The following is a 109,803-nucleotide window of genomic DNA, read 5'->3' as shown; positions in this document are numbered from 1 at the left end:
GAATACCAATTGGTGTATTTACAAACCTTGAGCTAGACACAGAGTGCTGATTGGTATATTTACAAACCCTGAGCTAGACACAGAATGCTGATTGGTGCATTTACAATCATTGAGCTAGACACAGAGTCACAGAGTGCTAGTCTTCCAAGTCTCCACTAGGTAGCTAGATACAGAATACCAATTGGTGTATTCACACACCCTGAGCTCGACACAGAGTGCTGATTGGTGTATTTACAAACCCTGAACTAGACACAGAGTGCTGATTGGTGCACATATAATCCTCTGGCTAGATATAAAAGTTCTCCAAGTCCCCATCTGGCTCAGGAGCCCAGCTGGCTTCACCCAGTGGATCCTGCACCAGGGATGCAGACAGAGCTGCCCGCCAGTCCCGAGCCCTGCTTGCACTCCTCAGCCCTTGGGCTGTCGATGGGACCGGGCTCCACGGAGCAGGGGGCAGCGCCCATAGGGAAGGCTCAGGCAGCGGGGGAGCTTATCGCAGGGGGAGGAGCTCAGACATGGCGGGCTGCAGATCCCCAACCCTGTGGGGCCGGGAGGCAGCTAAGGCCCAGCGAGAATTTGAGTGCGGCGCCGCTGGCGGGCCGGCACTGCTGGGGGACCCGGTGCAACCTCCGCAGCTGCTGGCCCTGGTGCTAAGCCCCTCACTGCCCGGGGCCGGTGGTGCCAGCCGGCCGCTAGGTGTGCGGGGCCCGCCGCGCGCCCAAGCCTGCCAGAACTCACACCAGGCCGCGAGCGCAGCGCGGGTTCCGGCCCGCGCCCCTCCCTCCACATCTCCCCGCAAGCAGAGGGAGGAGGCTCTGGCCTCAGCCAGCCCAGAGAGGGGCTCCCACCGTCTCGTGGCGGGCTGAAGGGCTCCTTAAGCGCCGCCAGAGTGGATGCCGAGGCCGGAGGCCGAGGAGGCGCCGAGAGTGAGGGCTGCTAGCACATTGTCACCTGGCAGTAAGGCAAGGAGCAAGGATCAAGGAGCATGTTAGGGAGGAAGACCCCCGACCTCAGCAGTTCACACAGAGACTGCGGTGTGTGGTTGGACACCAGCAAAGCCCACCTGATTTGGGTCCCCTCGATCACTGGTAGTATGTCTGATTCTCTACCTTGGCAGTCCTGCCCAGAAAAGAGGTGGGGCATGAATGCCCAGGCCGTGGGCATGACCTTCCTGCAGGTGTAGGATGTCAGCACACTTCCTGGGCCTCCCAGCCTCACACACAGAGGCACATGGTGGACTCTGTGAAATCAGTTTACCACATGAGATGGAACTTGGCATAGACATGGACGTCCCCATTGGTGATGGCCAAAGTCGAGGCTGAGGAGAATATAGGGAGCCAGAATCCATATCAAAATGTGGGAGTAGTAGAGAAGTGAAGCCTTTTGTTGCTTTAGACCACAGACTTCCTGTGTTCTTGAATCAGCATCTCTAGAAGCAAGTCCTTAATTCCCAGTGTAGCCAGCCTAGCGTGGCTGCAAGGACAAATGTTGGCATCCACAGGTGTAGACAAGGAACCCTGCTAAAGAAGATATAAGAGCTAAGCCACAGACACAGGTCTACCAAGTATTTGCAGTGTGATCTGGGGCTGTTTATTTCATAGTTCTCGTAATCTATATTTTTTTATCTGATCCAGATAGAGATAATGCCTCCCATAAAGCTTTGATGTGGAGATAATGTAGGTGGAGGTGCTTTGTGACCAAGTCTGGCCCGCTGCCTCTGGCCTGTGGGTCCAGGGGCTATTGACCCCTCCACCTATGCTAATCATTAAGCCTCAGTAGGAGAGATGTGTATGTTTGTGATTGGGGAGTGAGGAGGGGTGGAAGTGGAGTGGTGTCCAGGCCCAGATGCATCACCCTCTCAGAGGACACCAGCAAAGCCCACCTGATTTGGGTCCCCTTGATCACTGGTAGTATGTCTGATTCTCTACCTTGGCAGTCCTGCCCAGAAAAGAGGTGGGGCACGAATGCCCAGGCCGTGGGCATGACCTTCCTGCAGGTGTAGGATGTCAGCACACTTCCTGGGCCTCCCAGCCTCACACACAGAGGCACATGGCTCAGTGCTGACTGCCCTGACACTCTAGCCTGGAGAATTTTGGAGGTAAAGAGGGCCTTGGGTATCTCACTACTCAGATAAAGACACAAAGGGACACAGAAGAAAGGGGCTTGCTGAAGATCACATGACAAATTAGTGTCAGGATCTGTGGTTACTGGAAACCTTTCCCTCACTGAACTCAAGTCTGGCAGGGGGACAGCACAAGTTCAGGTTGGGGAGAGGGCAGACATTCTTTCCTGGAGGCCACGGGCCCCCCAGCAGAGCACAGATGGGAGCTCTATCTGGGGGGATCTGTAGCTTTTCACCAGTGACCTACTCTCCCATAGCAAAGTCCTTACTCACCTGCAGGTATCAGCTGGATAGCCCTTATCAGCCTTGGATACAAGGTCCCCTCCCGGTTCCCCATTATTCTCTGCCAAAGCATGCCAGTTTTTCCTTTAAAATATCAGTCACAATAAGTATTAATTTGCATTTATTTACTTTTGTTGAGGTGAAATTTACATAACATGCAATTAGTCATTTTAAGTATATAATTCAGGATCACTTAGTACATTTATAATGTTGTGCAATTATCACTTTTATCTAGTTCCAAAACATTTCATCATCTCATAGGGAAACTCCATGCCCTTAAGCAATCACTCCCCAGTGCCCACTTCCCCTCAGCCAAGGCAACCATGAGTTGATCTCTAAAGATTTACCTTGCTGGCCATTTTACGTAAATGGAATAAAAAAATTTTGCTGTTTTGCATCTGGCTTCTTTCACTTAGCATAACTTTTTTTTTTTTTTTTTTTTTTTTTTTTTTTTAAGAGTTTCGCTCTGTTGCCCAGGCTGGAGTGCAGTGGCGTCATCTCGACTCACTGCAACCTCTGTCTCCCAGGTTCAAGTGATTCTCCTGCTTTAGCCTCCCAAGTAGCTGGGATTACAGGTACCTGCCACCACATCAGGCTAATTTTTGTATTTTTATTTTTTTATTTTTTTATTTTTTTATTTTTTTATTTTTTTTTGAAGCGGAGTCTCGCTCTGTCGCCCGGACTGGAGTGCAGTGGCCGGATCTCAGCTCACTGCAAGCTCCGCCTCCCGGGTTTACGCCATTCTCCTGCCTCAGCCTCCCGAGTAGCTGGGACTACAGGCGCCTGCCACTTCGCCCGGCTAGTTTTTTGTATTTTAGTAGAGATGGGGTTTCACCGTGTTAGCCAGGATGGTCTCGATCTCCTGACCTCGTGATCTGCCCGTCTCGGCCTCCCAAAGTGCTGGGATTACAGGCTTGAGCCACCGCGCCCGGCCAATTTTTGTATTTTTAATAGAGACGTGTCTTCCTCACTAAACTTAATCCTTTCTAGCTTTTGATGTAAGGTGACAGACATGTGACTCTTTCACTTGAACACTTAGAGGGTTATTGGTTGGCTTAATTTTAATATTGTGTCTCAGGGAATAGGGAGGCCTGAGGAGAGGGAGACAGATGGGAGAACAGCTGGTCAGTGGAGCAGTCGGGACACACACGACTTTTTTTTTTTTTTGGAGACGGTGTCTTGCTCTGTTGCCCAGGCTGGAGTGCAATGGTGCTCACAGCTCACTGCAACCTTGACGTCTTGGGCTCAAGCAGTCCTCATGCCTCACCCTCCTGAGTAGCTGGGACTATAGACATGCACCACCATGTCTGGCTAATTTTTAATTTTGTTTTAGAGATGAAGTCTCACTATGTTGCCCAGGCTGATCTGAAACTCCAGGGCTCAAGTGAGCACATGACTTTTATCAATTAAATTTGCTGTCTTTTATGGGTACAGTTCATGGCACCCCAAAACAATTACAATAGTGACATTAAAGATTACTGGTCACAGATCACTATAACAGAGGCAAGAATTGCCAAAATGTGACAGAGATAGGAGGTGACTACATGCTGTTGGAAAAATGGTGTAGATAGATTTGCTTGATGCGGGGTTGCCACAAACCTTCAGTTTGTAAAAACTTAATAGCTGCAGGGTGTAATACGGTGAAGCTTAGGAAAACAAGGAATGCCTGTACTTGCTTTAAGTTTGGGGGGTACATACCCAGGAGTGAATTGCTGAGTCATAAAGTATGTCTATGTTTAACTTTTTCAGAAATCATTCATGAATTTATTAAACTTTTTTTTAATTTCAGTAGCTTTAAGGGTATAAGTAGTTTTTGGTTACATAGATGAAGTGTGTATTAGTTCATTTTCATACTGCCGTAAAGAACTGCCCAAGCTTAGGTAATTGATAAAGGAAAGAGGTTTAATTGACTCACAGTCCGGCATAGCTGGGGAGGCCTCAGGAAACTGACAATCATGATGGCAGAAGGTGAAGAGGAAGCAAGGCATCTTCTGGTTTTTTGTTTGTTTGTTTGTTTGTTTGTTTTTGAGAGAGTCTCGCTCTGTCGTCCAGGCTGGAATGCAGTGGTGAGATTTCGGCTCACGGTAACCTCCACCTCCTGGGTTCAAGCAATTCTCCTGCCTCAGCCTCCTGACTAGCTGACACTACAGGTGTGTGCCACCATGCCCAGCTAATTTTTGTATTTTTATAAAAAGAGATGGGGTTTCACCACATTGGCTGTGCTGGTCTCGAACTCCTGACCTCGAGTGATCTGCCTGCCTTGACCTCCCAAAATGTTGGGATTACAGGCATGAGCCACTGTGCCCCGCCTGCAAGGAATGTTCTTTACAAGTTGGCAGAAAGGAGGAGTGCCTTTTGAAGGGGAGAAAGCCCCTTACAAAACCATCGGATCTTGTGAGCGCTCACTCAGTATCACCAGAACAGCATGGGAAACCGCCCCCGCGATTCAATTACCTCCACCTGGTCTTACCCTTGACACGTGGGGATATGGGGATTATGGGGATTACAATTCAAGATGAGATTTGGGTGGGGACACAAAGCCTAGCCATATCAAATTGTATAGCAGTGAAGTCTGGGATTTCAGTGTACCGGTCACATGAATAGTGTACCTTGTTTTTCATTCCTCCCCTACCTCCCCACCCCTCTCACGCGTCTCCAGTGTCCATTGTACCACCCTGTATGCCTTTGCATACCCATAGTTTAGCTCCAACTTGTAAATGAGAACATGTGGTATTTAGTTTTTCACGTCTGAATTACTTCACTTAGGATAATGGCCTCCAGTTCCAAGTTGTACAAAATATACTATTTTGTTCTTTTGATGGCTGCATAGTAGTTATATGTATATGTCACATTTTCTTTATCCACTCATTGGTTGATGGGCACTTAGGTTGATTCCATATCTTTGTAATTGTGAATTGTGCTGCAATAAACATACATATGCAGGTGTCTTTTTGATATAATGACTTCTTTTCCTTTGGGTAGATACCCTATAGTGGGATTGCTAGATTGAATGGTGGATCTTCTTTTAGTTCTTTGAGAAATCTCCATACTGTTTTCCACAGGGGTTGTAATAATTTACATTCCAACCAGCAGTGTATAAGCATTCCCTTTCCACCACATCCTTGCCAACATTTTGTTTGTTTGTTTTTTGAGAAGGAGTTTCATTCCTGTTGCCCAGGCTGAAGTGCAGTGGCACGATCTCAGCTCACTGAAACCTCCGTCTCCCGGGTTCAAGCCATTCTCCTGCCTCAGTCTCCTAAGTAGCTGGGTTTACAGGCATGCCCCACCATGCCCGGCTAATTTTGTATTTTTAGTAGAGACAGGGTTTCACTATGTTAGTCAGGCTGGTCCTAACCTCCGGTATGATCCACCCGCCTCGGCCTCCCAAAGTGCTGGGATTACAGGCATGAGCCACTGTGCTTTTTTTTTTGAGTTTTAAGTAATGGCCATTCTGGCTGGGGTAAGATGATATCTCATTGTGGTTTTAATTTGCATTTCCCTTATGATTAGTGAGGCTGAGCATTTTTCATATGTTTAACATTTGTATATCTTCTTTTGAGAAATGTCTATTCATGTCGTTTGTCCACTTTTTAAATAGGATTATTTGTTTTTTACTTGCTGATTTAAGTTCCTTGTAGATTCTGTGTATTAGTCCTTTGTCAGATGCATAGTTTGCAAATACTTTCTCCTACTCTTTGGGTTGTCTATTTACTCTGTTAATCATTTGTTTTGCTGTGTTTAGTTTGCAGGCTTTTTAGTTTAATTCAGTCCCATTTATTTATTTTGTTTTGTTACATTTGCTTTTGGGTTTTACCTACTACTTCTTTGCCTAGGCCAATGTCCAGAGGAGTTTTCCTGGGGTTCCTTCTAGGATTTTATGATTTCAGGCCTTAGATTTAAGTTTGTAATCCATCTTGAGTTAATTTTGTATGTGGTGAGAGACAGGAATCCAGTTTCATTTTTCTGCATGTGACTGTCCAGTTTTCCCAGCATCATTAATTGAGTAAGATGTCCTTTCCCCAGTCTATATTTTTGCGTCCCTTGTTGAAGATAAGTTGATTGTAAGTATTTCTGGATCCTCTATTCTCTTCCATTGGTCTACGCGTCTACTTTTATACCAGTATCATTCTTGTCTTGGTAACTATAGCCTTGTAGTATAATTTGAAGTCGAGTAATGTGGTAACTCCAAATTTGTTCGTTTTGCTTAGGATTGCTTTGGCTGTTCAGGCTTTTTTTGTTGTTGTTCTATATGAATTTCAGAGTTTTTTTTTTTTTTTTTTTTCTAATTCTGTGGAAAATGAAATAGGTATTTAATAGGAATTGTGTTGAATCTGTAGATTGCTTTGAGGCAGTATGGTCATTTACATGTTGTTGATCCTTCCAATCCATGAATGTGAAATGTTTTTCCATTTGTTTGTGTCATCTGTGGTTTCTTTCAGCAGTGTTTTGTAGTTCTCCTTGCAGAGCTCTTTTACCTCCTTGGTTAAGTATATCCCTAGGTGCTTTTTTGGTAGCTGTTGTTAAAGGGATTGAGTTCCTGTTTTGATTCTCAGCTTGATTGTTGTGGGTGTATAGTAGTGCTGCTGGTTTGTGTACATTGATTTTGTAACCTGAAACTTTACTGAATTCATTTATCAAATCTAAGAACCTTTTGGAGCAGTCTTTAGGATTTTCTATATACAAGATCATATCATCAGCAGACAGAGATCGTTTGACTTCTTCTTTTCCAATTTGGATGCCCTTCATTTTTTTCTCTTGCTTGATTGCTCTGGCTAGGACTTTCCATTAACTTGTTTTTAATACCTCTTTTACTCACTAAATGTCCAGGCCTGCACCATGCAATATAGCAGCCACTACCTCTGTGTGCTTATTTAAAATGAAATTAGTTAAAAATTAAACGAAGTTGGCCGGGTGTGGTGGCTCATGCCTATAATCCCAGCACTTTGGGAGGCTGAGGTGGATGGATCACCTGAGGTCAGGAGTTTGAGACCAGCCTGGCCAACATGGCAAAACCCCTTCTCTACTAAAAATGCAAAAATTAGCTGGGTGTGGTGGGACGCGCCTGTAATCCCAGCTACTTGGGAGGCTGAGACAGGAGAATTGCTCGAACCTGGGAGGCGGAGGTTGCAGTGAGCCGAGATCGTGCCACTGCACTCCAGTCTGGGTGACAGAGCAAGACTCCATCTCAAAAAAATAAATTAAAATAAAATAAAAATAAATAAAGTTAAAGATTCAGACCCTGTCATACTTGCTATGTTTCAAGTGCTCAGTAGCCACATGTGATTAGCGGCTACTATATTTCTACCTCCCAGAAAGTGTTATTGGATAGCTCTGGTCTACACTGAAAACTTTTCCTGAGCGCAGTGACCAAATCTGCCCAGTGTACCACAACATACCTAATGCCCAGCAAAGTGCCTGGTGCCTAGCATTAATACTTTTGGAAGGAAAGAAGGAAGTGCTACTTTTATAATCATTCCTTCATTTGATCTTCTCAACAAATCTGTAAGGGAGACAGGAAAAGGATGGCTTTCCCTTTTTCACAGTTGAAGAGACAGGCTCAGGGAGTTAAATACTATCTCCAGAATCATAGAACTAGCCCAGATCATGGGCCTAGACCTTCTGTGCTCTCTGCCAGTCACACTCTCAGTTGCTCCCAAGACATTCCAGACAGAATAGTGAGTAGGCAGGCAAGGGGCTGGAAATGCTAGGGGCAGCTGACAAATGAGAGCTTGGCTATGGTAGAGTTAGGGAATTCTCAATCAAAGGGGACTTTGAGCAGGACTTTATCTACTCTCCGTTTTTTTAGGGACAAGGAAAGAGGCCAGGAGAAGTCATGTTTCCAAGGGACTAGTTAAGAGGCACCGAGAATGGGTTGGGATTAGACCTGGGAGGGATTGGAGGGAAAGGCCATGTCTTCAGAGATGTCACTGAGGGTTTAGAACAGAGAGAACAGTTTTGCAGTCTCTTAATAAGCGCAGTCTGGTGGCATCCACAAGCTGGGCCAGAGCTGACACTGAGGGAGAAACCAATTGGAAAGCAATTACAACCTGGACCAGCATGGTGGCGGCAGGAAAGGGGAGGCAGGGTGGGTGGGAAGCAGTGAAATCTGAATAACATGAAAGAAAGAATACTGGCTGTGGTGGTAATACTTATTTGCTAGAGAGGGAATGGGGACCTTGAATTTTCACAATTTGCCACCAGGAAACATGGTAGAGCCGGTCAGAAAATAATTCAGGATGCTGCTGTGTCCAGGAAGGTTGAATTGAGTCTTAGAGAAGATGAATGATTCACTCACAGAACATTCGAGCAAGAAGAAACTTTGTTAGTGAGATATAGTTCAACCTCTTTGCTTTATTGTTGGAAAAACTGAGGCTCAGAGAGGGGAAGGGGATGGTGAAAGGCACATCATGTGTGAAAAATGAGACTGGACCTAAACTCAGGCCTCTTGGTCCAGTGAAGTTTTCATTCTGTGTCACAGGAAGATCTCTAATCTCACTTCCCTGCAGTCAAGATCTCCCAGTACTCACTTGCTGGCTGATAAACAGATGTTATTTGACTTTGTTAACATTGAATCTTCTCTAAGGAAATCTCTCTTGATCATAGATTGCGCAGTGGATATATGCATTTAATCCAAATCTTTTGTCACACATCCTTAAGATGGAAAAATACAACCTGTTCTTTTGAAAACTCTTAATGGCTTTTCAGTTAATACCTTTGTGGTTTTGATAAATTACTCATGGTCTCCAAGTCTATGTTTCCTCTTCTGTACAATGGAAATAATACAACCTACTTCTCAGATAGTGATTGATCAATGAGATAAAATCTGTAAAGCACATTTCTACTATATGCTAGTTATTTGACACTCTTTCTATTTTCTTCCCCAGAGCATGGTGTAGATGATTAAGCTAAGTCAATCAGAAAGATTAGAAAATGACAATTCCTTGAAAACATAAACCCACTGGCGTTACAAATAGTACAACGAATTAGCCTGGCTGAGTCAGTGGAAGAGACATTTTTCATGGAAATTGTATAGAAGTCATTACAGTTCCTTGAAAATAAAAAGCACCCTAGAAAAGCATCGATGTTGCTCACATTGCTGGCACTGTAAGATTGGTGACTAAGCCTTCTCTTCCCTCCTGTCCAGCCTTTGGGACATACTCACTAGGGCAGGCAGAGGAGGAACCACCCCTCCTACCCGCTCATAGAGCAGGTCTACCAAGGAGGCGGTAGAAACTTGAAAGTTAACCTCAGAGTTAATCTCCAATAGGTCTTGTGGATTAGAAAAAAAATAAGTCCCTCAGGGTCCCTCGGGACTATACCTTGGAAGATATTGGGCTGCACCCTCTCTGACCTCAGTCCCCTCTTGTCACAGGCCCATGTGGATCCTTAATAGCAGTGCTGGGGTTTGGGTGTGGGTGGCAGGCCCAGTGAGGGACAGTCTTCCAGTTCCTTGACCATTCCCATGTATGTTCACACCAGCCCGCTCCTTCCTGCAGCACAATGTTTGCTCATGCATACATTTACTCACCCAACAACTAATTATTGAATGCCTACTATGTCCTGGGCTCTCTGCAAGGGGCTGAGTATACAGCAGTGAGCGAGATAGACCGGGTTCTGCCCTCAGGAAGTTTCCAGCCTTTCCAGTGGGAAGAAAGACAATAAATGCATCAGCAAACAAATATATGTATGAAGAGAACAAACAGGGTAGCAGAAAATAAAAAGTGGTCAGGGCGGTTAGGGAAAACTCACCGGAGATATGACTTTTGAGCCAGATATGAGTTCGAGGAGAGGAGGGACATTTTGGGCAGAGGCAACAGTTTAGGCAAGGGCCATGAAACAGGAAAGAACTTGACTTTTCAAAACCATCAAGCAGCCTTGACATGAGGCATTAAGACTACTCTAAGTACAATGGGAAAGTTTTAAGCCAGGAAATGACAGGACCCAACCTATATTTTAAGGTCAATCAAACTGAATGGAGCAGGCTAAGAGTGGAAGCCGGAGGATCATCAGAAGGCTACAAGAGAGGAGTGGAGAGAGAAAAGAAGGTCGCTGGTGCCACGGCTGCCAGGCTCTCTATGGGAACCATTGAGACAGGGGCCAGAAAGGGAAGAGATCCCCATTCAGTGAATGTGTCCAGAATAACCACAGGCTAGGAGTACTGTTCTGGAAGCTGACACGATCAGAGACGGGATTTGCTCTGTAGGGCTAAACACAATATGTACTAAACCTCCTGGATCCTCTCATTCAGCGCCTGGAGTGAACTGGTAGCTTCTTAAGATGACTCAGAGATAACAGTAAGCCAAGGAGCAACCTGTGGACAGATCAGGGCTTTGGAAGAGACCAGCCTGGTACGGAAGCACAGTGGGCAGAGGAGAGACTGCAGACTCCTGTGGTGTCCCTGTTTGCAGGGAGTCGGGAGTTTGAGGTTTTTTCTTACAAATAACACAATTTGGATATCCCTGGGTCTTAGCAACCCCGGGGGGAGCCATTGAGCTCACAATGGCACCTGTGAATGAATTTCACTGGCTTGTTGCATCTGTTCACATAAGAGCGGGACTTTAGACCTTCTAGGTTAGTGTGTCTAAATGCTTTTTCCATTATTTTACCCCTAAGGAGCCATTTTAGACATTTTCCTCCTTAATTGCAACCACCCCCTTTGAAATGTTGAAGCCATAGATATGCCATATATGTTTACATATTGTATGCATATCTGTGTTTCATATATTAAAAGAACAAGACTTTTTTGCCCCTCTGGGGGTGATACTGCCCCACTGAGAAGGCATACTGTAGTTTAAAGGCTCCCCCAGTTATAACGGGGCCCGCAGAGAGTATCTTATCTGGGTTCACAAACCTGCCCACTATGGTCCCCTTTAAGAACGTGCCTCACTGCTGTCCCCACTAGCAAGCACTGCAAAAGACCCCATACTTGCCAGCCTGTCCACATTCCCAAAGTAGCAGAAGCTTTGACGCGCTAAAAGCATAAGGTTCCTGTAGACCTCACTGCCCCAAATTGTGCTGTGCATCTCCCAGAAAGGAGGCACACTGCCTTCTCTGCTCTATCCCCTTCTGTGTCTCCGGGCCTGGAGAAAGCATGGGTGGCCTTCCTTAGTCTCACAGAGATATGACAATGATCCTTCTCCATGCCTGCTTCCGGGACCCGCAAAATGTGTTCCTTGCAGAGTCCTTTTACCAACCACCAATCAGCAGCCACGGCCAGTTCCCAGTGTAGACTCAACTGGTCTTCACCACATGATGGAAAGCACGTACAATGTGCTATCACTTACATCACCAGTGGTCCACCAGTGCCCCACTTTACAGATGTCAAACTGGAGACCCAGAGAGGTTTGGTCTTGGAGCAAGGTCACACGGTAAGAGGCTAAGGCCTATGTTCTTTGTTCCGCACCAGAATGCAAGAAACCTCACCCGCAGTGCCTACACATCAGGGAGCCAGGGTTGCCCCTGGTACGTCCTACTTGGGGTGTGGTCCACACGTCAGCACTTTCCACAGATTGTTCGTGGCCAGTTCATGACGAGGTAAGTGCAAGAATTGGGAGTAAGCAGTTAGAAATGTTTCTAGCAATTTGATGGTGTAATTTTATGCCTATTAGCTCTAATTAAAAAAAAAAATCTGGGGCTGGGCGTGGTGGCCAATGCCTGGAATCCCTGCACTTTGGGAGGCCAAGGCTGGTGGATCACCTGAAGTCAGGAGTTTGAGATCAGCCTGACCAACCTGGAGAAACCCTGCCTCTACTAAAAATACAAAATTAGCCGGGTGTGGTGGCACACACCTGTAATCTCAGCTACTCATGAGGCTGAGGCAGGAGAATTGCTTGAACCCAGGAGGCGGAGGTTGCGGTGAGCTGAGATCGCACCACTGCACTTCAACCTGGGCAATAAGAGCAAAACTCTGTCAAAAAAAAAAATCTGGGTTCAGGTATTTCTGTTTTTCATTTTATTTTTCTAATGACTCGTTTTATTGTATTTTATGAGTGTCAGTCTATGACAGATTGGATTTTCTTTTAATAAGCTATTCCTTCACTACTGATAGTTTAAAAAGCACAGTGTAGAGGTTGCAAACCTCCCACTTCCTGCACAGAGCATGGAAGGTCTTTGACCTCAGGATTAACAGAAAGAAAAATAACAAGTGGTTGTTTGGCCAAACTAACAGGTGGTCAGAGCCCAAAGGTCTCTCTTTAGTCCGGGGCAGAGACAGCCTCAAGGTCATCAAAGCCTGGCTCCTGGGTGGCTTCTTTTTTTTTTTTTTTTTTGGAATCTGACTTTGCTGCCCAGGGTGGAGTGCAGTGGTGTGATCTCACTGCAGCCTCCACCTCCCGGGTTCAGGTGATTCTCCTGCTTCAGCCTCCTGAGTAGCTGGAATTACAGGCACCCGCCACCACACCTAGCTAATTTTTGTATTTTTAGTAGAGTCGGGGTTTCACCATGTTGGCCAGGCAGGTTTGGAATTCCTAACCTCAGGTGATCTGCCTGCCTTGGCCTCTCAAAATGCTGGGATTATAGGTATGAGCCACTGTGCCCGGACTCTGGGTGGCTTCTGGACTCTTGGTGTTCTGTCCCGGGAGTAGCAGTTTCCTAAGCCATGGTTGTGCAAACAGTGGCTCCGTGTGCCTTTCACTTGGGGGCTTGTTCAATCACACCCTCGACAGAGCAGCTGGGAAATTTAGGGATGAATCATCCAATTGCCCCTCCACCCTCACTGTAAAAGTGAGGAACCTGAGGCCCATGGAGGTCATGTCTTGCTTATTTTCCTATCTCCATGGACAAGGAGGGTGCCTGTCACAGAGGATCCACTGGGGTTCCATCAGAAGCTGAACTCCAGTGAGCCATAGAGAATAAGGAGTTTCTCCAGGTTTCAGAACTCTTCAGTGGTGGGAGTTGGTTGGTTAATCTATGTAAGGGGTTATCTCTGTGTCTCTGCTGGGCCTGAGGTCAGCTGGTGTGGCTCAGGGAGAGAGGCTGGATGTGAAGGGGGAAAGACAAAGAACAAACTGGAATGGTATCTAGCTCTCACCACCTGCAATCTCCATGATGCCAGGGCCCTGAGGGACAAACTGGGGATTTTCACTCCAGAGCCACACACCTGGTCCAGGAGCTGGATGACCTGCGGGCCCCGCAGCTGCCCTGGGCCAACAAGGTAAGCCAGCGTTCAGCAACAGCGTGGGGGAGGTGCCGCCGCGCGCCTGCCCTGCACAGCCTCAGAGCACAGCAAAAACAGCTGTGCTGCCCTTCCACTTTCCAAATCTTGTGCACATTTTTCTCCTGGCCACCCCCCCGACCCACCCCAACTCACGACCCTCTGGGCAAGGGAATTCTGGGCAATGTAGTTCAGCTTAGCTAAGTTGACACACTACAAAGCCACCCCGATGCCATTAAATGCTGAACGAACACATGAATGAATGAATGAGTGAATGAATGAATGAATGAATGACGTGACTTGTACCGGGGCATGCAGTAAGCAGTTGAGAGGCAAAACTGGAATGTAATGTGGGGTGGGTGGAGGGGGCTCCACTGCACCATGTTTACTTCCGGAAGCTCAGCTTTACTGGAGCCCAGCCACAGGGTCACCACACGGGACACACCCACTGCTCAGGTGTGAGGCCTGTGGCTCAGACTTTCCCCAGAGCTCTCTTTAGAGTTGAATTCCACACATGTTTAATAAGCATCCAGCACGTGGCCCACACCGAAGACTCCATGCTAATCAGATTCCGCCTCTTCTCACAGGGAACTTCCAGGCTGGCTGGTGGAGGTAGATGCACACATAATTTGATGCTGTGTATATAAGAAGTGCTTTGGGAGCCCAAAAGAGAGGACTCCTGACTGCCACAGTGGAGGCCAGTCACTAGGGGGATCTTAAGGTGGAACTCAAGTTGCAGGCAGCCAAGGTGGGGAAGGGCACTCTGGCCAGGAGATGAGCACGGACCAAGGGCCAGGAGGACTGGCAGGCCATGGCCGTTCGTGGGAAACGGGGACCCACCCTGCATGGCCGGAGGGAAGGATGACTGGAGGAAAGAATAGAGCCAGGAAAGTGAGGTAGGTGCCAGACCACCAAGGCTGTTAAATGCTGGGTGCAGAACTCTGGCAGGAACATGCAGATGGCTGGACCCGGGCAGTGCCTAGGGCTGGTGAGAGAAAATACACTTTTGAGACAGTTGGGGGAGGAGTTGACTTGGCAGACCCGGAGGATCTCTTTGAGGGTGTGAGAGGTGTAGGTTTGACACTGAGGGCTTAGAGCAATGGCAGAGATGGATAAGGAAGCCCCTCCCTGTGCCACACCCAATGTCAGGGCCTGGGACAGGAGGTGAGGAGAGGTGAGACCAGCAGCCTCTTTTACTCCCAACTCCGGGACAGACTCCTACAGGCAGGAAGGTCTCTAGTGTTTGCCAGTCTGCCGGTGCCTGTCCAGACAGGATTCCCAGATGACTCAGAGACCTCCAGACTGCAGGAGGTTCCTTCTAGTAGCCAGCACTGGAGCAGGCTGACTCCTGCGCACACTGACCGCCGAAGGTTGGCCACCTTGAAACAAAGGAGGTGGTGCCTTGGGCTTGAAGCAATCTACCACCCTTGGAGGAAGCAGAATCACAGATGAGAGAGGAATTTAGAGGCTATCTACTCAAAACCATTTTCTTTATAAGAAAGAGAAAAACCAAGCAGAAACAGGGCAGTGAACTTGAGCCTATCCTGTCCCCATGTGGCATCCTTCTTACCAGAGTGGGCTGTCATCTGGTTTCCCCCTGCTCAACTTGGCCTTCAGATGGAGATGGCCAATGACATTAAGTGGTGGTGATAGGGTAGGGTGTCATCTCCCTTGGGAGCAGGACCCAAAGGTGAGGGATGTTGCTCATTAGCACATTAGCTCATCAGAGAGAGGTCAGCCAAATCTGAAAAACCTTTGCACAGATGAAGCGATTGGTCAGTGACTGCTGCATTTCAGTGATGCTTTATTTATTTTATTGAGGTTTTGTGTGTTTTTGGTGAGAGGGTGGATCCAGATGTCTAGACCATCTTAGTCTTAGAAATAGGAAACCTCTCAGATTTCCTTCTGTGTGACTTTGGATAAGCCAGTCTCTGGGCCTCAGTTTCCCTGTCTTAAGGTAAAGCCAGAGAGTTGGCAGGCTGCTCTCTGCCCCAAGGTACAGCACTCCTACCCTGTGGTCTCTTGGCCTGTGCCTCCGGCTATGTATTTTCAAGGGCTCCTGCCCTGCTGGCACCTTGACCACATTCTCCCTCTGCTTCATCGCTGCCCCCCTAGCTGCCACAGGCTCTCCTTCCTTGTTGGCATCTCCTCTGCCCCTCCCCAGCCTCTCAAAGTTGGCCATACACCAACTTGACTCAGAAGACATCTGTCCTCTCTCAGAGCTGAGGTCAGTGCCTTAGTGATAACAGCCAAGACAAATATGCATGATAAGACCTGATCCAATACCACAAGCAAATGCAAGCATTGGAGGGTGATGCTTACTGGGTCAAAGAGCTCCAAAGGGTCTCAGAGTCTGGATCCTGGGGGATCCCCCTGTGGTCCCCCTATGCTGTGTCTGGGCCCCCTCCTCTCACCTTAGTGTTTGCTGAGAGATGCAGCATTAGGAGGCCACAATTTGCCTGGGATAGGGTTGAGAGAACCTCTTGGGTTGAGGGTCTCACGTTGAGAGACCCTCTCAGGGTCTTACCAAGCTAGTGTCCAGCCCCTACCTCCCAGCCTTTGGTTTGCAGCATGGCTGACTCTCACTGCTGGTGCCCAAACGTGGTGTGACCCAAAGAAGGCAACATATGGAGAAGTGGGCACTACTTTATGATCCCCATTTTACATCAGGGAAATTGAAGCTCTGCAAAGTTAAGTCATTGGAGTTTGACTTTTTAGGTCTGATTCCAAAGTATACTCTGTTTTCTAACTAGGCTTACTTCTGGCTACTCATTTAACCTGTTCAATGCTGTTTCCCCATTTGTAAAAAAGAGAAACATACACATCCTGCTTGCCTCAAAGGGCTATTGTGACAATCATTTGAAATAACTGATAGAAGAAGCACTTTTAAAATTGATATGATGCAAGTTAAATGATTCCCTCACCTATCTATATATATGACATCTACGCATATTTATGATGTTGGAGCTGGCCACAACTTAGCATCTGATCTAATCAACTGATTTGACCGGACATGAAACTGATCTCAAAGCTGGGTGGCTGCAGAACCAGGACTAGAGTTTATGTCTTTGAGTTTCTGTTATAGGGCTCTTTCCCCAAGGGGCCTTCAGGAGCCATCAGGGCTGGGCAGAAGCCGTGCCCCTGCTTCCGTGGCAATTCTCCTGTGCATTTTCCTTCCTCCCCCATCCCTACTGAGTTCTCTAGGCCACAGGGAACCACTGAAAATTTGGGTGCAGTGAGATCTGGCCTCAGCAAGATGGCCCTGCAGCAGTGTGTGCAACAGCTGGCTGCCAGGGAGCCTTGGCCAGCGCAGGCAGCAGCAGAGGCAGAAGAAAACACCACTGGAGGTACAGTCTGCTGAACACAATTTTTTTTTCAAGGGTGGGCAGTGGGAGATGAGAAGCAGCAAAAGACATTCTGGAATTCTGAGACCAAGTCACGGGAGGAACAGTGGTACCATGAATAGAAATGAAGGGAGTTAAAAGGAAGAGATGGTTTTTTGAAGGGACGGTGATGACCTCAGTTTGGGGCCAGAAACGGTCAGGGTTGGACCTGCATAGGTCCCAGAGCGCGTCTGGTGTGACCTCTCCCTTGCCCTGAGAAGGCTGTATTGTCTTTGAGCTGCTAACAGGCAACTCAGTTTTGCATGTGCAAGAACTGAGTAGAAATCTGCTCTGGCCCTGGGAAAGGTCTGTGATGTCCATTTGAGACACAGTCATCTCCCAAAAGGAGAAAATGCCAAGTGAGTCAAGGGCCTGGAGCATTTGGAGGGGAGGAGGAAGAGGAGGAAGGGGAGGAGGAGGAGGGAGACGAGGAGAAGGGGGAGGAGGAGGAGGGGGAGGAGGAGAAGAAGGGGAAGGAGGAGGAGGAGAAGGGGAAGGAGGAGGAGGAGGAGAAAGGAAAGGAGGAGGAGGAGGAGAGGGAGGGGAAACAAATGGAGGAGACAGGAAGGGGGTGGTCCAGCAGCAAACTGGGAACTGTGCATTGTCAGAGAATCTGAAAGCATGGCATTTCAGGACATCAGCCCGCTGGATGCCTCGAAGAGGTCTGAGAAGGCACGGCTGGATTTGCTGGCAGAAAGGGTTCCAGAAGGCTTGATGGGAGCAGGCCAAGAGGGCTGCCTTCAGGGTCTGGGGTTTGTGTTTCAAGACTCAATCTATCATGGGCAGATGGAGGGGCCAGACTTATCTCCATGAGTGCCCGTGTCTTCATCTGGAAAGACACAGTAACAATACCTACCTTATGCCTTGTCATGAGGATGAGGCTAGGAGGAAGAAGGATAAGAATCACCACCCACTGAATGCTTCCTCAGCCCCGGACAGCGTGCAAATGCTTTTGTCCATTATTTGAAAGTCCTTTGCACACCTAAATTGATAAGCCAATCAGAAGGATGGTTATCTTTACTATTAGAATCAGAGAAGACTGCAATGATCTGAGAAGTGGATGGGACAGAAAGTAGACCCAGAGACCAGGCACAGTGGCTCACCCCAACACTTTGGGAGGCCAAGGTGGGAGGATTCTTTTTTTTTTTTTTTTTTTGAGACGGAGTCTCGCTCTGCACCCAGGCTGGAGTGCAGTGTGCCGGATCTCAGGCTCACTGCAAGCTCCACTCACCGGTTTTACGCCATTCTCCTGCTCAGCTCCGAGTAGCTGGGACCTACAGGCGCCGCCACTTGCCCGGCTAGTTTTTTTTTGTATTTTTTAGTAAGGCGGGGTTTTCAGACCGTGTTTAGCCAGGATGGTCTCGATCCCCTGACCTCCGTGATCCGCCTTAGCCTCGGCCTCCCAAAGTGCTGGGATTACAGGCTGAGCCACCGCGCCTGGCTGTGGGGAGGATTCTTTAAGTCAGAAGTTCAAGACTAGCCTGGGCAACATAGCGAGACCCTGTGTTTACAAAACTTAAAAAATTAACCAGGCATGATGGTGCGTGCCTGTAGTCCCAGTTACCAGGGAAGCTGAGGTGGGAGGATCGCTTGAGCCTAGGAGGTCGAGGCTGCAGTGAGCTGTGATTGTGCCACTGCAGTCACCCTGGGTGACAGAGCAAGACCCTGACTGGAAGGAAGGAAAGAAGGAAGGAAGGAAGGAAGGAAGGGAGGGAGGGAGGGAGGGAGGGAAAAAAAGAACCAGAGAGAGCTATTCATTCACAAAATTTGGCAATGAATTGACTGTGATAGATAGGGGTGAGGGCTTGAGAAGGACAAAACTCAGATTTTTTAACAATTGGTTGATAAAGATGATTTATTATCCAAGGAAAGGAAGAGAAGGAAGAGGCCAGGAAAGGTATTCTGCTGGTCCTTTGCCCACCAGGTGCTCTGTGTCAGTGTCACAGTCCCTCTCATTCCCCTGCTGGCTGCTGGGTGGCTGAAGGATGCCTTTCACTTTCACTCTACCTCTAATCAGCCAGTGTCTTTGCTCCCACGACCCTGCAAGTCTCCCAGCAGACCTCAGACTCCTTGTGAGGATAAGATGGAAAGCCTCCCTCACCCATTCAGTGGGGATTGGCGGCATGGGCTCCAGCGCACCAGGCCCCGTCTCCCAAAGCACCACCCCCACCCAGCCCAGCCTTTCACCCACTTGGCTGCCTGAAAGAGTCTGGGCTCCAAGCCACCCAGGCCAGTCTCTTTTGTCTCTGATCAAGTACAGTACGATGATCACAACAAGGTCCTGGCAAGATCCCCAGGAAGCTGCAGTCCTTGGTGCTGCTTAGGGATGGAGGGTGGGAGGATTCTGTGGGGCAGGAGGAAGCCATGGGAACCTTGTTCTGCTCTGAGATCACCCCTTTTCCCAAGCGACTTTGGGGTTGTATGGATACTATGGGGTTTTCTCTGGGCAGACTGTCTCTGGACAGTCTCATCAGTCTCTCCAAGTAGAGAGAGCAAGAAATAAGACAGAAGCAGGATTTCAAGACCAGCTTGGGCAACGTAATGAGACACTGTCTGTACAAAAAATTAAAAAATTAGAGGGCAGGAAGGCGCGTGGCAGTGTCCGGTGTGGGGTCAGCCCCCTAAAGTTCTCTCTCTTTTTTTTTTTTTTGAGACGGAGTCTCGCCCTGTTGCCCAGGCTGGAGTGCAGTGGTGCGATCTCAGCTCACTGCAAGCTCCGCCTCCTGGGTTCACGCCATTCTCCTGCCTCAGCCTCTGGAGTAGCTGGGACTACAGGCGCCCGCCACCACGCCCGGCTAATTTTTTTGTATTTTTAGTAGAGGTGGGGTTTCACTGTGTTAGTCAGGATGGTCTTGATCTCCTGACCTCGTGATCCGCCCGCCTCGGCCTCCCAAAGTGCTGGAATTACAGGCGTGAGCCACCGCGCCCGGCCTAAAGTTCTCTCTTAATTCAGGCCTCCCTTCCCCTCTCCTTGCACACTGCCCTCATCTTTGAACTCATTGCTGTTCCCCAGTTTCTCCCTTACATCCCAGTCCAGCCCCAGCCTCTGAAGTTCTCTTTCTACATTATGGATCTGATCATAGCACACCTGCTTTATGGATGTCCAAGCCCCCTCCATGGTCAAGTCCTCCATTCTTACCCCTTACTGAGGCAGCTGGGGCTTTGCCCAATCTGAGCCCCATCTACCGCTGGTCTCACCGGAGCCGTTCTTTGAACTTCATTCATTCATTTGTGTCTTCAACACAACATTTTTATGTTTTTTAAGGACCTACCCTGGCTAGTGTGCTGGGAACCACTGGGGACCCCAGGCCCTGGCCTGTCCATACTTCTCAGCCACCCTACACAGGCCACCCACACATGCTGCCTTTTAGGGCCTGAACTTTCAAAGGCTCCTCTCTGAGATACTCCCTGGTTCTCCCTTTCAGATATCACTCCCTGCTTGGATCTCCACACCCTTTACAAATGTTCATTGAAGTTATCTAACGGTGTGTTAATCCATTTCTGAAAAAATAATTTTCTTGGTTCCATTTCCATCAACCTTTGACAGACATCAAGGCCACTGTACTCTCCGGAGGTCTTGCTTCATTCTCTTATCTGGTACGGAACGCTTTTGTTTGGGATGTCTGCTTCCATTCAAAGACAGAGAGGCCTTGCTGTCTTTATGTCTGCAGTTTGTGGAGTGAATGAGGGATGCTCAGGGCTTACACCAGTATGAAATGCGATGGGGGAGGTTGGGGACTGTGTAAATGTGAGGAAAGGGAGCCCATCTGGCCCCCCAGTACAACTCCACCAGTTGGGCAGAGTGATCTCCCCACCACCCCTGCCTCTGTGTGAAGTTTAGATAGGGCCCGTTTGACCATCTCTCTCAATCTCAGCCTCTCCATTTTCAAGTGAGATGTAATAATATGGGTCCTATTTACCTGTCAGCGTGTGGTGAGAATCTAATGATTAGGGTGTGCTAGCACACAGGCACCTGTAAATCCTATTGAAATCTGAGGGCCCTATAACTCCTCTCCTGATTCCCAAGCCTCCTGCATGCTTACTTCCCATGTGTCCCGTTAGCCCTCCGGATGCAGTCAGGCCCATTTCCCCAGGACGCCTTTCACTAAGCCGCCTCATCCAGCTGGGGTCTGAGGGGCCTGCCTCTCGCCCCACGCCTAAAATCCTCCCCTCCCCTATCCCTTTGATACGGCGGTCTTTATTTCCTGGAGTCTGTACAACATCACTCCCCAATGATGCGTCTGCTTCCACGATTCCCAAAGAGACTGAGCTTACTGAGACCAGGGCAAGGACCGCGCCAGTTCCTCGTCGCCCCCTTCCTCTGCCTTCCCCTCCCTTCCCCCTCACCGCAGCCATGACGCCAAGCCCAAGAAAGCAGAGCAGAGGTTCCGCAATTCTTTTCTAAGACTGTCTGATTAGAGGGTTCAAAGCACTCTAACCCAAGGCCGGCTCGTGTCTCTAGGGAGGTTGTAGGAAGGCGCCAGAATGTGGATGGTGCGGACAATGTGGGATACTGGAGTCTCGACTGCCGCGCGCCAAGGAAGGGCGTCACCTAGCCAAGCCGGCCCTGGAGTTGAGTGCCCCTCAGCCCGCCAGTCCGCCCGCCCGGGCGCTTGCTGGCACCCTGGTGGCCGCGCCGGCTTTGTACCGGCGTCAGGTGCAAACCCCAGAGCGCCGGGCGTCCGCGCACGCGCCCCGGAGCGCGCAGAGCCCATTCGTTGCTCCCACCCGGATCTCCTCTGGGATCTCCTCCAGCGCCCGGGGCCGGAGCCTGGGTGAGGGAGGAGGTCGGACACGTAGCCTGCCTCGCAGCAGGGCTTGACTCCACGCGGGAGGGCGGGGGAGCCGGGGACCCGCCGCTCCAGCCCGCTGGCCTTCGAAAGATCCTCCTGGGCCAATGGCAGGCGGGGCGACGCGACCCGATTGGTGCAGGCGCTCTGCTGATCGCTGTGGAAACCCGGGCGGCGGAGAACGCGGGAGGATGAGGAACCCGAGGCGGGGGGAGCCGGAGGGGCGGGCAGAGGAGGTGTCGAGGCCCTGAGCTCCCGGGGAGTTTTTACTGGAGGCAAAAGTCCATAGCGGGCGGGCTGAGGGAGGGGCGGAGGAAGGGGACCGCTTTGGGGCACTGGGAAGCCAGGGATCCTCCGCCAGGAAGGCAGGGACACTGCCGAGCGCAGACGAGGAGGCTGGGGGAGGGGGCGCGGTGGGAGGAGTAGGAGAAGACAAAAGCCGAAAGCGAAGAGGGCCCGGGCTGCACACACCGGCTGGGAGGCAGCCGTCTGTGCAGCGAGCAGCCGGCGCGGGGAGGCCTCAGTGCACCGGGCGTCACAATAGGCAGGCAGCATGGGGAAGGGGGGTAACCAGGGCGAGGGGGCCGCCGAGCGCGAGGTGTCGATGCCCACCTTCAGCTGGGAGGAGATTCAGAAGCATAACCTGCGCACCGACAGGTGGCTGGTTATTGACCGCAAGGTTTACAACATCACCAAATGGTCCACCCAGCACCCGGGGGGCCAACGGGTCATCGGGCACTACGCTGGAGAAGATGCAACGGTAAGGGTCTGGGGGCGCCCCAGCCACCCTTCTCTGCTGCAGGCGGAGTCAGGATCCCTGGCACCCCGGGCGCCAAACAGACCTCCGGCGCTCAATGGAGCTTGGGACGTCCTGTAGGGAAGGAAAGTGCATCTATCGCACTCGTACCCCCGCCCCAATCTTCCTCCTCCTCTGGGCCGACTGGGGTGGAGACCGGATCTGGGACCCCGGGAGGCGGCGCTGCGGTGAAGGTCCAAGCGGTGGAGAACAGGGCAGCATCTACCGCGCGCGCCGGGACCCACGCGTCCTCCCCTTCAGTGGGGTTTGCCCAGAGGCAGGGACTCTCCAAGTGGGGCGCTCGAGCCCGACGGCTCTGGCGCCCCCAGCGTGGAAGATGGCCGCCCCTGCGCGCTGCTGAAAGGAGCGGCAGCGCAGGTAGCCAGGTGTGGGACTCTGCGCTTGTCCAGCACTCTCCATCCAGACTAGGTGGCGAGAAGGAAACTGGTCCCCAGCCGGGGATCGCTCCTGCTGGGACTCTTGTCTAAGAAGGCCCTCAATGGCCACCTGGGAAAAACCACCCAATAGCTCGGGTTCCCACGCTCCAGGGATTATCTAGACTCACCCCAAGCTCGAGTCGACCTTCTTGGGGACCGGCGTCGGGGATTGGTGGAAGGAGAACGGGCTGGGGTTTGCAAAGCCCAGGTCGAGTGAGGCCTTGAGCCGGTGGATTTAGCAGCGCTAGACTGGCTTGGCAACAGGTCCATCTGCACTCGAGGTTACTCTCGGGCGTTCAATTCAATGGCTCTCTGTTTTTAAACCCTGCCAAGAACGCCCTTTCCTCATCTTGCACTCCTAAAGGTAGTGGGCCTCTCTGGAGCCAGGGCTGCCCACCTTACCCGCACCAAATGCATGGCTCAGTGATTACCCTGCACCAGCTATCCGCACCGGGGACCCCAGTCTGAAATCCTGGCATTTATTAAAGGTGCAGCTGGTATCCCATGGATTCGAATGGGCTAGAGGGAAAAGAGCAGAGGCAAGGAGAGAGGGCGGCTCTTGGTGGTAGTGAATAGGATGCAGAGAAAAAAGGCCTGATGGGATAGAGAAATTGGGGAAGGGGAATACCAGAGAGGCAGAAAGGAGGGATGAACTTGAAGTAGATCATTCCACTTCCTGGAGGTCTAGGATGTGGAACTGTTTGTGGGCTTTTGCTCTCTAAGCTGTGTAGCCCCAACCCTTAACTTCCCCACCTCTTGCATCTCTAGGGGAAGGCCAGACCAGGCCGCCATAATCCAAGCTGGACAGTGGACAGGTGGTGTGGGCCAGCAGGGCCAGGGCTTATCTAAGATTGGGAAGGTCAGCGATATTGAAATTCCCTACAGCTTTCAGCCCCATCCTGTTTTACTTGCTTATGGACATTGCTTAAGCCTAGGGGGTTTGTGATGCTATTTAGAACTTAGGTGGGTATGTTTCACATACCTTCAGCGCTATCTCACCTGGACCTTTCCACAACCCAGTGAGGAGGTTGGGTAAAGGTAATTCCTAAGTAAAGGACCTTCTGCATCCTGGCTGGGATCTTTCCACTCTATGTTGCTGGACTTGGGGTGGTCTGTTTCTAATTTCATAGGTAAATTGTAGAAGGTTCCTGCCCTGTCCAGGCCCTCACCAAAAGCTTTCCAGAAGGAAAAGTCAAATACAATGGATTTGGTCTGATTATTCTGTATTGTTAAACATATTTTCTTACGTGAACGCTCAGTCTGGCAATTGCCTTGACCTTTCTGGTTTTGTTACCATATCAGATTGATTTATTTCATCCTTGTTCTGGATGTTCTCAGTGCTTACCTGACCTTAACACTGAGTTCCCTCCAAAAATCAGTGCTCACATCTCTCCTAGCAGAGGACTAGGATGCCCTACCCTTCCCTGACCTTTTCTCTGTCTCATAAAAACATAATAGTCTTTTCATTTCTGGTCCTGCTCCAGTGCTTTCTGTATAACTTTCATGGACTATAAACCTGGCATCTTGGATGTTAGTTGCTTTGTTACTCTCATAAGCTAGGGTGAGAGCCAACCTGGGCTGCAAACAGATCTAGAATTGAAGAAAGATGTCATTACTGGGCTCATTCACTGAGTGTTGTCACTTGACTGAGCCCCCCCCCCCCCCCGCTCCTCATCTATAAGGTACACCTGTACCTGTTTCAACGAATCTGATTTGTAGCAAAGCACGCCAGCAACTGTAACCACCAGATGAATGCAATAGGGTGTTTTCAGGCAAACGAGAATAAGAACAAGGATTATGAAACAGCTAGAATGGAAAGTATGCAAAGAGGAATTTGGAAGAAAAAATTTAAATCTATGCTAGCTTTATTTGGTGTAGCAACACGTAAAAACAATCCCTGTCCCCAGATCTTCCTGTCTTCTAAAATAAGACTTTTGGGGTATGAAATACATGAACTGGGGATACCGAATTGAATGATGGTGATGGTGGAGTGAGCAGCTGGGTTCTCTTTATTTTGTTTTGTTGTTTTGTTTTGTTTAAACTGTCCAGGACCAGGTTGGAAAAAGGCCTTGAGCAGCATAGGGTGGGTGAGGCATGTGGAAAGAGGACCTAAAGAGAGAGGCAGAAACAGGCTACCGAAATCCAGAGACACCTTGTTTAGGCTGTTGAGCAAGTGGCTTTACCCCTTTGGGTGATGGTTTGTTTCCCAGAGCAAGGGGAGTGACAATTTATGGACCAGACACAGTCTGGGGAGAGACTGATCAGAAGACAGTTTGGATTCCCTGGAACATTCCCAGGCAATGTTCTGAGCCCATCACAGTGCAATCATTCCTAACACCAGCCTGGAAACAGGTCGGAAGTCAAGAAAGTCATTCTCGGGACAATCTCGGAAGATCAGGGGGACAATCTGGGGCCTCAATAGGGCATTTCCTTTTTTCTGAAGAGGAAAATATCCAGGTAGTCAGGATCCATCTCCCTAGAAGGATGGGGCTGTTACGTGGTCCTTCCACAGAAGTTAAACCCTGGCCTTGCCTATAATAATACAAGTTGCTTGATTTTTGCAGCTTACAAAGCACATGCATATGTTTCACCTCATTTCATTCTCAGATCAGCCCCGTAGGCACCTCTCATTGCTCTGAGGTATCAAACCTGGCTCAAGTGGCAGTGCTCAGACTTCAGATCAGGATCTGACCTCAAGCCTTCCCAGCTCACCTTCCTTCTCTTCCGTGTTTCTACCTCTGATCTCTTCCCTTTGTTGCTGCGGTGCTTCTCTCGTCTTTTCCTTGCCGTGGGCAAAAAGAACCCTCACCTACGCCCTAAGAGTGTGTCTGCTCTTTTCACAGCAGTCCCACCCCTGCAGAACTGTTCATCTTCAGCAACAATTCATCAAACATTAATTGAGTGTCTCCATAGCTCTGAGCTGAGCCCAGACACAAAGATGAATTATCCACAGACAGAGACCTGAAGCTGCGGGATGTGCTCCCCTTGCTCTCTCTCAAGCTGGGGCTTGGATCTGGACCCTCTGCCTCCAGATATCAGCCCCCCATCCCTAACCCTTGTCTCAGCAACTGCTCCTGCCTGGTCTGCATTGGTGACCTCTTAGAATCAAGGGAAGGCGAGAAGAGACCAGAGGTTTGTTCCACCTTTCAACCTGCTCTTATGTTGTTCTTGTGAAAAGGCAACAGATCTAAAGAGGAACTCTGGCCTCCTTTGGACAGGGCAGGAGGGTTGTAGTATTTAGAGGCAGGAGACCTGGGTTCCAGTCCCAGCTTTATGAATTCCCAGGCCTGGAGGGCAGCTCCATCTCCCCAGCTGAGATCTGGGTGGGAGCCGTCCAATTCCTGTGGTTGCAGCCTCAGCATCCCCAGGAAGCAGTTCCGAGATGAAAGTGGTGAATGGCACCAATTTCTTCATGCCCAGGTTGCCTTTGCAGGGACCTATCTCCTGTGCAGCCCTGCCTTTCTGCCCTCAGGGTAGTGCATGGACCCTGTGTTATGGGGGAGGCTCTCACTGCGGGGCTCTTTGGCCACAGAGCACGGCCCCACCAGCCTCTATTGCTTCTTTCCTTGGAGGGGACACGGCATAGGGGCTTCCTGCCCTGCCTGCATCTCTCTGCTGCAGAAAGGAAGTCAGCGTCCCTGTCTTGCTCTTCATTTCCACTGGAGAATGCGAGGGTCCCTCCTGTGCATCTCCACACACTTAGATCACTTGTTCTGTAAAGTTCTGGTCCGCAGGGCTGCCACCTACTGCACTGTATGCCCTGAACTTGCCTGTCCTGCACTTCCCAAGTCCTGGGCCAAGTGCCCAGTTGTGCAGTATTTGATCAGAGATTAGCCTTGCCCAGCAGAGGACGTGGGCACAGCCATAAACAAATCCTGGCACCAGGTGCTCAGTGGATGGCGAGCAACTGTGAGTTGTACCCGGAGTTGGGCAGGGGCAGGGAAAATATCCCTGTGGAGAAGTTGACTGGCATCAGAGCTGGGTGACGGCAGAAGCAGGAACTGGCAAAAAGCGAAGTGTGACATGCACTTCGGAATCTGGGTGTTCTGACATCCCCACCTCACACACCTGCCCTGCCGGGTGTGCAGCTCTGCTTTCTCCACCTGTTTGCCAATCCTTTCTCTTCCCCATGTTCCAGGTCCTCTTCCTGGAAAGTCTCTGGCTTCTCTCCTGTTACACGAGGATAGAGCGCGGTTCCAATTCTTGGTCCAAAGACAATGTTTGGGTTGGCCCTCCCTTGCCTTGAATCCTGGTCTGCCTTATACCTGCCAGACATTTCTGTAACCCAGCAGGTGCTGGGAACCTTCTGCCAGCATGTGAGACACATTTATGGCAATGGGAAGTGAGAGACAAAAAATAATTGACTCTCAGGGAGCAGGATGCTCATGTCGAAGGAAGCCTTTGTCTGAACAGCAGAAAACACTCAAGGTAGCCACATGTGACTCAAACTCTGCTCAGCTCATCCCCGAGTGTGATAGTGGGCAGGTGGCTCTGCCAACCTATGCTTCATTTCTTATCTCTAAAAAATGACCTGCCTCACAAAGTTTGGTAAAGATTCGTGGCTGATGTATGCAAGCCACTCCCGGGGCACCGTGTCTCACCTGCGTCACCTCAGCAGGTGGCAGCTGTAGCAACCACCAGCGTGGGGATGCCGGAGAAGGCTTTTGGTGTTCCAGAGGCAGAAGCCAAGTTGTGTGAAACGCGGAAGAGGACAAGTGTCTGATCATGACTGCACAGTGGAAAAGTATGATATCAGAGTGTGTTCAGCTGTGGGGTCCTGGGTCCATTCATTCCCTAGTGAGCCATCTTATGAGGCCCCGTTCCAGGCAATGGGATTATTGCAGCAAACAAGACAGGTGCAGGCCTTCCCAACTGGGGCTTATGCTCCAGCGGGGGACACAGGCCATAAACAAGTGGGCACGTCACACGGTCTAATGATGAACCTTGATGACTGCTATGAAGATCTAACAGGGCATTGACCCAGGGAAGGCCCAGGGCTGTGAGAGCTCTTTTGGATGTGATGTTGGGAAAAGCCACTTGGAGGTGATGTTGAGGCTGAGTCCTGAATGGAGGTGGCCCTGGTGTGGAAAGGAGCATGGTATGTTCAAGGGTGGTCCACACCGGGCCTGCTCGGAAAGCTGCCACATTGACCATGGGCAAGGAGCCGATCCAACAGACTGCTCGATTTTCTGAAATGGCAGGAAGCGTGTGGCACTTGAGAAAGGAGTCCTTAAAGGCAGATGGACCTGGATTTGATCCTGGCTCTGCCACTTGGAGCCCAGGACTCTGCTTCCTGCCTCTTCATCTCAAAAGTTGGGGCTTGAGGCCTAAGGGAGTAACATGAACAACACTCCTGGCTCCCTGCCTGGCACACGCCTATTACCCTTGGGCTCAGGGAGGTGAGGCTGCCCGTGAGCCTTCTAGAAATGGCTGAGGAGCAACCCAGGTCAAGGCAGGGCTCTGTCATCTGTCTGCTCCCTTGGAGCTGGAACCTGGGCTGCAGGGCTCGGGTGTTGGGGAGGCAGCAGGAGCAGAGATGAGTCCATTTGTAAGCCACTGAATCTTGTCTTTCAATGAAACAAGAGGAATCCGTTAGTTATCAGCCACTGCAGCTGCTTCTTAGGCAACTGCCTTACCAGGGACTTCCTGTTCATTTCGCAAAGGCTGTGGTGTGATGTGAGGAGGACCAATGAAGGGGCTTTTTCAGGCCCAGCCCTGGGCCCTGACTTTGGCAGCTCCTCCGGGCCTCTCCCAGGGCCTTGCTTATTTTGCAGAGGTGGCTGAGGCTCTGGTGGGGACTGCTCACCCCACCCAGAGCTGGCAAAGCTGATCACCACTGCAACCTGGGGCTCCTCCCTCCTCACCACCCAGGGCCTCCTCCCTCCTCGCCCCCCAGGGCCTCCTCCCTGCCTGCCCCCTGGGCCTGTTCCCTGCCTCCCCAGGGCCCTGGAACAGCACATCTCTTTTCCGTGAAAATACACTTGACCTGATCCCCTGCTACTATCCCTTGTCTGCTTGGCTAGTGGGTCGCAGGCATTTTTTAAAAAACCATGGGCCCAGTTTTCTGTCAGTCTGTTCTAGACACAAATAGAACAAAGACCAAGCAAAGGACTTGATGCCAGGAATGTAGTAAGAAGATGATGGGAGACTGGCAGTTACCCTTAGGAGATCCTTACATGTGGGGGTGAAAAGATTTCCAGGAGTGGTTAGCACTTTCTCCACCTCCCCACGACGCTCTTTTTTTTTTTTTTTTTTTGAGATGGAGTCTCTCTCTGTCGCCAGGCTGGAGTGCAATGACATGCTCGTGGCTCACTGCAACCTGCCACCTCCCTGGTTAAAGCAATTCCCCTGCCTCAACCTCCCTAGTAGCTGGGATTACAGGTGTGTGCCACCACGCCCGGCTAATTTTTTTTTTTTTTTTTTTTTTTTGGCATTTTTAGTAGAGACGGGGTTTCACCATGTTGGCCAGGCTGGTCTCAAACTCCTGGCCTCAGGCAATCTGCTGCCTTGGCCTCCCAAAGTGCTAAGATTACCGCACCCAGCCCCCTCTTCTTTTTAATTTTGAAAATTTCCCAACATCCAGAGATGTCGAAAGAGCGAGCAAACACCTGTGTATCCTCAACCAATATTCACTAGTCTTAACATTTTGCCACCTTCGTGTTTTTCCTCTTTACACGTGTGCAGTTTCCTTTTGAAAATAAGCTGCGTCATTATGTGATCATATCCATAAAGTCTTCATCATTTCCTAAGAAAAAGGAAGAGGTGCTCTAACATAATCACAGTACCTTTGTCACGTTTAAGAAAATTAATAGTAATTCATTGATATGATCGAATATCTGGTTCATATTCATTTTTTCTCATTCAGCCCCCGAAAACCCTTGTATAACTTATCTTTTCCTTCAAGTGAGAGCCTTTCACATTAAAGAATTGCAAGATGTTGTTTGTTTGTTTTCTGAGACAGAGTCTCACTCTGTTGCCCAGGCTGGAGTGCAGTGGTGCAATCTTGGCTCACTGCAACCTCCGCCTCCTGGTTTTAAGGGATTCTCGTGCCTCAGCCTCCTGAGTAGCTGGGATTACAGGCGTGCGCCACCACACCTGACTAATTTTTGTATTTTCAGTAGAGACGGTATATCACCATTTTGCCCAGGCTGATCTCAAACTCCTAACCTCAGGTGATCCCTGCCTTGGCCTCCCAAAGTGCTGGGATTACAGGCATGAGCCACTGTGCCTGGCCTGTTCGTTTTTTGAGACATGGTCTCACTCTCTTGCCCAGACTGGAGTGCAGTGGCACCATCATTACTTATTGTATCTTCCTGCCTCAGCCTCCCGAGTAGCTGGGGTTATTGGTGCAGGTCACCACACCTGGCTAATTTTGTTTATTTTTAGTAGAGACAGGTCTTGCTATGTTACTCAGGCTGGTCTTGAACTCCTGGCCTCAAGTGATCCCCCTGCCTCTGCCTCCCAAAGTGCTGGGATTACAGGTGTGAGCCCCTGTGACTGGACAAGAGTTGCAGTTTTTATATCATTTTAGTCTCTTTTAATCTAGACTATGCTTCCATACTTTTTTTTTTTCCCTGCAAACCTGTGTTTTTTTCCCCAGCTATACTGATTTTTCTGATTGTTTCTCATGGTGGAGTTTGACTGGTTTGCCAATCCTACCAATGTCTGGAAGCTTGACTTGATGCAGATTAAACAGTGTTCACCACTGGGACATTCTATTACATCCCCTCAGGGGCGCCTGGTGGGCGCCCTAATAGAAATGCTAGATTTTTTATGAGATAATTAATGTAATATGCATAATGTGTATAGGAAAAAGCTAGAAGGAAAAATGCTAACATATTAGCAATAATGATCACTTTCCGGGTGATATTTATTTTCCTCTTTATTCTGCTGTGCCTTTTCTAACTTGACCAAAACTCAGCACATTTTTACTTTATAATTGGGGAAAAAAAGATTAAAATGTTTATCATTATAGCAGTGGTAGAATTCGGAAAGTAATGAAAATAAAGCAAGGCATAATCCAACTACCTTAACATGTATAATAATAGCCTAGATCATCCCAGGCTTTTTTTCAGGAATGCTTTTTACATGACTCTGTGTTTATTTTTTGTATACTTGATCTGAGCACATTTCCAATGCCATGGTAGTGTTCGGTCTTGTTCTTTTCATTGATAACCCTGGATATGAAGGTGAGGAACTTACAAGAGGTGGTGGGTGGTGCAGTTTGTGCACCATGCAAGGCACTCAGCTCACGCAGTTGAGGCTCAAGTCCTCCCTGAGCCCCATGTCTTCCTGGTGCGTCTTCCTGGAGGGTCACCATTTCCTGACTTGCCCAAAGGCAGCCTGTGCATCTATCCACAAACCCCTGGGAGTTTAGCGTGCCTGTGCCAGCACAGAAGCCCAGGTGGCTATTGCCATTGGCATTGGGCAGTAAGGGCTCTGTCCTGGAAAAATGCTAGAGACAGCATTTGGGGCCAGATCACAGGAGACCCCATTTGGTGTCTGGGCGCACACGTGGAGCTGCTGCTGGTTGAGCACTGTCCTCCTTGGGGCCCGAGAGCAGACAGAGGTCGGGTCTCAGCCTCACCACTGCCCTCTGCTCTCCAGGATGCCTTCCGTGCCTTCCACCCTGACCTGGAATTCGTGGGCAAGTTCTTGAAACCCCTGCTGATTGGTGAGCTGGCCCCAGAAGAGCCCAGCCAGGACCACGGCAAGAACGTGAGTCGGGCTTGCAACCTGGGTGGGGGTGGAGATGGGGCTGGGGGTGGCTGGGAGTCTGAGAGAGGGTCCCCTCACCCCAGGACCAGTAACTGGGGCTGGGGCAGGCAGGGGTGCTTTTGTCCTGGAGGAGCCACTGTGGATCACCTGTGGTCAGGGAGGGCCTCAGAGCCTCCCTGGGAGCTGGGGTTTGACAACAGCTAGTGGCGTCTCCTCTCTTCTGGCCAGTTTCACTTTCATTCTCCTCCATCCCTTTCCAGAAAGGTGCCAGATGACAATCTAGGGGAAAGACAGGAAAGAAACACTGAAAAATGTCATTTAATGACAAGAGTGGCTTTGGGGTCTGGGAGCACCTCTTTGAGAAAGAATGATCATTCCCTGGTCATTTCTTCATCGTCTGTGGGTCAGACACTCTCCTGGGTGCTGGGTTTCCAGGACAGTGACGTGTGAAAATAGCAACTCCTGAGGTTTCACGGGCTGTTTTGTTCAACAATGAAGTCCCCATGTAAATGGTGGAGCAGTGTATAGAAGGAACTTGGGACAGGAGGCAGGGGCAGGGCAGGACGGGGAACAGAGTGGTTACAAGGAGAGGAGTGGTACCCATAGGGCATGACCAGGGTGGTCATGGAGGTCCCACCCTGGCCTCAGCGAGCCCTTCCTCCTCTTGTTGCCAGCCTGGGCTGGACCCCTCTGCTTAGCAGAGCCAGGCCAGGACCAGGGTCTCTCCTGGCCTGGACTCTTGGCCAGTCCCCCACTACCCCCATTGCCTCTGGCTTTCCTGATGAGCTGCAGACCACCCTGCAGGTCCTCCAGAGGCCAATGCCCCTACTCTCACATTTCCCTCCATGGTACATGAGATCACCTGCCCCGTACCCATGCCAACCCATGCTTGTCCCCTCCTGCCTCCTTCGCAAGTCCATCTCCCACTCTCACCCCCCGGCACCTCCTGGCCTGCAGCTTACCCAGTTTTGCTTGTCCTGCCCTGTAGCTCCCTCCTCCATGGCCTTGGTCCTTGGCTCTGTCCATTGCTCTCCCTTTGTGCTGCAGATCCTGCACCACTTAGCACCCAGGCTCCCACCATGTGCCACCAGAACCACCTTTCATAGCACCCTGGTCATGCCCTGTGGGTACTGCTCCTCTCCTAGTATCCACTCTCCTCCCTGTCCAGCCCTGCCCCTGCCTCTTGTCCCAAGTTCCTTCTTTCTCGCCATGCCATTGTGTTCCCAGGGCACTCCTTGATTCCACTTCGCCTCCCTGGCTCCATGTGCCCAGGGCTCACAGCCCCCACCTTCCTGCCTCAGCTCGTCCTCCTGCCTGCCTCAGCTTGTCCTCCTGCCTGCCTCAGCTCGCCCTCCTGCCTGCCTCAGCTTGTCCTCCTGCCTGCCTCAGCTCACCCTCCTGCCTGCCTCAGCTCACCCTCCTGCCTGCCTCAGCTCGCCCTCCTGCCTGCCTCAGCTCACCCTCCTGCCTGCCTCAGCTCGCCCTCCTGCCTGCCTCAGCTTGTCCTCCTGCACTACTTTGTGTTGTCCCAACTCAACCCCTCAAGACCCAACAGTGTGCACAGAGCAAGTGGTGCTCTGTTGGGTGGTAGAAAATGCAAGTTTTCTTTTTCTCTTTTTCTTTTTTTGTTTTTTTGAGACGGAGTTTCGCTCTTGTTACCCAGGCTGGAGTGCAATGACACGGTCTCAGCTCACCACAACCTCTGCCTCCAGGTTTAAGCCATGCTCCTGCCTCAGCCTCTCAAGTAGCTGGGGTTACAGGCGCCTATCACCATGCCCGGCTAATTTTTGTATTTTTAGTAGAGATGGGGTTTCACCGTGTTGAGCAGGCTGGTCTCAAACTCCTAACCTCAGGTGATCTGCCCGCCTCGGCCACCCAAAGTGCTGGGATTAAACTTTTCTTTTTTAAAAAAGTGTGGTTAACCATTTTAGTCATTTGAAGTGTACAGTTCAGTGGCATTAAATAAGCACATTTACATTGTTATGTAACCATCACTGCCATCAGTTCTCATCTTCTCCAAATTGAAATTCCACATCCATTAAACACTCACTCCTCATTCTCCCACCCATCAGTCCCTGGCAGGCACCATTCTACTTTCTGTCTCTGAATTTGACCTCTCCAAGGACCTCCTGTATATGGAATCATACAATATTTGTCCTTTGGTGACTGGCCTGTTTGCCTTAGCATGATGTCTTCAAAGTTCACCCACATTGTAGCATGTGTCAGAATTTCCTCCCTTTTCAAGGCTGAGTTATATTCCATTGCATGGATAGACCCCGTGTTGTTGATCCATTCATCCGTCATGAGATCTTTGGGTTATTTCTACCTTTTTTCCTATGTGAATAGAGCTGCTATGAACACAGGGTGTACAAAATGCAAGCTTTTGAGTCAAAGCCTTTCTCTGTCACTCTTACCTAGCTGTGACAAATATACAGGGCCCAGGGCTGTGTGGGGCACGTGGCAACAGCACCTATTGTAGGGACTCCTGCAGGGTCGAGGCTTGTGGCTTTGCCCCCTCTTGCCACAGCTTCTCTGGGTTGTCCATTGGCTGTTGAAATGGCAGCCCAAGACATATGTTCCCTCCAGAGTGGTTGGTGGCTGACTCCTTTCCCTGTGCTCTTGGTCAACAGTCGAAGATCATTGAGGACTTCCGGGCCCTGAAGAAGACGGCTGAAGACATGAACCTGTTCAAGACCAACCACGTGTTCTTCCTCCTCCTCCTGGCCCACATCATCGCCTTGGAGAGCATCGCGTGGTTCACCATCTTTTACTTTGGCAATGGCTGGATTCCTACCCTCATCACGGCCTTTGTCCTTGCTACCTCTCAGGTGAGGCGTGACACCCTCACCTCTCCCAGCTGACAGAGGCCTGGTGCCTGTTTGCTGAGGCTGTGACAGCTTGTGTGACCCTCTCTTCCCAGGCCCAAGCTGGATGGCTACAACACGACTATGGCCACCTGTCTGTCTACAGGAAACCCAAGTGGAACCACCTTGTCCACAAGTTTGTCATTGGCCACTTAAAGGTAAATGTCAGCAGCCCTGGGCATCTGTCCTGTTGGACAGCAGTTGAGACAGAGGGACCAGGATTCCTCTCTGCTCAGTGCTCTGAGGCTACAGGGTGACAAGGCAGGTATGCCTATGCTGTGGGCCATGGTGACCCTCCATTCTGCTGGCTTCCTGAGCCCCATCTCTCTATCAGTTCTGACCCATGAAGACACAGTGTACTGCTCACTATGAAGACAGGCACACCCTTTCTTGTCTGTTGGCTCAGCGGATTGTAATGTTTGATGTTCCTTAGCTAAGGACTCATCTAACAAATCTGTTTTCGTTTGGGGACAGTAAAGTAGCAGTTTTTTTTGTTTGTTTGTTTTGTTTTGAGACAGAGTCCTGCTTTTGTCACCCAAGCTGGAGTGTGGTGGTGTGATCTTGGCTCACTGCAAACTCCACCGCCAGGTTTGAGCAATTCTCCTGCCTCAGCCTCCCGAGTAGTGGGGATTACAGGCACCCGCCACCATGACCAACTAATTTTTGTATTTTTAGTAGAGATGGAGTTTTGCCATGTTGGCCAGGCCGGTCTCGAACTCCTGACCTTGTGATCCACCTGCCTTGGCCTCCCAAAGTGCTGGGATCACAGGTGTGAGCCACCGTGCCCGGCCAGTAGCAGTCTCTTTTGATGAGTTGGTATGCTTCCTTTCACTGGGGATATGAGCTCTTTAATACATTGTGCTGGGTGTGGTGGCACACATCTGTAATCCTAGCTACCCGGGAGGCTGAGGCAGGAGAATTGCCTGAGCCCAGGAGTTCGAGACCAGCCTGGGCAACATAGTGAGACCCCCATCTCTTAAAAAAAAAAAAAAAAAAAAAACACATTATGTTCCTCTCTTCCCCTCAGAAGCCAAGAGGTGCAAAGCAGCATTTGAAACAGCAACTATCTTTAGTCTGTGTTTTTGGTGCACCCATTCTTTCCTTCCTCATCTGGCATTTATGCTTTTATCTTTATTTTAGCCTTCTGTTATATATGAGTCCTTTATGTTAAGCCACTTCAAATACTCTTTGGAAATAAGCGTGGTACAAAAAGTAAATGTCATCCTATAAGGCCTCAGATAGGGGACACCAAACTATGGAATGATCAACTGGCCCAAAGGACAAAAGCCATTAGAAGTGCAGGAGTTAAGCAAGTTCCAGTCTCACCTCCCCCTAGATGAGGAAGCAGACCACAGACGCTCAGCACGCTTGTAGAAAGATGAGCTGGAATTGCCAATGGCCTTGTTCTGATCTGATAGGCATTATCTCCTCAGTTTCGAAAATGAGTCTTTGCTGACTTGCTCTCTGAAATAGACCGTCCCCATCCCAGCCCAACCCAACAGTACCTGCTTCCTGAGAAAAGCGGGGTCCTAAAGATTCCATCCCTCCACACCCTGGCAAGGGAACAGCTACATGTCAGGTGTAGCTTATCCCCTCTTCCACCCAGACCACAACGGGGCCCTTGGCTTGCCAGCTGCAGACCCCATTGGTGGCCAACCACCCCTGAGCTGGTCACCAGTTTCGCAGCGAGCAGCTTGCCTGGCCCTGAGCCTGAAGTGGCCTGAGAACCTGGTCTCTGTCCAGAATCTCAGGGGCAAAGGGAGAGGGTGCACATAGTGCAGTGCTTTGTTTCATTTTATACTCTTCTCTGTTGGATCAAACCCTCCTCAGTATGGCAAAGTAACATTTAACTCCTGACCCATGTTAGCCCTCACACACTTAACAAAGATGGGCTGTGTCCTGCTTCCAATTCTGGGCAGGGGCCAGGCAGGGGGGACCGTTCCGGTCCAATGGCCCTCAGTCCTTGAGGGGCCCCAGAGCACGGCTCTTGCGTCAGGCGGGAGATGGGGCCAGGACAGAGGACTGATCTCTATGTAGAACGTGGATGACAGCAAATAGGGTCCTTGGGCTTGGGGATGTGGGCTCCACTCATGGCCCGCCAGCCCCCATTGGCTATGTCCTTGGTGCTGTGTCACAGAGCCAGGCCAAGGACATGGACATGCGGCTCACTCAGGGGTGCCCCAGAGTAGGGAGGTCAAGCTTGCCCAAAATTGACCCCAACACTCAGCAGGTGCACGACCATGGAGAAAAATCTTGTAGGTCTGTGTCTCTTCCCATCACTGGGAAAAAGGGAACTGGCTGCAGGGAGGTCCTCCAGGGCCTTGCCAACTCAGATGTCTTATCACAAGCTGGAGAGACCTGTGGGTAGGTTACCAGGGGCTGTGAGAGGCTGGGACCCCCTTCTTCCTGTTAGCTGCACTGCTAATGGGATTTCATGGGAGTTCTCCACATCCTGACCTTCTGTTTGCCTTCAGCCCGTGTCACGCCCAGCAGACATTTCTTCCAGAGCGTGATCTTTTACAAAGACTATTCTGAGGTTAAAACTCTTTCATAGTTCAGCACTGTACTTAGGATAAAATGCAAACTTTGACCAGGCACAGTGGCTCACGCCTATAACCTCAGCGCTTTCGGAGATCAAGGCAGGAGGATCGCTTGAAGCCAGGAGTTTGTGACCAGCCTGGGCCACATAGCAAGACCCTGTCTCTACTAAAAATAAAAAAATTAGCCAGGGGTGGTGGTGCATGCTTGTAGTCCCAGCTACTGGGGCGGCTGAGGCGGGAGGATGGCTTGAGCCTGGGATTTGAAGGCTGCAGTGAGCTGTGATGGTACCACTGCACTCCAGCGTGGATGACAGAGTGAGACGCTGTCTCTAAATAAACAAATGCAAGCTGAAAGGCCCAGTGCCATCTGGGCGCTGCATCTGTAATGGACATCACCAGCCTTTCTGCAGCCTCATCTCAGGCCACCAGGGCCACGATTAGAGTAAAGCAAGTAAGACATTCGCCTAGGGTATAAAATCTAACGGGACACCAGACAAATTCAGTTTTCAAGAAAAATGATGTTTTAATGCAACGTGGTTTTGTTTTGTTTTTTGAGATGGAGTTTCACTCTTGTCACTCAGGCTGGAGTGCAATGGCGTGATCTCAGCTCACTGAAACCTCCGTCTCCCAGGTTCAAGCGATTCTCCTGCCTCAGCCTCCCAAGTAGCTGGGATTACAGGTGTGTGCCACCACGCCCAGCTAATTTTTTTGTATTTTTAGTAGAGACGGGGTTTCCCCATGTTGGCCAGACTGGTCTTGAACTCCTGACCTAAGATGATCCACCTGTCTCGGCCTCCCAAAGTGCTGAGATTACAGGCATGAGCCACCGTGCCCGGCCTGCAATCTTTTTTTTTTTTTAAAACAAAATTAATGCAAAAACAATCCACAATGAACAAAATATCAAAATTTTAAATAAAGATCAGGATGAACTGAGGCAAATGAAAAAACATGCACCCCTCTATACATGTTTGTGTGTCATTTTTTAATGGATGTTTTTTTTTCCAGAGCATTAAAATAGTTGAAAAAATATTTAACAATGAAGAAGTTGACGTATTAAAAGTCATAACATTCTAAGTGTAAATGCTTTATTTATACCAAAAGAGAGTTTATTATACCTTTGCTTCATTTGAATGTAATCAAAAATCAGTTAAGGCCGGGCATGTTGGCTAGGCCGGGTGTGGTGGCTCATGCCTGTAATCCCAGCACTTTGGGAGGCTGAGGCAGGTAGATCACTTAAGGTCAGGAGTTCGAGACCAGCCTGGCCAACAGGGTGAAACCCTGTCTCTACTAAAAATACAAAAATTAGCTGGGCGAGGTGGCGTGCCTGTAATCCCGGTGCTCGGGAGGCTGAGACAGGAGAATCACTTGAACCAGGGAGGTGGAGGTTGCAGTGAGCAGAGATGGTGCCACTGCGCTCCAGCCTGGGCGAAGAGTGAGGCTCTATCTCAAAATTAAAATAAAATAAAATTATTTAAGCTAATCGCTTGGTTAACGGAAACCATCAAACTCAGCAATTCTTTCCATTGAAAATGAAATGAGGCCAGGCGCGGTGGCCTGTAGTCCCAGCATTTTGGGTGGTTGGGGTGGGCAGATCACAAGGTCAGAAGATCAAGACCATCCTGGCTAACACGGTGAAACCCTGTCTCTACTAAAAATACAAAAAATTAGCTGGGCATGGTGGCGGGCGCCTGTAGTCCCAGCTGCTTGGGAGGCTGAGGCAGGAGAATACTTGGACCCGGGAGATAGAGGTTGCAGTGAGCCGAGACCGCACCACTGCACTCCAGCCTGGGTGACAGAGCAAGACTCCATCTCAAAAAAAAGAAGAAAATGAAATGAGCCAAAAAGTAGACTTTGAAAATGTTATCATTGAATTTGCTTCCATAAAGCCAGGAGTGCAATTTTTTTTTTTTTTTTTTTGCCTCAGGCTCTGATAGGGCTCCGCCTAGCACTGCTGGTCACAGTTATACCAAGGAGCTTTCCTCTGGCTTCTGGAATATTCCACACTCCCACACTCCCCCTTCCCCTCCCAGGGCCTCCCCTAGGCTCTTCCCTCTGTCAGGAAAGCACCCCTCACTCTGCCTGGCCAACTTTTCCAGCTGCGTGCACACTTAGCTTTCCTGGCTCCAGCTCAGTTTGGATTTGGTGTGATGACGCCAGACCCTCCCTCGCAGCTCCTTGAGGACAAGGGCTTTGTCTCTTGGTTCACCTTCCAGGCAGAGCATGGCAGCTGGCTTAGGGTAGGCAATATCTGCACCACATTCTGGAAACTAGGAGCTGGCCATTGTTCCAGGACAAGGTGGGCTTCCCAGTGCTCAGAAGGAGGGGCTCTTGAAGAACAAGCAGGGCTTCACCTGGCAAAGAAGAGTGGAAGAGAAGCCGCGTGAGGTGGCTTATGCCTGTAATCCCAGCACTTTGGGAGGCCGAGGTGGGTGGATCACCTGGGTTCAGGAGTTCGAGACCAGCCTGGCCAACATGGTGAAATTCCATCTCTACTAAAAATACAAAAATTAGCCGGGCATGGTGGTGGGCGCCTGTAATCCCAGCTACTCGGAAGACTGAGGCGGGAGAATCGCTTGAACCTGGGAGGCGGAGGTTGCAGTGAGGTGAGATCGTACCACTGCACTCCAGCCTGGGCGACAAGAGCGAAACTCCATCTCAAAAAAAAAAAAAAAAAAAAAGAATGGAAGAGAATCACAGCAGAGGAGTAGCATGAACAAAAAATGCTTTCATTACATCTCATCCCGAGTCCAGGGAGAGCTGGGACTGCCCCACCTCACTGGCTCCTTGTTGTCGGCCCGTCTTACTTTCTTCCATCTATTTGCTCAATAAACATCTCTGGGTTGGTATCCTCCAAACATCATGCTTACTCGTTTCATGCCTTGCTCTTAGGTTTCTTTGTGCCAGAGATTTTTCCATTTGATTCTTCCCAGGAATTTTGTTCCTTTTGACAACAAACACAAATGTGTCATTTGATTCCTCAAGGCTTTAAGCTTTCTTTTTCTTTCTTTCTTCCTTTTTTTTTTTTTTTTTTTTGAGACGGACTCTTGTTGCCCAGGCTAAAGTGCCGTTGGTGCGATCTTGGCTCACTGCAGCCTCCGCCTCCTGGGTTCACAGGATTCTCCTGCCTCAGACTCCTGAGTAGTTGGGATTATAGGTGCCTGCCACCACGCCCAGATAATTTTTGTAGTTTTAGTAGAGATGGTTTCTCCATGTTGGCCAGGCTGGTCTGGAACTCCTGACCTCAAGTGATCCACCCACCTCGGCCTCCCAAAGTGAAGCCGCTAAGCTTTCACTCTGACTTTTCTCTCTCTCTCTCTCTCTCTCTCTCTCTCTCATGGGTTTTGAGGCCTGCCTGTTTCCAGGGGCCTGAGGTCACTGCAAAGGTTGCAGCTGTCCATTGCTGTTCCCACCCATGGCTATTTGTCCATAGACTGTGTTTGTGCCAAAAGCATCTCCCAAGTGAAATGTTTGTTTAGCAGATAGGCATTTTTTTGCAGACCCTTAGCCAAAGCACTGATCTGGCAAGAGCTCAGCAGAATAATCGTGATGCTAAAGGGTCAGGAAATTGTGTTTTCTTTCATCTGTTGCTAGGCAACTGCTGAGGGCCATGCCTCTGAGCTGAGGAGATGGAAATCTGCAGCCTCAAAAGAAACATCCATGTTATGCATCTTGTCTCATGGGATCCTATTTGAGTGTTAGAAACAGGAAAGTTCTTTTTGTTCATGTTAGCAGTTTTTTGTTAAGCTCTCCCTCCAGCCTTCCTGGTGTGACATGAATCTCAGGACCCACCCTCAGCATAGCAGCACAACTGCAATCTCCAAATGCTTTATTGAGATACAGTTATCCCCTTGCTCTGTCACCCAGGCTGGAGTGCAGTGTTGTGATCTCTGCCTCCCTGGTTCAAGTGATTCTCCTGCATCAGCCTCCCAAGTAGCTGGGATTACAGGTGCCTACAACCACACCCGGCTAATTTTTGTATTTTTAGTAGGGACGGGGTTTCACCATGTTGCCCAGGCTGGTCTTGAACTCCTGACCTCAAGTGATCCACCCGCCTCTGCCTCCCAAAGTGCTGGGATTACAGGTGTGAGCCACTGCGCCCAGCCAGTTTTCCCATTTAAAGTAGACAAATCAATGACTTTTAGTATATTCACAGATTTATGCAACCATCGTCATAGTCAATTTTAGAGCATCTTCACTGTGCTCAAAAGAAATCCCAGGTTTCTTAGCCATCACATCCCAACCCCCTCACTCCCTCCCCTACCCCAATCCTAGCCCTACACAACTGCTCAACTTTCTGTCTCTATAGATTTGCCTATTCTGGACATTTCATGTTGGTGGAATCATGCAATATGTGGTCTTTTGTGGCTCCTTCCTTCCCTTAGCATGTTTTCCAGGCTCGTCCGTGTTGTAGCAAGTGTCAGTGATTCGTTCTGTTTTATGGCACAGCCAAACAATATTCCATTGTGTGGCTAATCTGCATTTCATTCACCCACTCATCTGCTGATGGACACCTGTGTTGTTTTTGCTCTTCTCGTTCTTTTGAAGAATGCTGCTAGGAACCTCCTCTATGAGTTTGTGTGTGGACATGTTTTCATTTCTCTTGGATATACACTCAGGAGGGAGATTTCTGGGCCACATAGTAGGGACCGCTTCTCGCTATCCCTGAAACCCCGGCTTCACCTCGCACAGCTCTGGCTCCACACCTGGTGGCAGAGAGGCAGAGACCAGCTCCCACACCTGCTGGAGCGCTCATCATGTGGTCCCACAGCAGCACGCCTCACCCGCCATCATTGTCTTATGATCGGGGAAACTGAAGCCTAGAGAGATAAAGTGACTTCAGTCCATCTGGGGCTGGCCCATGCTCTGCGCTCAGTCATGGCAGGGCTGGATTCTGACCTTGTGGGGGCCTGAGGTGCTGTCCCTGAGGGTTGAAGGTGCTGGGAACTGCTCCTAAAAAGGGCCTGTCACAGGTGAGCTTGGTTCTCTGGTGGCCTGCATGGCTCATCCCAACCCCTCTCTCCCCACAGGGTGCCTCTGCCAACTGGTGGAATCATCGCCACTTCCAGCACCACGCCAAGCCTAACATCTTCCACAAGGATCCCGATGTGAACATGCTGCACGTGTTTGTCCTGGGTGAATGGCAGCCCATTGAGGTATGACTAAGGGGATGGTGTTGACATAGGAAGTGTTTGGCCTGGGTGAATGGCAGCCCACTGAGGTATGACTAAGGGGATGGTGTTGACCTAGGAAGTGTTTGGCCTGGGTGAATGGCAGCCCATTGAGGTACGACTAAGGGGATGTTGTTGACATAGGAAGTGTTTGGCCTGGGTGAATGGCAGCCCACTGAGGTATGACTAAGGGGATGGTGTTGACCTAGGAAGTGTTTGGCCTGGGTGAATGGCAGCCCACTGGGGTATGACTAAGGGGATGGTGTTCACCTAGGAAGTGTTTGGCCTGAGCAGGGAGCCGGGAAGGAAGCCTAGAGGGCCGACATTCAGCCAGCCAGGTCTGCATCTCCTGCTACACAGACACCTCTCCTAGGTACCCTGAATTGTTCCGGCTGGAATGTATGTGGAATGGCCTCACCTGTAAATACGGGACTCAGCTCCTCATTAGAATGGTAGATGCCTCCCGCCCGCCCTTAGACCAGGAAGAGCATTTTCTGGCTTGTTTCTTCCCAGGGTAGAGGGAATTCCAGTTCAGCAGGAAGGGAGGATTTCAGGGGTTCAAGCTTGGTTGCCAACCGACTAGTTCATGTTGAGAAAACTTTATTCAGAGAATCATCATCCTGTACACTGGGAGGAGCCTCAACATGGCTTGGTCCAATCTGCTCCACCAGTGGATGCGAAATTGAAGGTTGGCGAGAGGATGGAACACATTCACGGTCAAGTAATTTATTTATTTTTTTCTGAGACGGAGTCTTGCTCTGTTGCCCAGAGCGGGAGTGCAATGGCACAATCTTGGCTCACTGCAACCTCCACCTCCTGGGTTCAAGCAATTCTCCTACCTTAGCCTCCCAAGTAGCTGGGATTACGGACATGCACCACCATGCTAATTTTTATATTTTTAGTAGAGATAGGGTTTCACCATGGGCAGGCTGGTCTCGAACTCCTGACCTCATGATCCGCCTGCCTCGGCTTCCCAAAGTGCTGGTATTACAGGCATGAGCCACTGCACCCAATTGAGAGAGTCATGTAATTTAGTGGCCAGTCTAGGGTGAGGCCCCAGACCTTTTGATTGCTAGGCCATTGCCTTTCATTTACTACACCATCTTATTTTCATATTAATTCATTGTATTACTACAAATATAGAACACACTTGGTATAAACTTTTAAGCAGTATAGAAATATCCAGAATTAAGACATGAGTCTCAGCCTGGGCAACACAGCAAGACCCTGTCTCTAAAAAATCCAGGCATGGTAGCATGTGCCTAGTCTCAGTTATTGGGGAGGCTGAGGTGGGAGGATCCCTTGAGCTGAGCCCAGGAGGTTGAGGCTACAGTGAGCTATGATCACACCACTGCACTCCAGCCTGGGTAACAGAGCAAAGCCCTATCTCAAAAAAAAAAAAAAAAAAAAAAAAAAGTGAGTCTCTCAAACCTCCCCTTTGCCCCAAATTTTATGCCCTTGAGGGTAACCACTGTTAACAAGATGCTATATAGTCTTCTAGATATTTTTATGTATGTATAAACATGCATATATCTGTTTCTTTACAAACAAAAATTTTAGGCCAGCTGTGGTGGCTCACACCTATAATCCCAGTGCTTTGGGAGGCTGAAGTGGGAGGATTGCTTGAGCCTAGGAGTTCAAGACCAGTCTGGGCCACAAAGTGAGACCCCATCTCTGCAAAAAATACAAAAGATTAGCCAGGTGTAGTGTTGTGCATCTGTGGTCCCACATGTAGGGGAGGCTGAGGTGGGGGAATCACTTGAGCCTGGGAGCTCAAGGCTGCAATGAGCTATGATTGCACCACCGCACTCTAGCAGGGACAGAAGAGCGAGATTCTGTCTCAAAAATAAAAAAAGAAAAAAGAAAAAAATTCTACCTTGTATCCTGCAACTTGCCACCTCTGCGAATGTGGACGCCCTTTCCCACCAGTTCATGTAGCCAGGTCTCATCTCCCACTAGCCGTATAGTATTCTGTTGTATTTCTGAACCATAACAGGACCTACATTATTTTATAAGGCAGAAAAATTGGGTGTTAGTAATTCATAATTTGTTTCTTTCTTTCTTTCTTTTCTTCTTTAATTAATTAATTAATTAATTAATTTTTTTTGAGACAGAGTTTCACTGTCTTGCCCAGGCTGGAGTGCAGTGGCACAATCTTGGCTCACTGCAACCTCCGCCTCCCAGGTTCAAGTGATTCTCCTGCCTCAGCCTCCTGAGTAGCTGGGATTACAGGTGTACACCACCACGCCTGGCTAATTTTGTCATTTTTAGTAGAGACAGGGTTTCACCATGCTGGCCAGGCTGGTCTTGAACTCCTGACCTCGTGATCCACCTGCCTCGGACTCCCAAAGTGCTGGGATTACGGGTGCGAGCCACCGTGCTCGGCCCATAATTTCTTCTGAAGAAAAGCCCCAACAATGCATCCCACAAAAAATGTTCTTATTTAATACATTCTTTTTTTTTCATGTAGAGCCTCTATCTCGGGGCCTAATTTACAAGAAAAAAAATAAATATATTCACTGCTTTTTGGAAATACATTAATAATGAAAATGAAAGTTTAGAAGATCCTTGTGGCTTTTATGCAGATCTTAGGCGCCACAAAGCCATGCATAGAGTAGGGTTCAATCAGCATTTGCCAAGTGAGGCCAATTTCCTCTCACTAAGGAGTGGCGCCCTGAGTGAAGTAGTAAGTAGTATTCCCGACAGCGTTGGCGCCTAAGGCTTGGAACAAGGCGAAGAGACAGCCTGGTTCCCCCGTTCTGGTTTGTATGCTCTCTTCTTATTTCATTTCCACCCGTGAGACGATCTGAGCAGTCACATTGGTTTTTCTGTAACATGGCCAATTCGCAGGAAATTAGCCACAGTTCTGTAGTTTGGAAGCCTCTCTAAGCTGCAAGGGATTCTCTTTTCTGCCAAAGTACAGGCTATTGTTATTCTTCTAGGAAACAGTTTGCCAGCTTTAATTAGAGGTGTCTAGATAACGGAACTGATGAACTTGAGGTCTTCTGATAAGTGGGGACAAAGACCTCGCTTTATCGGGGAGGTTGTGGTGTAGAGCTGTTGGCTGTCCTGACAGATGTTCTCTGTGTCTCTAACAAAGTCTAGTCCCACCAGCTGCACTGGCAAGAAGGCGTCTTTCTTGTGTGTGGTGGCCAGAGAAGCCTCTCCTTTCCTAACATCTTCTCACCCCTGACACTTCTGGAATGCTGGCTTTGGAGCAGGAGATGGGGGTGGGAGGCTGTGAGGATCTGGTTGTCCAGTTACCAGTGGCATTTGGAAGTCCCCAGCCCGTGCCACAGTGTTCTGTGGAAATCCCCTCTCTCACTCATGGGGAAAGGACTGGTGCTTCCTGGGTTCCTGGTTTTTTGGCCTGTGCTGGGTCTCACAGGACCCGGCTGCCCTGGAAGGAACTCTGGTCTCTTGACTGAAGTGACAGTGGGTCTGATGGGACTTGTCACATGCCAGTCCCACACAGCACAGCAGGGTCAGGTGGGGCAGCCAGGCCTCAGGGTCTCAAGCCACTATCCCAGTCTCCAGAGCAAGGACGCTGGCCAGAGCTCCTATGTCTGGGGACAGATGAGCAAAGCAGCCCAGCCAGGCGGCTCCAGCACATGGAACTGTGAATAGCATGTGCTTGGCAGTAGAGCCCTTTTCCTCGTTTTCTGCCTTTTGGTCTTGTTGATGCTGTCCAGGAGAATTCTTTTTGTCATATGTAGCAAAGTATATTCACTTCACCCAGAGATTCTTTTCTTGTGTGCTTAGAAAGTTCTTCATACATATGATTTTCAGTTCTTTAAGGTTTTGTGTTTCAATCTTTAACTTCTGCCAAACGGGATATGGATAGGATGATGTTCGGCCTTCACTTTTCTCCAGAGTCAGCGAGTTTTCCCGGCACTCCCATGAGGTGGCATTGCTTCTCCATTTGAGGCAGTGAGTGCTCCTGAGCCTGGACTTGGCCTGGGCTGGGCTGTCTGTCCTCTCCCAGGCCACTGTCTGGATGACTTGGGAGCCACACTCACTCATTCATCCTTGGCACTTAACTCATTGGAAGTTCATAGTGGGGTGCCTTTCCCCTTCTCTTTCTCTCTCTCTCTTTTTTTTTTTTTTTTTGAGACAAAGTCTTGCTCTGTCACCTCAGCTGGAGCGTAGTGGTGCAATCTCGGTTCACTGCAGCCTCAACCTCCTGGGCTCAAGCCATCCTTCCGCCTCAGCCTCTAGAGTAGCTGGGACTACAGGTGCATGCCACCGTGCCTGGATAATTCTTGTATTTTTAGTAGAGATGGGGTTTCACCATGTTGGCCAGGCTGGTCTTGAACTCCTGACCTCCAGTGATCTGCCTGCCTCAGCCTCCCAGAGTGCTGGGATTAAAAGCATGAGCCACTGTGCCCGGCCAAAGTCTATATCTCTTTATATGTCTCATGGATGTTTCTTTTAAAACACAATCCTTATCCGTTTTATATTTTGTCCTCATGATTGGGGGTTCTCCAGTACTCAGGAAAGCAGTGGATATTGCGGTAGTTATCTTCATTTTCTTTTTTTTTGTAAATTTTTGTTTGCATGGCCTTCCGATGAATAGGATAGTTATCTTTTGTCCCGCTAGTGTCCACTTATGTCTCTTCATAATTCTAGTTGTGTTTCGGTTGATTCTTTTGAGTTTCCTGGGTAGATGATCATATCCTAGAAAATAATGAAAATATAGTCTCTTGGCCGGGGCGGTGGCTCATGTCTGTAATCCCAGCACTTTGGGAGGCCGAGGCAGGCAGATCACGAGGTCAGGAGATCGAGATCATCCTGGCTAACACGGTGAAACCCCGTCTCTACTAAAAATACAAAAAATTAGCTGGGCGCGGTGGCGCACACCTGTAGTCCCAGCTACTCTGGAGGCTGAGGCAAGAGAATCGCTTGAACCCGGGAGGCAGAGGTTGCAGTGAGCCAAGATCGTGCCACTGCACTCCAGCCTGGGCGACAGAGCGAGACTCCGTCTCAAAACAACAATGATAACAACAACAACAACAACAAAAACAACATAAAAACAAACCAAAAAAACATGTAGTCACGCTAGATTACCTGCCTGCTTGCCTTTCTTTCTTTCCTTCTTTCTTTCTCTTTCTTTCTTTCTTTTCTTTTCTTTTCCTTCCTTCCTTCCTTTCTTTCTTTCTTTTCTTTCTCCTTCCTTCCTTCCTTCCTTCCTTTCTTTTCTTTTCTTTTCTTTCTCCTTCTTCCTTCCTTCCTTCCTTCCCTCCCTCCCTTCTTTCTTCCTTCTAATCTGGGTGTTAGTGTAGTCTCTTTCTTTCTAATAGCTCCATTCTGTTGTCTGCTTTGGGTTTTATTGCATTGACGGGAAATTTCAGAGCTGAGTTTAATAGCGGTGATATTGGCAGCAGTCTTGTTTTGTTCTTCTTTTACCATATCCTCGTTTTCTGAGGGGGCTGGTGAGGCCATTATCCCGGTAGCAGTGTAAATGGGCCTCAGAAGCCATGCCATGCCTGAGAACCTCCTCCTCCTCCTCTCATCTGGGAAACCACCTCTGCTGCTCTGCCTGTCTGAAGCTAACCTCCTGGGCTTCCTGCTTCAGGCAGACCTTCATGAACAGGCCTAAGCCACCCATCCCACCTTGGGAGACACATGCCACCCTCTCAGGGACCTTGGACTGGGACCTTGCCATTCTGCTCCTGCTGGGGAGGTCACGCTGCCTGTTTCTCTCTGTGTGTGAGTTTGCAGGTTCCCAGAGTCAGAGACTGGGCTTTGCAACAGTTCCCCTCCCCCAACCCTCCACGGACAAGGAGGGCCCTTGTCATTCCTCAGACATTTTGTTCCAAAGCTGAAAGGTCCTCTCCACATGGCCCGGCATCCTCCAGGCCCTCATCCAAGCCTGGCCTTGTGGTGCGCGGAGAGGCCCAGGACAGGAGAGTCAGCCCCGCTGCCAGGGTTGGCTGCACTCCCTCCCTCACCCCTGGCCTGAGTCCCCGCCTATCACCCGCAGCCTGGAAAGGCGCCATCCCTGGTCAGGGGGAGGTCCATGTGTGCCACCCACACCCTTGGCCACAGCCCAGCTGGGTGAAAGTCGTGTGTCTTCCTTGCCTCTTGGACTTTCTCTGTGTGTGTGACGGGGACTCCTCGGGAAGAGGAGATGTGTGGGGTCCTCCACTCCGCACACTTGGGGCTCTGAGCCCCCAGTCGGGAAGAAGCCTGACTCTTGTTGAGTGAGTCTGTGGGCTGGACAGCGCGATGGGCAGTGTGCGTGCCCAACGTCACTTAGTCCTTGCTTAACCTGTGAGGCAGGAGCTGTCATCGACCCCTTTCATGGATGGAACAACTAAGGCCGAGAGACATGAAGTGACTTGTTCAAGGTAACAGCTAGGAAAAGGCAACACCACTGTCCAAACCCAAACCGTCTGGCTGCGCACCACAGCTTCGGGGTCCTGGGGACCCTCGCGAAATACGTTTGTTGGGTAGCCCCAGCTTTCTGATCAATTAAACAGCCAGGCACTCCCCCCCCCCCCAGCTTTCTGATCAATTAAAGAGCCAGGCACTCACCCCCCAGCTTGGTGCATTCTAAAATACCTCTCCCTCCTTTCCCTGCTCCCATGACTTAAGTGGCAAAGCGCTGGCAAAGAACCGAGCGTGGGAAGGATGAGAGCAGAGACTTAGCCACAGGGCAGGGCTTCGTATCCAAGCCCACAGTTGTACTTTCTGGTTTGGGAGGGGAGTAGTGGCCATCCCCCAGCAGACCCGCTGCAGCTGAGGCCATCGAGATAGGAACAGATGTGTAGTGGTATGTCACCATACACACACACACACACATGCACGTGACTGATAAGCATTGTGCTCACCGTCCCACAGAGCCCCACTCTGAGGCCTGCTGCTGCCTGGCAAGCAGGGGCCCCTGGCTCCCGAGGGTCATTCTGAGGCATTAAAGGGGTGTACACTAGAGCCAGCAGTGCTTACCAGCGGAGGCAGCCCCTGTAACCTCTGTTGTTCACCCAAAGGCCACCATCACCCATGAGAACAGGGTGCCTACTGTGCACATGCAGCTCCAAACAGACTCCCCAGGTGCCTCCCAGGCCCCCACAGCAGCGTGGCCAGCCCTCAGTCCCTCTATAGGATGCCCTGGCCCCTGCTGACCTGCCTGGGTTGCCCTCTGTGCTCACTTCCGAGTACAGCCGGCCCAGCCCAAGAGGGACGGGACGCCCTGTGGGACAGAGATACGGTGGGGAGGAGCTCTTGGCCAGAGCTGGAGACACTGCACGCTAAGGCTGGGGCTGTGAGCCTGCTCCCTGGCCTCTGGGAGAAGCTTAGAGCAGGACCCAGAGGCCTGTTCTGTGGGCCACTGCAGGGCTCCAAGACTGGCCACCTCGAGGGCATGGTCTGCAGTGCTGGCTTCTCCAGCGCCTCCATCGACCAGAGACTCATGAAAGGCTCCTGTGAGGCCCCCTAGCTCGGACCTCCCCATGGCCAGCCTCAGCCCTGGCCTTAATGATAGTCCTCCTACAAGTGGCCGTCCTTTCTGGGAATGGGTGAGATCCTTGCCAAGGCTCAGGAGGCCACACAGAACAAAGGAACTGTTTCTGGGGGTTCTTCGGCTGGGCGTGCTATGACACGGCCATTGGTGCCAAGATGCAAGTGTTGGGGACAGAGTGGACCTGGTTCCCACCCACAGCCTCTTCCCTCAGGAGTCCGTGCTCTCCCTGTGATTTGGACAATCACTTCCCTCTGTGTTCTCACCTGGATGACAGGCGCGCTGGCCTAGGCGCCATCCAAGGTTCCTTCCTTCTGTACTCACTTGGACCTCCTGACTGCAATAAGTAGGACTGGACACTGTTGGAGAAGGCAACTGTGGCCTTTGGATCCAGGCGTATAGGGAGCACTTAGCACCCGTGCCCATGTTCTCATTGGCTCCTCTTACCAACCACTGATTCGAATGCTAGACAAGGCTCAGCAAGGCTAAGTGACTCACACAGTCTCAGCACTGGTGAGACGCACAGTCGGCTCAAGCGCATCTGCTGGCTCCAAGCCCAGCCTCCCCACAATGCAAGCAAGAGGAGCAGGTGCCACTCAGTGAGCAGTATCTTTTGGTCTCAGTCCTGAAAGAGCAGGGTGGGCTGGTCCCTAGGGGCTGGACCATGGAATTAAGGGCTCCAGAGATCCCCTGGGGCCGTGGTTCCTATGCCTGGCTCACACTGAGTGACCTGAGCAGCTTTGGACAGTGACGATGCCCAGGATCCAGCCCAGCCCTCCTCCATCAGAGCCTCTGGGCATCAGGCTGCCCAAGGTGCAGGCTATGATGGGGAAGAAACAGGTGCCTTCATGGGGACCTCAGGTAGCCAGATGTGGCCTGAGGAGTCTGTGCCATGGCCTCCTCTGTTCTGTCCTCAAGGTTAGGCTCCAGCTGGAGAGGAGTGATTCACTCTTGTAAATTACAGGGAGGCTCCAGGGAGGAAGATGCTCCCAGCCTGATGACTGACAGCAATTCTGAGGCCCTTACCTAGGTTCTCCCTGCCACAGTGGGCTCCAGGAGCTCTCCATGGTGACCTAGGAGCTCCCCTGGGTGCTTATGCCCCGCCGAGAGTTGCTCTGTTGCACATTCATTCAACAAACATTTATTTACTGCCTGTCACCTGGGCTGAGAGTCAGTTTTTTGGGTTTTGATCCCAGCCAGGGCCACTTCCCGTGGCCTTGGGCCATGGCTTAATGCTGAGCCTCAGCCTCAGAAGCGCCGGACTTATGGAGGATTGATGCCATTGGGCCAGCACTCAGCTAGGGCTGAGGAAGGGTTGGTCACTGCTGGCTGCAGAATGGGGAGCCCAGAGGGCTGGAGGGGCCCCAGGCTTGGTGGGCCCAGGGTGCAGATTGACAGGAAAGGCACAGTGGTGTGCCCTGAGTAGAGAGAAGGGATGGTGGCTGCAGGGCGGGTTGAGGAGCATGGGAGGCTGGGAGCTGAGGCTGCTGGGCACTCATGATCTCTCCTCTCTCCTCAGTATGGCAAGAAGAAGCTGAAATACCTACCCTACAATCACCAGCACGAATACTTCTTCCTGAGTGAGTGCTCAGCACCCTGAAACCACTCCTGGTCCCTCCCCTCCCCCCAGAGTGGCATCTCTCTCCCTCCTACCTGACATCTTTTCCAGATCTAGAAAGTGACACTAAACTTGTTAGAAGCAGGGGCCACAGCAGCCATCCCCTGCAGACCCCCTCAGCCCATGTTACAGGCCAGGTGGGGACACAGGCTCATAGAGTCCCAGGGGTGACGCACATCCTCCAGGGCTCCCAGCCTTCTCTGCAGGCCCCAGGGTCCCTGGCTGCCTCTGCTCACGTCTGCAGGGCTGGCCCCTATGATTAGTACTGGGCCCAGGTCCCCCCGACCTTCCGGCACAGGTGGGGTGAATGGATGCCTCTAAGTGCCTGTCTCTCTCTTGCAGTTGGGCCGCCGCTGCTCATCCCCATGTATTTCCAGTACCAGATCATCATGACCATGATCGTGCACAAGAACTGGGTGGTGAGTCACGGACACAGCTGGCTTGGCATGGCGGGGAGGGTGACTGGGACAGGTGGACCTGGGGATCCTACGCTGCCTCCTTGTGTGCCTCAGTGGAGCCTGTGGGGCCCTATGCATCTCCTCCCTGGGGTAGCTGCCTCTCAGGAAAGGAATCCCCTTGGGGCCACCAGGACCCAGTCCTAAAGATCTCTACTCTCCCTCAGACACAGGGAGTCCACTGGGGCAGCCCCTGCTTTTGTAGAGCCCCCCAGAAAGTTCTCAAAGGCAGCATGATGAGAGGCAAATGTAGCCATCTTCCTTCCCCACTCCCTGGGGGCCCTGAGGCCCATGAGCTGGGTCGTCCCACATCCTGGTCAGAAATCGGAGCAGCTAGGCGTTGGCCGAGAGGACAGGTGTGTTCGTTTGCAGAGACCGTATGACAAAGCACCACGAACTGAGCGGCATAAGCAGCAGCGATGTGTTTTCTTCCAGTTCTGGAGACGGGAAGTCCAAAACCAAGGTGTTAGCAGGGTGGATTCCTTAGGGCTCTGGAAGGCTCTGTTCTGGGCCTCTCCTTGGCTGGTTGATGGCTTTCGCCCTCCCTCTCGGTACATTGTCTGTCTGCATATCTACGTCTGTATCTATGTCCAAATTTCCCTCTTTAAAAAATTATTTTGTTTATTTATTTATTTATTGAGACAGAGTCTCGCTGTGTCACACAGGCTGGAGTGCAGTGGCATGATCTCGGCTCACTGCAGCCTCCACCTCCTGGGTTCAAGCGATTCTTATGCCCCAGCCTCCCAAGTACCTGAGATTACAGGTACTGGCCACCACACCCAGCTAATTTTCGTATCTTTAGTAGAGATGGGTTTTTTCCATGTTGGCCAGGCTGGTCTCGAACTCTTGGCCTCAAGTGATCTGCCCGCCTCAGCCTCACAAAGTGCTGGGATTACAGGCATGAGCCACCATGCCCGGCCTATTTTTTATTTTCCTTTTTTCTTCACCAAAAGTGGATACTTGAAAATTTTCCTCTTTTAAAATAGGGACGTTGCTCATATTGCTTTAGGGCCCATTGTAATTACGTCATCTTTTTTTTCTTCTTTTTTTTTTTGAGACGGAGTTTCGCTCTGTCACCCAGGCTGGAGTGTAGTGGCACGATCTCGGCTCTCTGCAACCTCTGCCTCCTGGGTTCAAGCGATTCTCCTGCCTCCACCTCCCGAGGAGCTGGGAATACAGGCGCCTGCCACCATGCCTGGCTAATTTTTGTATTTTTAGTAGAGATGGGGTTTCACCATGTTGGCCAGGCTGGTCTCAAACTCCTGATTCGTGATCCACCCGCCTCAGCCTCCCAAAGTGCTGGGATTACAGGCGCAAGCCACTGCACCCAGCCGATAAGTTGTTTATTTGACAATTATCAAAGACTAAATTGTCACTTTCTGAAATGCTTGCCTGAAATCCAGTCTTACTAAGCAGTCTATTTGCCCCTCATGCACCAACCAATAGCCATGGGAAAGTTTTTCCTCTTTTAACCAAATGTGGGCTTGTTTATTGATTACTGTTTTTTGTTTGTTTGGTTGGTTTTGAGATGGAGTTTCGCTCTTGTTGCCCAGGCTGGAGTACAATGGCGCAATCTTGGCTCACTGAAACCTCTGCCTCCCAAGGTCAAGCGATTCTCCTGCCTCAGCCTCCTGAGTAGCTGGGATTGCAGGCATGCGCCACCATGACTGGCTAATTTTGTATTTTCAGTAAAGACAGGGATTTACCATGTTGGTCAGGCTGGTCTCAAACTCTCGACCTGAGGTGATTCACCCACCTCAGCCTCCCAAAGTGCTGGGATTACAGGCGTGAGCCACTGTGCCCGGCCTATTGATTACTGTTTTATCGCTTGCTAACTGAAGTTGTCCTTTTCACCTTGACTGTGAATTTAAGAGCAGCCAAGTCAAATTTTATCTCCAAGTCTTGGACCCATATATCCAATATAACTCCATCTGGAGGTGTCCCAGCCATTTCAAATCCAACATATTCAATGTAAGTCCTCTCCTCTTCTCCCACAACCTAATCCTTTCCTAATGGTCTCCATATTAATGAATGGCTCCATCATCCACCCAGTGGCTCAAGTTAGAGACTAGCATCATTATGTTTTTTCCTTCCTCATACATGTTACACCCTCTCCTTGCCGCTAGCATCTGATCCTGTTCTAACTCATAAATGGCCTATTGCTGGGCACAGTCGCTCATGCCTGTAATCCCAGCACTTTGAGAGGCCGAAGTATGCAGATCATGAGGTCAGGAGTTCGAGACCAGCCTGGCCAGCATGGTGAAACCCCCAACTCTACTAAAAATACAAAAAATTAGCTGGGCATGGTGGTGTGCACCTGTAGTCCCAGCTACTCAGGAGGCTGAGGCAGGAGAATTGCTTGAACCTGGCAGGCAGAGGTTACAGTGAGCAACCTCTTTTTTTGTTTTTGACTGTGCTTGTTCCCTAAGGAACAAAGCATTAAACAGGAAAAGAAATCACCCTGTGTTCCTAAAAGGGGATGGCAGAGTGGGGACAATGTGATGAGCCGCGGGGCTTTCAGAGCCAGGAGCGCACCTGTGACCTGGGGCACTGGTTCTCAGGGGAGCTGCTCTGCCCTTTGGCAGTATCTGGAGACACTTCTGATTGTCACAACTTCAGGAAAGGAGGGTGCTACTGGCATCTGGTGGGCATCTAGCCAGGATGGTGCTAAGCACCCTGCCATGCCCTAGAGAACCGCCCATGACAACAAGCAGCCTGTCCCAGGTGCCAATAGTGTGGAGGTTGGGGGACCCTGGCTTAGAGGAAAGAGGTGATAAACCCTTAGATCTTTGAAGGAGGCTTCCTAGGGAGGTTTACATGCTCTGGCAAGCTTCCCGGTTCCCGGGTCCACGTCCTGGATCCTGAGATGCTCCCAGGCTTCACCCTCCTGGAATTTTGCTGTATCTGACACCACTGGCCACTCCCGCTTGCAGTTCTTCTTCCTGTTGGCTTCCAGGTTGCCACCTCTGCTGGCTTCTTCCCAGACCCCTTGCTCCACCTCTCTAGCTGCTTCTGATCTCCTGCACTCCCTGCCCCTGAAACCAACGGTCTCTGAGTATGTGTTGCCCTCTACACTCAAAAAGAGTCCAGGCCAGGCATGGTGGCTCACGCCTGTGATCTCAGCACTTTGGGAGGCCGAAGTGGGAGGGATCACTTGAAGCCAGGAGTTTGAGACCAGCCTGAGCAACATGGAGAAACCCTGTCTCTACAAAAAGCTGGGCGTGGTGATGCGTGCCTGCAGTCTAGCTACTTGGGAGGCTGAGGTAGGAGGATGGCTTGAGCCCAGGAGTTTGAGGCTGCAGTGAGCTGTGATCACACACTGCTGCACTCAAGCCTGGGCAACAGAGCGAGACCCTGTCTCTTAAAAATAAAAATTGGGGCCGGGCGTGGTGGCTCAAGCCTGTAATCCCAGCACTTTGGGAGGCCGAGACGGGCGGATCACAAGGTCAGGAGATCGAGACCATCCTGGCTAACACGGTGAAACCCCGTCTCTACTAAAAATACAAAAAACTAGCCGGGTGAGGTGGCAGTGCCTATAGTCCCAGCTACTCGGGAGGCTGAGGCAGGAGAATGGCGTGAACCTGGGAGGCGGAGCTTGCAGTGAGCTGAGATTTGGCCACTGCACTCCAGCCTGGGTGACAGAGTGAGACTCCGTCTCAAAAAAAAATAAAAAATAAAAAATAAAAAAATAAAAATTGGGCCAGGGCAATGGTTCACACCTCTAATCCTAGCACTTTGGGAGGCCAAGGCTGGAGGATCACTTGAGCACAGGTGTCTGAGACCAGCCTGGACAAATAAGTGAGACCCCCCGCCCCCATCTCTATAAAAACTTAAAAAATTAGCCAGGTGAGGCCGGACATGGTGGCTCATGCCTGTAATCCCAGCACGTTGGGAGGCCGAGGTGGGCGGATCACGAGGTCAGGAGAACGAGACCATCTTGGCTAACATGGTGACACCCCATCTCTACTAAAAATACAAAAAGTTAGCCAGGGATGGTGGCGGGCACCTGTAGTCCCAGCTACTCGGGAGGCTGAGGCAGGAGAATGGTGTGAACCCGAGAGGCGGAGCTTGCAGTGAGTCGAGATGGCACCACTGTACTCTAGCCTGGGCGACTGAGCAAGACTCCATCTCAAAAAAGAAAAAAAAATTAGCCAGGTGTGGTGGTCCCAGCTACTTGGGAGGCTGAGGTGGAAGTATGGCTTGAGCCTGGGACAGAGTCATGATCACACCACTGCACTCCAGCCTGGGCAATAAAGCAAGACCCCGTCTCCAAAACACAAAAAATCCATAACCATATCCTCATTTTGTTTCCATGTATGTGTAGATACACTGCACACTACTGCACCACACACAAAATAGAAGGAATGTGATGGAAGTGGGAGCAGAACTGGCTACATCTGCCTCGCTCGTCCCCTTGAAGGCCACCTCGTTAGAATGTGAGGTCCTGCCCTCAGCCAATGTTGGCCCTGAGGCCATCTCCAGCCCCTCCTGAGCGCTCCCCTCCTCCTTTCCTGTTCAGCTACTGGCACCCGACCCCTTATCGCCTAGGACCAGCTTAGATTACTCACAGCCAAGCAGGTGCAAATGCAGCCACCGTTGCCGCTGACAGTTCTGGAATCTGTCACCTCCTTGTCAGCGCCATGGGTTCTGGTTTAGGCCTCTGTCATTTCATGTCTGAGCCGCTGGAATAACCTCCTAGTCTGCCCCTCTCCAGGGGAGTGGGGATCTATTTTAAGACTCAAATGTGACCTTGTACTTCAGCCGTTTGAAGTGAGACAGGGCAGTCCCTTGGCCTCACCTTCCACCTCGGACACCTGTGCCGAGCCCGTGGCACGTGTCCCTGTACCTAAACTCATGGCAGGATGAGCACCCTGGCAGTGGGAACAGCCCGTGCAGAGGCCCCGGGGAGGGAGTGAGCCAGGTCGGGGGCTGAGTAAAGACAGGTTCTTGACCCCACGAGGCTCCGTGAGTGACTCTGGGTGGGATGGAGGCTTTAGCAGGGGAGAGATGGGACCTACTTGGAGTGAAGGCCACTCTGGTTGCCATGGCCATGAGGACAAGCAGGGGACCGTGGGAGGCTGCTGCTGTGGTTCAGTTGAGACATGGCCATGAGGACAAGCAGGGGACCGTGGGAGGCTGCTGCTGTGGTTCAGTTGAGACAGGACTTGGGTGGCAGAGAGGCAGTGGACAGGGCAGAGCCGTGAAGTCACCCTCCCAGTACATGAGAGGAGATGTCCAAGCCCAGTCCCTGGTACCACTCCAGCCAGGGGCAGTGAGGAGAGCAGAGTGGAGGGCCACAGGACGACAGTGGGGCATGAGGAGGCCAGCCTCTGCTGCGAGAGCCCTGAGGTAGGGACGATGGTGCCTCTGACCCTCCCTGCCCCTCCAAGCCCTCTGTCCTGCTGGAAGGAGAGGCCAGGAGGAGACCCAGGTGCAAGGAGCAGGGACAGGACTGGGGGACAGTTGGGGACCTGGCCCAGGGTTGGGGGCACACCTTCAAAATCACCCCTGACCCATGAGATGGCTGCTGACCCCCACCCCTACCCCATGGCTGCCCCTCAGCAGGAGAGTCCGTTTCTCTCCCAAAGAACAGGGCATAGTCACTTCCTGATGCTAAATCACTCAGCATTTCCCTAGAAACAAAGGCAGTCATGCAAACCCAGAACAAACAGGTTGCGTGTAATTGCCCATTGTGCTTCAGTGGGCTGCGGTCCAGCTTCTAGAGGCCTGAGTGTGAGGTGTGTGCACATCTGGGGCAGGCACATGGTGCCAGGGCAGAGGAGAGGGCAGGCTACACCTAACTTCATCTTTCCCTGCAGGACCTGGCCTGGGCCATCAGCTACTACATCCGGTTCTTCGTCACCTACATCCCTTTCTACGGCATCCTGGGAGCCCTCCTTTTCCTCAACTTCATCAGGTGCCTGGGCTTTGCTGGTTCATCCCTGGGCCCTCCACTGGCACCGATGAGGGCTTTGGCATGAGAAGAGGCTCAGACGGCTCCACTTTGCCCAGGGACCTCCCATCCTGGCCCCTTGGCAGGGGCTGTCCTGGGCTGTTGGGAGAGTGCATCTGTTCCCACCATGACCGGGCCCCCCGAGGCCCCTGCGCTGAGCTGTGGTCTCTTGCAGGTTCCTGGAGAGCCACTGGTTCGTGTGGGTCACACAGATGAATCACATCGTCATGGAGATTGACCAGGAGGCCTACCGCGACTGGTTCAGTAGCCAGGTAGGGAAGGCAGGGCCAGTCACCAGAGCTGTGCAGAGCCTGGTCCCGATGTCCATGTCCTGGCCCCAGATGCTCTGCACCTGTTGATCCAGGGCTGTGCTGGGCCTCCCTGGGCTGCCTGTGTCCTTCTGCTGGGAGCTTCAGGGCTAAGCAAGAAAGGGTGGCAGGAGTCCCCCGGAGGGACAGTGGGGCATCTGGATGGGCTGAGGCCATCAGGCAGGATGGTATGATGTGGAGGGGTGACCTGGAGACCCTGGGTAAGGCTGGGCCCCCTGGGAATGAGGCCGGGCCCTTCGGCCTTCCTTTGTTCCCTGACACTCATCTCCTCCACTGACAGCTGACAGCCACCTGCAACGTGGAGCAGTCCTTCTTCAACGACTGGTTCAGTGGACACCTTAACTTCCAGATTGAGCACCAGTGAGTGCGGGGCTGTGGGTAGACGGGGAGACCCACAGCGGGAGGGAAGCGGCCGCTACCCCATCTGGGCAGAGCGCAGAATGTGGGGGCCACCTCTTTGTCTCTGTGACAAGGTCTCTGCCCAATCTAGAGCGAGGCTCCCAGCCAGCCCCACTGAGGTCAGGAGAGGGGCTCCCCTGTGCCATCTCTGGGAGGGGCATCCTGCGCCCCTTGTCCTGTGCCACTTGGTCATAGTGATAACCACCTCCCTCTACGTGGGCCTGGGATTTTGTAGTTATGGAGCCTGCACACGCATCTCATGATCCTGTGAGGCTAGCAAGGCAGGGCTTGCCTGGAACATTGGCCGAGGGACTGCCCTGCTGCCCCTTGTCCTTGCCTCACCTCTTGTCACTGATTTTTTTTTTTTATTAAAAAATAAAAAATTTAGAGACAGGGTCTCACCCTGTTTCCTGGGCTGGAGTGCAGTGGTGCTTTCTTAGCTCACTGCAGCCTGGAATGCCCGAGTTAAAGCCATCCTCCCACCTCAGCCTCCTGAGTAGCTGGGACTACAGGTGCATGCCACCATGTCCAGCTAATTTTTTATTTTTTTACTTTTATTTATTTATTTTGAGACAGAGTCTCGCTCTGTTGCCCAGACTGGAGTGCAGTGGCGCCGTCTCGGCTCACTGCATCCTCCACCTACCGGGTTCAAGCAATTCTCATGCCTTAGCCTCCCACATAGCTGGGATTACAGGCATGTGCCACCACGCCCAGCTAATTTTTGTATTTTTAATGGAGATGGGGTTTCACCATGTTGGCCAGATTGGTCTCAAACTCCTGGCCTCAAGTGATCCACCCGCCTTGGCCTCCCAAAGTGCTGGGATTACAAGTGTGAGCCACTGTGCCTGGCCTAATTTTTTATTTTTATTTTTTGTAGAGAAGGGGTCTTGCCATGTTGCCCAGGCTGATCTCAAACTTCTGACCTCAAGTGATCTGCCTGCCTGGGCCTCCCAAAATGCTGGGATTACAGGCATTAGCCATTGTGCCCCACCTCACTGCCTCTTTTTCTAGCATCCTCCAGCTATTTCATTTCTTTTTTGAAAAACATGACACTTTGTCTCTGGCTACCCAGTATCTTCCCAGCTCTGTAAAGCACAAATGCCCTCCTGCTCACGGAGGGCTGCACCCTCCCCTTCACACACATGGCACCCCACTGGGCACACACGAGGAGCCACACTTTGAGCCTGGTCCTGGCTGTGGACAGGGTCTCCGAGGGCCCCAGCCAGCCTCTGCCCGGGTGGTGGGAGGAGGCGGGAGCAGCATGGCCTTCTGGAGTCCTCACGTTCTGCCCACCCCACATGCTCCTCAGCCTCTTCCCCACCATGCCCCGGCACAACTTACATAAGATCGCCCCGTTGGTGAAGTCTCTATGTGCCAAGCATGGCATTGAATACCAGGAGAAGCCGCTACTGAGGGCCCTGCTGGACATCATCAGGTGAGGGGTGGAGTTCCACAGGGGCTGGGCCCTGGGATCACCCATGGTGCAGACAGTGGGATCACAAGAGGGGCTGGGCCCTCCTGGCACAGTTGCCTACCAGGGCACCTGCCTTACCCCTGAGCCCATGTTAGGAGCTGTTGGGCTTTTCTCCCTGGGCTACAAGAAGACCGTCCCTTTCTGCATGGGGTTCCTGGTGGGCTCTGAGCTGACAGCCCCGAGGCCCAGTGGCAGTGGCAAGCCCTGGTTAGGGCCAAGGGGACGTACCTGCCACCTTAATGATGGCCTCCGCAGCCCCTGCACTCCCTGGGGCTGGACCTGTCCTTGTCCCTGACCCTTGTCCATCCCCAACTTTGCAGGTCCCTGAAGAAGTCTGGGAAGCTGTGGCTGGACGCCTACCTTCACAAATGAAGCCACAGCCCCTGTGACACCGTGGGGAAGTGGCGCAGGTGGGGTGATGGCCAGAGGAATGGTGGGCTTTTGTTCTGAGGGGTGTCTGAGAGGCTGGTGTATGCACCACTCACGTACTCCACGTTGGATCTTTCTCCCTTTCTCCTCTCCTTTTTCCCTTCACATCTCCCACATAGCACCCTGCCTTCATGGGGCCTGCCCTCCTTCAGCCGTCAGCCATCAGCCATGACCCTCCCAGGGCCTCCCAGCCCCTTCTGCCAAGGAACAGAGATTGGTGGCCACGGCGGGTGGCTCTGTCCTACCTCCACTCTCTGCCCCTAAAGGTGGGAGGAGACCAGCAGTCGCTGGGTCTGGCCTGTGAGTCTCCCCTTGCAGCCTGGTCACTAGGCCTCACCCCCGCTTCGGTTCTTCAGATGCTCTTGGGGTTTCTGGGGGCAGGTCCTAGTCAGGCAGGGCCCATGACCCTCCGGGCCTGGCTTCACTCTCCCTGATGGTCGCCATTGGTTCACCCTTCGTAGAGAGGCCTGCTTTGTTACAAAGCTCGGGTCTCCCTCCCGCAGCCGGGATCAGTACCCGGGGCCTCTCTTAAGATGACCAGGGCCCCGGGCCTGCGGGCACAGCCAGCCCAAACCTCAGGCCCTGGAAGAGTCCTCCACCCCATCACTAGAGTGCTCTGACCCTGGGCTTTCATGGGCCCCATTCCACCACCTCCCCAACTTGAGCCTGTGACCTTGGGACCAAAGGGGGAGTCCCTTGTCTCTTGTGGCTCAGCAGAGGCAGTGGCCAGGTTCAGGGAGGCGTCAGCTGGCCTGGAGGCTCAGCCCCACCCCCCAGCTTGTCCTCAGGGTGTCCTGAGGTCCAAGATTCTGGAGCAATCCGACCCTTCTCCAAATGCTCCGTTACCAGCTGGGCAGTACCAGCCAATCCCTGGCCATTTGGCCCCAGGGGATGTGGGTCCTGCAGGCTGCAGGAGGGCACTGGAGCTGGAGCCCTCCCCGTCTTGGGGCTGCTGTGTGGACGGCGCTGCCTCAGGCACTCTCCTGTCTGTACCTGCCCTTACTGTGTTTAACCTTTTGCTCCAGGATGCATTCTGATAGGAGTGGGCAGCAGGGCTGGGCCTTGTGACAATCTGCCTTTCACCACATGGCCTTGCCTCTGTGGCCCTGTCAGGGAGGGCCAGGGAGGCAGAGCGGGAGGGAGTCTCAGGAGGAGGCTGCCCTGAGGGGCTGGGGAGGGGTTACCTCATGAGGACCAGGGTGGAGCTGAGAAAAGGAGGAGGTGGGGGCTGGAAGTGTTGGTAGCTGAGCGGAGGGGCAAGTGAGGGGGAGGGAGGGAAGTCCTGGGGGGATCCTGAGCTGCTGTTGCAGAGTCTAACCCACTAATCAGTTCTTAGATTCAGGGGAGGGGCGGGCACCAACAACTCAGAATGGGGGCCTTTGGGGAGGGCGCCTAGTTCTCCCAGCTCTAACCAGCCAGGAAGGACCTGCATCTAAGCGTCTGGGTTGCCATGGCAATGGCATGCCCCCAGCTACTGTATGACCCGACCCCCGCAGAGGCAGAGTGAACCCATAGGGAGCTGATTGTAATGTTTATCATGTTGCTTCCCCACCCCTAAATTTTTTGAAATAAAATAAGTAATTTTATTCTCACTTCCTGCATTTCCTGCACGCAAATGCCAGGCCATGGTATTGGGTGATAGAGGAGGCCCTCCTCACTGGGCCTGGGTACCAGGAGGGGTCCCCACACTTGTATTTCTCTGTATCCCCTCCCTCCCCGGTGGCCATCCCACCTGCCTCTCCCTGCTGCCTCTGAAGTTCGTTCTGGGGCCCAGAACTTGGTGGAAATGACCCAAAAACATTGGCCCGTCTTCCTCCTCTCAGCAGCCGACCCCAACCCAATTCTAAAACAGGGCTGGGAGCCACCTCTCAGCAACTAACCCCACCCAAGGAGGGTGGCATGGAGGGCTTCGCAGAGACCCTTCCTAACATCCTTACTCCCCAGATGTCTCCCCAAGTGCAGTCTGCCCTCCCAGCCCTGGGCCAGCCGGCTTCCACAGAGTGCCAGGCCAAACACAATTCCTGGCCTCCTTGGAAGGGGCTGAAGAAGGCCGGGCTCGGTGGCTCACGCCTGTAATCCCAGCACTTTGGGAGGCCGAGGCGGGCAGATCACCAGGTCAAGAGATCGAGACCAGCCTGGTCAACATGGTGAAACCCCATCTCTACTAAAAATACAAAAATTAGCTGGGCATGGTGGTGCATGACTGTAGTCCCAGCTACTTGGGAGGCTGAGACAGGAGAATCGCTTGAACCTGGGAGGCAGAGGTTGCAGTAAGCTGAGATCGTGCCACTGCACTCCAGCCTAGCGACAGAGCGAGATTCCATCTCAAAAATAAATAAATAAATAAATAAATAAAATTAAAAAGGGGCTGAAGAAGGCTCTGGAGGCTGATGATTCTGTCTTGTGGCTCCCGTGCCCCTATATGCAGTGGCTCATTCAGAACCCACAGGCTGTGGGGAGGCTGATGTCATCCTAGCCCAGGGTCACCAGTTCATAGGCACAGAGATTGGGTCCTAGGTCTGTCTGACCCCAGAGCTTGGGAAGAGTCCAAAGGAACACGCCAGGGGCACTTGTACAGTCAGTCTCCCACGGGCCCCCATGCTGCTCCGTCGTCGTCTCTGGGATGGCTCTCCTGGCAGGGCTGAGCCTGGGAAGATGTGCTAAGGAAGGTCCAAGAGGCACTGGCTAGTCAACACCTCAGGGCCTCCCCTTGGCTTTGTAGTTACTCCCAGCAGGGCTGGGGAGGGCTCCTGAGTAGACCTCAGCCCCTGCCTGCTTCCCCAACCCCTGCTTTGCCTGGCCGAAATCCAGCCGGGTAGCGACAGCCAGCAGACTGGGTTGCGGTATGTATGGCTCCCCAGTGGCCATAGGGTGTCCTGAGTAGGGCCTGGCATTACAGAAGCCCTGAGCGAGGAGGCAGACACACGCCAGATTCACCAAGTGGCTCTGGGGAGTCCTTTGCCCTCCCTGGCCCTGTGGGCCACAGTCCACAGGGGCATGCTAGAGGAGCCCCAAGGATGCCATTTTCTCAACACCCACCTACCCTAGGCCTTTCACTCCTGGTGGACCCACTGACGGCAGCCTCCAAGGTTGCAAGACCCTGGCAAGCACGCCTCCTACCCTCTGCCATGTGCCTGTGACCCGCCTCCAGGATGGCGACCAACCCAGGCCTCCCAACCCTGCCAGTCGGAAATCCATGGGTCCTTCACCCATAACAACCAGGGGGCTTGGAGTTGGGGATACTGAAGGCCAGATGGACGCTGGGGCTATGAGGGCACCAGGTAAATCTTGACCCAGTCTCACTGGACACTTGGAGCTTCTCTGTGACTTCCCCAGCCCCGCCCAGCCCCACCCAGCCCCACCCAGCCCCACCTTGCCCTTGAATACTTCCCTGGCTCAAGAAGCTGAGGACATTCATATCTTCTCTCTGCTTAACCGCCCCCTCCTGTCCCTGTACTCAGCTGACTCCCTTGCTAACACACCCAGAATTGTGAGTTTCTAATCCCTGTCCCCTGCCAAAGTCATGGTGCCCCAATATTCAAGGCCCGGGGTGATCAAACCCCAACACCTCCATCACAGGCGAAGAGGCTGAGCCCAGAAAGAGGACAGCACTAGTCTGAGGCCACACAGCAGCAGGATCCTGCTGTTAACCCGCAGGCCCCTGACCACCTCTCCTGCACGGAAAGGGCTGTTCCCAGACCCTGCCCCCATCACATCAAATGTCAGACACCTCCCAGGAGGCCCAGCGGCTGGCTGGAGGGGTGGGGGCAGTGGAGGGCAGTTAGTCTCTGCGGAGGAGATGAGTGGGGTAGCTACACAGATAAAAGGGTATCAGCTTTGTGGGTGGTGGGGGCATCTGCAGTACCCCAAGCCTAGGCTGTGTGTGTGTGGGCAGGGGGGGTGGTGCTGCGGCACCACAGGCGGATCCTTGGGGTGTCTGGCTGGACACTCTGAAGCCCTCTGTGCCTACTGGGAGGGGAGAGGAAGTGTTTACTCACCTGGGCCAGGGCAGAGCTGGCAGCCACTGGGGCTGGGCTTGGGCTGCCATCAGGAGCGGCTGGCCATTGCTTGTGTGACACAGTGCCTCGGGCCCATTGGGATTCCTCAGCTGGCCTGGCTGCACCCTCCCCTGAGAGGTGTGCCCCTCTGGACAAGAAGCTGCCTCTCAGAGTCCCTGTTCCAACCTCTGAGAGGGAAATGGGGTGCCATGGGGGCTGCTTGCCCCACGCTGAAACGCCACTGCCCTTGGGACTGGCTTTCCTTTTTTGAACCAGACTGGCTTCATGTGGCCAGTGCACATCCAGAACAAGCAGCCACCCACCGTGCTGAGATTTCAGGATCACGTCCCCATCGTCCTCCACCATCACACGTTGCTTTGGATTTTAAAGGCATTCAGGTCTTTCTTCTACATTGTCCCATTCAAGAGCAAGTGTCCAAGAGAAGGAGTGACAGCAGCCAAGAGCTTGGAATAGGCCAAGCTCCCAGTACTCACGGTGGCTCATTGCCTGAGGACATAGTGCGGTGGGGGGAGGAACCTTGAGAAGCCCACGGCCTGTCCTGTCACAAAGGAGTTTGATGACCCCCTGCCCGCCGCCAGCTACTCCCAACATGCCAGGCAGGGGCTGGCATCATCATTTCCAACACCTGCCTGGGCTGGGAGACCCGCAGAAACGTTAATGATCGAAGGAACAAACCAACGCTGCGGTGACGGCTTCCCTCGGGAGCTGTTTTTCCTCTGGGCCCACGCCTCTTGTACAGACAATAAAAAAGGAACACGGTCTCAGAGGCGCAGAGGTTCCACCAAAGCCTCTTTCCTTTTACAAACCTGGCCCCAGTGCACTAAGTCTTTGTTCTGAGTCTAAGAGACCTACAGATGGAGAAGGGGGAGTTCAACTCAGGACTGAGGGTGACCTTTTCCCAGGGGATCTAGCATGGGGGCCAGTGGGGCAAGAGCAAAGATTCCCCTGCCAGGGATGGATCCCAGGCAGTCTAGAGAAACCTAGGCGTGGCTGCTGAGGGCGGGGCCTCCAGGGGTTCATTAAGCAAGTTACCAGGGGCAGCAGGGAGCACAGCCGGCCCCACACTGGTGCAGCTGCTCTGGGCGCCCGTGGGTGGCGCTGCAGGCTCGGCTGTTGTGGGTCGTCGATGTTAGCATCTCCCTGGAGAGTGCCTCGGAGCCAGCGCACAGCGATCTCTACCAGGGTGTGGACGGAGGGAATGCCATTCGGAGCCTGCCCTGGCTCAGGGCACCCGTGTGGCACCAGGAGCCAACAGGATTTAAACAGGCAGTGACAGGAAGGGGGAGTCCCCGCAGAGGGAATAGCCTGTGCAGAGACTCTGAATGCAAGGCATGCCCTGGGCATGAGAAGTGTGTGTATCTGAGGCAGGAAGTACCTTTCAAGGAGCATCCAGTCTTACCCTCGGTTGAAAACTGAGGCTCAGGGAAGGCAAAGAACTTGTCCCAGGTGACAGAGCAAATGGTCACCTTGGGGAATTGGGTTGTGTGCACGAAATTTGTGAATAAACTTCTGAGCCTGCTGCTGTGCCCTTTGGTAAGAGCCTTTCTTCCACCACCCTAGCTACTACTGCTCAGAGGGGTCAAGGAACTCCCCCAAGGTCACACAGCCTGCATCCTGGCAGAGACAGGACTTGCCCCCACTCTACCCCACCCCCAAGTCTGTCTGACTTGAGTGAATCAGGGTGGGGCCGGGTGGCACCCGGAGGAGGGCAGGTATCTCACTCACAACCAAGCTGAAGGGGTTGCCACCCTCTGCTTCCCTGGCCCTACCAGGAGGCCTCTGCTGACACTGTCCTGGGCTGGGAGGCATAGGGAGCTTTGGGCTGTCTGCTCCTGGGCCTGGGAGATAATGTGAGCTGACGAGGACCTCCCCCAGTGCTCTCCTGCCCCAGGAGTCAGGGTGAGGGAAACAGGACCCAAACACCCTGTCTATCTATCTATCTGTCTGTCATCCTCAGAAAACACACACCAAGGTCTCCTGGGCCAGGAACTCATGCAAATTCACCACTCCACTCCATAATACATCTGAATGCATTTTAATATAAAAATAACAGCTTTCCCCCAATTCTTGCTCTAGGAAAATGTGCTACGCTCACCTTCCCTCTACCCCTGTCCCATCAGGCTCAGAGCCAAGGCCGTAGGGCTGCTGAATACACATGTGAGGGGCTGAGGGGAAGATCACAGTACCAGGAGGGCAGGCAGGGCACTGCCAGGCTGGCCAGTGGAGGGGTGGGGGTGTTGGTCCCACCAAGGGCTGGCTTGGTTGCTGGTGCCCTGAGCCCTTCTCTGCCCGCCTGGGTGTTGCCTTCACTGATGGAGGTAGGCATCCAGCCAGATGTCACCAGACTTCTTCAGGGATCTGGGAGGTGGGGGTGGCAGTGGGGGTGGGTGTTAGGATCTCAGTTGCAAGATCCTAACACCCCTGTATCCCCCATGATAGGTGTGAGCGGAGATATCCCCATTCCCTGTGGGTTCCCTTCCCTGGGGCAGGCAGTGATGCGGGCCCGGAGGGTGGGTTGGGAGAACAGCTGAATGCTCATTCTCTGGAATGGAATCTAGACTGGGGTAAGGGGTGTGGGGTAGGGGAGCTGGAGGACAGCCAAGGCCAAGTCCAGGCATGAGCCTGGGTGGGCCTGTCCCTCCTGCATCAAGTTCTCCATTGCCTCCTCCTGCTGGGTGCTGCAACCCAGGAACAGAGAGGATGTGGAACCTGCCCACCCGATCTTGGGCCTGATATTAGGCAGTGGAGCCAGAAATGTCAACAACCTGCTAGGAAGCCCTGTGCCAGGCGCTCTAAAGGGCTGTGCCAAATGGCAGGGGCTCACAGCATCAGGCTGGGAGGGATCATGAAGGAGAAGTGGGCGTCTGAATCCCAGCATAGGAAGGAAGGGCACCCAAGTAAGGGGAACAGCGTGTGCAAAGACCTGGAATCTGGCCTCTGTTCCCCACCTCCAAGGTGACCACAAGGGCTGAGCCCCATCACGCCTCGCCTGGATGGCTACAGTGTCCTTTGCTCTACTTTTCCACTTCGACTCCTGCCCATCACTCATTCCCAGTAGGGGCAGCTTTCCAAGACACAAGCCGGGCGTGTCCCTTCCCTGAGCGCCTGCATGCCCGCCTCGGTTACCCATGCCATGAGCTTGGCATTCAGGGCCAAGCGCTTTCTGCCTAAACATTCTTCGCCAGATATCCCGTGTCGAGGCCTCTCCCCCGCTCCCTGTCCCTGCTCACATGTCAGCCTGTCAATACCGCCCACCCTACCACCTTATTAAAACCTGCAGCCCCTGCCTGGCCGCCCCCTCCCCTCCCCTGTCTCCACCCTGAGGGGCTTTTCCTTGTTCTTTTGCCCATCTCCTGTAATGTACTTATTTGTTATCTTAACTGCTTGCCGTTTCCTCTGCTAGAAGGAACATCAGCTCCAAGAGGGCAGGAAGCTCCCAGGAGCCTGTTTTGCTTGATTGTAGGAAAAGAGCCTGTCGAATGGCAAGGGCAAGGCCATCTTCAAGCAAAACTGTCTGATAACCGATGCTTGACCCTGAGCGCCAAACTCACGGCATAGATAACCTCCTCCTGTAGACGCTTATCTTCAGTGGTCACCAGGTTCATAAGAACCACCTGCATGGGGCTCACCCTAAAAGCTTGCTATACAGAGGGTTCTTTTTGGAGGGCATGTGAGGGGATGTACCAACTCTTGGCTGCCTGAGATATGGTTTTTTGTTTTGTTTGTTTTTGAGAGAGTCTTGCTCTGTCACCCAGGCTGGAGTGCAGTGGCGCAATCTCAGTTCATTACAACCTCCGCCTTGTGGGTTCAAGTGATTCTCCTCCCTCAGCCTCCCAAGTAGCTGGGATTAAAGGTGCCCGCCACCACACCCAGCTAATTTTTGTATTTTTTTTTTAGTAGAGACAGGGTTTCACCATGTAGGCCAGGCTGGTCTCAAACTCCTGACCTCAAGTGATCTGCCCACCTTAGCCTCCCCAAGTACTGGAATTACAGGCAGGAGCCATCACGCCCGGCCCTGAGACATGGCTTCTGTTTATAAGTCCCTATTAAGTGTTTCTTTCTGAGAAACTGGATCTGTTAGCTTCTTTCCCTTAGCCTTTGGAGGCAGGTTTGCAGAGACCTGCTTACCGCAGGCACTGCTGTGTTTGTGAGTCTGCAGCAGGTGCTCCAGAAATTCTCGCTGTGTGCATGAAGGCTGGGGAAGGGAGGAAGGGCATGGGACACGGACAGAAAGGCTCAGGGGCCCCGGGGGCTCAGCAGGAGGCTGACCTGGACAAGGGCAGGCATAGGCCCTAGGGAAGCCACCAGAGCAGAGGGGCCAGGCTGCGGCCTCACCTGACGATGTCCACCAGCGCAGTGAGGAAGGGCTTCACTTCGTAGCTGAGGCCGTGCTTGGCACACAGTGACTTGACCAGTGGGGCCACCCGGCTGTAGTTGTGTCTCGGCATCCTGGGGAAGAGGCTGGGGGTGGGGAGCGTGTGCTGGCACCTGAAGTGGGAGGCTTCCAGAGACAGGCCCCAACCACGGGTCCCCTCCCAGGACCCACTCCCCACCTCCCACTGGCCCCCAGCACCCACACTCACTGGTGCTCGATCTGGAAGTTGAGGTGCCCGCTGAACCAGTTGGTGAAAAGTGAGGGCTCCACGTTGCAGGTGGCTGCCAGCTGCCGGAAGCCGGCGGGGCACAGGTGAGAAAGCCGTTGTAGATCCCTGACCCCACCATCCCCCACCTGGCAGCTCCGTCAGGGCCTCATCCCTCCTTTGCCAGTTGGCTCCTAGCGGGGATCCCCCACCCCACCCAGGACAGGCCCCACACAGCCCCACCCCTGCTGCCCACCTGAGAGCTGGCCCAGTCCCGGTGCTTCTCATGGCCGATCTCCTTGGGGATGTGGTTCATCTGTGTGATCCACACGAACCAGTGGCTCTCCAGGACCCTGTGGGGAGGCTCGGGCACTGCCCTAGGTCCAGCTCACCACTTAGGCACCCTGAGTGGAGGCTGGAGGGCAGCTGTCTCCAAGTGGCCTCGACTTCCTTAGGAGTGTGGTCACCGCCCCCTTGCCAGTGTTTAAAGAATCTGAATGGAGCAGTGTCCACTGTGAGGCTGAGCCCAGAGCAGCTCTGACCCCCACGGGGCCACTTAGAAGCCAGGCCACGCTCCCTAAACCCACTGACCCTGGGCTTCTGTCACGCTTGTGTTCACATGATTCTGCCAGCAAGCCAGGGAGGCAGTGCCACTGGCCCCATTCTGCAGACCGGGAAAGGGGAGCTCTGGTTGGGGGGTGCAGTGGGGTCACCTGTTGCCTGTGTGTGACCTCGCCACCCCCTGCCATACCTGACAGCAACAAAGAAGAGCAGCACCCCAGGGACGCCGTAGAAGGGGAGGTAGGATAAGAAGAAGCGGGCATAGAAACTGGCGGCCCAGAGCAAATCCTGCAGAGGAGGGCAGAGGCAATACCGAGAGGTCTCCAGGCGCCCCGAGGTCTGGAGGCCTGGTGGGTGGGAGGGGGACCTCAGGCATCCAACCCTTCTGCCTGATTTGCCTCAGAGCCCAGGACAGGCCACCACCCCCTCTGGTTTTCTCAGTTGAGTAAAGGAACAGGGTCCTTGCCCTGCCAGCTCACGAGGCTGACTTTAGTGACAAAGGTGTCATGCAGGGTGTGTTGGGGAAGACCCTGCCAGGGACACAGAAGCCTGGCAGAGTCGGCCCCGCAATTCCTCCTGGGAAGACACCCTCACCGAGAGAGACCCAAACACCCCCCATTCCTCAACTCCCACACACACGTACGGCGACGGGCACACTCGCTCTCCTGCTGCGCGCACACATGTGAGCCCCACTGTTGCACGCACATGTGCACCCTGTTTGCCTTCATGGGCAGGTACTGTTCCCCGAGGCACCACCTCCTGCCACGGCAGCCGTATGCCTGGGGTCCTGGGCAACCCCACTCACCGCCCACTGCATGCACACCAGCATGTACGCCAGATTTTCCACTTCAAAGTTCACCAGGGTGAGCAGCGGCGGGCCGACTGCAAGAAGAGGCATGAGAGCGCTCAGGAGGGGGGCTGGACTGCCAAGGTGGGTGGGCAGCAGAGGGAGGGGCTCTGTTACTCCAGGAATGTCCCTGGGATGTTGGTGCTGGTCACGTCCAGCTAGAATGACTCCATATCACTCCCGACCCTGTGTCTAAGCCTCCTCAGGCTGCCCTGACCCCACCACCTCCCACCACCCTTCACCGCAGGTCAGGGCCAGCCTTGAGTCCTTGCTCTGTCCACCCCAACAACTGCCCAAAGACTCTAGGGCTCCAGACCACTCTAGTGTGAGGGCAGGAAGAAATTCTACATGGGGCTTGGGGAAGCTCCCAGCAGGGCTGTGATGGCCCGTGGCTGCAAGTTGTCCCAGGCACGGGAGACAGCTGGGGCAAAGGCATGGTGCTGGGAGAGTATGTACAGGCTGCAGAGGCTGGGAGGGTGCCATGACAAGGGAGACTTGACAGGCATGCCCCTGGCCCAGGAAGTGGCGGGGAGTGGTCCAGGACAGCAGGGAGGACAGTGCAGGTCCAGGCACTCCCCCATCCCAGAAGGACAGATGGACACTCACTCAGGAAGAAGTACAGATGCTGCTGGTTGTAGGGTAGGTATCTGCGTTTCTTCTTGCCATACTGTGGAGACAGGCAGTGGCTGGAGACAGCAGCTCTCCAGGCCACCTCCTTCTCCTGGGCAAGGTCATAGGGCTGGCTGGGGCCAAGGGTCAAAGGCAATTCTAGATTCTAACAACTGGGCTGGTCGTCCCCAGCAGCTATGGCAGGTGGGAAGGAAAGACATGGGGGCAGGGGTTGGTTCAGCCAGAGTGGAGGCTAGATCAGGGGCTAGGTCGGGGGCAGAGTGGGGACCCAGTGCATCAGTTCCCTCTTAGCTGCAGGCCCAACCAGAGGGTGTCCACGTCCCTCCCCACCCACCTCAACAGATGACTCCCCCAGTAGGAAGACGGGCGCCACCGTCACATCTGGGTCTTTGTGGAAGATGTTGGGCTTGGCGTGGTGCTGGAAGTGGCGGAAGTTCCACCAGTGGGCGGAGAAGCCCTGTGGAGGAGGAAGGGGCTCTCAGGAGCAGGCTGTGCCCCCAACTCTGTGCCCACACACTAGGGCAGACCCAGCGCCACTCAGTGCCTGGCTGCCCACCCACCCCACCCTCACCTTTAGCTGCCCCATCACGAACTTCTGGGCCATATGGTTCCACCGGGACTTCTTGAAGATGGAGGCATGGCCCAGATCATGCTGCAGACACCAGGACTGAGCCTGGGGAGAGAGGCAGGGTCAGAAGCTGTTGGGAAGGACGGAGCCCGCCAGGGCCTGGGGCCCCAGCGAATCCTTTCAGCTTGCAGGGTACCCCTGTGCTAATGCTCCATTTCAAGACCCTTGTGGGCCAGTGTTCTCTTTTTACAGGTGAGAACTGAGTCTCAGGGAAGTGGAGGGGGCTTGTAAGTGTCACGAAGCTGCAGGGCAGCAGCCTCTGGCTCAGTGGCCCTGTGCTTGATCAGGATTTGTTAAAGAAGGAACTTCTTGGCTCATCTGGAACGCAGCTTGACCCACAGACACGCATGATGGGCCTTCAGGCTGTTCACTCATTCATCCATTTATTCATCCATTCATCCTTTCACAGGTTCATTCATTCATTTAGCAAATATGTTCACAATGCCCACGTGCATGGGGGCCCACATCTGTTGGGCAGTTAGGGTGGCTGCAACACAGAGCCGGGGTCACCTGGGAGATGGCCAGGATGAAGGCGGCCAGGGCACTGGGCACCCAGCCAGGACCCAGGAGGTAGATGAGGAGCCAGGCCAGCACCTCCATGGCCAGGATGTGGCCTAGTAGGAAAGCAAAGAAGGTGGGACTGGCATCAAACAGCTTCATGTCCTCGGCTGCCTGGTGTAGGGCTCGGAAGTCCTCGACCAGCTGTGCCTGCCATAGCAGAAGGGCCAATCAGCCAAGGAAGAAATTTCTCTCCACCCCCATTCTCCTGGAGCCCCAGCCATTCCTCCCAGCACCAGGCCCAAGGGGTGTGGGCAAAGGGGAATGAAGTGACGAAAGTACCCAGCCCAGGGTGTGAGCTGGAGCACTGGCTGGTGGCGAAACCTCCTCTCCCTCCCAAAAGGTATGGGGTGGGTAAGATGCTAGAGCCAGGAGAGAAACCAGCTCATTAAAATCCTCCTTGTAGATGGGGATGCTAGGTGACAACAGGGAGGGAGCTTGCCTCGGGATCCAAACGAGTGCCTGGCTAAACCAGATCTGGAGCCCCGGACTTCTCAGGGCATCCCTACAGCTTCACTTTCAACTGCCTGCCCCCTGGGAGGGGAGGGGAGGCCCAGCTCTGGCCCTGCATCCACTTCGCCGAATGCTGAGGGAGCTGCTCCTGGCCATGTGACAATATCTCCCAGCCTTCCAGCCATCCCCCTCCCTCAGGGGCTGAGCCTCCCCTAGGGCTCTGCTCACATTCAGGGGTCCATCCTGGCTGGGTTCCTCTGGTGCCAGCTCTCCAATCAACAGGGGCTGTAGGAACTTGCGCACGAAATTGAGATCTTGATGGAAGGCACGGAAGGCATCCTGAAGGAGAGGACAGTCAGGCAGACAGACAGACACAGCTGAGTAGCACAGTAGCAGCCAGCAGAGACGGGCGGAAGGACCATGGATGGATGGGCAGAGCAGATGACAGGTGGACTGAAAGTCAGCCGGCTGATGAATAGTCAAAGACATGGGAGCAAGTGGGTCCGCCTTGCCCATGGGCCCTCCCTGGTCCTCCCAGGGCCCCAGGTTGTCCTGCTTTTCACCCATGGCCTGCTGTGCCCCATCTGCTTCACCCAGCACAAGGGCCCCTCTCTGAACATGGTCAAACATCTACAGCTCTGGATTTTCAGAAAGACCTCCCTGGAAGACTCTGATTTCTTGAACCATGAAGAAAGGTTCTACTTTTCCAAAAAGCTTCTGTAAGTCATACATGTTTCCACTGCATGTAGAATAAGATCTGGGTCACAAACATTTGATTCACCCTGTTTTTATAAATATAAGCAGTGGGCAAAGGGTAGGTGGGAAAACTTGGAACTGAGGATCACTGGGTCATGGGGTGGGGGGATCAGTCAAGGGCCACACACACTGAGTCCTTGGGGGTTTGCAAGGAAGACACTTGAACAGTTAAACTCATTTGACTTACAAAGCAGGAAGCAGGAGTAGAAAATGTAATTTTTTTTTTTTTTTTGAGACAGAGTCTTGCTCTTTTGCCCAGGCTGGCGTGCAATGGCACGATTTCAGTTCACTGCATCCTCTACCTCCTGGCTTCAAGTGATTCTCCTGTCTCAGCCTCCCGAGTAGCTGGTCTCAAACTCCTGACCCCAGGTGGCCAAGCTGGTCTTTAATTCCTGACCTCAGGTGATCTGCCCGCCTTTGCCTCCCAAAGTGCTGGAATTATAGGCGTGAGCCGCCGTGCCCAGCCTAATTTTTTTAAGTAAATAAAATGGGCCAGGCATGGTGGCTCACATCTGTAATCCCAGCACTGTAAGGGGCTGAGGCACAAGAATGACTTGAGGCTAGGAGTTCAAGACCAGCCCGGGCCACATAGTGAGACCTTGCCTCTGTTTTTACAAAAAAGAAAAAATAATAAATAAAATGAATAATCTAACATTCTTGCAATTCTGTGTAATAGCTGGAATTGGGGTGGAATACAATGCAGGAGAAGGAAGAAAGAGTGAAGAAAAAGGGTGAGAGGAAAAGACAGACCAGGAGAAAGGTAAGGGCCAGGGAAAGAGACCAGCCAGGAAGTGGCCCCAGAAGTACAGCAAGCTTGAACTTCACACCTGGGCTCACGTAGCCCTGCGGGTCTGCCAGTGGTCATGGTATTGTAATCGGCTCACTAATGGCTCACAGCTCTTGGACTGATGTTTTTCCTTGTACTTTCAGAGTCTCTCTCTGAATGGGCTAGCCAGAGCCATACAGCAGCCTCGACTATAGAAGCAGCAGCTGGGTGGTGTTGTCCTCACAGGTCTGGAGAAGGGAGGCCTCCCCGTTGCTAAAGGAAACACCTTTGCAGAAAAAGCTGAGGACAGGGGCCTCCTATTGTCCTCTTGCTAATGAGCCTACCAGCTGGTGTAGGTTAAAACGGAAGTGACGGCAGGGCCCTGAAGTCACTGCCAGGACATTCTCCTACAACCCTGGGGGAAGAAAGCACTTCAGGTCCCTCCAGCACCCACTAAGAGGTAATACCGACGTGATCTGCTAGGGGTCCCCTTGCCTGCTTTTATAGGCCCAGGGCAGCGTGCGGACTGGGGGGCTGGTAGGGTGCCCCTTCTAGAATAACCTGGGCTGACTTGGCTCCTTCATCACAGAGGAGGGGCTGTATAAGTGCAGATCTCACCACCTCTGGACATGAATCCTGAAGCAGAGGCAGCAAAACTCGTAGAAAAAGGGGCAGAGGGAAGGCTGCGGGGTCCCGAGGAAGCTGTCTGGGCCCCCGACTGCCTGCAGAGCTGGGGCTGGTGTACAGGGATGCTGGGAGGGAAGAAGACTCTTGGGGCTCTGCTGACCCCACTGGGTGACTTTTTTTTTTTTTTTTTTTAATTTTTTTGAGACAGGGTCTTGCTGTATCGCCCAGGCTAGAGTGCAGTGGTGCAATCACAGCTCACTACAGCCTCAACCTCCCGGGCTCAGGGGATCCTCCCACCTCAGCCTCTCCTGTAGTTGTTGGTACAGGTGCATACCACCATGCCCAGCTAATTTTTTATTTTTTTGTAGAGATGAGGTTTGCCATGTTGCCCAGCTGGTCTTAAACTCCTGGGCTCAAGCAATCCACCCACCTCAGCCTCCCAAAGTGTTGGAATTACAGGAATGAGCCACCACGCCCAGCCCACAAAACACTGAAAATTTTTTTGAGACAGGGCCTCGCTCTGTCACCAGGCTGGAGTGCAGTGGCGCAATCACAGCTCACTGCAGCATTGAAATCCTGGTCATAAGTGATCCTCCCACCTCAGCCTCCCCGGCAGCTGGGACTACAGGCACATGCCACCGTGTCTCATTAACTTTTGAGTTTTTTTTTATAGAGTCAAGATCTCATTATGTTGCGCAGGTATGTCTTAAACACCCAACTTCAAGTGATCCCCCCATCTCAGTTTCCCAAAGTGCTGAGATTACAGGTGTGAGCCACGCCTGGCCTCTAATTTTTTAATTTATTTTTTATTTTTTGAGACAGAGTCTTGCTCTGTCGCCCAGACCGGGGGGCAGTGGCGTGATCTCGGCTTACTGTAACCTCTGCCTCCCAGGTTCAAGAGATTCCTGTGCCTTAGCCTATTGAGTAGGTGGGATTACAGGTACAAACCACCACACCAGGCTAATTTTTGTATATTTTGTAGAGGCGGGGTTTCACCATATTGCCCGGGCTGGTGTTGAACTCCTGAGCTCAAGCAATCCTCCCGTCTTGGCCTCCTAAAGTGTTGGGATTACAGGCGTGAGCCACCACACCCAGCCAATTTTTTACAAATTGTAGTAAAATATACATGAAATTTACCATTGTAAGCATGCTTAGGTGTACAGCTCAGTGGTATTAAGTGCATGCACAGTGTTACCCAACCATCACCATCATCCAGCTCCAGAACCTTTGCACCTTCCGCAACTGAAACCCTGTCCCCATTAAATACTAATTCTCCATTCTCTCCTCCCCCTGCCCCTGGCAACCACCACACTACCTTCTGTCCATACAGATCTGCCTCCTCCAGGAACCTCATCTGGGAGAAATCATGTTTGTCCCTTTGCCTCTGGCTTGTTTCACTCAGCACAGTGTCCTTACGGTCCATCCATGTTGCAGCACATGTCAGGATGTCCTACCTTTTTCAGGCTGAGCCAGCGTGATGCCGGGTCTCTCTCTCTCCTTTGCGACTCCCCAGACGCACACACACATGCAGACACACCCACCAGCCCACCCCAGCAGGCATCACTCAGAAACATGCCCACAATCACGGCCCACATGAACACTCAGCCAAACACAGCCTTGCACACAAGGTACGCAAAGATGCAGCTGGCACGCACAGACGCACCCGGCACAACGTGCTAGCTGTGGCTGCGGCCCCAGAATCTCCTCCCTCCCAGCCCTTCCCTCTCTCATCCCGGTCAGTTCTGGGGCCACCTTCTTGAGCTGAGGATCTTGGGTCCAGACTGGTCTCCTCGCCTCCTTTCCCGTTGGTCCTGATTCACCCAGGCCAGCCCTGTCGAGGCACTGACGGGGAGGACAGAGCCAAGCCCACCCAAGGGTCTTCAAGCCAGACCTATCCCTTGCAATGATAAGGGGAGGTATGAGCCCCCTCAAGGCTGTGTGAGAGAACCCCAAAGCCATTGACAGGGCTCCAGTTGGGGGAGGGACAGGTGGGGCTGTGACAGTTCCCTGAGAAGCAGGCTGGGCTCTCAGGGCTGGGTGGGCACCCCAGGGCTGTGCTTCTCATGCTATCAGGGAGTGCGAGTAGGGCAGGGGCCTGGACTCAGGCTGAAACCTGACAGACCAGCAAACAGCCTTTTCTGGAACTGGCTGAGGTCATATGACCTGGTCCTCTCTGGGCCTCTCCTTAAGGATGGGTGGTGGGGGGGCGGCCACGCAGAAACTAAGACTCAGAGAGGTTAAGCTACTTCCTCAAGGTCACACAGTTCCATTTGACTGAGGTTAGATCAGAACCCAGGTCTCTTCTCACTCATAAGTGGGAGCTGAACAATGAGAACACATGGACACAGGGAGGGGAACATCACACACCGGGGCCTGTTGGGGGGCTGAGGGACAAGGGGAGGGAGAACATTAGGACAAATGCCTAATGCATGTGGAGCTTAAAACCTAGATGAGAGGTTGACAGGTGCAGCAAACCACCATGGCACATGTATACCTGTGTAACAAACCTGCACGTTCTGCACATGTGTCCCAGAACTTCAAGTGAAAAAGATGAAAACCTGTGCTTGTGGCCCCTCCCGGACCAGAGGGGAGGCAGCAGTTTTCCTAGGTGGGATGCGGGGGTCCTTGCCATGAGGCCAGTCACTATCTCAAGAAGCCAAGGGCCCAGCTGCTGGGAGCGTGGGCCACGGGGGCAGGGCGGTGGTTTGTTCTTGAGCCTCATCAATGGAGCCTCAGGGAACTGTGGGAGGTCCTACCCTCACCCACCCTAAGTGCACCCAGGAACATCCACCCAGGGGTATGTGCACCCAGCCCTGTCCAACCAACCCCCACACACACCCAAGTGAGTGGAAAGCGGTACTCGAGGTCTCCCACTGGGTACCGAAGCAGAGCTGGGTGAAAGCGCTGGAATCAAAATGGCACCCCTAACACAAACTCCCGGAGGCAGCGACAGGCTCTGTCCACAGCGGCATCCTCAGAGGCCGGCACAGAGCAGCTGCTCAACAGCAGGTATGAACAAGTAAACAAGAGCCAACCCTCCACAGCCCCCAAAGCACGGGCACGAACCATTTTGCTGGGGAGGAAATGAAGACTCAGCAGGAAGGGATACCTGCCCCGGTCACAGTTAGTAGTGGCAGAGCTGGGATTCGAACCCAGGCCTATCTTCTGTGATGTTCATGCTCCTTCAGGACACGGAGACAGCTCGGCCTGGTCTTGGTCCCTGGAAGCCTAGAGTGGCTCAGTTGGTCCCAAGAGCTCATGCCCTGCCCCAGCCCCACCATGAAGCCCACACAGCAGCTGGTCAGGGGAGGGATCCCAGAGCCAGCCTGCCCAGGATGGAACCTGAGCTGCTACCCAGGAGCTAGGGAGCCCCAGACAAGACCACACCCCTCTCTCATCAGTACTTCTCATCGGTAAACTGAGAACCACAAATCCCCATCTCACAAGGCTGCTGGGAGGATGGAGTCGGTGGCGCTAAAGCACTTAGAAGGGGCCTGGTGGTTGACAAGAGCTCCACAGCCCAGCTCTTTCCCAGCCCTGCAGCCCTGATACGCCTCCTCCTGAGAGTCCACTTAGAGGTAAGTGCCTGCAGGAGGGGCCTGTAGGTGTCGGGGAAGAGAGTGGAGAAGCTGCTTCTCTGCCTGCCTGTTAAGTCCTGGCCAAGCCTGAGGCTGGGATAGAGCAGGGGCTGGGAGCCTCCTTCCACCCCAGAGACACAGCAGGGCAGGGAGGGATTTTTGGTCACTCCCTAGAAGAATCCAGAATGTTCCAGATCAGTCAGGAAGGGGGTGAAGCAGGGAGTATGGCAGGACTGCTGAGGGCTCAGGTGGTCGGGGTCTGTCCTTGCTGCCTTCTTATGCCTTTGTAGGAGGTTGGGGTGAGAGGGCTATGCCTCAAAGGACACCCCCAGGACATTCCTGCCTCTCTCCTCTCCCAGGTGGGTGGGTAGAGCAGGAACATGCCCAGCACACCATGCTCCATCCCATCCTCTCCCTGGCACCCGTCAGAGGAGGCCTGTGGGGAAGCACTATCAATATTCCATTTTACAGATGAGGAAACTGAGGCCCAAAGAGGTCCAAAAGAAACACAGCTCTAAACATGGGACATCCAAATTTGGCCTGTGTAGCGGAGCCCAACTCGAAAGCAGACGTCCCCAAGAAGCCATCCCTGTCCCCCAGCACCCCTTAATGTCCTGGTGAAGGGTGGGCATAATTGTGAAGTCTTTTGCAGCCAGGATATTTGGCCTCACAGGTGTCCCTGACCCCACAGTAGCCCCAAAGCAGCTATACCCTCTGGCTCCTGGTCCTCTCTCCACCACTGACCTCTGGCTCCAGTACTGGAGCCTGGCTGTTTCATCAGAAACCCGCAGGAAGAGACCCAGAGGGACGCCCAGGGGCAGTATCCTGCTGACGCCAACTCTTCCACAAGGAAGGAGCAGGGCACTGCAACTCCTCTGGGGAAGGGGCCTGGGTGGGCGGTGGCCTTGCAGAAAATGCCTGTGAGAGGCCCAGAGCAGTCTCACTTCATGGGAGTGGCCATTAGGGGACTTTCAAGGCAGTCAGTGTGGTAGGAGGGAGCGGAGTGGCTCTGGAGCCACCCCCCCCCCAACTCCCATGTCCTCAAATCTGCCCAGTCCTAGTCCTGTCCCTCCCCAGCTCCCACCCAGACACAAACCCTACCCTCATGGCCCAAGTACGAAGGCCCTACCCTCCAAGGGTCCCAAGAAGGTTCCATTACACCATTCAGTTTCAAACTCTTTCTGCTCATCTACAAAATGGGTTAACAATAGGACCTACCTCATAAAGTTGTTAGGCGAATTCAATCAGTTACCACATCTAAACCCCTCAGAACAGTGCCTAGTCAATAACTGCTGGCTGCAATTACTATGATGCAGCCTCCAGCGCAGCACTGGCCACTACCTTCTCCAGCTCAGGCCAGGCTCAGAGGACCGCCTAGAAGGAGGGCCCTAAGGCAGAGGGCTCAGGGGTCTGCTGGAACTTGGATTTTCCCAGTTAGGGCTTCAGCCGAAAGGGCACCAGGGGCTGCTGGGAAACCCCTCATCTGCCCTGAGGAGCTGTGGGCAACGCGTTCACCACACCCATGAATACAGCTTTGTTGCCCATGGTAACCAGGCACCCAGGTGCCCAGCACCACCCTCACAGTGTGCCCAGGACACAAGCATTCTCATCCTCACCACGCTAATGGGGAAACTGAGAAACAGAAGTGAAAGGATGTGTCCAAGATCATAGAGCGAGGCCAGGCTGGCTCCCTCTCTAAAGACAACATGCAGCTAAATCTAATGTCTAATGGCTCACACTGGACCAGTGTGCCTGTGTCCACAGCCTCTCCTGCTCTCTGCCCTGGCCACACTCTACCTCTTCTAAGTGGTCTCCCCTGGGGGAGGGCAGGTCTCCATCCTCCCTTCTCTTACCCTTCTGGAAGGCTCTGCCTTCGCTCTCTCCATTAAGGATCCTTTTAAATGTCCATCAGACTCCCCAGGCTTCCCTGTTCTGCTCTCTGGGGCTCCCCATCCTCTTTAGAATAAAGCCAAAGTCCTTCCGAGGACAAAAACATCCAGCATGAGCCAGCCCGGCTGCCTCTAGACCTCACTGCCAGGCTCTCTCTCCACTGCTCTCTGCTGCAGCCACACTGTATTCCTGGAACAGAGGACACACGGTCCCACCTCTGAGCCTTTGCTCTAGCCGATCCCTCTGCTGTGAACTCATTCCCTGTAGAAGTTTTGCTCACAGCTACATCTTCAGAGGTGAGAACTGTACATGACACAGAGAAGATGCTCACTGATGGATTTAATGAGTCAATCATTGAAGAATGAATGAGTGCTGGAAATAAACAGGCTAGGTGGCAGCATAGCACGCACTTAAGAACATGGCTGTGGATTCAAATCCCGGAGCAATCACTGAATTTCAAGCCACTTTGCCTCTCTGAGCCTTTGTTTTCTCATCTGTCAAGTGGCAATAACAATAAATGGCACCTGCCTCATAGGGGCACCTTGAGGATTAAAAGAGACAGTTTCAATAAATCAAGTACTGAATTCAAAACCTGGCACATAGTAGGTGCTCAGCACATGGCCCTTGTATACTTATGGCCAGCAGCGACTGGGCCTCATCCCTCCCTGGCTGGCTCCACTAGTATCAGGCTGCCTATGACTCTCAGACAAACCTGGCCAAGGGCCCAGAGTACTCTCCCCAGGGCACCCGGCCTTGTGTCCCAAGATGGTCACAGGCTGACTTCATGGCATAGAAACTCTGGGAATTTCCTGGCAGGAAGGCTTCATTGCCTGGACATGAGAACAGCTGATGGGCAGCCAGGGCTGGTGAGAGGTGACGGCCAGAACACAGCCCTGGCAACTGGCTGCCCCACCTCCACCTGAGGCCACCGCCCAGGATGGGATGCCTGGGGCCTGGGCTCAACTACACAGGGCACTGGGCTGGCCCAACTCCTGGTCTGCCCTGCCCTGCGGATTCGTCATGGACAAAGGCTGATTGCTCCGCCCCAGCAACCTCAGTCCCTTTGTCCTGATTGGACCAAGTGTTTCTGGCAACTCTAGTCCAGGCTGTGGGGCCTTGAGGGAGCTAAGAGACAGCCTAAAGTGTTCCCTTCCTACTACAGATAGGACTGAAACCAGCTAAGGACACCCAGGAAAGGGGTAGCCGTGCAGGGCTGTCCCACCGTACGCTGCAGTTTGCAGGGCACAGTCACACTTAGGGGCCAGCAGCATTTACCGAATACAAACTACTACATGGCAGCCCTGGGCCATGGACTTGAGAAGACATGGTCCTGCCCTCAGCCAGCTGTCTGCCTCAGCTCTCCCCACTTTACAGATGAGTAAACTGAGGCACAGAGGAGTGACATGCCTGCTTTGCTTCAAGGTCACTCAGCGCCTCCAATAGCAGAGCTGGGACCCAGCCCCAAGGAGCAGAGAGATATTTTTTGTTTATTTGTTTGTTTGTTTGCTTGAGACGGAGTTTCCTTCTTGTTGCCCAAGTGCAATGGTGCGATCTTGACTCACCGGAACCTCCGTCTTCTGGGTTCAAGTGAGCCGATCACCTGAGGTTCCGGTGAGCCGAGATCGCACCATTGCACTTGGGCAACAACAACGAAACCTCAGGTGATCTGCCCACCTCAGCCTCCCAAAGTGCTGGGATTACAGGCATGAGCCACCACTCCCGGCCTGAGACATTTTTAAAACAGATATTCTTGGCTGCAAATCAATGAGAAAACTGTGATGGAAGTCTCAGCATCCCAAGCTAAATGTTAAGTCAGTAATTCCACTTGGGAGGAACCCCAGCATGGGCCTGGCATCAGGCAGGAAAGAGTGATGAAATAAAAGCTTTCTATATCCCGGCTGGGCGTGGTGGCTCACGCCTGTAATCCCAGCACTTTGGGAGGTGGAGGTGGGTGGATCACGAGGTCAGGAGTTCAAGACCAGCTTGGCCAACATGGTGAAACCCCGTCTCTACTAAAAATACAATGCGCCGGACATGGTGGCACATGCCCGTAACCCCAGCTACTCAGAGGCTGAGGTAGGAGAATCACTTGAACCTGGGAGGTGGAGGTTGCAGTGAGCTAAGATGGCACCATTGCACTCCAGTCTGGGTGACAGAGCAAGACTCCTCTCTCTCCAGCGGTTGGTGAGGGGTGCGGGGAGTAAAGTTTTCTGTATCTATACTGTCCTCCAGGTTACAAAAGACCAGAGCAGGCCGGGAGTGGTAGCTCATGCCTTTAATCCCAGAACTTTGGGAGGCTGAGGCAGGAGGAATGCTTGAACCCAGGACTTTGAGTCCAGCCTGAGCAACATAGTGAGACCTTGTCTCTATTTTTAAACAAATAATAAATAAAACAGATTTTTTTTAAAAAAAGACCAGAGCAGGCATCCATAAGACTCCTTGAAGGGAGGCCAGGGCTCAGCCAGGCCAGTGGGGAGAAGCCGTGCTCCTCATCTCGCCATGCCCTGGCAGAAAGGCAGGCACACACACCCACACTCACCCAGACATGCAAACACCTGCACACTCAAATACTGCCCTTGGGCTGCTTCATCCCACGGCTGTGCTGTTCCCTCGGGCCAGCGTCTGGCCCCTGAGCACCCACAGAAAAGGCTTTCTCTCTTTTTTTTTTTTTTTAGAATTTCAGGAGGATTCTTATTCTCACTCCTCAGCCTCATGGTGTGAAGGGGAAAAGAGGGGCTTTCTTCCTCAAAGAGTCCAGTGAAGATTGTACAATGTGCTGGAGATGGCAATCAGCAGAGTGCAGGTGGCCCTGGCAAGAGGGATACCAAGAGTCCCGGGACCGGACAGAATCTCCTCTGCTGCCCAAAGCTCCAGCATTCAGAATTCATGTCTCGGGTCTTGAAGACCTTCCTGGTACTCAGTGTGGCCAACCTAGAAATTTGGAGGGTCAAGGACAGGGCATCGTGGCCCCAACCTCTATTATCCAGGTGGGGAACTGAGGAAAAGGGGCTGGTCCGGCTGCTCCACCACCGGACTCCAGCCAGACAGTACCCTGGGACCAGGCTACATCCCTCCCTGTCTAGACAGGGGCTGGGGTTGGGAAGTTGGGGTCCCCAGGGGCCAGCCTGTTCCTGGGGTGACTGTGCTTCCCGGAGAGGCCCACCCAGCCTGGTTGGCAAAGCCCTCCCACGTGCAGCTGCTAGCCCGAAGAGGTGAGTCACTGTCCCTGAGCCCTTTACAGAAGCTCTTGGGAAAGCCACAGACCTCAGGCCGGCCCAGCCCCCAGCCTCTAATGGCAGGTCCTTACCGACCCCTGGGGACCCTACCCTGCCCCACCCCTAGCACTCAGCAAGCACCAAGCTTGCTGGGGACCCAGAACTGAAACAGGGACCTGCGAGCAACAGGGCAGCCCCTCACCGAGGGCAGGCTCTGCAGCATGACACACCCACCTCTGAGGCCCCCTCCTCCCCCGCAGACCTGCTCCGCGGACAGCTGCGGCTCCTCCACGCAGGGAACTGGCCTCCCTACCCCACATCTGACCCTGGCTAGTCCACCCCAACTCTGGGTCCCGGCGTGGAGGTCAAAGGTCAGCGAGGGGAGCGGGGATGCTAAGGCCCCACAGGTGGAGCGGGACATCACGCCCACGACCGAGCTCCAGGCTCCACCCGCCGGTGGGTGGCTTCCTTACGGCTTCCTTACCGTGGCGTCCTCAGCGCCGTGGTGGCCGATGAGGCGGCTGCCCCCTGGGTGCCGCTGTGCCCAGCGGCTGATGTCGTAGACGCGGCGCTCGATGACCAGCCACTTGTCGCCGGGCTGGTCGTGCGCGCGGATCTGCTCCCAGCAGAAGGTGGGCAGCGGCGCCCCCGGCTGCGCGGATCCCTCCCGCGGACCGGGCTCCCCGACACCGCCCATGCTGCACGCACGAGTCCTGGGGATCCCAGGCGGTGGCCGAGGTCCGAGCGAGACCCCGAGGGAAGCGAGGAGCGCTCCCGGGGCCGCCTCCGCGCGCCGCCCGCTGCTCCGGCCCCGCCCTGCGCCGCGGCCGCCGTACGAGCGAGCGTGCCCTCCGCCGCGCGGCAGGGAACTCCCCCGCTTTATAACGCGCGCGGACGGCGCCGCCTCGCTCCCTGCCCCCCGCCCCGGCCGGCCCCGGCCCCGAGGCTGGCTGACCCCCCGCGCGCGCTCCAATCAGGCGCGGGGCCTCGGCCTCCATTGGCCGCCCGGGAGGCGGCGGTCGAGGCGCCCGCCCCGCCGGGAGGACGGTTGCCGCCACCACGTCCTGCGGGGCACCGTCCCGCCCCCTCTCCCCGGGCTGCGGGCTCCCGAGCTCTCTACGCCACCCGGAGCGCGGGGCCTGGGGACACAACACGCACCTGTTGGGCGTCCCGCAGCGCCTCGCCGCGCCCTCGGGAACCCGAGGCGGAGTCCGGGTCTGTGAGCCACGGGGCCTGGGGGGCTTCCAGCCGCGCATCCTGCAATGTCAAATCCAGTGCGCCCGGAGGGGGGATGCTGTCTCGGGTGCCTGTGAACAGCCTTCAAACCATGGGCCCCAAAGTCTGCGGGGCCCCCGCCGCCGCTGCAGCTATCGCGGAGCCCTCTGCTGGGGGCGGGTGGCCTCCCCGCCAGCGTTGCCGCTGCAGGGCTGGGGATGCCCAGGGGTGGCCAAGTAGGAGGAAGGGGAGCAGGAGGGCGCTGCCATCCACGGGCTGAGGACACCTGTGCTTGTTACTGCTTCCCCACGCCTCTGTTTTTTGAGACAGGGGTCTCACTCTGTCGCCCAGGCTGCAGTGTAGTGGCATGATCTCAGCTCCCTGCAGCCTCAACATCCTGAGCTCAGGAGATACCCTCACCTCAGCCTCAGAAGTAGCTGGGACCACAGGCGCGCGCCATCATACCCGGCTAATTTTTGGTGTTATTTTATTTTTGTAGAAATGGGGTCTTGTCATGTTGCCCAGGCTGGTCTGGAGCTCCTGGACTCAAGCAACCCTCCCGCCTCGGCCTCCCAAAATTCTGGGATTACAGGCATGAGCCACTGCACCCAACCCCCATCCCCTTTTTTAAATGTAAATAAATTCAAGTGCTTTTGAAAGTGTAGGTAGCTCCCCTAATTGCTTTGGATTTCTTTGTGATAAATATACCTGTTCCTAAAAATTAAGCGTTCACACCAACAAGGAATTCAAATCAGGCTAAGGTTACTTCCAGAGCACTGGTCATCAAACTTCCATCAGAACCACCTGAAAGGCTTCCATCAGAACCACCCGGGGGATCAATCGCTGGGTCTGGTGTGGAGGCAGAGACTTACATGGCCAGTTCACAGGCGATGCTGACCGGCTGGTTGGGGAAATGCACTTAGAAAATCCTAAGTATATTTCTTTGATAAGCTAATATTTTGTCTTGGTCTAAAGAGGACCAGTATCCCCAGAAGGGTAGAGGGGGCCTCTGAGTTCTCCCTGGTACCAGGAGCTCCTGCCTTTGCTTGTCAGGACATCCAGCAAGGCCCATGATGTCATCAGGCACCGGGTCTGCCTGGACCCTCTCCACTGAGGCACCCACTGACCATATCCTGGAACCCCAACCTGGCACATGTGTGTGGGGGTGCAAGAGCATGGCTGGTGGCCCTGGTCCCCACCATGTTCACACAGCACAGGAATGGAGAAGGCAGACTCTTGGAGGAATGCATCCCCTGCACCAAAATCCAGCCCCATCCACTGGGGGCATGGCCCTGGCCCCACCTTCAGCAGCCCTTAGTGGTCAGAGGCGGCCATCCCAGGGGCTCCTTCTTCGGGGCCAGCCCTGGCCTGGTCTCAGCCCCTGTGTGTGAGGTGGTTGGGGGTTGTGATAGGTTAGAACCTCCACTTTCCCCAGCTGCCCCCAGAAGAGATGGGGAAGATGAAGGAGGGGGCCACAGAATCGTGCAAGAGCTGTGAGTGAGGGCAGGGACCATAGCCCTGTTGGCCAAGTCCTCCTTGAAGGGATCACTGTGGAGGCCAGGCGGAGCTCCTCAGAATGCTCCTCAGGAAAGAGGAGCTGCACACAAAGGGCCAACACACAGGAAAAGGCGCTCAGCACTGCTAACCATCAGAGAGCTGCAAATGAAACCACAATGAAATCCACCTCACGCTTGTTAGGAGGGCTCCTGTAAAAAATAAAAAGGCCTGGAATCCCACCATTTTGGGAGGCTGAGGCAGGAGGATTGCTTGAGCCCTGGAGTTCAAGACAAGCCTCGGCAACATAGCAGGAACCCTGTCTTTACTAAATAAATATATACATAAATGAAAAAATCATGCCAGGCATCGCAGCACTTTGGGAGGCCAGGGCGAGCAGATCTCTTGAGCCTAGGAGTTCGAGACCAGCCTGGGCAACATGACAAAACCCCATTTCTACAAAAATATACGAAAACTAGCAGGGCATGGTGGTGCATGCGTCTGTAGTCCCAGCTACTTAGGAGGCCGAGGTAGGAGGATCGCTTGTGCCTGGGAAGCAGAGGTTGTACTGCACCGAGATCATGCCACTACTCCAGCCTGGGCAACAGAGGGAGACCTCGTCTCAAAAAATAAACAAAATCACACATGTTGGCAATGATGCAGAACGCTTGTACATCGTTGGTAGGAATGTGAAGTGCTGCAGCCAACTATAGAAAAGAGTATGAAAATGCCTTTAAAAAATAAAGATAAAACTACCCTATGATTCAGCAATTCCACTTCTGGGCATATACCCAAAAGAACCGAAAGCAGAGTCTTAAGGAGATATTTGTACATCTGTGTTCTTAGCAGCATTATTCACAATGGCCAAGGGATAGAGGCAGCACAACTGTCCATCCACAGATGCTGGATAAATAAAACGTGGTCAGGCCGGGCGCGGTGGCTCACGCCTGTAATCCCAGCACTTTGGGAGGCTGAGGCGAGCGGATCAACTGAGGTCACGAGTTTGAGACCAGCCTGGCCAACATGGAGAAACCTCGTCTCTACTAAAAATACAAAAATTAGCTGGATATGGTGGCACATGCCTGTAATCCCAGCTACTCAGGAGGCTGAGGCAGGAGAATTGCTTGAACCCAGGAGGCGGAGGTTGCAGTGAGCTGAGATCACGCCACTGCACTCCAGCCTGGGCAACAAGAGTGAAACTCCGTCTCCAAAAATAATAATAATAATAATAAATAAATAATAAAAAATAAAACGTGGTCTATGCATACAATGGAATATTATTCAGTCTTAAAAAGGAAGGAAATCCTGTCACATGCTACAACAGATGGGCACTGAGGATATGACGATGTGAAGTGAAAGGAGCCAGTCACGAGAGGACAAATACTGTATCATCCACTTAAATGAGGACCCTCATGCAATGAAATTCATAGAAAGTAGAATGGGGGTTGCCTGGTGTGGGAGGAGGTGGAAATAGAGGGTTGATTAATGGGTATAGAGTCTCAGTTTTGTGAAATGAAAATGTTCTGGAGATGTTTCAGAACACTGTAAATGGACTTAGCACTACTGAACTATACACTTAAAAATTGTTAAGGGAAGGCCGGGCACAGTGGCTCACACCTGTAATCCCAGCAATGTGGGAGGCTGAGGCGGGAGGATCACTTGAGGTCAGGAGTTCGAGACCAGCCTGACCAACATGGTGAAACCCCGTCTTTACTAAAAAAAGAAAAAAAAAATTCACACACAAAAAATTAGCTGGGCATAGTGGGGCACTTGAAGACCCAGCTACTTGAGAGGCTGAGGCAGGAAAATCGCTTGAACCCAGGAGGCGGAGGTTGCAGTGAGCCGAGATTGCGCCACTGCACTCCAGCCTGGGTGACAGAGTGACACTCCATCTCAAAACAAAACAAAACAAAACAAAAACAACAATAAAAAAAAAAAAAAGAGTTAAGGTGGTACAAGTTATGGGTTTTTTACCATAATAAAATGAAAAAGGCAAGGAGGCTGTGAAAGCCATTTAGTCCTATCTTTCCAACTCACGGGTGAGGAAACTGAAGCCCAGAGAGGAGCGACTTTGCACAGGTGCACAGCCCCGGCAGGAGTTCCATCAGGACAGGCGTGGCAGACTGGAAAGCATCCTGCAGGAGTGAAGCATACCAGTGCGCAGCTGGTCTCGGCTCAGTGCCTCCATCCTCAGAGGCCAGAGTCGTTGCTAGGTTTGAAGAGGGGGCCAAAGAGGGTTAAAATGTTCACACGTGCCAGGGGTACTCAGAGAGGCCCAAGTGGGTTATCTAGAAAATCCATTTAAAAGGAACAATTCCCTCGTGGTTGATGTCAGCTAATCCTCCCCAGCCACCTCTGAGCACATTGCAGGTGTCCAGGAAAGAGCATCCAGGATGCTGGTTCATACTGTGGGCTCCAGGGCTGGGCTCATGATTCCTATCCCGGGGCCATCATTTCCTCTGTGTCACTTGTGTGTGCCTCATTCTACTCATCTGCAAAATGGGAGAATAGTACTTTATAAGGTTGCTGTGAGGATGAAATGAATTAGATCATTTAAAGGCTTTAGAATCATGCCTGGCACAGTCAGTGCTCAGCTATTAGCTCTCGTTGAGAGATACTGAGAGTGTATGTCCATGCTCCAGGCATTTCGGTTCTCTGTTTATGACCCCACCTGGGGTCTGACAGTAGGCTATGCCATTGCAGGGGCAGGCAGCGTGGGTCTGGGGTGTGGGACCCTCTGCCTGGTCCCCGGAGTGTGGCCTGGTGTCTCCTATGTCTTGGGTGTGGCTGGGCCAGGAGCACAGAAGCTGGGGGTAGGTAAGACAGCTCCAGGGCCCAGACCTCCAACTTCCTTTGGCCTCCAGCTGACCCAGGACTGACAGAAAGGAAAGAAAGTGACTGCCACTCAAGAGAGGCTGTGGGGATCACAGCAGTGAACACAGCCTCTTGTGCCCTTTTCTGACCCCCTCCTTTGCCTGCCTGCTTTCCTCTTTTCCGTCTGCTTGTGCATGCTTCTGGTATGTTTTTTGATTGTCAGTCTTCCCCCGGACATTCTCAGCTCAAGCACAGGTGTCCCCAGCACGGGTGGAGGGCTTCATGCGGTCCCGGCCAGTCCACAGCTAGCCTGACCTACCAGCTGAGTGGCACCAAAGCCTCAGGCCAATAGGGAAGTCCCCACAAGGTGTCACCAGCCCAGTAGACACTGATCCGATTCAGAAGCTGCTGTGCTCTCCGCCACCCCAGGAAGGCACCTACTGGCCTGGGCCCACATCCCTACAGGTGGGGAGGGGCTCAGCCACCACAAGACACCTTCCCAGCCCCACTCCGGGTCCTCAGAGGTCCTGGCCACCCCCACCTCTTCCAACTGTGACTGCTGCCCCTTGGTGAGAGCCCACCTAAGACCTGGGCTGGGAAAGACCCAGGGCTTCCACGGTCCCCGCCTGTACTTCCAGCAGATATCACCAACCAATCCTGTCACTGTCCCCCTGAGCACCAGGCGGCCTGGATGCTTTGCCTCTGAGCTGCAGGCTTCTATGAGACTGGAGGAGGCCACTCCTGGGGGCAAGGAGACCCAGGGGAGGACCTGCCCAAGGTGCCACAGTGAGGCAGTGGGAGAGCCAGCCTTGGTGCCATTCTTCCCGACAGCAGGCCACCAGCCACGAGGAGAGGGAGGCCTGGCTCATCCCCCAGTAACCCACAGCCCTCTGAATACTAAGGGAGGACTCAAATAGTCCTCCCCACAGCAAGTAAGTGGTGATGGCGGAGGTGGAGTGGCTTCAGGATTTGGGTTTAATCCCAAGCACGAGGGTGGGCAGGGAAAGGATTTGGTTTCATTCCTTCAGATGCCCAAGCCTTGGCCAGAGCCCCGGGGTGCAGGAGTGAGGGCGCGTGGCCACCCAGCCTGTACCAACAAAGCCTTCCTTTATTAAACAGAGATCGCGTTACATTCCATCCAAAGAAGGAAATCCGGACGTGGTGAGGGATGTGTCCAGGTGGGCGCCCTGAACCCTGGTCCCGAGTGGGCTCTGATGGGTGGGAGGGCCCAGGCCCCACATGCCAGGGCGCGTGTCTGCATGGCCACCCACAGCTGAAAACAGGCGTGGGCAATCTGAAGCCCTGTCTGTGTTCTACTGTGGAAGAAACTGCCCCAATCCTTCCAGCGGTTTTGGGAGCAGGGCCTCCAGGAGCACAGGGCTGAGATGGGGTGGGAGGGAAGGTGACAAGGGAGGCCTTTATGAAGGCGGAGGGAGGAAGGGGGAAAGGAAAGGGGGGGGGCCTGACTCATCTTAACAAGGCTTTGGGGCAGTTCTGTGCTACCGAGGCCCTGCCAGCCCCTCCTAGCAGTCCAATAGGGAGGCCACCAGGAACAAGGCATGGGATGGCCACAAGGGGGTGCCGCTGGCCCAGGGCTTGGCAGCTGGGGCGGAGGGTACCCTGGAGATCCAGCAACCCCAAACAGTCCCTTTCTGAAGACATGCCGGCAACAAGGCACCTGCAGGCGGTTCTGGGGACTGGGGAGGGGGCGCTGGCTGCCTCAGATGTCCCCTCCCAAGGGCTGAGGCCCCCTGAGTATGGATCCGAGCTCCCTGGTCTTTGGTACTTTCTTGAAATCCTCCTGGTGGTGGCAGAACCCAGTGCGGAAGAGAGAGGGGTCTTGCTGTGAAGTCCAGGCCCATCTGTCCCTCTGTCTGTCCCAGGATGGACATGTGGTGCTGGCTCAGTGCTGCCTCCATGGCCTGTCTGTCCATCCGTTCTGCCTCTGGCTCAGGGCTGGCTCCAGGCCCGTCTCCCTGTGTGTCAGCTTGTTCTGGGGTGGGTGTGTGCTCTGTCTCAGAGCTCCCCTTCAGGCCTGGGCTGTGCCCTAAGCCTCCTGGGGGAAGAAGCCGAGCTTGGCCAGTGACATCTCCTTCCGTAGCCTCATGATCTCCCAGAACATGGGCTCTGCTGCAGGCAGAGAGAGGGTGAACAGGTCAGGGACAGCTCAGGGTCACCTAGGGCAGATGGCCAGGTCCCCTCCCATGGCTTTGAACAGGGCAGCTGGCACAGCACCCTAGGGTCCCCAGCCTCCAAAACAGATGACCTCAGCGAGTGGCTGGATCTCTCTGAGGCTCCACTCTTGAGCCTTGGAAACTGCTGAGTGCTGACCACACTCGAGGGACCTGTCTGCACCACACTGACAGCCACCCCCACAGCCCGATGCAGACGCGCAGGCACACGCTGTCACATGCAACAGTGGTGGTCCAGACCTGGGAACTACATTAGACAAGGCACAGATGCCTCCCTGGGACCCTCTCACAAGGACCCTGCGCAGTGAAGGGGGGACCACAGTGGCCATCCGGGGACCTAACAGGCATCAATACCCAGCGTGCCTTGGCCTCCAAGGGGACTTGACCCCCAGGATGGAGAGAAGACGGCTCCTTACTCAGAGGGTCGGGCCAGACTGGTTCAGGAGAAGACTCAGCAGGGAGCAAAGGTTGGCGGAGGAGCAGGGAGCCAGGCCTTACAGAATGGGCTATGGGGGAAGGGGGTGGAGGGAGGCCCTGTCAAGCGTGGAGTAGAGTGGGAGCAAAGGCTGGAGGCGGGCGAACCTGTGTTCAGGTGACCAGGAGGAGACGGCCACACCAGGGCCAGGGAGAGATTCACAGGGGTGGCCCCCTTGTGCAGGACCGGGAGAGGTTTGGTGGCGGAAGAAAGACCAGCCAGACGGACTCAGGTACACAGCTCAGCACCCAGGAGGATGGTGTGAACCCTTTACTAACCCACAGCCCTCCCGGCTCCCCAGCCTCCTAGCTGAGTCTTGCCTCCACTAGGGGGCAGCTGGGCCCAGAGGCCTCTTCCCCACCTAGCCCCACTCCCGTGTGCCATCCCTGCACCGGCCACCAGGGGGCGCTCACCGTCCTGCCGCACCAGGCCTTGCTGGATGTAGCGGATGTAGGTGAAGAAGTTGCACACTGCGGTGATCTGTGGGCAGAGGCAGGGACGGTGTGACCTGCCAGCCCCACGCTCGGGGTCCCCTGACAGGCGGGTCTGAGCCCAGAGCAGGAGGTCCCAGGTCCCCGCAAAGCCAGGCAGTGCTCTCTGACTCAGCTGGGACTGGGCTTTCAAGTAGTCATCAACAACAGCATGACTAGCACTGTTATAATAACAAGAGCAGCAACCATTTCATCAAGCGCCTGCAGCGAATGAAGCAGACGTGCTTATTATTCCATTTTACATAGGGGAATGCGGAACCACCTGGGGGAAGCTGCTGACATCCATCATGGAGACGGCGGAGCTAATGAACCAGCGTGCAGCAGAGCTGCGAGATGAACCGGGCAGCCTGTCCCGAAGTCTATGCTCACCCTTCTCACAGGCCGGCTTGCTCCAGATGCTGGAGGTCTGGGCCAGCCAGGCCTCCATCCAGTGCTACTCATAACACTGGGAAAGGAAAGGGGGTCAGAAGCTGCTCACCTGGGCTGCCCGGGGCCCTTGGAGCCTCAGGCCTGCTCCATGCCAGGCCCTGGGCACCCTGTGTTGGCTCAGACACTGCTATGAGGATTCACACCATGGAGAGGGTACACGGAGTTGGTGCCTGGCCCAGGGCCCCTTCCCAGGCCTGGGCCCCATCTCCCAGCTGCTGAGAGTGGGGGCACTAATGGCTCAGAGGTGCCCCCCTCTGTACCTCTACCTCCTGTAGACCTCAGTCCATGACTGACTTGTGTGGAGATAGAAAGGCCAGTCCCCTTGCCTCAGGGTGGAACCAACTCTGCTAAGAGCCCGGTGGATGGGCCTGAAGCTGGGCTGCAGCTGAGGCCATGTCCTGGCTGGACTCCCCCATCCCTTCCCTCATTCTCCTGAGAGCTGCACACAATCTCCTGGTGAGGCTCTGCCTCTATGGAACCCAGCCTAAGACAGGGTGGAAGGTAGCTGGCAGCTGTGCCTGCCCACAACAGCCCCTACTGAATGTCCAACACTCCCGGGGAGGGACGTCGAGTGAGAGGGGCACCCACAGCCCGGGGAGCAGAGAAGCTTTGGGGAGGGGCAGGACGGTGGTGGCCTGGCAAAGATAGGGAGGTGCGAGAGAGCGGGGCGAGGTCGGGGGATCAGCCTGTTGTGGCAGGGACAGCGCTGCACAGGGAGGGTTGAGGAGAGGCTGTGGCAGGAGGATTGGGCAGGGCAGAGCTCAGGACAGGAGCAGGGACAGTGGATGCCCACAGAGGCTCACGAGCGGGGAGTAGGAGGGAGGCTGGCTTTCTCTCTCCAGGGAGTGTGCTGGGGAGAAAACACCTCTCCCTGTAGACCCCACATGTCTTCGTCTTTCAGGGCAGGGACCACATCCTAAAACTTCAGACCTTCCTCACCTCATTTCCCGCCCCCAGCTTCACCCAGTGCAGCAGGACACCCAGGCCAGGGACTTAAAGTGCTAGAGGTGATTCTGTTGAGCATGGGAATATCTTTCGTGTGGCCTGTTGTTGAGCCCTGGTTGGGCCTGGAAAGGAGTGATGGAGACATGTGGCCACTGAATAAGGCTCAGTGGGCAGAAATCCACAGGGTAGGGGCTGCAGTGGACTCAGAGCCAGGATCCCAGGTCTCGGTCGTGTGGCCCTGAGCATACCCCTTTCCTTTGCCGAGACTCAGCCTCCCTTTCAGTAAATGGGTGCTCAGCACACCGCTGGGAGGACTCACGCTCAGAGGCCTTGTGGAGCCTGGCAAGGACAGCACAGTCTGCTGCCAGCAAAGGGACCGTTTGTCCCCTTTAGACCTGCTCCCCCGCGAGGAGCCTCTAGCAGGCCTGACATGGTTCCTCGAACTGTGTCACTGGAAACATGTGTTTCCAAGCATGTTCTCTCATTCCGCTCAATGCTCTTAAGAGTCAACAGGGGGACAGAGAAAGAGGAATCCCTGTCCTCAATCCCCAGCTCGGTGAGAACCCGTGTCCTGGTCTGGGTCACTCGGCAGGGGAGGGTGGGAGCTGGGATTCCCAGAGGCCCCTTGCCACTCACGGCCGACACAAGGCTGGTGCACCAGATGCACCTCTGAACCTTCTCCAAAGCCTTGGCCAGCACCTGAGTCTGGGTATCAGGAGCCTTGCACTCAGCCGGAACTCTAGCATCGCTCCTGGCTTAGGTGACACTGAATGACAGAGGGGGGCGATGTCATCCCATGACCACCTTTCATACATAAGGCTGCGTCTGAGCCGACTGGAGAGTGGCCCTCCCAATGGCTCTGAAGTCAGCTGCCCTGTGTGACAAGGCCCTATGGCAGGGGACTGCGGGTGTCCTCTAGAAGCTGAGGGTGTCCCCTGCCAGCAGCCAGCAAGAAAACAGGGACCTCAGTCCTTCAAACACAAGGAACTGAATGCTGCCAACAGTATGAGTTCTGAGGAGGACCCTGACTTCCAGAAAGGAACACAGTCCCCTGACAGCTTACTGCGACCTTGCGAGTCCCTGAGCAGAGAATCCAGTAAGTAGCGCTTAGACTCCCGACATGGGGAACTGCGTGCTATCAAACCACTGTCCTTCGCTTGGCTGTGTGGCCCGAGTCAGTCTCTGTGCCTCTCTGAGCCTGTACCCTGCTCTGTAAATCAAGATGTAAGGCTGGGTGTGGTGGCTCACACCTGTAATCCCAGCACTTTGCGAGGCCGAGGCAGGCAAATCACCTGAGGTCAGGAGTTCAAGATCAGTCTGGCCAACATGGTGAAACCCTGTCTCTACTAAAAATACAAAATTAGCTGGGTGTGGTGGCGTATGCCTGTAATCCCAGCTATTTGGGAGGCTGAGGCAGGAGAATTGCTTAACCTGGGAGGCAGACGTTGCAGTGAGCCGAGATTGTGCCACTGCACTCCAGCCTGGGTGAGAGAGTAAGACTCCGTCTCAAAAAAAATAAATAAATAAAAATAAGTAAATCAAGGTGTAGTGCTATTCATAACTCCCAGGCCCAGGGCCCAGAGTCCCAGCACCCAGGTGGCCCCAAAGGAGCCAAGGCTGACTCACCCTGGCCCGGGAAGATGGCGAGATGTAGTAATGGCTTTCGGAGTCTCCGAGCCGGATTCGGTGGCGGCAGGTGCGGGTCAGTCCGCTCAGGGCACATGTGCTGGGGGAAAGCAAAACGGGTCATGAGGGCTGGTTGGGGCTTGCCCCCCTCCCCCCACTCCTGCATGCAGGGAAGATGCAGCAGCCAAGAGGATGCATGGGGAGGGGCAGGCCTCCCTTCCCCCACCCAGGCTTCCAAAGGAGCCCAGAGCCAGGCAGAGAAGGGAGCTGGCCCCAGCCGTCCCCGAGACAGTCCTCGAACTAAGCTGAGCTCTACCCCTAGAACCCTTGTTTTGCCCCTACTGGGCAAGAGAATTTGGTTAATCTCATACCAGGTGTACAGAGTCCCACCCTCTGCAGGCCCTGCAAATGCCTCTCCCTCCACTTCTGGGGACTCAGACCAGGCACTCCTCCCCCAGCTAGGCCAGAGTTGAGATCTGGCTGCCTCCCCCTTCCCAACACTCAGCGGCTCCCCTGCTTTATCCATCCAGGCGTTCTGACCCCATTAACCCCCATGGTTCTCAGCCGTGTGCCAACAAACCCCGTCTAAGAGCCTTCTCCCGTACCCTCTTCTCTCCTCCCCCCAGTCCTGCCTGACCTCGCTCAGCATCTTCAGCCACCCACACGCAGGGTCTCTGTGGGCCCTGAGCAACCCCCATCTGGGCCCCACTCCCCAAATCTGCTCTTCACTGGCCATGATCTGCTCAGCTCTCTCTTCCTCACCCTCCGCTTGGTCACCAAGTCCCCAGGTCAGGGCACAGCAGCAGGGCTTTTGGCCTGCATCCCCTTGGCTCCTTCTGGTCAACTCTCTGCCTCATTGGTCTCTTTCTTCTCCACATCAGAGCCAGGGGCTCCTCCAAAAACCCACGTCTAACCCATCATCCTTCCCTCTTGCTTTCCTAATTCCCAAGAAATAGGGAGAATCCCAAATAAAAGTAGGTTTAAAAAGCTCCTTGGCTGCAGGACTTATCAGAGCATTTGTTGCCTCCTGGTTCACTGGGATTCTGATGGACCGGAGAGCCTCTTTTCAGGTGGCAGCTATTGATGACATTTTTTTTTGTTTTTCTTTTTTTTTTTTTTTTTTTGAGGCAGGGTCTCACTCTATCACCCAGACTGGAATGCAGTGGTGCGATCTCAGCTCACTGCAACCTCCATCTCTCAGGCTCAAGCAATTCTTCTCACTCAGCCTCCAGAGTAGCTGAGATTACAGCCGTGTGCCACCACACCTGGCTATCTTTTGTATTTTTAGTAGAGATGGGATTTTCTCCATGTCGGCCAGGCTGGTCTCGAACTCCTGACCTCAGGTGATCCACCTGCCTCAACCTCCCAGAGTGCAGGCGTGAGCCACTGCACCGGGCCTATTGATGACTTTTGCCACACTGGCTGGTGGGTTAAAGCCCAAACCTGTGAAGGCTCTTTACACTCTGGCTCCAACAGCCTCTGCAGCCTCCACCCCAATTCCCTGTCCCCCCACTGCTTAGCCAGATGCCCCAGTGGTGCTTCTGTTAATACCCCAGCTTCTCATACCTTTGTACATTCTGTTCCCTCTGCCAGAAATGCCCTTCCCTGCTTGGCAAACTTCTATTAATCCTTCGAAACCTGGCTCAAATGCTCCCTCTCCATGATGAGCCTCCCACCAGGGCACCAGCCATCCCCAGCCAGCTCTTGGCTGCCAAGGTGAAATCCTCCCCAATTTCTGCCCCTTGCTCCCCCTGGCTATTTTGTTCCGCTGCTCCCCTGCTCAATGCCAGGTGAGTCGCTGGAGGACAAATGCCAGGGCTACTGCATTATTTATTGGCAGGGGCAGAGCCAGCAACTGACAATCATGGTTCAAGAAGAAGGGGAGGGCACAGGGCAGGCCAGTCAGGAAGAGGCAGAGCCCAGCTCCCGGCCTCTCTGGAGAGCCCTGCAGGTTCACAGGAAACCTGCCAAACTGCCTTCTTGCCCTGCGGGGGCAGCAACTGTCCCTGTCCCATTGGCGCTGCTGCATCCTGGCCGCCCCTCGGCGCACCGAGCGCACAGCTTGGCGGAGCTTTCCTGCCTGGGCAGGAAGGAGCTAAGACCCTCAGCTTACTTGGTGCTGCTGCACTCAACCTCGGCCACCTTGACTGCAGGCAGTGTCTGCGAAGCCACCGGCTCAATGGTGAGCGTGTTGTCCTCCACGGCGGCCCGTACCAGCGTTGAGAGCTGCGGCAGACCAGGGTGGCAGGCAGGGTGGTAAGGGGCTGGGCCCTGGCGGAGGGGCGGGTCCCCCAGCTGGCCCCGCCTCTGCCATGCCTCACCTCCTGCATGGTGAAGTCCAGGCAGGGGCCCACGTCCTCCCGGTGCACCCTTTCCAGGAAGGGGCAGGTCTTGTCCAGGGTGGGGGCTTCCCTCCAGGCCTGGAACTCTGCAAACAGGATTGTGTCCACCTGTGGGGGAGGGCAAGCGGGGTGGGGGCTGTCAGGGGACTAGGGCCAGCACAGAAGATGCAGGCTGAGCTGAAGGGGAGTGAGGGAGGATGTGGGGCAGGCCCAGCAAGCCAGCAGGTCAATCCCCAGCAGACGTGCAGGGAAGCCAAGTCCAGCGGCAGCAGAACTCCCTTCTGCCCTTTGCACCAAAGAATTTAGAACTAGAAGTTTTGTTTCCAGGTCGGCGTTAAAATTTCTTGGTGCAATAGGATTTTAGAGTGGGGTGCAGGGCTTTGTCCTGAAAACCGTCACTGCCTCCTTGAGGAGGAAAAGTCAAAGAGCAACTGGCAGGAGGCTACAGGTACCAGCAGGTACACAGGCACGTGCACACAGGAGGGGACACACACGGGCTGCCCTGGGCCCACGCCTCTGAGGCGACTGCTGGCCTACCCCAGGCCGCATGCAGAGGGAGGGAGGCTGGGAGGGGGCAAAGTGGGAGGCCCTTCTCTGGGGTCATTTACCTGTCGGGAAAAGGAGGGAGAGGGAGTGGAGGTGGGGGCTGGGGGCTCCCCAGGAAGGAGCTGCCAGGCCGGCTCGTAGGTGAGGTGAACCGCCTTGCTGGGGACCACGCAGAGGAGCAGGGAGAGCAGCGGGGCCAGCCCGGGCTGGGCCGGATGGACAGACAGACGGACGGACAGACAGGCAGACAGGTAGACAGGTGCACAGAGACAGAACAGGAGGAAGGGGAGAAGTTAATGTACATTCAGAAGCTCAGAGCTCAGGAGGTGGATGAGGGCCTGCTCATCTTCCCTGGAGGCCCTGGAGACAGAGGTGGAAGCCAGGATGGAGTCGAGTGGGCTGGCGCCAGGGACCCAGGAAGCTGAAGGCACCACAGCCCTCTGAGTGCAGCCCTGAACTCGGCTCTTGACGTCCCTGTCTTTTTGGTTCCTCCGGCAGCCCCAGGAGGCCCCATTTATCAGGTGAGGAAGCTGAGGTGCTGACAGGTGGCCGCATTTGCCTACGGACCATGACCATGAGTCCAGCCCAGCCTGGACCCAGCAACCAGTGTGGCCAGCTGAAGTGGGACAGAGACACCCTCCAAAGGCCACGCTTGTCTCAGCCCCACAGTCAGAGGGCGCCAGGAACCCCCTGAGCACAGGGCTGTAACCAGGTGGTCCTGGGGCTCAAGGCTGTGGCCACACAGGGTTCAGGCAGCCTCTCCTCTGAGGCCCAGTGGCTGCTGCTTGGTCTCTTAAGGCCAAGGAAATGTGTGTCTCAGTGGAAGCCCCAGATCCTCAGGGCCAAAGCCAGGCTCGGGTGCGAGGCCACCACCTACTGCTTAGAGTCAGCGGGGCAGGGAGGGGGCCTCAGGTCCCCAGATGGTACACCCTGGAGGCTGCAGGCCAAGTGCCTCGGATCACAGGAGGTTGGAGAGAAAGGACCTGCCCAGCCCTCACATCCCAGAGAGGTGCAGGACAGGCTCCAGGTCATACAGCATGGGGCAGGCTGGCCCTCACTGGGCTCTGGCCCTGCCTACCACAGGCCCTGCCACCCTTCCCCATGCCCAGAGCCCGCCTCCCGCCCTCACCTCCTTGCCCTCTCTGTCTGGGGTGAGGGTGTGTCCCACAGCGGGACACACGGCGGGGCAGAGGGTGCTGCTGGTGCTCTTGTGGCGAAAGTGGCCCTTTCGGGGCCCAGCCTTGGTGGGGCTCAGCAGCTGGGGGTGAAGCTCGCGGTTGGGAGAGGCTGGTGTGGACGTGATGACCAGCGTCTTCAAGGCTGTCACCTCTGCCTGCAGCATGTCGATCTGCATGGGATGGGATAGCTGTCAACCCTCACCCAGGCTGGATGCCATCCTGGCTGCCACCACCTATCAGCCCAACTCAGGACAATGCACCCCTGCAGCGATGAGCACCTAGTCCCACCTGATGCCCTCAGAACAGCCTTCGAGGCAGAGACCCAGACACTCATTTTACACATAGGGAAACTGAGGCTCACAGAGGCGACATGGTCCGCCCAAGGTCATGCTGTGAGCAGGATTCTGTTAGGAACAAGTGTCTGGGAGCTGGCTAGGCCTCCCATGAGAGTTCTGGGGGCCCCCAGGAGCCAGGAAAGGCCCAGGCCTCACATTTTGCAGATGGGCAGCCAGGCTTGGAGAGAGGAAGCAACTTGCCCAGGCTCAGACAGCCACACTGAGTGAGGTTTCTGCATTGTGAAGTGGGGCTGGGAGGAGAGGGAAGAAGGTACAATAATCACAGGGTCCTCCCAGCCCCAGCACAACCCCAGAAAAGGCTCTGCTGTGCAGCAGAATCACTGATGGAGTCCTGGGGCACTGGGCCCTGTGATCTCAGACCCCCACCTTTCCCTTCCCTCCCTGGGCCTGGGTTCACCCATTCCTGCTGGCCCCACTGGGCCAGGCGAGCGTCCACTCAGGCAGCGAAGCTCACTGCTCACCGAGCCGGGAGGCAGGGCGGGTGCCTGGGCTGGCCTGGGCAGGCGGGGATGGGCCTCACCTTGCCCCCAGCCTCCTTCAGCTGCTTTTCTGACGCCGCCTGCTTCATGTTGGCTTCTCGAACCATCTTGTGAGCTTCCTAGGAAGAAGGCAGTCCCTGCATGAGTGGCGAAGAGCTGATGGACGCCCAGGTGACCCATTCCCCAAGTTGTTTCTGCTGCTCAGCCCGTGTACCTCGAACAGGCTGGCCGTCAGCTCCTCCAGCTCCTGTTCTAGCTGCTCCCGCACCTTGGAGAGCCGCTCGCATTCTTCGTCCTTTAGCTTTAGCTCCTGGAGGAAAAGATGCAGGCACTTGAGCCCCTCCACATCCCCAGGCCTGGCATGGGAGGGACCAGGCCCACCTGACGAGGCTCCATCCCCCGGTCATTTTATGTGGGGCCCAGAGCTTACTTCTTCTGGTGCCACAGCATGAAGCTGAAGACCTGCCTGCCAGTTCATCAGAGCTCAGGGCAGGTTTGCAGTCAAGACAGGTGACCATCGGTGTGCCCAGCACAGGCCTGGCCTGCAGTTGGCCTCAGCGAGGGCACATCCCTCTCCTTTGGGCACATCTCTGGGTACCTGATGAGAGCCCACAGCTCTCCCAAGCGGACTTCTTCCCACCAAAGCCCCCCAAGCCTGCTACAGGCACCCACCTTCTGCGCTCTGTGCAGCTCCTCCTTCAGGAACTCAGAGCCCTTCTCTCGGATCTCCATGGAAGAGCTGCGCAGGCGCAACACGTCCAGCTGGGTGGCTGCAGGGCCCTCCTGGCCTTGGGCCTCCTCCCCTGCAGAGGTCTCCACCAGGGCTCCTGGGGACTCCCTGTGGCCTTGGCAGGGGTCCGTGCTCTTCCAGGGGACCGGGACAGCTGCAAGGGGAGGCGGGAGGCCCTGGTCTGGCTGGGGTGGGCTGGAGACAAACAAGGGCATCCGCAGGTTCAGGGTGGGGTCCTGAGGCCTGGAAAGCTGAGCCCAGAAACCACCCCGGGGCAATGTGCCTACCACTTGAGCCTCAGCCTTTCCATCTGAAAACTGGGACACTACCAGCTATCATCAGGGCTGTTACAAGGGCAAATGTCCAAGCACAAAGTCTCCTGGGGCAAGAGGCTCATTCCTCTTTGTCAACCACCCGCTCCAGCCCAGGGCTGAGGGCTGTGTTTGGCACATGCTAGGTGTTCAGCACACAGCAGATGGTCAGCGTGTTTGTCTAACGGACGACTGTAAATGCATCAGGCGTGAGTCCCAGTTGTATAAAGTGAAGCCTATTCCAATGGCCCTACCTCAAAGGCCACCGAATGATCAGAGGAGGTGTGCGTAAAACCTTGGCACCTCGGATGCACTCAAGCGGGAGCTGCCTTCACTGATACAGTTAATGCGAATTCTGCCCCTTTCAGGGTGGACTAGAGAGGAAGGATGAGGCCAGGGCAGGCAGGGCTGAGGCAGGAAGATTCTGCAAACATCTTAGGCAAGACAGACCCACTTCCTGTCCCCCTGGACTTGGTGGGGAGCAGTCCCAGCTCTCCCCTGGCCTACCTTGTGACCTCAGGCAAACACTCACTTCTCTGGGCCTCAGGACCCTCCCTTCCCTGAAGCTGCAGACCCTGAAGGTGGTGTGAGGCCTCACTCCCCTCTATCCACACTCCCCACTCCAAAGTGGACCCTGGAGAGGGAAGGGAGGGCGAGGACCCGGCCAGCGGTGTTTTGTGCCAAGACAGCACCTCTGGACTCGCTCACTCAGCAAAAGCTGGAGGCTCCTGAGCCAGCAGCTTCTGAGCCGCAGCAGCCAGGGCTGGGGATGGGGGGCTGGGCAGGCCACTGATATCAGTGAGGGAAGTTGGGGGGAGGGGCTCAGGGAGGCTGCACCAGAGGGGGAAGGCAAGGCCAAGGAGAAAGTGGGACTCAGGACAGCTGAGGCAGAGGGAGGAGTGAGAGGCAAGTCTGTGGACCAGTCTCCCCTCCCTGTCCTCAGGACCTTGGGAAGGTCACCAAGCAGCCCCTGAGCCTCAGTTTCTCCCTTGGTTAACACACAGAAAATGGGTTCCCAGAGACTCCAGCAAGGAGCCCACTTCCAGCAATGAGTCCCTTCACACAGATCTGTCCAGCTGCCCGGCTCCACCTGCCCTCCGCTCTGGAACAAGCCCAGTGTGGCCTCAAGGCTCCTCAGGCTGGGTCCTGCCTGATAGGGATGTGGGTTTGAGGATTAAGGTGGGGACACATATCCATTACTCCATCAACAGTGTCTATGCCAGGCAGGGCTCTCTCCTAATACTCTTGTTTGGGGAAGTCTTGTTGGCAACGGTCCCCCGCAGCCTGAGAGCTATGGTGGTGCCCTGGGCTGGGGTCTGTGCCCTGGGGACTCACATTGTCAGACTCTACACAGCTCTCTAACCACGCTGTCTCCTTTAAAATTCTCTCAACAGCCGCCAGGCGCAGTGGCTCACGCCTGTAATCCCTGGGAGGGATTACTCTGGGAGGCTGAGGCAGGTGGATCACCTGAGGTCAGGAGTTCGAGAGCAGCCTGGCCAACATGGTGAAACCCCGTCTCTGCTAAAAACACAAAAATTAGCCGGGCCGAGATTGTGCCACTGCACTCCAGCCTGGGCAACAGAGCAAAACTGTCTCAAAACAAACAAACAAACAAAAAACTCTCTGATCAGCACTCGTGGCATCATTCCATTCTACAGATGAGGGGACAGAGGCTCACAGAGTGAAGGCACTTGCTGGGGGTCATGCAGCTGGTCAGTGACAGTGCTGGGACAGGTGGCCAGGTCTTCAGCCCAGGCCCAAAGCTTCCCCACTGCAAGGGAAGGGTAGGTGGGTGGGGAGAGTGAGTGTCGGAACTGGCACATCTGCTTCAAGATGAAGGGCTGCTGGACCCAGGGGGACTCAGAGGCTCCTCTTTGGCTGCAGTAGGGAAATCTGACCCACTTCTGGCCCGAACTGGCTTCTCAGACTCTGCGCAGGCCCAGAAACCCCCTTTCCAGAAGGGAAGGCCTGGGCAGGGGGAACTGTGGCAGAGAGAACAGGCCAGATGGGGCAAGCCTGGGGTCCACGTCAGCCTCTGACCTGGGGTACACATGAGCCCCTGGGAATGCTACTGAAATTCTCTGAACCTGCTTCCACACCTGAGGGATAGGAGCTGAAATCCTGCAGGACGGGCTCTAAGAATCAAGAGCTCTAAGAGCAGTCCCAACCTGGCGCCGGGTGAATCATGTTCAATCCACAGCCATGTTTGGCTGAGACGCCCACGAAGCCTGCCTGGCCTCTGGGTCCCGCAGCTTAAACTGGAGGCCTGGGGACCCTTGCCAACAAGACTTCCCCAAACAAGGGTATTAGGAGAGAGCCCTGTGTGGCATAGACATTGTCGATGGAGAGATAGGTATGTGTCCCAACTTTAATCATCACGGCCCAAGTCCTCAGGTGGGACAGGATGGCCATAGTCACTCAGGCTGGGCTGGAGGCTGCTCACTACAGGCCAAGGGCAAGAGGCGACAGCACAGGACAGGACAGAAGACTCACCATTGCCTACGCCCTGACCGAGGAGAAGCAGGCTGCCGGCCCTCCCATGGGGGCCGAGCTTCATCCACCAGTGTGGTCTGGGCCTCTGGCCACAGTGAAAGACTAACTCTCTCTCCTGCTGGTCCCAAGCACATGGGCTGGAGGTGTGGCTGGCTGTCCTCTCCATTTTCCCAACAGGCACTCACTTTTGCCTTGTGGGACGGAGTGGGGACAGGGCCCAATTTTGCAGCCAGAGGAAACAGTGGTCCAGGAGGTCTGAGACAGAGTCTGTGACACCCTTCCCATCCCCCCCAGTAGAAGAGGCCAAAGCCCAATCCTAATGGCAGGAAGTGTGGGACATGGGAACGGTGGGACCACCCGGTAGCCACCAACTCCCCAACGCCAAAGGTGGCAGGAGCAGGAGGGGAAGAAGGGCCTGACCTGCCCTTGGAGGGTAGCCGGAATCTGCAGACCTTCCTCCCCCTCATTTCCGGGCTGCAAGGCCCACTCCTGAGACTCAGAAATTTCAAAGAAGGGACCCTGGGCTCCTCAGGTCCAGCCGAAGCCAGAATCTCCGATCTCACACACACTTCCGCCTCCCAGACCAGAGGCCTCAAAACCCGGCTGTGAACACCCAAGTCAGTGGCGAACTCAGTCCTGGGACAAGCAGGGACCACTTAGGGTTCTGCTGCCCAACGTCCCTACCCTCCTCAGTCCCAGTTCACCGCTCTCTGTACAAACCTCCTCAGTCCCCGTTCCCTGAGGAAACAGAGCCCAGCATCTGAGATGAGCCGCAGATGCCTCTGGAAAGGGGCCTGCTCAGAGGGTAGGAGTCAAGGTCAGAGGTAGATGGGGCAGCCAACATCCCCCATCCCAGAGCCAGCTCCCACCACCGAGAGGCCCCTGGGCAGTTCATACAGGAAAGGCCCCACGGGTCACTTCCCCAGGAAACACACAACTAAGAGAAAACGCAGCAACCACAATCCTCACCCCACCAGGCCCGCCCTAGGAGGGCCAGCAGGGCTCTTGCCCCGACCCACAAAATAAGAAGGAGATCTAGACTCCGCGGCCCTCAGTATCTCCCTGAGCCACCAGGGCCTGGCCAGAGGCCAGACCAGCCTATCCCTTAACCAGTGCCCAAGATGACCCTGTCCAGTTACCTCCTGGAACTAAAGACCCCTGTTGGTCATGGGCACAGTGGATTCATTAAATAAGCAGGGGAGGGGACAGCACGGGTGGCTCTGAAACTGGGCCAAGTAGAGGGCTGGGAGGGCGCACTGGGACCACTCAGCGTGCTGCCAGGGCCCAGGCCTCTAGGGAGGCTGCAGAAACCCCGACCAGGGCCTGGCTCCTGGGGGTGGTGCCATGGCACAGGGGCCTGTTCAGACTCACGCTCTGCCTGTGCAGTGAGGCTGAGGGGACGGAGGCTGACAGCCATGTGACTCATATCCAGGGACCAAGGGAGTCCCAGGAAAGGGTTGGCGGGCTAGCTCTCAGGCCAGCCTGCAAGCCCAGCAAAGCTCAGCTCCCCTAAAGAGCGGCCAAGTCTTCAGCCCCCAACCCACAAGCATGTCAGGTTCCCAAGCGCTTGGCCACATCCGTGTCAGCCCACCACTCCCCAGGTGTCGTGGCCTGGAAGCTCGGGACGATTGCAGGGAGATGTGCTCCTCCACCTGGTTTCCAGATGAGGCCCCTGAGGTTCAGAGAGGGATGGTAACCTGGCCAGAAAACACAGCAAGGATGGCCAGAAAACACAGCGGCAGGATGGGAACTGAACTCAGAGCACAGGCATAGCGCATCACGTGGCCTGTCACCCAGAGGAAAGGGGATGAATGGCGGTTTCGGAGAAGTGAGGCAGGAGGCAGATGGGGTTTGAGGAAGTCTGAGACAGCGCCCAAGTACTAGGGGTGCCACCCAAGACTGCTGTACAGCCAGGCAGGACCTGGGCTAGGAGGGGACAGCAGAGGGGACACACAGAAACAAAAGATGGGAAGGGGGAATTGTGGGAGAACCAGCAGCTGGATAGGGGGCAGGAAAAAGCAGTAATTAATTAAGATAATTCAAAACTAAGGAAAAGGTGAAAGTTGAGAACAGCGGTACCCATGCTGGGAATGTGGAACTGGGAGGGGGTCTTTCAGGGACAGGAAAGTGGGTGGCTGAGGCATTTGGGAAGTGGCACATCCCATAGGCAGCTAAGGGGGAACAGGCAGGATGGGGTGACGCTGTCGACTGGCACTGGCTTGGGAAAGCAGCCGCAACCTGAGCCTGGATGACGGGCTGTCAGAGGAGACAACAGCTTGAGAGCCAGCCGGAAGAACAGACCAGAGTGTTGGACACTGGAGCTGAAGAGTGTCCGGGACCCGGGGATGAAAGAGATCGTCATGAGTCTCACTGAGTTGGGCCAGGATCCAATGAGCTCAAGGCAAGGAGGGGACAAAGAGACAGGTGGGAACCAAGGTGGGCCTGGGCCACAGGGGAAGGGGGAACCAGAGTGGGCAGAAGGGCACAACAGCACGTCCTAGTAGAGACCATGGAGGAGGGGGAGAGAAGGTCAGGAACAGCAGGGGATGGGAAGCAGACCAGAACATCCAAAGCAGGGGAGTCAGGCCGCCAGGCCAGCCCAGCCCAGCCCCGGCAGGGGAATCCAGCCCTGTCTCTCCACGGGAGCCAGCACAGGGCCTAGGAGGGAGCGCATCTCACTACTCTTCCGCTACAGGGCTGGGCACGCAATACATCCTCAAATCTGCCTGTGGCGACCCTGCCCATTCAGTCCAAGCATTGACACCGAAGACCTCCAACAGCTAGCGTGTATACTGAGCACCCATTATGTGCCAGGCACCCCACCAGCCATGATTCATCCAATCTGCACGACCAGGCGGCCCCTTTCTTACCACATCCTATTTTGGTTTGCATCTCCCTCCCGCTACCTCATTTCCCAAGACCTATTGGGCATAAATCCTGTGCAGACCTCGGAGGGTCTAGGACAAGCAGGATTCTAATGAGGATGTCTGCCCCCGACACCCAGGTCCTGATTACGGAACAGCAGGAAAGAGCTCCACCTGTTGAGGGGTAGGGCAGGCAGTTAGATCATGGAGGGCTTCCAGGGAGCAGCAACAGTGAGGGTTATACAACCCCTTCCCAATGAAGAGGCCTGCGTGTCTGACCCTGGAGCCCTCGGGCCATACTTCAGACTCTGTCTCATGGCCTCTAGTCCCCTGTGACTTAGGCCTTACAGGCAGGAGCTCACAGATCCATGCCCTTAGACTAGCCAAGGCCCAGGGCAGGGAAGTGACTTGCTCAGGATCACACAGCCAGTTGATGGCCCCTGCAGCTCTGCCTGCCGCATAAACATGCTCCCCAAGCCCTGGGAGGTTGGAGTGGCCTCATCTCATTCCTGAGCCGCCCATCAATGTCTGGCCCGCTGTAGCCATAGGCATGATGAGCCCTGTCTCTGGGGAAACTGAGACTGGGGTGGGGGGGTGCTGCAACAGTGTCATGTGGGAACTCAAACGCTGGCTTCCGTTGGCCAAGTCCCAAGTGCCCAGCACTGTGTTAGATACAGAAGTACTCAAGACGCTGTCCTCACCTCGTCACCTTGGAGCAGGCTTGGCACCCAAAACTATGAATGTGTGAGACTGTGGGGAATTGGAAGGGGAGCAGCCCAGTTTGGGGAGCACCTAAAGTCAGACTGGAGCTGCCTCTGGGTTTGGAGTTCAGGGCCCAGGCTCAGGAGTCTCAAGGAAGAGAACTCACCCAGGCTGCTGCAGAGTCCAGCCACTGCCGCCCACCCCGGAAGAGCAGCCCAGGGCTGAGACCATGACGAGGACCTGGCCATTAACAAAGCACAGCTACCAAGAGACAGAGCTCAGTTCATCTCACAGGTGAGGAAACCAAGCCCAGAAACATCACTGACCCCGCCCAGGTCACCGACTCTTAATCCCAGCTCCTCCTATTCTAGGATCAGCAGTTCCCAATATACACCTGCCAGAGCTGTCATCAGCTTGGTCAGTCACCTGGCAAGCACGACTCTGAACAGGACCCCTCCCAACTGCTGCTGGAGTCTGGGTGAGCTCCTAGGACACCAAGCACCCAGTGGGGGCTGGTGGCTTGGCCCCTGACTCTAAATTCCTGTTTCCACACCCAAATAGGGGGCCATTGAAATACAGAGCTCAGGGTAACCCCCAAGCTCTGCCTCACCCCTGCCCCCAGCTCCTCACTGCCCCCCATCCTTTCCATCTGCATTTATGAAGCACCTATTATGATACGAGCTCAGCACCCAGCTAGGCCCCCGGGGGTGCAGGGGTGCATGCAGGAAGTGAGCCACATTAGGATTTTGTGGGGGTCAGCCTGGCAGCTGGCTCATCCAGACTGGTGCTGGGAATATGGCAGGGGGGCGGGATGGTGGGGAGGGGTCCTTGCCCAGGATTTAAGGCTCTCTGACTCTCCTCGAAGCAACCATCCATCTACTCGTGCCTCTCAGCTGTGTCTGGCCTTGGCCTGGATGCCTCCAGGGAAGGACATTCTCTGACCTGAGATCATTCCCACCCCCAGAAACCACTTATTTTACCTAGAGGCCCAGAGAAGGAAGTCCACATTCTCAAGGTCACACAGCAACTAACTCAGTGGCTGTGTTGCCTGAGTCCACCCGGCACAAGACACAGGCTTCCTGCAGTGGAAGCTACTCCCCAAACACAATTCACCCCAGGCAGGACTGCCCTAACCTCTCCAGGTATCACAAACCCATGTCAAGCACTTTCTCCTAAGCCAGCCTCCTTCCTCCCAGCACAGTGCCAACAAATACACTGGTAGCCTTCAACTCTCTCCCTTTAAGAGTCTCAAGCCTTAGGGCAGGGCGTGGTGGTGAAAGCCTGTAATTCTAGCACTTTGGGAGGCTGAGGCGGGTGGATCACCTGAGGTCAGGAGTTCGAGACCAGCCCGATCAATATTATGAAACCCTGTCTCTACTAAAAATAGAAAAATTAGCCGGGTGTGGTGGCGTGCGCCTGTAGTCCCAGCTACTCGGGAGGCTGAGACAGGTGAATTGCTTGTACTCGGGCGGCGGAGGTTGCAGTGAGCTGAGATCTCGCCACTGCACTCCAGCCTAGGTGACAGAGAAAGCCCCTGTCTCAAAAAAAAAAAAAAAAAAAAAAGGTCCCAAGCCTCTCCACACCTCACCCCTACCAGGAGCCCACTCTCTTCTGCAACCCCTGCTGGGGATGAAAGGCCATCTCTCCCCTAGCATAGCAGCTCAACCTTTGCTAGGTGCCATGGAGTGAAGTGGATCCTGCCTGCCTTTCGAGGGGGGGCTTCGCTCACTCCCCAGCTGTAGCTGGGCAGTAGCTCTCTCCTGGGACCACTCATCTGACCCAGGGGGCACAGGAATACAACCTGTCACCCATTCGGGTCACATTTCCTCCAGGACCTGGTCTTTCCAGGCCATTGGGAAGTGTTTGCCCAACTCAACAAAAACACAACCTTTCTGCACATACAGGGCAGGGGTGCCACATCAGATGGGCCAGGAACTGCCACTGCCCCTGAGAACCAATGGCCTGAACAGACATAGCCACTGGGGCCACTAATCCAGGACCCGGCATCTGTGCTACCCCACTCCAGGCTGCAGGGGGATCCCACTCCACACCTCTGAGAGCCTCTGTACTTCGGGAGCCCCACAAGGAGGTTCTGCCCTCAACTTCGAGCCACCCTGGCAGAGACCCAGCCCCTCTTTCCCAGCTACACTGCTTTCCAAGAGTTCATCCAGCCGAGGGGGTTGAGGGACGGGTTGGCAGGGTGGACTGGGGGTCTCTCTTCTAGGTGCATGCCCCAGAGTCGTGCACACTCTTCCCCATACCCCGACTCTTCTCACTTGCGCTCCTGATGATCTAGGAGGAGTTGACACTGTCACCCCGGGACGGTCGGCTGCCCACCCTTCGCATCCTGCACCCCGAGAGAGACTCCCGACCCCTCCCCCGGAGTCTCTCGGCTGCAAGTCTGCTCGCCTGCAGGCAGGGCGGGGGCGCACAGCACCTCCGGGTGGCGGCGCAGATCCGGCGGGGAACCCCCCCAATCATCCCGTCCCGCGAGGCGGCCGCGGCCCAGACCCGGCGCGGGACCGCGAGCGCGCGCGGACCTACCCGCTCCACATCCCGGCGCCTCGGGGCGCCCGGGCGTCTGTTCCCAGCGCCGCCGCCGCGTCCTCCCCGCGCCGCGTCCCCGCCCGCCGCCGACTCCTCCC

The 109,803-nt window shown here is 53.9% G+C and overlaps 3 protein-coding genes across 17 annotated transcripts in view; 1 reads left to right on the top strand and 2 right to left on the bottom strand.

Annotated features, from left to right (window-relative positions):
- Positions 1-21,658: 21,658 nt before the first annotated feature.
- On the top strand, positions 21,659-61,960 carry FADS2 (fatty acid desaturase 2). The gene is made up of 12 exons (XM_017878418.1): positions 21,659-22,489; positions 31,570-31,680; positions 34,311-34,508; positions 34,601-34,702; positions 42,112-42,237; positions 51,231-51,291; positions 51,672-51,748; positions 57,604-57,701; positions 57,913-58,009; positions 58,347-58,426; positions 59,775-59,900; positions 60,260-61,960. Exons 1-12 carry the CDS (start codon positions 22,283-22,285, stop codon positions 60,309-60,311), a joined length of 1,335 nt encoding a protein of 444 aa, XP_017733907.1. The 5' UTR covers positions 21,659-22,282; the 3' UTR covers positions 60,312-61,960.
- Positions 61,961-66,406: 4,446 nt separating this feature from the next.
- Positions 66,407-84,377, bottom strand: FADS3 (fatty acid desaturase 3). Of its 2 annotated transcripts, XM_017878414.1 has the most exons (12): positions 83,961-84,377; positions 72,873-72,983; positions 72,144-72,341; positions 71,577-71,678; positions 71,340-71,462; positions 70,982-71,042; positions 70,334-70,410; positions 69,719-69,816; positions 69,224-69,320; positions 68,971-69,050; positions 68,723-68,848; positions 66,407-66,745 (listed from the first exon to the last, which is right to left on the bottom strand). In XM_017878414.1, exons 1-12 carry the CDS (start codon positions 84,171-84,173, stop codon positions 66,694-66,696), a joined length of 1,338 nt encoding a protein of 445 aa, XP_017733903.1. In that variant the 5' UTR covers positions 84,174-84,377; the 3' UTR covers positions 66,407-66,693. The 2 variants fall into 2 exon arrangements, with proteins under 2 accessions (XP_017733903.1, XP_017733904.1); XM_017878415.1 differs by lacking the exon at positions 72,144-72,341.
- Positions 84,378-90,084: 5,707 nt separating this feature from the next.
- RAB3IL1 (RAB3A interacting protein like 1) overlaps positions 90,085-109,803 on the bottom strand; it is a 44,408-nt gene continuing 24,689 nt past the window's right edge. For 6 of the 14 annotated variants that reach the window (XM_017878404.1, XM_017878407.1, XM_017878408.1 and 3 more), the window contains 9 exons: positions 100,731-100,983; positions 100,273-100,368; positions 100,100-100,177; positions 99,175-99,393; positions 97,479-97,607; positions 97,271-97,383; positions 95,158-95,257; positions 92,080-92,146; positions 90,107-91,129 (listed from right to left, as the gene is read on the bottom strand). In XM_017878404.1, the coding sequence (XP_017733893.1) occupies positions 91,047-91,129; positions 92,080-92,146; positions 95,158-95,257; positions 97,271-97,383; positions 97,479-97,607; positions 99,175-99,393; positions 100,100-100,177; positions 100,273-100,368; positions 100,731-100,983 (1,138 nt within the window). In that variant the 3' untranslated portion in view covers positions 90,107-91,046. Of the gene's footprint in view, positions 91,130-92,079; positions 92,147-95,157; positions 95,258-97,270; positions 97,384-97,478; positions 97,608-99,174; positions 99,394-100,040; positions 100,178-100,272; positions 100,369-100,730; positions 100,984-103,592; positions 105,592-109,702; positions 109,799-109,803 lie in introns of those variants that run through there. The other 8 variants (XM_017878405.1, XM_017878412.1, XM_017878399.1 and 5 more) reach the window with 8 other exon arrangements.

Source organism: Rhinopithecus bieti, unplaced genomic scaffold, assembly GCF_001698545.2.
Source record: "Rhinopithecus bieti isolate Rb0 unplaced genomic scaffold, ASM169854v2 scaffold_11488, whole genome shotgun sequence".
NCBI classification, from domain to species: domain Eukaryota; kingdom Metazoa; phylum Chordata; class Mammalia; order Primates; family Cercopithecidae; genus Rhinopithecus; species Rhinopithecus bieti.
The sequence above is the reverse complement of the archived record's forward strand: the minus strand, read 5'-3'. Positions and strand labels throughout refer to the sequence as shown.

Bases quoted from the DNA above. Each gene is read 5' to 3' on its own strand.
- FADS3 (XM_017878414.1), bottom strand. From the start codon at position 84,173: ATGGGCGGTGTCGGGGAGCCCGGTCCGCGGGAGGGATCCGCGCAGCCG. The intron at 72,984-83,960 runs GTAAGGAAGCCG...CCTCTCCTTCAG, and splicing joins ACGGCGCTGAGGACGCCACG to GATGCCTTCCGTGCCTTCCA. The intron at 72,342-72,872 runs GTGAGCAGAGCC...CTGCTATGGCAG, and splicing joins GCCAGGATGGACCCCTGAAT to GCACAGCTGGTCGAGGACTT.
- FADS2 (XM_017878418.1), top strand. From the start codon at position 22,283: ATGGGGAAGGGGGGTAACCAGGGCGAGGGGGCCGCCGAGCGCGAGGTG. The intron at 51,292-51,671 runs GTGAGTGCTCAG...TCTCTCTTGCAG, and splicing joins GCACGAATACTTCTTCCTGA to TTGGGCCGCCGCTGCTCATC. The intron at 58,427-59,774 runs GTGAGTGCGGGG...CATGCTCCTCAG, and splicing joins AACTTCCAGATTGAGCACCA to CCTCTTCCCCACCATGCCCC.